The sequence below is a fragment of the Sander lucioperca genome, chromosome 11 (assembly GCF_008315115.2).
Source record: "Sander lucioperca isolate FBNREF2018 chromosome 11, SLUC_FBN_1.2, whole genome shotgun sequence".
NCBI lineage: Eukaryota > Metazoa > Chordata > Actinopteri > Perciformes > Percidae > Sander > Sander lucioperca.
The window spans coordinates 35,898,159-36,020,054 of NC_050183.1; the positions used below are offsets into that span (position 1 = coordinate 35,898,159).

The window sequence follows — 121,896 nt, forward strand, 5'->3', positions numbered from 1 at the left end:
GAAAGCACTGTGCCAAAGTACGCTAGTCTCATTAGACATTAAACAGAAGATCTCTGTAGTGGAACTTTCACAGTAGATTAAATCCATAAAAATATCCATAAGCAGACTAGGCCAGAGTAAGTGTTTTTTCTTTCTGCTAAAGTACCCATACTGCAGTTATTTCACATCATAATACAGTTATGGAGCTGGAGAGTAAGAAAGAAAATGAGTCAGAAAGGAGCCACAAAGAATATTTCCTAGCTCCTAGCTGCAGCAGCGTTGCATGCTCTGGCCTATCTTAAACATAAGCCATGTGCTGGAAACTCTGATTTAGGATACCAGCAGCAGCTATAATGCAAAAAACAGCCTGCAGACACATGCAAGGCAAGTGATACACACACATTCACATATTGTTTGCTGATTTGTCAGAAAACATAGCCTACCGATCACAGACTGTATGGTACCGATGCTTAATTATTTATTTTTTTAAGATCAATTTTTTATTATTTTTACATTTTAAACACACAGAACAGACAAACAGACTTGAACAAGAATAACCACCCTCTCCCACCCTCCGCGGTCTCGAGGAAAAGAAAAGAAAAAAACAAAACAAACAAAAACAAAAATCACACCTTGCCTAGTCGTTCTCTTCTACTTCTTGTGAGTCTGAGGTCATTGGGACTGATACTTGTGCTGCTGCGTTTTTCCATAGGTCTATAGTTGATGATTTGGCTTTGTTAATCCTTGCTGTAGAGAGCTCAAGCATAACTATGTCTAGAAAATATGCCAACCACTATTTTATACAAAGCGAGTAGGGGGGAGCCAACGTTGAGCTATAATTTTCTTGGTCGCGGTTGAGCCAGCTAGCCAAATTTTCTTCTGTCTTCCAAGTAGATGTAATTTAGAGTCGTCATTAAGTAACAAAACAATCGGGTCAGTAGGAATTCGACATCCTATCACATCAGATATTATCGATGTTGTTTTATTTCAGAACTCATGCACCTGTTCACACTCCCAGACCATGTGCAGGAAAGTTCCAGTTTGTTCAGGTTGGCAGAACGTGCAATAGGGAGTAGGAATGACTTTAGAGACGTATCTCTTCTGAGGCGTCCAATATGTCCTATGACATATGCTGAAGTGGATCTGCTGGTGATTTGGGTTCTTGGAACAGTGGGAAATGTCCCAAACTGTCTCCCAATTAATTACGTTCCCCTCCGAGCTCAGCTCTCGCTCCCATTTCTTTACTATTGGGAGTTCTCCTACAGATACTTGCATCAGTTTAGCATAAATCCTGGACACTAATCCTCTCACAGGAAAATCAACAAGCCATTTAATGATTGGGTGCATCTCAAGACTGTTTCCCTATGGTACTCCATAACATTTTAGGGCTGACCTTAAGCGAAGATAAAGGAAGAAGGATGTCCTAGTGATCGCAAAGCTAGCTCTCAGGTCCTCAAAACTCAACATTCATCATTGAATAGCTGGTCTAGAGTATAAATACCTCTGTCACTCCACTGGTTATAAACAAAAGGTTTGTTACCAGACATTAAGTACCAAATTGGGGTGTTCAAATGCCACTTATTGGTGTAGCGTAGTTGCTCCTCCACCTGTTTAAAGTTTCAATTTCAATTTCAATTTATTGTTATTTATAGTGAATTATCACCATGGACCATGGTCTCAGAACACTTCACAACAGAAACTGAAAATTTACAAATTAATCAATATAAAAGGCGGAATTAAATATAAAATATAAAATCAACAACACAAAAAGGAATATAAATGGAATATCACAGGTTAAAATTGTTAAGACATGAAATAAGACTATAGAACGAATGAAAAAACAAAAAAAAACAATGGTTCAAAAGTTATGGATTTTAAACATATCCATAATACTTTGAATAAAGAAATGTTTTAAGTCCTGATTTAAAAATATCCACTGAGCCTGCCTCCCTAACGTTGGATGGGAGACCATTCCAGAGGGAGGGTGCGCGAAAGGCAAAGGCCAGCTGATCTTTTTTTTATATTTGGAACGATCAGAAGACCAGCATCCATAGAACGAAGGGGGCGTGTTGGGATATATGGTGTAAGTAGCTCACTTAAGTAGGCAGGCGCAAGTCCCTTTAAGGCTTTATAAGTCAATAGAAGAACCTTAAAATCAGCCCTGGCTTGCACAGGTAACCAGTGTAGCGCAGCCAGAACTGGTGAAATGTGGCTAAATTTTTTTGTCTTAGTCAAGACTCGGGCTGCCACATTTTGTACGAGCTGGAGACTTTTAGTCGTACAGGCAGGGAGGGCTGAGAACAGTGCGTTGCAGTAATCGAGTCTTGATGAGACAAATGCATGAATTAGTATTTCTGCATCATGCATTGGTAGCATTGGTCTTATTCGAGAAATGTTGCCTAGATGGTAAAAAGCAGTCCTAGTGAAACCCTTTATATGTGGGTGGAAAGTTAAAGTTTTGTCAAAGGTGACACCTAGGTTTTTAACAGTGTCACTCTCTGTGATCACACAGTTGTTAAAATGTAAAATTTGTTTCTCCACTGGGATGCTATATTTGTTTGGCCTCACTATGAGCAGCTCTGTTTTGTCTGCATTAAGCAGGAAGAAATTCTTGCCCATCCAGTTTTGAATTTCTGCCAGGCATGCCTGTAATTTCAGAATCTGTGAATGGTTATTTTGTAATAGAGGGACATATAACTGTGTGTCATCTGCATAACAATGAAACTGAACATCAAAGCTGCTGATGATAGAACCAAGAGGGAGCATATAGATGGAAAACAGCATAGGACCCAGTACTGACCCTTGTGGTATACCACAACCTACCTTGCACAGTTCAGAAGTAGATTCATTAAAAATGACACGCTGAGATCTATTGGATAAGTAAGAATTAAACCAAGAAAGTACTGTCCCTTTAATCCCAACATGTTTCTCAAGCCGGGCGAGAAGTAAAGTGTGGTCTATTGTATCGAAAGCTGCGCTCAGATCGAGGAGTACTAGAAACGATGCATGGCCACTATCACATGAAAGCAGAAGATCATTTTGTCAATATTATATATTTTGTCAATCAAGTTGGTCAATATGTTGGTGCTAATAGGGCCATCGTCTAGCATACAGTTTTTGGACACACACCTGCAAAGGCAAGGTCTTGCAGTCTTAGACTTCCAGTGAGGTTTTGCTCTATTTCTCTCCATGGAACTGTAGATGAGGGGTCCATCCACACTCTAAGGGCCCGTAGCTGAAAGGCTCTGTGGTACACTTTAAGGTTGGGGAGGGCCAGGCCTCCCGTGTTTGTGGTACGTTGCAGGGTAGAGTATTTTAGCCTAGGTTGTTTATTATTCCAAATATACTGCCGGATTACGGTATCAAGTTTCTTCCAGAAATGTATTGGTGGGGGTAAGGGGATCATTGTACTTGTAAGAAATTCACACGAGGAACTATGTTCATTTTAACAACAGCAATCCTGGACCATAGCGATGCCGGCAGCGCAGACCAATTAGCCAGATCCCTTTGAACACTACTTAGTATAGTTTCATAGTTGTCCTGGACAACTCGCTGCAGCGATGCGTCAATAGTGATGCCCAAATATGTAATTTTGCTTTGGGTTGGTATTGTATCACTAATAGCTGATGTCACCTGTTTGTTGTTCAACAGGAGCAGATTAGATTTATTCCAACTGATTTTATAGCCAGAGATTGAGCCAAATTCGTTAAAGATCTTAAGAATTTTTGGACCAGAGTCCTCAAGGTCAGATATGTACAGCAAAATATCATCTGCAAATAACGATATTAAGTTGTTATTGGATTTAATCTGGACATTACATATTTTATTTTGCCTTATGGCCTGGGCTAACGGTTCAAGAGTGATCACAAATAGCATAGGAGAGAGCAGGCATCCCTGTTGCGAGCCCCGCGCGATGGGGAATGGCTGTGAATGCAGGCCATTGGTTGAGACTATGGCCGTGGGATTCGCATATAAAGTACGTACCATGTCAATGAATTTGGCTCCCAAACCGAGCCTCTCCATTACTTGCCACAAGTAGTTCCACTCTAGGCGGTCAAAAGCCTTTTCCACGTCCAGTGATAAAACTGCTGCCGTTGTTGGAAGGTTTTTGGCTTCTTCTATTACATGGAGCAATCTGCGTATATTGTCTGCAGCTTGACACTTGGTATACACCCTGATTGGTCGGGGTTGACTAGCTTATCAACAAAGCGTTCCAGGCGCAGTGCCAAGACTTTGGAATAAAGCTTAATATCAGTCCCAATGAGGCTGATGGGCCTGTAGTTTGAGCACTACGTAGGATCTTTGCCCTTTTTGTGTATGACCGAAATTAGTGCAGTGTTGGTTTGTTGATGAAAAGTGCCCCTCTCTATGGCCGAGGTTGAAGTTTGTAAAATGATAGGTCCTATTGTGTCAAAGTACTCTAGTAAGAGTTCTGATGGAATTCCATCCAACCCCAGTATTTTCCCTTTCTTAGCTGTTTTTAACGCTGATTTGAGTTCCTCTAACGAAATAGGTTGACCCAGTTCTTCTGCTTCCTCTGGGTCAAGAAGAGGCAGGTTTAGCTCTTTCAGGAACTTTTGGCACTGTGTCGGATCCGGATTGCAGGAGGATTCATACAACTTTGAATAAAAGGATTGGAAAGTGGCAGTGATAGCTTTAGGATTCGTTGAGATACCTTGGTCCGTGCGGATGCTATTGATAGCAGTTCTGGACTCGCTTTGTTTTAATTTCAGAGCTAGCAATTTGCTTGGTTTACAACCATTAAAATAGTAATTTTGCCTCACTCTGTGCATTATGAATTCAGCTCTCCTTTTTAGCAAGTAATTTAGCCCTGCTCGATTTGTGACTAAAAGAGTACGTGTAGGTTTAGAAAAGCACATCTTTAGAGACTGCTCTAATGATTTACAACGTTCTTCCAACTCCGCAATCCTTGCCTCTCTTCAAATTTGCTGCAAAGGAAGATGTGAAATCTCTAATAAATCCTTTAGTGGCTTGCCAGATGTACGCCGGGTCCGAAACTGAGTCAGTATTGATTGATATGAACTCCGCTAGTTTGGCTCTAAACTCTGTATCAAAAGCTGTGTTTTGGAGAAGGGAATTATTAAATTGCCACCTTCTAGATTTTTCTCCTAACATATCACAATGGAATGCGCATTGTGATCAGACAGGATTGCTGGTTCCATTGCTATCGTGTGGAACATTGCCTTAACCCTTGCCTTGCAACACGATGGAGCCCTTGGTTTTGGTGTCATCACTAGATGAAGCAGCAACTTTGAAATATTTGGTAGACATATCTCTTTTACGTAAATGTGATTCTTGAATAAGTGCCATGTCTATGTTCTTCCTTCTTAAATAGTCCAGGAATTTAGCTCGTGTGATCGGTCCGTTTAGCCCCCTGATGTTAACAGAAAGGATTGAAAAACAATTCTCGAGTACCCTACCGGAATTCGCTGATAAACTTGTAGCAAAGGGTGAACTGTTAGATCTAAGCACAGTGTGGTGAAAACACAAAAAATAAAATAAATCCCCTAGCCCTCCGAGACCGCAGACCCCCTTCCCTCTCTGTAGGATACGTGGCCGCATCAAACGCAGCTCGCACAAAAACTCCAGCTCAAAACTGATGCTTAATTTTTAAAGTGCAAGGGTGCCTACCATAGAAATAGAAGAGAGAAGAGAAGACAGCAGAACATACAATCTCATTCAAATGAACATTGCAGGATGGTCCAAGAGTGTATGCGGCCATTTTTATGTGTAAGAACTAGGGCTGCGTTATATGAAGAAAATATGCGATATGCAATAATGTTGTTAAATATCGCAATGACATTACTCACGATACATAAACATATTCAAATTTACTCAGTTCAAAATGCTTGTTGAATTTAAAACAAAATAAAAGGAAATCATTTGCAATATTTTATTGTGCAGCCCTAGTAAGTGACCGTTGTAGCGGGCTAACTTCCGGTTGTGTCTAGATCTTAACCCTAGAAAACCTCTATTGAGACTCGCTGCCCAATGACCTATCTTAACTTACCTATTGGAGGTAAATGCCTAACCTTCCACCAACCATCTCGCAAATATCAGATTACCATCTAGACACGACCCAAACCTTTGCATAAACGTCTGTATAAAACCGACTTGCGATAAGTCACATACTCACAGAGGTGAGGTTTTGCAAAAACCAGCAGTGGAGTAGCTAGTACGAACCATGGAGAGGCGTCTTTTGTGCATTATGTCTGTTGCCTTGCTGCTACCTTTTTCACAGCAGACATTTTGACTTGTCATAATTCCATCAAGTAAGCTTGGTTTTGAATACACCTGTGCTTCTCCTACTATGACATGTCAACATGTCTGCCGTGAAAAAGGTCTATAGAGGACTGCTGGATGTAATTGTTTTGTAACGGAGTTCTCAAACTCTACAACTAACAACAATCTCTTTTCTCAGTTTAATGTCCGCTCTACTCACATTTCTATGACTATGACTATGACACACACGATAGAATTTGTACAATCCATTTGAAACAATCTTTTAACCTAATCTTACTTGATGTAACCTAATCTCACTTTACTTCTACTTAACATTTTTATTTAAGTCTTACTGTAGCTAGGTTTCTTTATACACTTATTGACTTGCTCTTTTCTTACTCTTATTTTATCTTGAATTTGACTGTGAGCAACTGCAACTAAATAATTTCCCTGAGGGGATCAATAAAGTATTCTGATTCACACACACACAAGGTTTTCCAATTAGGAAATTATTTTAATAAAGATGAAATCATAGCATCTCTTAAAGCTGAATATCTAATCTTCAATGATTACAAGGAGAAAAGAAGCAGATATTATAAATACCCCCCACAGCCCGTACCATGTAGCTCGATTACATGCTAGTAAGAAACATCATTCTGATCATTTCATCTCAGACCTATGTTGTATAAAAATCACCAGGTAAAATGAGTAGATGGTCATTTCCACCTATAGATCATCTATCAGTACATATAAAAATAAGTCTCATAAGCAAAATAAATAGATGCACCTGAAGACAGTGTGACAGGGATTTCGTCCTTCATTTTATGCTATGTTCAAGTGCTCTTCAAAACAAATATTAACCAAGTATGACATCAACATACAAAGCAGAGAAAACTTGGCGCTGAAAAGTAAACGATACACTTCATCTGGCTCGTACATTCATTCTGGAGACGACAGCCCCTTTCATGAACACATGCACGCAACGTTTCTTATTGCACAGTGGTGACATCACAGTTTCTCTCCGCAAATGTTAAAAGGAGTTTGGTCTTTGGATTGTCCCTCTATCTCTTCCCTACATTGTCTAAACTCCATTCTTCACCAGCTCATGAACGCCGTTCTCGTCGATCATCAGGGTTGGATGAAACTCTCGTCCCTTCACCAGCTCTTCGAGACCCTTAACGTAGTAAACGACACCGTCAGGACATTCATCAGGACATTGTTAGTGGGTGGATTACAGATTATTTCAAGTCGACAACGGGAGCAGAAGAACATCTGGAATTGTCGTTTGAATACAATAGGCCTCGCCTCCTTACCTCTCCCCCGTAGGACACCAGTGGAGAGATCTCACATTTGATTGGCAGGTCTGTGCCGTCCTTCAGGCTGCGTTGGAGAAGGAACGAATTCAGGGAGGATCAGAGGGAGAAAAAAAAAAATTAAACCGAATGAGCGATTGTCTCATAAAAAGACACAGGGACTGTAGTTTGCGAGAAGCAGCTGTTCATCCTTGACACAGCTGTTCTGCGGCTTGTGATTAGAGTTCAAAGGCAGAGAATTAGAGCTTCATCATTCCCAAACATGACCAGTGATTAGCCCTCTGATCCGTAACAGACTTCTCTAGAAGAAAACAGATGAATGGCAGGTAATGTGGTTGTATATCCTCCCAAGTGCTTCTGAAAGAAGCTGGGGGAACTTGCCACCACATTCCCATCACTCAACTTGTTTATTTCTAGGTAATCATTACAGACAACAATCACTAATCACACATCAGGTGTTTTCTGAGCAGCTGCCCACACAGCCGTATCATTAGAAAGATGGAGAAGCTGAATGATTGAGGGGAAAAGCACACCTTTTAAGAGCCCGAATAACATTCACGGATGCCATGAATGTTATTGAAGCACATGCTCATGTATCATTATGTCTTGAAAGAAAGAAAAAAAAAGAAAAAAAAGCAGGTGGATTTAAACTCAAAGGCTGGTGCGCAAGCAATGAACGGCTCGGCTTGTTGTAACTATTTTACACAGAAATCAACAGGTTACTCATCTATTGCAGAGTTGTCACTGTTTGCCAGAAAGTGTGACCGGTGCCCATTACCCAGCATGCAATACAATATGAATATTAGTAGCAACCATCTGAGGGGAAAATGATCTGTCAGCAGGTCATTACGACTGTACGTCATCTGACCAGGACGCTAAGAGCACTGCGTCTTCAGGCGTCTAAACTGATCCTCGCTGTCATTTCCTTCATCACAACTGACTGTAAAAGAGACAGAAAAGTGGCTGCCGCCTGGCATGTGTACGCTCAGATTGCTCTTTTCAGTGGTAATGAAGGAAAGGGGATCAGAAGTAATGTTATATAGTGTTAACACGTCCGCGCGAGCGGGAAAGAAAGCCAAAACCCCATCACCATGCACTCGGTACTGCAGGGGGATAATAATTACTTTCTGTTGTCATCATCTGTGACACTGCCTGCTGCTCCGTCTCTGGAAACATTGCACAGGACACACAGGAGCAAGACCAAGCATGAGAGAAGGGGAAGTGAGAGTGTGATGCTAAAAGAATATTATGTCTATAACACAAACAAACAAAAAAGCCAATGCATATAGTTTGTACACAAAGTGTAGGGGAGGTGGGATAACCACAAAGAAGCCATTTCTGTGTTCATGCCAAACATAATGTGTGTGTGTGTGTGTGTGTGTGTGTTCTGTGTCTTGTGAGGTGACATGGCATGACATGCATGATGCTGTGTGTTAGCCAGCTGGCTGTGGTCACCTGGGTATGGCGGGCACATGTCTGCCGTTCTCATCGATAAAGTGGGCCCCGGCGTTGAGCACCCAACGGTGATGGAGGGACATGAGGGCGTGTCTGGCTGTGGTGGGCGTGTCCTTTGCGTCCTGACTGTCTGCGTTTTTCAGCGGGGAGAACTCGTCCTCCCGCAGCACCTCGTACACAACAAATGTCCTGTTGGACACACACAGCAGCACATCAGCACACAGGCAAACGCTGCGAAGGGTGGACAATGGTAACTAGTCTTGGTACGACAAGCTATTATACAATACCGAGCCTTCGGAAATGGAAAACTAGACACTGCATTACAAGATGGCAGCCCATTCATTCCTATGAAAGTTGCACACTGGGCACATGCGGCTTAAACGTTTTTTCTGAATTTGGTCCTGCATTTTTGGTCCTGTATCATTTTACAGTCATTCGTGACACTCTGAAAACAGTGTCCTTTCATTTACAGCCTTTCTTTTTGTAATAGGAAAAAAAAAAAAACGTCTTACTGGGCCAGTGTGCTTCATGTGATCCTACAATATCGAGTGTGTCTACTACGCCAAAATCACCTCACAGACCAGCGCTGTTGCTGGGGGCTTAATCCAAAATAATCAGATAATGGGGCCAAGTGCCTGAGTCAAAAATGATGCATTACATAGTAAAAGCAAATGGAATTATCATTATCGACATTATCAACACTTGGCAGATGAACAGCAACCGTACATAATATATGGAACATGTGGCCACACAGCAGACTATTAGATCGGCCAAACAGTACTGAGAAAGAACAGAAATTAAAATAAAAATCCGGTTGCAAAGTGAGTCAGCCCATCTGGATTCTGCTAAAGCTGCCAGTCTGCCAATCCGGGCACAACTGTAATCCACCTCCTCAGCAACACAGAAAACCAATTCTCCTCCTTTTTACTTTGAAGACAACGAATAAACCTCGAAGGAAGCTGGAAATGTCTGCAGTGTTTTTCCATTAGTCAGTCAGTCATTACAGGAATCCTTTCATTAGATGTATAGTTCTAATAGTAGTGACGTGACTCAAAGCTGATGTAATGCAGCACGGGAGGAGGTGAAATGAGTGAACAGCTCATAAACCTCCATCCTCCTGCAGAGAGCTTGGCAGGTTCAGTCTGCTGGACCAGACCTTGGAGCAATGGCAGGTCTGGGGCTGGTGGATAGGGATCGGGACAGGGGGGAAAAAAGGGGGTTGGTTTATGCATGGAAGGACAGATCAAGGACCAGTCAAACCCAGAGCCCAAAGGCCTGCCAGAAGAACATAATGCAATCCAGCCACCTCTCAAAAGGAGCATAAGATATTCATTGTATTCTGAGTACTTTAAGGCCTTTTAGCTTGAGGTGAGAGGCTGTCACACACTATGTGCCCTCTATGGAAAAAAACACACTGTAACTCACTTGGCGAACTGGAAGATGTCAAAGACGAACTTTTCCATTTTAATCCCATTTGGTTTGTCTGGTTTGATTAGTTGACCCTCCGCATTCACATATGGGATCTTCTTCTGGGCCACGTGGTGCTGCAGCTTTGGCTCGTACTTCCTGATGTATAAACAGAGAAAATAAGCTGGTTCATTGCAGCACATTTACTGTATAATGGTGTGGAGCTGCTGTTCTTGCAACAAGAAACCACAACTACTGAAAAACTAATGAATTCATTTTGACAGAGAAGAGCACAAACTGCATGAAAGCCAAAAGAAGTGTGTGTATGTTCACTGGGTATTAGTCTTACTGTACTACGTCTCTGAGGAAGGAAAAGCTGAAGAAGTGATTGGCCACGTTTCCTGCGTTGAACATCAGTCGGCCGTCAGCGCTGCGCTTCTCAGCTGTTGCCAGGGTGATCTCGCTGTACTCCACCACCTGATAACGCCCATCCACCTTGCAGACCACACCCACAGCCTCTGTCGGATTGGTTTTCTCCACCACCTGGAAACGATGACACAAGAAGACTTTTTTTGGCAAATTGCTGACCTGAACACTGTATAACTGAGCTATTAACACATTAGATCCACATGTCAGTCAATTTAATGGTGCAATATGCTGGAGATTAGCAGATAAAGCTCTACCAAGCATGTATTGTATACATAACAAAATACACAACAAAATGAGACAAAAACATTCCCTGATGTTCCCCCTTTCATCACATCTTCTGTAACAGTGGCAGAGATGATGAGAACAAAATAGCTGCTGCTCGAGCAAAACACCAAACAGCCACAGATGGCTGACATAGTTTCAAACTGGCATAACCGCTCACAAATAACAAATTCCCTAAAATGGGACTTGTGAAATTGCTCTTTGAAAAAAAAAATGTAGAGCAGAGGTAGGAGTAAAAATTAACCAACAGTTTAGGTAAGTTTAACATATAACTAAGACTTACAGATCAGATTTTCTTAAGTGTATTCCACTTTATACAGCCAGCAAGTTAGAGTCTGCACTGAATGAAAAAAAAACCTCTCCCCATCTGCTTCTTCCTAATGACAGAGTGGAGACCTGATGAGGGTTGGTGAACGGGGTGGAGTGAGGGGTAGGGGCGGTGGTGGTGAAGCCACATCAACTGTAGTGGAGCTTAGTAATTTATGATGGGAGGGTGGGACTCTGTTCTGATCTGATCCTTCCATCTCCCTCCACCGCATAACTCATAATGTCAAACAGGAGCGGAGCTCTGGAAGTTCCACACAGTTAAATATTCAAATCTATTCTGTTAGCTGGAAAATACACATAGTATGATTAAAAAAAAAAAAAATGATTTCACTGTGGCACTGCTAATAAAGTTCCTAGACACAGTCAGTCTCAGTAAGGTAACAAGAACAACATCTAACAAACATGACCTCATTTATATGTGATTTTGAAGAAGTGAAAGCAAAACTGTGATCGAATGAACTGAGAAGACACGACAACGTGTATTTGATGAAGTTGCTATGGCATGAAACATTTTTTCTAAATCTAATTAGGGAGGACCTGGCAGCAATAGTTAGTCACAAATGTATGAATAACTCTAAGATCACATCCTATTTCCCAGGCAGGAGATCTTGGACCTCAGTCCCACCATTACTCGACAATTTAAGCATCAGTCACCGAAATTTGGTTCTCACATCGGTGGCAACAGGAGTCCCAGCTGACTTTGAGGGATCTGCTGTTTCAGTTGTTTTATGTTTTTAGTGTTTTTGTGTTTGTATGTACTGTATGTATGGTTGTACTGCTGCCTGTCTTGGTCAGGACACTCTTGAAAGAGATTTTTAATCTCAAAGAGTCTCTTCCTGGTTAAATAAAAGGTAAAATAAATAAATAAAAAAAATATATATATATAAATATATATATATATATATATATATATATATATTTTATTATTGTCTCATCTCTTCTGTTTGCTTTTTTCCAATTGTGCCCTAGGAACAACAGATGTACATTTGGATATTAGCTATCTATATAATGTAATGTGTTTGTTTTTTTATTGTCTTTCTTGATTAATAAATAAATATGTAAGAGCGGTCAAGTCACTGTAACAGCATCTTCTTCCTAAGCGCATGTCAAACTGATGGACCTGTTCTGTGAGCACATCCAACTATTTATTCCATGTACTGATACAGATACGTGGGCTGTACTAATGCTTATTACTAGCCAAACAAAAATAAAAGGATTATGAAACAAAAGAAAAAAAAGTTATAATGAATCATGAATATGGTTTATCCACTAGTGGAAAAAAAAAGTTAAACTGTTGTACCCTATAAAGCTTTTTCCCTTCACAAAATAAAAATACACTCTGTCCAAAGAAACCGTTTCGGAAAAAGTGGCGTCTCCACATCACACTCTCATGTTATCTGAGACTAATGATGAAAAGTAAAAGGATGATTCTGGGTTTAACCCTCAAATTTCCTAGAAAGCTGTAATGGATTTAATGCTCAAGAAGACTTCAGGATGAGAGATGAGAGAATGAGTGGCCTATATCGCCACTCAGTGGTGAGTTGTGGAAGGTGCAGCTGTCTACAAACTGATGGTTAAACAATTGTGACAACAAACTGACCACACCTATAAGTACAACACACTCGACATCCGTCACCCTTTAGGATCTCTTGGAATAAAAAATAAATAAAAAGGCTGACTGGTGGCCAGTTAGCTCAGTTGGTAGAGTAGGCACACATATATAGAGGTTTATTCCTCGATGCAGAAGGTCCAGAGTTTGAGTCCGACCTGTGACGATTTTCCTGCACGTCTTCCCCCTCTCTCTCCCCTTTCTTGTCTGAGCTGTCCTATGATTAAAAGGCAGAAATGCCCATAAAAATCTTTTAAAAATTAAAATTTAAAAAAAGGCTGACTGATCGGACTGGATCACATTTAGGCTTGATTTATGGCTTGACGGTATGGCGGACATGGTTTGTTCTCTTGTAGCAATCTTGCGGTCTTATTACACACCTAAATATTTGTATAACTAATATGGAGCTTTCTTCACCCTATTCATTAGGTAATGATGTATGCATGCATCCTAACAATGTTATCATTACTTCCTGGTCTGATAAAAGGTGGGTTTACTGAGCTTATCAGTGTTGCAGGTGCACAATAGTGAGGGATCGTTGTATCAATCAACTTTATGACAGGAATATATAAGCTTCACCTGCTGCTGCGTCAACCTTTGTTAATTTTTCTTCTCTTAAAATGTAGCATCGGACATAAGAGACATGCATTGTAATGCCTGGGTAGAACAAAATTAAAGACCATAAATATCCTATAAAAAAAATGAAATAAAAAGGTGACACTTTAAGCAACATCATGATTCAGGTGTTGTGATCAAGACGGCTGATTGTTTAAAAGTAACACAACATTAAGAGCTTTAAAATTTTAAAAAGGCAGACTACAATCTTTGATAATAATAATAATAATAATAATAATAATAATAATAATAATAATAATAATGATCATACCTAGTTAGCATATTAAGACATATTTGAAATGTGCTTAGAAAGCGCTGCAGAGACCCTGAAGCATAAAAAAAGACAGGAATAGACAAAAAGAGTAGGAGGTGTGGCCAACCTTAGCTCCACAGTCCGCTCCCTTCTTCACACAGAAACCAATAAAAGAGGGGTCTGCCACTTTGACCAGGATGTTATCCACACAGTACACATGGACATTTTCAATCCCCCTCCGCTCCATGTCATCCATGATGCCCTGGCTCCCCAGAGCTCTATAAAGACCACCGTTCCCATCTGAAATACAGACACAGAGAACACTCGTTTGAAACACACAAATTCCACAAAACAACACTGTGAATGGAGCCAAAAGTCACAAATCCCGAGTGGGCTTACCAGGGGCCATGGAGAGCTTTCCTTTGTTCTCCAGGATGATCTTGCCTTGGTAGTCCATGGCTGGTAGCATGCCCTGCTGGAAGAAGATGATGTTGTTCTTGTCCAAGCCAAAATAGTTATGTCGTGAGAAGTAGTCCTTGGTGGACTCCATTGTCCTTCCGCTGGTCATGATGTACCTGAAGGCAACACAGAAGGCTTGAGTACCGATTCATGCATTATTTGTTTTCCCTCTCCATTTTAAATCATTTATACAACAAGTGTGAAACCGGTAGCTGAGGGAAGAGGGGATACATGCTTAGAAGTAAATACAAATTATCTTTAAAAATCTTTTTAAATGCTGTAGAAAATGTCTTCAGTGCCTGTTCATAAAAACGACACAACAAAGCTGACGTCTCCCCAAACCAGAGACATACAGAGTTTAAGTATATGGCGGACAATCAAACTGTAACAACTTCCTTACAGAATCAGAACTGCTGAGAATTATTGAATTATGCCATTTCTGACATAATCTTCAGTGACTGTTAATCCCCCACCTACAGTGTCATGTAGACTTTGTGCACTCCACCGCTTATATCCATCTTTAAAATTTCAAACTGTCCTTTGATCTGCTCCACAGGGAACTAATCCTTTTCCAGTAATACAACTTCCTTGACTTGTTTTCCTTTGAGGCAATGATTTGACCCAGTTAATCATGAGCCAAACACAACTACAACAAATGGTTGTCGTTCTCATTACAAATAGAGACATTTGGTAGCTTAGATCCTTTTTTTTTTTTTTTCTTCAAATAAAACAGCAACTCAACTGACAGGCACGCTAACTAAAATGTCTCAGTCATCTCTTTTCTAAACAACCTCCCAACGCCAAACATTATATCTTACCAGGGAATACAGCACTTGATTTTGTGCTTCTGCTCAGCCAGCTGTTGTAGCTTCAATATGCGCTCGCCCTGGATCTGAAAGAGGGTTTTGTGAGACGGCAGTCCCACGTCGTACATGCCTTTGGGGTAAGAGACCCCCAGTCTGGTTCCCTGGCCCCCAGCCAGCAGCAGGACCGCCACATTACTCTGAGAGATGCAGTGTAGACCTGAAGGAGCACACAGCAGAACAGTTCCTCATAAATAGTTAGCAAGAATATTTGTCTTATAAAGTGTATTCAAGATGGTGAAACACATGTAGGCGTACATGTTGATACACAATCTCGATACACCAGCCAATTTCAAATCTCTAATAACGGTCATAGTGCATTCTTATTGCCTTTGTAAGGCAGCTTATAGAAATAATAATAAACTTAACCAAAACAACGCTGAGAAAAATTTACTAATAAAATATATTAAACCATCCCAACATTTTATGACTTGCCCTACAGGACTTTGCTGACATAATATATACGCCCTAAACTGTAATCTAATAACTCTACACGAGTCTTTGATTGCTTTATTATGGTTCAATGGTTTATAATGGTTACATTTTATCTTACAGTAACTGCTGCTACGCGCCTTATGCATAACTTTTTGTTCTTACGAGGGCCAAGAGACAAGGTTTATACCAGCCGACTGGGCGGGCCTGACACTAGACTTTGATTACTCTCCCAAATGTACATACAGTGCACACACGCACGGTCCTGACAGAGCAGAGTGACCTCATAAATGAGGGTCAAACAGCAACTCTATTTACGTCAGACACAAATCAAGACCAGATGTTCTCTGCTGCCCGCCTCCACTGTCATCAACCCCCAGCGGGAAAAAAACTCAACAGACTCGCTAAATGGTCAGACCCCCACTGCAAGGGAGATTGCGCAAAGTCTAATGAACAACCAACTTACTCATATTTCAAATCTACGCAGGAGACTGCAACTGGGAGTAGTTTGTACGTTTATACAACCACACAGCGAGCAAAAGGGGAATGTCTGATGCTACACAATGTGGACTTCTTGATAAGCTGTAAGGTTTTATTAAACACTGAAATGAAAACGCCCACTTCACCATCTCAACATCAAAGCATCTGGTTTACCATGTGATGTTTTAATCCCCTTCAGTCTGACACCAGGAAATATTTCCTCTCCCTCACCTGTGGTGCACTGCTTTGGAAAGTAGCTTAACAACATGACTTAATTGCTAAGTGTCTCTCTGGAGGATTATTGTTCCTGTAGTAACTAGGCAATGTCTTACAAGTCTAATATGTTCACTCCTACTATATGTATATGCTTGAGCCACTGTTGCCTGAGGAAGACCCGGTAGGGTCGAAACGTTGCAGCACAATACACGTATGAGAGTATCAGCAGAGTGCGGGCATCTCACTCTTTTCAGTTGTATCCAGCCACTTTTTTGCTCTGCACCTCACCAGTGGGGATGTGCACATTACCACTACTGCTCTACACTCCTACTATATGACATTGTAATAAATAAATAAATAAATAAATAAATGATACATAAATAGCATGTACACACATCAAATACAGGTGTAAACATTTGAGGGTTAAGGCAGAAGCTCCATGAATACAAGTTGTGGGGGCAGAAACCGTTTTGATGAAGCTTACCTGCTACCTCCCAGTCTTTAAGACTCTCCTTGTCCCTAGTCACGCTCCCAAGCACCTCCCGGGGCACCGGCTCCATGCGGCTGTCCATCTTTTCCTGTTTGCTGCAGGACGTCTCCATGGCCTTCTTGAAAAACCCGTTGATCTCCTGAAAGTCCATCCCCTGCAGGTCAAGGGTCAACTCGGCCTGCTCTTCAGGGCTCAGCTCTTTCCAAAACTGCAGGAGGTGAGACTGGCCGGCTTCGGCCAACCTCTTGGCGAGTCCGCTGGCGTTAGGGTCCATGATGAACAGTGCTTTTGATTAACTCTGCCACACTGAAAACGCATATAAAAACAAAAAATGGATGAATGCTTACTTTTGAGCAGGACGATACCGAGGTCACGTAATAGAGTTTACATTCTACAATACACACATATTTTTTTTTTTATTAAATCTGATTGTGTTTAGGCCAAAAAATACACAAGTTTACTCATAATGAAAGTAATTCCGACCAGAGTAACCTGGCACCTGACCATAATGTAGGAGAGACGTAACATTTTGTTTGTTGATTGCCAGCAAAAACTTTTTTAGGTGGGTAGAGTTCTCCTGGGGACTCATGACCTCAGTATTTCTACAATCCTTCTGGCTGGTAAAACTAGTACACCAGTGACAAAGCCTTGGTAACGTTCACTGGAATGTTTACCCTCTTTGTTTGAACCTACCCACAATGAGCAGTTTGCTGAACAAGGAAATAATCACACCACTACTGGAAGGGAACCCTCAGCATTTGAATGGGATGCTGAAGGATACAGCAACATACGTCAAAACATTTGCTACTTACAGTATTCATAATCACGTTACTTTCAAACTTTGTTTCCAGGATGTTGAAGTTGAGGCTATTCTTACCAAAACACAGCAGGTGTGCCTCTTCACTCGTAGCAGAGGACATTTAGTATAAACATGGTTTGATGAAATAGGTTGCTGTTACTATGCTGTGCGCTTCACAATACGTGTGTTGCTATGCAAACTAGATTAATCAATTAGTAGAGTGAGCCGCTGTCTTCAGCAGGAGCAGCACGCGAGTGACAGCGGCACCGGACCCGAGCTGATACTAGCAGGCAGCTAACAGGCTAACGTTAACTGTGGAGCTAACAGTAAGCATAGCTCGATGAAAACATAAAAGACAATATGACTGAAATATTAAACTCTTACCTCTCACAAGTGCTCCTCTTGGGTTTAAGACCATTAATGCCAACCGTTGTGTGGCTTCTTGTATTCGTTAGGTCGCCTTCGGTCGCCTCCCACCCGGACTACACCTCCTGCTACGTCAAGTTTGACGTGGCACAAGCGCCGGCGACGTGTGCGTGCGGCCAGCAGCAGTGCTGCCTTCATGTGATCCTCGTAAATGTATTTATCATCACATCAGAAAGAACTGTGTCCGTCCACACATCATGGATGTATTATAAGACCGCATACCAAGGAATTCTGGAAAGATTTGCTGCTTGTCAGAGAAGCTAAATGTCAATATACAGAGGTGGAAAGTAACTTAGTACATTCACTCAAGAACGGTATACTATCAAGTCTGCATTGAATTTAAAGTTATGTTGCAGTGTCTCACTCTGACCACCAGTCGGCAGTGAACGCTCGGGATTTTTTTTTGCTTTTTATGCCTTTTTTATTCATACAAAATGCACAGCCATACATTCACAAGACATACAAAAACCCATTCCTTATATAGCCACAGCAATTTGTAATTGGGCTTTATTTACAGTAGTATAATGCTTATTTAAATAGGCTAATTTAGTTATAATTTGCCTATTTGTAAAGCAGTGTCAAGTCCCTCGTGAGCTGTTACAGCTTTTGCTTTATTGCTAGCCACATTCAGGCCAGGATCAGTGGTGATGGTAAGACATTTAAGAAAACAAAGTATTATAATAGGCCTACTATCTTTTTCTTCGAATTTAGCTGTAACTTTAATGCCAAAAGAAGTTTGCATGTTTCTCATATTAAATCCATAATTAGTTCTGTTGTCTCCTGGAGTCTATAAGGACTATAAGTATTTTCACACGTTTTACACTGTTATATAAGTTGGGTGTGTGTAATGTCGGTGTCTAGTTGGCCAGCATGACAACGCATTATTTAACTGTACATGGCTTATTCATAATTGTACAGACAGTAGCATGTGGGCTATGAGGGACCATGCAAAGCATTTTCGGCCAAGTTGCACTCTCATATACCTGTATTTTAATTTTAAAATAGATTTATTTTCATAAACATGTATACATGGTTCTTTGTCTGATTGCACTGTATAATCATTCAGCAAAAACTGTGAATATCCATACAAGGATATCCATATAAGGACTCAAATGTGTCGATACTGTCTTTTTTTTTTAGATAAACAGATATCTAGATATGGTTTAAATAAGATCATGAAGTTCTCCATACAGCCTTTCATGAACAAAATCATCCACAACTAAACAAGGGCAACACGACCATTTATGAGTCTCATGCATCAAGGTAGTCAATCCAGTTTATGTGGGTTACTGCACATGTAGGTCTGAAGGGGAATTAGGCTGTGGCAACCGTTTGGAATAAAACAGTGGAAGACTGAAATTAGTGGAACGTTTCTGTGCAATTTAAATAACAAAGTCAAGTAATGATGGAGTGTAGTGAACAAAAAGACAAAGGATGGAAGATCTCAAGAAGACTTTATAATTTAATAGAATTTTATACATATATATATATAATAGTATGAAGCCTTAAATAAAAAAAAAATATATATATAAAAAAAAAACCTGAAGAAGACCATTAGGCGGAAGCAGTTTTCTGGATGTGGTTGGATGAAAGACTTACATGGAACCATCATATAGAGCATATTGAAACAAAATGTAAAAAGGTTCTAAATCTAATGAGAATGATCACTGGACAGTGTTGGGGAACAGATAAGCAGTCTTTGATGTACATATATAAAGCTTTAATAAGATCTACCATAGACTATGGATGTGTAGTTTATAGTTCAGCATGCAAAACCTATTTAAGAAAACTTGAGAGGATTCAATTCAAAGATATAACAATTGCTTTAGGAGCTATAAAAACAACCCTTACATGTGCTTTATTAGTAGAACCAGAAGAATCTCCACTCAGTCTAAGGTATGTTAAATTGTCTCTAACATACTAGGTTAGGTTGTTGGGAAGTATTAATAATCCAACAAGTTCAGTTCTTAATGATTGCTGGGAATATCAAACAAAATCAAAAGGGTTTGGTTGGAACAATATGGAATTAAAGAACTGAAATGTAGTCCTTCTCTGGTTCTAAGTGCTATTCCCCCATAGATTCTTCCATCACCAGAGGTTAATAGTGAACTATTGGAAGGAAAGAGAGAGTATCCAAATGAACAAAGTTTTGCAGAATATTGCCAGGGATCATTCTATGGATATGTTAACATATATACAGATGGATCAAAAAATCCACAAAATGGGCATTGTGGTATTGGGATATATATTCCAGAATTTAACAAAAGAGATGGATATAGTTGTGGCTGGGTTGGCTCAGTTGGTAGAGCAGGTGCACATATACTGAGAGGTTTATGCCTCGACACAGAGGTCCAGGGCTCGAATCCGACCTGTGACGATTTCCTGCATGTCTTCCCCCTCTCTCTCCCCTTTCTCACCTAGCTGTCCTGTCCATTAAAGGTGGAAAAAGCCCCCCCCCCCAAAAAAAAAAAAAATAGGATATAGGTTAAATAATTTTCTATCTGTATACTCTATTGAGGTGACTGGGATAATAACAGCTCTTAGGTGGATTGAAGAGGTTAAATCATTGAGAGCTGTAATCTGTACAGATTCCATGGCAGCTATTCATAACCTAGATACAGGTCACTCATCAAGGGAAGATTTGATTATTGAAATAAAATATTTACTATTACATCTCAGGAACCTTGGAATCATTATTCAGTTTTGTTGGGTTCCAGCTCATTACGGCATTAAAGGAAACGAAGAGGCTGATAAAATTGCGAAAAATATGCTGAAAAACAAATATATAGGAATTAATGTTCCACTGGGGAAGAGTGAAGCCAAATCCATAATTAAATCTGTAAATATAAAAAGATGGCAAAATGAATGGGAGGCAGAATTTAATGCTAGACACTACCATAAAATACAGAAGAATGTGACCGGGAAAAGGGTTACTTCACTGAGTTTAAACAGAAGGGAAGAAGTGGTCAGACAGACTTAGACTAGGTCACACAGGATTGAATGCTACCTTACAAATAGTAGGAAATGGTAATGGCTTATGCATAGAATGCCAAGACAAAGAAGATGTAGAACATGTACTTTTTGCATGTGAGAAATATAATGATAATAGAATAAACTGGCACAAAATGTCAGGAGAGAACTCAATACATGATATACTTGAAGAAAAGGGTATGACAAGGGAGAGACTTGAAGCTTTATTTATTTTTATTAATAATACTGGTATAATGAAAAGAATATGTTTTTTTTTTTGTTTTTTTTTAATTAATTCAAGCCTAGACTCTATGAAGTTCATGGTATTACACACTCCTGTACAGTTGGTGGCGGTATAATACAAAAGTAGTAATCTGCCAAAAAAAAAAAAAAAAGAAGAAGAGGAAGAAGAATAAGCAGTTTTCTGTCAGCTGATAGAATTTTGTTTTGGTCCCCCTCCCTCCAGCTAAGGTCCTGCTCAGTGCTCTTCATCTATTTGTGTTTCTGCGATCAGGTTGTTCTGTGACAGCTAACGGAAATGAAGAAGTTTTTAGATGGCTTTAAGAAAGACATTAAGTTTAAAACTGCGGGACCTGGGAAGAAACTAACAGAAGATACCAGGCAAATAACAAACTTCACTTTTAACTGTTTTTACAGTGCTAGAGCTAGCCGCATAGCTAGCTAGCTGTTTTACGATTGCAAAATTGAGTTAGCAAACAGCTAGCCTCTGGTAATTAATGATTATTGGGTCACTGTTAGCATGTCGCAAAGCTACCTAAAACAATGTTGACAGTGGTTTTCACTGTAACGTTATGTGTTAGGTAGCATATAACGTAAATGGGCTAACGTTTACTGTTTCCTCCGTTAGCAGCTGGATTATATAATAACGTTAACCGTTACTCAGCCAATTTCAGCAACAGTTAATCCCCATACAAATCGTATTTAGCCAATGCTCTTAGTAACGTAAAGGGACTTTTACTCGTACGTAAGCCTCCTAGCTAACTAGCTACTGACTGGAAATAGACTTTCTGTAACGCTGACGTCTAGGCGTCCGTGTGCACATAAAATAGCCTAACGTTAGCTAGCTAAACCGCATATGTGTTTAAGCAACATTTGTGGCTGTTTGGGGACGAAGATTTGAGGCCCAACGTGGAGCCGCAACATGTCTATTCACATCGCCTTTCTGTCTTCCTAACACTGTAGTAGCAAGCCCGAGGTAGTGCAGAGCAGCTCCAGTAGCAAGAATAATCGCCATGCTCCCAGTGAAGGATCCCAGATGGCTGGAGCCGCAGCCCTGGCCAGGATAGAACAGCATCAGCGGCCGAAGGTCTACACCTCTCAGGACGTCATCAGGAACCAGGGTGAGACAGACGAACCTAATCCAACAATTGTTAACCCAAAATGAGTTGAATTCCACCCCGCCTCACATTACATACTTTTATCGAATAATGGGATGTGTATGCTTTGAGTAATGTTGTTTTATGTTATTACATGCAGTTGTCATAAAAGGTTTGGGGTTGTGAGCCCTAATGTAACCTACATTTATGGGCTGACTAATGCCATAAGACTATGTCAGTTTTTAGAAAGTAACATTAGTGTCAACCCGGTACTATTATCACTGATACTATTTGTCTGATCATGTTTGTGTGCTCTCTTCTATTGTACAGACAAAAAAAACTACTGTAGTCTCCTCTTAAAAGCAGTTAACCACACAAAATACCTATAGGTATTACTATTTGCTTATTTGGGAAAACTTGGATTACTGGCTTTGTTTTTGTTTCTAAACACATCTGTGAATCCCTGGTCCTGATGGTCTGAGATTTTCATTAGTGCCTGCCTATGTGATCAGGTCAGATTCTTTGGTTTTTCCAATTCACTGCTTGTAGTAAAAGTGAGGTGTTTTTTGTTCAGTATAAAAGTTTGCTTAAAGAATAACAATTTTTAGTTTTCTATTGCTTATAAAGTGTTACCAAAAAAAGACATATAATTGCATGGTTCTCTGTATTTACTTGTAGTTAAAAGAGAACTGGAGGCGGCTGCACTGGCTGAGAAAGAAAAGGCAGATACAGCAGAGGTATGTGTCACAGTGATTTGTTAGGTTAAATCAAGGTTTTTGAAATGGCACCATTAAGATTATGCTTAGCTCACAGTGATCAGTATTTAGTCTGACGATATTGGTGATTGATGATTCTTTCCAGGGAGCCAAAGTGCCAGTGAAAGATCCCGCCTGTCTCTCAGTGTCAGGTGTGTATTTCACATGTCCGCTAACTGGAGCAACTCTAACTAAGAGTGAGAGAGAAGTACACATTAAAGAGGCCATTTTGATGGTAGGTCTGAAGATATTCTCACTTGTTGTTGTGTGGTTTTAGCTCAAATTAGAATGTGTTTGCAACATAATAACTTCCTCTGAATATGACTGAATGTTGTTCTAGGGAGTACTGTTGATAAAACATGTAGTCTGTTTTTACTGTCAGCGGTTTGAGGAGGATAGAGTTGAGGCCTCTGTTATGATGATCCACACATTTAACAAAGACCGAGAGAAAGTGAAGGCTGCCGTGGACATCATAAGCAAGTAAGACACTTGTGGCAGTGGCTAATTATCCTGCTGACTTTGACTTCCATTTTTTGACTTGTTTTCTACTGTCACAGCGTCATATCTTCAGTAACTATGTTTGTTCATTGTTTTGTCACCAGGTATATTGAGAACATATGTAAGAATCCCACAGAGGAGAAATACAGGAAGATTAAACTCAGCAACAAGGTGTACCAGGTGAGTTTGAAACTCAGTACTGTGGACGTCATCCCTTTGAGTATAAGCTTAAGCCTTCTTTTATATCATTCCCTCTTTTTGATTTATTTCAGGAGAAAGTTCGTTGTGTGGAGGGCAGCAGAGAGTTCCTGGAGGCCCTGGGCTTCACAAGCATTATGCTTCCTGTAGATGGTCAAGGTAAAAGCTCCTACATTAAAGTGCCCATATTATGAAAAAATCACTTTTTCTGGTTATTTTGTGTCTCTGGTGCTTCCACACGCATACAAAGTTTGAAAAAAAAAAAAAAACATTCATGCTGTTTTGAGTGAGAGAGGGGTTTCTGAATGTGTCCTGCCTTCAGTCTCCGGGTGAGCTGTTGAAAATCTGCACGGTTTTCTACGTAACTAGCCGAGACGAGGGGCCTAGGGGGCTAACCGTTAGGATGCTGGTGCTAGCATGCTAGCTCGTTCTCAATGGCAAAACACTGCTACAACACACACAAATTCGCCCTAATCTACAAAATAAATTGTATAGAACTACTTACATGTCCCTGTTCTGCAGGTATTCCACACAAAGTTGGAAGTGCGCCCTCGTTAAGAAGAAGTCTCCTGGCTAATCCTGCCTTGTACTGACAAAAGTTGGAGAAACAGCTAGCTAGCTCATGTAATCCTTACCTAGCTACTGCGCATGTGTGACTGACAACAAAGATGTTACAGAAGTTGAGATGTCTCACTAAAGTAGTTAGTTTTAGTGTAGCTAAAACAGAGACCTGACACAGGGTGAAAAGAGGAGCTGCAGCAATGTGCGGTACAACAAAAATATGGTGTTTTTTGAAAATTAAACCATGTAAACCTATTCTGATACAATCTCAAATTACAATTGTGAACCTGAAAATGAGCATAATATGGCCCCTTTAATAAACAAGTTCCTTATCATCATTTAAACCAGGGGTCACCAACACGGTGCCCGTGGGCACCAGGTAGCCCCCAAGGACCACATGAGTAGCCCTCAGGCCTGTTCTAAAAATGAAAATTGAATATTGATATCTGTTTCCCACCTTGTTGTCATTGTTGATAATTATTGATAATGAGAAATCATTAACGTGATCAGTGTCTTCACATAGATGACTATCATTAATCATTAATAATCATATATAACTAAAGGCAAACTGAGCAAATTTGTTATTTCAGAAGAGTGTATCGAACTGGTAGCCCTTCGTATGACTCAGTACCCATGAAGTAGCTCTCAGTTTCAAAAAGGTTGGTGACCCCTGATTTAAACGGTCAACCTGGATAACACAATTTTTCACAATTTGTGCTTGCCTTTCCTGGAGATCAGAGGAGGAAGAGGAGTTCCTGGTGTTACTAGAGCATAGCCCCGATGCCCTGGAGTTGATGAAGGAGAGGAGGGATCGTCTCCAGAGAGGAGAGCCGGTCAGGGCTCAGCTGGACCGACAGCCTCAAGCATTCAGATCCTCTCCCAACGCCCAACGCTTCGAGCTGCCGCCAGAATTCTACAACCTGACAGCGGAAGAGCTCAAGAGGGAGCAACAGCAGAGGTACAAACTCCTTGGTAATGGATGGTACAGTCTAGGTTATAGGAACTACATTTATAAATTGATCCACCAACAAACAAATTCAAATTTGATATTTAGCAAAAATAACACAATTGCATTCCAGTGGCACTGTGTATTTAGATGTCGTTGACATTTTGGAGGAGACAGATCCTCTCCAAATAAACACAAAATGTCTGTTGTATACACATCAAATTGCCTTGAAAAACTGTATTTTTTTTTTTCCTCTGATTGTCATAGTGAGGCCAGGACGTCAGAGTAAAGACCCATATCTGATTGTCAACATCTGCATTTTCTTATTTGAGTCACGCTCTTTGTCAACGTGCGATTATGGAACCCTGATCAGTGTGCTTGATTAAACATTGCACAAGCATAACTAGGCTGTTGCAAAACAACCACATACATGTCTGCACATCAAACTGTTTGTTTGATTGTTACCATCCTCCAACACACCCTTCACTAATTAGTGGGAATGCTGTTCAGCAGCATTCCAACTATTGTTATTCTGTTCTTTATTAGTGGGAATGCTGTTCAACAGTAACTTCTGCATACGTTCAGCTATTAAAACCATTCAACTTTTAAAATGTTCAGCTCTTTCAGCTAATGATGGGACTTCTTCAACTTTTTTTCTACTATTTATACTTTTTAAAATATTAAGCTTTTTATGACTTTTTTTTAACATTGAAGTCAATGAGAGCATGCTTCAAATCCTTCAAATCTTCTTCCGCTCCCAACATTTTCAGCCCCTCCATACTTTCACCTACAGACGCCAAACAAACTTTAAAATGTTCACAAAATATTCAGTTATCCGGCTCTATCTTTTCAGTTTGATGTCTTTTACAGTTTTTGTGAAAAAGTTGTTTAAGTTTAGTGATCATTTCAGGATTTTTCTGCGTTTCTAGTGAGTGTGTGTGGCGTCTCCTAGAGTGGATGATGTCATCGCCAGAGCACAGAACGTTCAAAAAAAATATCTTTGTCCCCTCTCTATAAATTGCTCTCACGCCCACAATATCTACTTGTCATACACAATTTATACATCAAAACGTAGGTATTTTTGTCTAGTTTCAGGCAATGTGCGATATGCCTTATACTTTTGGCTCGATGAGCTTCCAAATGACAAGAGTTCCACATCTCTGTCCATCCACTGCCCTGTTTAACATTCTTCACATTTCTGAGCGAAACGCAGAGCGAACCACTTTTTTAAATCGCTGATATGCCCACATTTTTAAGTTTACCAACATAAATTTTACATGAATACGTTCACAAAGGTCTTGTGGTGGTCACGATTACATCATTTCATCGATACCCCTTATCGTTTTAGCTTTTCTGAGGCTTTATTTGAGAGCTTGCTCTGTGTCTTTGAATAGCTCCAGTGTGGCACAACTGACAGTTTCAGCAGGTGACACGGTCGTTAACCTGATTAAAGATCAAAGAGATCTCATCACAGACTTCAAAGGGTGTTTATCAACATGGTCACAGGTCATTGGTAGCCATGACAACCCTTTCACAGACAGTCAACTTGAATACTACAGGCAGTAATATGAACATTAGTCTATATCTTTTGCGTTCCACTTCTGTCTGACTGTCTCTGTCTCTCTTTTTTTTTAATTTTATTCCCTCTTCCATACGTTTTTTGGCTCTCTGTAACTTGTGCATACGTTCAGCTATTAAAACCATTCAACTTTTAAAATGTTCAGCTCTTTCAGCTAATGACGGGACTTCTTCAACTTTTTTTCTATTATTTATACTTTTTAAAATATTAAGCTTTTTAACACTTTTTTTAAACATTGAAGTCAATGAGATCATGCTTCAAATCCTTCAAATTTTCTTCCGCTCCCAAAATTGTCAGCCCCTCCATACTTTCACCTACAGTTCTAAATAAAGAACCTACGGTTCTCTCACACTGTCTCGCACTCATTAGCATTAGCAGGTGTGGTGATCAATGATCAAAGACAGGCTTTATAAGTGCTAAAGGAACATTAAGCATCTATACAGATGATAGTGTAGTGGATATTGTGTATGCCTTTGGTGTGGGAGATCAAGGTTTGAATCCCGCTGTGATACATCAGTCAATATGTCCCTGATTGAGATGTTATTTCACTTTTTTTCAACTATTCTCACTACTTCAACTTATTCTTACAGATTTAAGCTATTCAACCAGTTTAGCTTTAGCAATTCAGCTATTCATGTTTTATTTTGGCTCTCTTTTTCCTCTCCTCTCTTTCTCTCCTCTCTTCTCTCCTTCTCTCTGTCCTCTCTTTCCTTTTGTTCAGCCCCATTCTTTTTACCTAATATATTTCACATCTCATATCAGCTAGATTGATGCTTTTTCGTTCTATGCAGTGTCTGATAATAATATATATAATTATATTATATAATATAATAATAAGTATTTCTTCTTTCAGCCGTTTTAGGTAATTCATTTCAACTTTCATCTTTGACAGTATTACAGTTCAGCTTCAAGCTTTTCTAACAATGTATTTTAGCTCTTCACTTGGGTAATGCAGTTTAGCTTCCAACTCTAAAAATTGTCCTGATTTTTTTAGCAGTGTAGTGCATTTGAGCTTTAAGATTTTTCGTACTATTTGTTTCATATTTCTGCATTCGTGAGTGATTATCAGTTAGAAAATATACTCAGAAATCACAATGTTCTACGTCTTTTGTCATTATTCAACTTTTGAAGCCAACGGTTCAGTTTAGCATAAGCTTTTAACTTTTTAATGAAATTCATATGTATTAAAACGATTTCCACTTTTTCAACTATTCTCACTACTTCAACTTCTTCTTACTGATTTAAGCTATTCAACCAGTTTAGCTTTAGCAATTCAGCTATTCAGCATTCCCACGCATTTTCCGCAGGAAATGCATTTTCTAGTGTATGCTAGTAGACCCCTTTAGTGCTCAGTTGGTGTGCTATGCACCTCTAGCCACAAAAATACCAAAGTGTGCATCACACACACCTCTCCGGACTGTGGTCTAGTGGTGTTTGTCCATCATTTTTGGACCATCAACCTGCACTCAATGACCTGTGTGTGTGTTGTGTGTGTTTCCCAGGAGTGAGTTGGTGGAGAAGAACGCCATGCTGCGCACTAAAGCCATGAGGGAGAAAGAGGAGCAGAGGGAGAGAAGGAAATACAACTACACCCTGCTCAGGATCAGACTGCCTGATGGAAGCCTTCTACAAGGTAAGAGCCTCTTTTAAAAAAAAAACAAACAAACATTCAGATCAATACAAAATGAGTCAACAACCTGATTAGCCCTAATTAAAATGGAAGTGAGTCAGTAAAGATGATGTGTCACCCCAGGGACCTTCTATGCGTGGGACCGGCTGCCTGTGCTGTTTGCGTTCGTACGGGAGTCCTTGGTGGACGGCTGGCAGCCCTTTGAGCTCATCGCTCCTGGAGGTCAGAAACTACAAGAGGCTGAAGAAGTCGCTCTCGCAGAGTGTAATTTGGTGAGTGGAAACCAGTTTTCTCATGAAACTGGCCTACATAAATGGGCGCATCTAAGATACAGATAGTTTGGCTGGTGATATTCTTTAATTTCTCTACTGTAAACAAATTCAATGAAAAGACCAAAACCAACAATACATTGATTCTACTAACAAAACGCAGAGCATGTTTCTCTGAGTCAAAAACGGTTAAAAACATCCTTCATGCATTGTCTTAATACTGTAAATACACACGATCACAAGCACCAAATGTGTATTCATCCACTGCTGAAAATAGTCCCCAACAAATGCACTGTTTGCACCTGTTTGAGCAATGTCTGCTAAAAACTAAAGTGCTCAGCTGTTTTAGGAAATCACTGTCTTTTTTTTTTTTTTTTAAGAAATGCGTCTTTAGTAGGAACAAATTAGGTCGGTGCCACAAACAGGTGAGGGTAGGCAGATGGACCAACATGTTGTTGGTTTTGGCTTTTCATGGATTTGTTGACCATAAAAAAAAAAAAAATCAGAATAGCGCCAGAGTCATACTGAAATAATGAATCTAGTAAAAACCAACCATTTATTGTCTACTCCATGCTATGATAATTAATATCGAATAAATGTGGGCTCTAGTAACTCGTGCTAGACGATGCATTATTTAACTGTCACAACACAAATAACCAATAGTTGGGTTGTGAGTCTTCACTCGTCTCACTATTCGATTTACGGTTATCCTGTCAACGATTTTAACCTATTCGATATCACGACGCATCACCTCCTCAATATTATTATATTCAATATTATATATTGCTACACGTGGTTTTCATCGACAAATTCAAGCAGTCAGATATGTATGAACTCCCCTTTTTATTGTATCTGCTTTAAAAAAAAAGAATCTTTCTGAATGGAGCAGAGTTTGAACATAGCAGACAAAAAAGCAACATCAGAAGGCAATAATCAATTATGGTTCGTCACTGCATCGCGATGATGCAGACCTGGACGAACCTGCAATGCAATGATTAATTTCAACACCCCTAATCAATATTGAAAATAACTGAGTTGCAGTCCCAATAGCAAGTGTGACGTCCTCTTTTATACAGTCCAGTGTTTGTATTGCCGTTTCCTGAAGTTGAGATCAAATTGTGTCTGTGTGTTTTTAGGTCCCTGCAGCTCTGCTCACCTTCGCCTGGGATGCAGCTGTGCAGGCGGATATCGCAGCCGCAGGCAGAAAGAGCCCCGCCCTCCTCAAACCAGAGCTGTTGGAAACCATTCGGACCCTGAGCTGAGCAGACCCTCTGTACCCTGAACGCTCCCTGCTACCTCCCCCCTCTGGCACTACTTACTGGGGTGGATATGCCCCTTACAAATGACTAGTGATGAGTTTATTTTTTACAAATGCTAACTTAAGTCAGTAGCAACGATAGACTAGGGGCAACTTCACCCTAATGCGCTTGTTTTGCGGAGCATCCCCTTCTCTCTCTGCGTGGGGATAATGTCTCAGCAGCACATTGTACTGAAGGAAGCTCTACTAACAGATGTAAGGAGAAAGCAAGGGACTGTGTGAAGTGCTTTTTGTTGCATCCTGAATGTACATGCTGTGTAGACAACAGACTAACCAACAATCTACCAGTCAGGTATACTTCATGTGGCACGTTGAGAGACCTTGTTTTAACTGTGTCGACACTTCCTCCCCTTGTTTAAAGTAAACAGTCCACGTTGCTTCCACAACAGTTGGATTAACAGTGTGGCTGTACAGTCGTGTAGAGAAAAAATCTAAGTAATTAAGCCAAGTAAATTTGGTCAGATACTGTTGTGGACATGTATTTGGTGTCTCAGCACCTAGATTCTTTCATTTTAAAAGCTGCTGGGTGTCTGTGCACTGGCTTGGACTTGAAATGCTATTTTGTTTTGTTCGGCGGTGTTGAAGTTTAAGCAGTGTTTTTTTTTTTTTGTCTGTCAACTGATGTATTTGATGTGATATTAGTCTGGTTGGTCCTCTGCTCTGCAGTGGCCTTGCACTCCCTGTTGTACAACAGACTTCTCTGTGATTTATTCATATATGTATGAGCACAAACCAGAATCATAACTCATGACTTAAAATTGAGGTTCAAAACATTGATGATTTACAAGTGATAGCCATGTGCTGACAATGTGATGGTGGATTCTATACAGAAATATTTTCTTGTATGTTACCAGCTTTTTGGGATTATTTAAAATGTTTTAAAACACTAAAGATGCCCTAAATGTAAAATGACCAAAAAAAAAAAAAACTCATATTACTTTATCCACACTACTAATTGCAATGTAACCAACCAGCAGCATGGACTGTTTTGATAATAGTAGTTTTAATTAATCTTGAGTCTTGTATTTTGTTTGTATCAAACACATTTCCTTGAGATAAAAAGGGTCTATATTTCAAACATGGTGGGAGTACATGAAAATTCAGTTCATGGCACATGAACCAGTCCATTGAATGCAATGAGAAATCAAAGTTGTGAGTTTTAATTTATCCCATAACTGTGTTAATGTTTTAAATCAACCCTTTCCCTTGAAACACCCCATTGAAGGTTAATACATTTATTTTGGTAGTGGTTTTGCTGTACATTAATCTATACCAGGTAAATCTGTAAAAGCTAATTATAGTTGCTTGTGGTTGGTTAGGATGACAACGACCTACCTCTCATTGCTTATGTTTAATACATCCCAAGTGAGTTGTACACAAACGTGACAAATATATCTCAAGTGTTTGTAACGGTAGGAAATATTGTCGCCACTTTAAACCTGTACTATTAGTGGCACACCAAAAAAGGCAACACATAACTGCTGGGTCATAATTTAATGTGCGTTTTGTGAGGCCAAGGTGGCCATAAGCAACATTTCTGCTCTTCTCTGCGGTCTCATTCAGCCTGTCCACCAGTTGCCCACAGGTATTCAACGGAAGGGCTTAAATGGTTTATCAGCATTGTAACCTTATTAAAAATAGTTAGCAGTTGTAATCTGTCCAGATGTTCTGAGTTGTATTCTGTTGCTTTTTAACCTGCCTGTAATAGAAATCGCTTGCATTGCATCATTACTTTTGTTTAATAAAGAATTATGAGGCAAGTCAGTGTTTCACTTCAATCTTTACCTAAAGGAAAGCTGCTTTACAACTAACACACAACAAAGTGAATATACAAGAACCATTACAATGCTTACTTCCCCAAATAGCCCTTTGACTGAAAGATATTTTGTGTTCTAGGGTATTTAAATGTTTTATTGAAAACAAAGCAAGACCTTCAACACCTGCAAATTAAACATGGAGGTTTCAGTGCACGACTGACATTTAAGTAGTGGAGAGCTTTTCTTTCTACTCAAGAAAAAACAAAATACTGGTCCAGAGTGATTATACACCGTGCATTTTTAAAAGAGTTCACTCCCGTCTGACTGTTTTGAGTCAGTGAGTCAACAGCAGCTTGTTTACCAATGAACAAAAAAAAGACAACTTGGAAAGAAGATGCTAAAATTTGGTCTAATATCTGAAAATGAATACAATTGACGGCATGACATTAAGCGTGAACAGTCTTCTAAAGTGGAAAATGGTTCTACTGTATGATTAGACAAAATGTTAGCATTTCTAAGCTTAACGCAGTTTGTTGTTACTCTACACATCAGCAGGAACACACCATTTCCACCATGGATCCCGGTAGTGGCTGCTTTATGTGTGAAAGCTTCTGTGTAGCCGGCCCTGCCCCACCACACTGCAGCATCATACACTAATCCTGGAGGACAACCTCCTGCAGAGGAACTATGAGATGGGAGGTTTCAAAACAATTGTATTGTCCTGGAACAGTAATCCAGCAAACCAATCAAGATTTGTCACAGACCTTAAAAAAATAAAAAATAAAAAAATAAGCTGCCCATTCACATCCCAAATCAACTGAGCAGCTCTTTCAAAAAAAGAAAAATATATTTTCCCTTTAATTAGTTCCAAATGTCAAATTGCAAGATGCCTCTACTAAATATTGACTTCAAGGGTTGAATACTTCTTGTTCGACAGTCTTCGATTGGGATAAAAAACAAAACGACCTCATTACACCTGCTGTTGAGCAGTCAGTTTTTTTCACCTTAGGCACTACAGCATCTCCTATACTCTTAAATAGTAGGAGGAATGAGTGGAATATAAAAGTGCAGTACTTTTATTCATGTTTAATGAATTTATCCTGTTCAAGTATTCTTGAAAAAAATACAGAAAATACATATTTATAAAACATTGTGACAGCGGACCTAACTGTACAAGTACAGATCAAGCAACTACTCCAGTGAGTTGTCCAAGTTAGAAATGGCAGAATAAATGCACCCATTGAAATCAAAGGGAAATGTACAGATGACTTCCAGCCTCTCATTTCCTTACTCTTAATTCTGGTAAACTATATACATTTAGACTAGAAGATATCCAATAATATCATATATTCAACATTTCAAGAACCGTAAATAATGCTGTTTTTGATGTCTTGGATGCTTCTTCTCATGAACATTGGGCATTTCAATGCTGCTCTCCCTCCCTCTGTTCAACTCAATCTGCTGTAGCTAAAGCAGTGCCAGAGAGACTTTAAAGAGACCCATGCTGAACACGCCGGACTGAAACTTCAATGCAAAAATCAGACGGATAGTTAATTAACAATGGACAAAACTGCCCTCAATAATCAAGTCAGACACTCCTGACTGCACAACTACATTTTACAGGCAGGAAGACTCCTGACTCCTTTTTTAAAAAAAAAAAAATAAAAATAAGGTGAGAGGGAACTCATAATACTGAGCAGAGGCCACCAGCTGTGAGTTGCCTGTACCAGAGTGTGCTGCTTTGCTGCTCCATCTTGATTAAAGACTTGATTCTGTCTTGGACACAGTAGAGTTCAGAATCAGGAAGGAGATATTTAGGAGGATAACGGGGTAGCTTGGTGAGAGGAGACGGCCTATCCTGTCCTCAGGCGGTGGCGAGTGTAGGAGCAGCGCAGGCCACGGGGAGAGCAGCAGTTTCAGAGGGGGTGACCTCCATCAGACAGTCTCCCTCGCTGGAGGAGTTCTTTCTCGTTGGGACTAGAATAGTAAGAGTAATAATTAATTAGGTTTCAAATTAGATAATGAATAAATAAATAAAAAACGCATACATTTTAAACCAGATACTATCAAGAGTTTGTAAATTAATGAGGCAGGTGCCTAAAACACACAGAGAATGTTAGGGCTCCTGCACACTGGCTGCGTGGCGTGAGCATGGCGTTTCGGTTGCGTGGCGTTTTCTATGTCTTTGCACACCAGAAACGTGTCTGAGGTGGCGCTGCTGCTGCAAGCCTTGTCTGTACACATGTAGGTTTCCCATTTCCCCTGCACTCAAGCAGTAGTATACTTCATGTTAAACATAAATATATACTGATTTAATTACAGCAAAGACAACGTCGGCAGTATTGACGGCAAAATAGGCTACAGAATATTTGGTTCTGTATTGACAGGTGCAATCTTTGAAAATCGATAATTATTTATTTATTTTTTTAAATTACATTTATATCTGCATTTATGTCAAAACCTAGAGACTTTTAAACATCAACATGTCATTTATTAAGATGTATTTGTGTGAAAATGACATATAAACATCTTTTCGTATTCTATTTGCCTGGAAACGCTTCCAACACGCTTGCGTGCCGCGTGAAAAATAGTCATCGTTCCTATTTCTAGCATGCACGCGTTTTCGGCCGTGCGTGTCACGCTGGCAGCGTGCAATCTCTAACCTATTAACATGGGAGCCAAAATAAAAATGCTGACACGCTCACACCACGCAGGCAGTGTGCAGGGGCCCTTAGCCAAACTTGTTTTTTAACTGGAATCTGCCTGAATACTGCCATTGTATCTGTACATTAATAAAAGCTTGCAGGGGCGATTAGTGTAGCCAAAGATACTCTGCACAGTAGTACACCTAAGATGTGCTGGTAGGCGGATTTTTTTACTTTGGACAGTCTCCCAGTCCTTGTACAAAGACATGACAGTGGTATCAATCCACTTGTCTAATGAGAGGAACATGGTTCCCCAAGTTTAGGTGATTGTGCACAAGGGGTTGTGCGGAGATGTTATTGTGGCTGTTTGTTTTATACTTGTACTCTTCATTACACACTACTATAACATTTGTTTCTTTTTTTCCCCGTGTTTTGAACCCACCTCCCGACAGTAGGTGGATTAACTAATCAGCTTGCTTGACATGCAAGTCAGCGCAACACATTATTGAGATTTAGGAGGTGCACATTGGCTCCTCCTCGACCTAAAGTTAACCACAACACCCTTATCTCCGCAGAAGCATACATCAAGCTTAACTCCCAGTAACAAAGTGAATGAGGGTAACTATTAAAACGATGACAACACAAACATATCTGTATTAGGAAAATATGTCTAATTTGTTTTCATAGGTGTGATTGGCAAAGGACAAAAAAGCAGGAAAATATACGGCGCACCCATGACGCTGCGACAGCCCCCCATAAATAAACCATTAAATGGCACTTTCTGGAGAGTTTTGTGCGAAGAAATGGAGAAATTGAGTCTTACATGATATGTAGGTATTAGGGCATATAGCATTTACATTACTGTTAATCAGTCATCACTTGATTACACATTGCATTACCTTGTTATAATATAAATAATAGTGCCACATGAAGAGACAGTGCAGCATATGACAGTAGCAACAGCTGAGAAGATTTGGGTCTGTGGTGACCAGGTCCACCTCACACAAACTTCCTTCTCCTATTCTCTCTCCTTACTACCACACCCACACCCACACCAGCCCACATTACCACGCCCATGCAGCCCCACCCACGGACATTTACGGATTTTTAAACATTTAATGTAACTGGCAAACAATGCTTTCTACTTTTTAAAGAGCACACGTTTATAACAATTTTTTATTTATGCCGTTTGTATGCTGTTACTGTCATTCTCTACAGTATGTAGGTATGTAGTATGTATGTTGTCACTGTCTGTTCAATTGTCCGTGTTTCTCTCTGTTGACACTGTACAATGTACAGTACAGTACAGTGTACATATTAAGTTATAACTCTAACTCTGCAATTTAAATGTTTTTTATGGCTGTCTGTGATTATACTTCAGGGTTTTTCCTTGCTCAGAATTTGTCTTTGCGGGAACACACAAAGCAGGGGGGGGAGGGGGTCTGGGGGTCCTCCCCCAGGAAATTCTGAGGGTAAAAGACTTCAATTCCTGTATTCTGATACATTTTTAGGCACCAATTTATGGTAAAAATGTCAATATTTATTGCAAGGAAATCACAAAATTCTGGTGGCAGGTAACAATTCAAAATACAAAATATAATGGATAATTATTATATTCAGTAGTCCAGTAAGGAGGCTTTCACATCCGGGACATGGGCCGGATACAACAACACTTGAACCTAAAGTCCAGTTGTTTGTAGGATTGACTTAGACTACTTAATCAGTGATGTTGAATATAGCCTTGAGTGTAACGGACCACCACAGTTCATACATACATGTGAACCGCGGATTAATTGCAGAGTTTAACCTACATAGTGTAAAACTACTACGTGAATGGGGCACAGCAGAAAGACAGAGCAGAGCGACGCTGCTTGTTCAGGGTTTTCATGTGTACTCCTAATAGGCCTACACTTCGCATCAGGCGTTAAAACCAACTGTACCGAATTAGACTACTATTTAACGCGAGACGTTTTTAACCGCTAATAAAACTGTCTCAATTTAATACTGATGCCGTCAGACGGCCGCGCGGACAGACAGCAGTCGGAGTTCCGGTAGAGCTCTGCGCCCGTCAGCAGCGGCTTCTCACTGTACAGCCGGTCCCCCAGAGCAGCATGATCACCGGACTTCAGTGGACTCTCCATCCAATCTCCCGACTGGACCTTCGTCTACCACAACTGCCGGACTCTTTCAAATACATGTACTCCCTGTCTCCGCCGATCACTTGGTAGCGTTGGTCAGCTGTCAGCTTACGCCAGCTAGCTTCTGTTAGCGTCCACCGACTGACGGCTCCCCCAGCACATCTTTTCGCTGTAGAGCTCTTTTAGCAATGTTTTCCCGGCTCAACACTAAGTTAGTGTGGGCCACTACCTTTCTGCACTGCCGAAAATGGTGCTCCTCAACGTCATCTGCTACATCGCTTCAGCTTGCATTGCCAACATAAAATAAAAATATTGTCCCGTTGTCGGCTTCAGCTAAGAAGATAGTTCGCCCCCACACGTCCAAAATTCTTATTCAAATAACCTTCCGCAACGATTGCAGGCTCTTTGGTGGAGCTCTGCTTTGAATGAAGTTACATCGTGACAAATTAATGGACCACTTGCGGAGTGATATGAAGACATGAGTCAGAGGCACAAAAAACGTTGACAGCAGTGACCGGTCATTATGTTTACCAATACCCCCGACCCGTGCCTTGCGACAACCCCAAAAAAAAGCGGATTTGCATGATTTACGAGAGCTTCATTTTCAGGTCAGAAAAGTCGGATTTCCGGAATTATCCGGAAGAATCACACCCCTGTGTTTTGTATGTGTCTAGCTGACTAAGTCATATGAGCTTGGGCATGCGTCTTAAAAATCATGATCATGCAAACATTTGAATTGTTTGAATCTCTGATTAAACATTACAAGTTGACAATCAGCTTTTTATTCCTCCTGTTTAACTCACTATTCTGTGTGGCGATGATGACGCAGTCTTCCTCGTCGTCTTCCTCGGTGTCAGCTTGAAAGCCGTCTGCCTCTGTTGCTTCCATCTGGCAAATACAGGGATTTAAGACCATAATAGGCTACCATCAGCATGTGAAACATATTTTCATGAGATGATAGTCTTTGGAGAAAGAAAAAAAAATGATAACAAAAAGGGTGCACAAAGAACAAAAATATGGCAGTAAATTCTGCATGGTAATTTAAAAACATGTTAAGAGTGCGTTTCTCTACCTGCTCAGGGTCAGTACATCGCTTCATGAACTTGGTGATTGACATGCTGCCTGTGCTCTTTCTTTTGTTGGAGGATGAGGACGTGGTGGAGGAGGTCTGTGGTGTAGTGGGAGAGTTTCCCTGAGAGCCTGTGGCTGCCTGGGGTTCTTCACGGGACTCTTCTCGAGCTCCTGTGGTGAGGTAGGTCCACTGGCAGGGCACGGGAAGAGCCTCCTGCCCAAAACGGGACAGGACCTCTGTGTGCACATACCAGCAGCAGCGTCTGTAGGTTGCTCGCTTCTCATAAACAGCATTGCTCTTGATAAGGCGCTTCACCTGTATTCTGATGAAAGGGAGGGGTGAAAGTTATTTTAATAGACATAAAACTAAAAAGACTTCTTTCTAAATAAGATATAGAGTGGCTTGTTGAAACTAATTACTTGAATAGCCAAACATTTTTGGAGATAATACCATAGACTGTAGAAATAATGGACATGGCATCATGACGTGACATCACCCCCTGGTCGTTTTGGTCAGTAATTGATGAATATTATTTAGATATTGATAATACTGTGTTTTGTTTTATATTTGGCAAAGACAATTGTCCTTTTTAAATAGTGTTTTTTTTAGATCACATTACACAGAAAATTGTTATCACCAAATATTGTGGCTTCACCTGGTGGGGATGTTTTCTGCTGGGCTCTGAGGGCTGGACAGTTCAGGAGCTGATGACGAGGAGGAGGTCTGCTGACGACAAAACTCCTGAAACTCAGTGATGATCACTTTGCTGCTGTTGAGGTTACCGTGCAGCAGAGGCAGCAGCTGGCCGAGTACTGTGGTAGAAATAGCATTAGAGGGTTTTTTAGAATGCATCATTAGCTCATGAATAACAAACATTAAAGTAATTGTTAGAAACCCTAAATAACAAACTATACAAAGTATCCCAACTTCCACAAAATTTTATTGTGATTCCTCTATAGAGAAGGTTATTTATACAGGTGTATTTTTTCAACCAAACTGCAAATGCTTATTAAATGAGAGTAAACTCAGATTATCTATAGAACATACCTGCAAACTCAGAAGGGCTGAAAAAGGTGACACATTTTATAACTTATAACAATAACTTATTTCACCAGTAAATTCCTGTTAAACGACAAAAACAACCACTGGATGGGAAAAGGGTATTTTACAATAACTTTGAATGCAGCACGAGGCTGGCGTGGCGAGTTTGAAGTGAACGCAACATCTGTGTTGTTTTTTTTTTCCAACAACAGCAGCTGCACAATGTCATACGTTCCTCTCCAGTGAAATACAGACACACTTTTACACCGTTTAGCTGTCAGCATTGTAACTGTGTTTACTCCAGCTGCTAGCTAACGGTAGGCTAATGTTACCTGCTGCCAAGTGTAGTGTTAACTAATCTACACGATTCACTTGGATGACATTGTCCCATTCAAAACAGCGATTTTCGCCGAAAAGCAACTAGTTTGCAGGTATGACAGAAAAAAGGGCCCAATAATACTTATGTAATGATAATAGTGATAAATGACAGTGATTGTAATAGTCATAGATGGGTTGTGATTATTGAATCAGTGTCTCTTACTTTAGCACCACCATTCCACTACCAAAAGTGGATGGTCAATACACCATCTCACTATTTTAGCATACATTACACATAACGGTAGTACACATCACAAAAACTCCAGGCATTCACAGCCCAACGACACCTTTAACACGACTGTTGACTCCCCAATGGATCATCACCTAAAGAAAGTTTTTCCAACTTGAATCAAAGTGAATCACATCACACACACTTACATTGTGCTTCTCTCTGACACTTCCGTGAAAGCTCCTCTGGGCTGGGGCTGGTGTCTGCCTTGGGTAAAGGCTCGACCAGACACAGAGCAAAAGGCTGGAAGAGCTGCAAACCAGGTCCCTCTCCCTCCCAGACGCAGCCCCTCACCACTGGGTCCAGCACCTTCATCTTCTTCTTGGTGGACATCAGCTCATCCCACTCCCTTGCTTTCACTTTCTGGCGTAGTTTCTGCTTCTCCAGGTCACCACCCTCCTGGAAGTTTGAATGTGTATTAATAGTGGTGCAAACAAAACGTACAAGAAGTATTTAAAAATGAGAATATTCTCTGTCAGATTAAAGTTTCGCTCTCTCTGATCTTAGATTTTCTAAAGCCTGTAAACTAGATTTCTGTCAGACCAGTTGAATTACAATATGCTGAAAGGTTACTATGGAATGTTTGCACAACAATGCCCAAAATATACTGCCTACCACAGCCTTTAGGAGACCCAATAAAAAAATGTATTGAAAAACAACCAATATAGCAGCTCCCTTCTTACCTCTTCTTCTAGAGCTCCCTCATCATCTGAAAGGTAGCCATGAGGAACAAAGAAGCCGTCGTCATCATCATCATCTTCACCTCCTTCCTCCTCATCTTCCTGAAATTGATTAGTTCAGTCTTTAAAAAAACTAAAATCATCATCTTCTCTCATACCAATTTCCTTGTTGGGAAAATGAAAGATAAATATGATACTGTAACAGTGTGTACTTTGTAGCCTGCACAAGTTAACAACAATTCTAAAAGCCAATTTCCTTCCATGTTGTTTTTGTTCACTCTTAAAATCCTTAGTGATATGCTTTAATGATTCAGATATTACATTTCATTCGACTACTTGGTGTGATGCAGATTCACTAACAAAGGTCAGCTGTACTTAGAGTAAAAGCACTTTAAGGTACCAATTCAAACTCAAAACTTTTACAATACCTTTAAAGACTATCATGCCAATGTTTTAAGTATTCAAAAATGTACATGAGAACCCATCAGAGAACATTTAATTGCCTTTTTTTTAATTTTATTTTTTAGGTTTTTTGTTGTCCAAGTTACATTAGCATTACATGCAGATGCAACCAGAGACTGCTTTAATAAACACTTTGTTGGTTTTGATGTGTTTAAAGTTCTAGAGTCAGCAGCCGAATAGCAAATTTGTCAATGGACCAACCAAGTCCTTACTGTCCTTTTCAAAATATCCATGTTTGCCAATTGCTTATTCTATAAAATGGTCACTGCTTACAAGTTGATTTTCGTGTATTGATAGAAACGGAAACTGGTGGCTGCCTGAGACATGGGAAATCTAAAAGTGTATGCTTTGGTTGGCAATAGTGCCGATTACATACCATTTGTAGATGCAAGTGTACATAGAGGTACTTTTGCATGGGTTTTAAACTATGATACAAGACAATGATGTAGATACTACATCGAGGAAATGTTACATGCATGCGTTTTGACCCTTCAATGAAACTCACCCCTTCACTATGTGACAGGGATTCTCCTGGTTCTTCTTCCTCCCATTCTTCATCACTGTCCACCTCATAGTCTAACAAATCCTGTGGTGACAGATACAGTGATTAGTGTCACAGCTATGCAAATACAATACTTGGATATAGTCAAAAAAATTCAAGCCAAAATCTTTAAAGTAATTGAAAAAGTTTAGCTATGTAATCTGGGTTCAGTTGCTACAGACTTTTGTGTTACACTTAAATACATGTCAATAAAATCCATTTCATCTATCCTTAAAAAAGTAGGTTATGTTTAGTACAGTTGGAATCTCTTGAAGGGGGACTAGTAAACCGAACAGATTAATGCCTTTCAAAATAGTTTTACCTTGTCTTGTCTGATGGGGCAGCGAGGTGAAATGTGTAAACTCTTCTTACTCCAGGTGCCCCAGTAGGCTGGACGGTAGTTTGCATGGAACTGCAGAAGCTTCATGGATCCGTAACGTTTACGATCTGGCACACCTTCTGGTGGCCCTTCTACTGTTATACACTCACTGAGAAAACAGTAGATATTTTATAAAAGGATTAACAAAGCTTGATAAATGAGAACAGCTGAGAAAAAGGAGGACTGCTGTTCTAATGAAGATTAATCACTATAGAGAAGCTATGATGTTTATCATATTGGTTTTGGTTTGTGAGGAAAAAGACAGTTGTGCATACTGTGCAGGTTTAGTGATTTTGTGTAGAGATGGATAAATATGTAGTTACATTTAGTAAAGCCTTTTCCGACTGCCTTATGGATACACAGAAGACAGCGACTGCAGAAATGCACTGCTGTTGTGTCGTATATAAAGCACTTTGAGTTGCCTTGTTGTTAAGGTGCTATAAAAATAAATTTGCTTTCCAATAATAAAAATAAAATCGAAAAATAATCTATTATAGTCAAACTTTGCATAACAGGATAGCGTATGAATGTCTGCAGTTATAGTAAAAAATGGGTTACAGCCTCATACTAACACATAGCAGAATGATCTTTATCAGTTCCACACAGAGGCTATCCAGATTTTAAATCTGGTGGAAAAGAGCTCTGGAATCAGCCGATACACTGAGTTTGGGAGTCGGAGACAAAAAAAAATTGATTCAGTGGATCCATAAATGTTTGTTTGCCTTATTATTTCAATGGTAATTTGATTCAGCTCATACTGGTATTTCCTAGTAATTATATTACCATCATACATGTATCATTTTTTATCAAAAGCAAACAAAACAAAAAATAAAACAAAACTGGACACTGGCAAAACAGAGTACACAAATTTGAATTGCCACTATTGCCAGTTTTACCTGAGTAAGTTTGTCTTTCTGGGTTTGGTGGGTCCCGAGCTGCGGGGTCCCCGCCCGATCCAGTCTTTAAGTCCATTCAAGTTATCCCCAGGGTTCAACAAAAAACGGTCCAGTTCCTCCAGAACAGAGTCCTCACACTGAACGCGACATAGTGGTGCCAGAGCCATGTGTTCTTTTATCTCAAATGGTGCAAACTTCCCACACGCAGCTGCAAGTGTCTGAAACGGAAAAGTTGCAGTGATATATTTGTATTATATAATTCAATTGACTATCTTTAGTTAAGGAGGGTGTAGAAGTGATAACAGCATGTGTTGCAACTCAAGCAAACAACCTTTAAGCTAATTTTAATTATGCACTAAAAGTTATGTTATGTGCAAGCACCAATGAGCACTGTAGTTATGAACAGAACAGTTTGTAGAGGGATAAACGCACCTGAATAACAAACATTTTAAAAAGAATTATAGTGCGATATCTACTAACCTTTGGAGCCTGTTGGATCTTGGGTTTCTGCAGAAAACGTGTAATTTCAGCTTTCTCAGCTTTGAGGCGCTGTAAACAGATACACATTGGTTAACAGACTATTCAGTAAAATGGTCCATCACAAATCGGAAACACAAAAGTCATAGCTTCTACCTAGCTCTACTACATAAACTTACATCCTTCTCTTCTTTCAACCGTTTTTCTTCTTCCTTAATTTGCTTCTCCTCTTCTTTTTTCCGCTTTTCTTCAAGCTTTGCCCTGGAGCAAATTTAAGCAAAACACTTAGCATAAAAAAATCTATGTGTATGTAATTGCATTTTTAACCAACTCTGACTTATGGAACTGAAAACATGTGAAATGATTTAAGAGTAACATGAACCATTACTCACTCTAGCTTTGATTTCCTTAGCTCCTCTTTTGCTTTTAACCTGTCTGCCTTTTCCTTCTCCTCCTTCTCTTTTTTTTCTCGTTTCTCTCGCTCATCTTTTTCTTTCTTCTCTCGTTTTTCCCTTTCTCGCTCATCCTTTAGTCTGCGGGCCTCTTCTTTCTTTTTCTCTTTTGCAGCTTTAGCCTCTTCCTTCTGCCGTTCTTTCTCCCGTTGCAGCAGAAGTCTCTCCTCTTGTTCTTGTAAACTCTATAAATTGCAAAATTTCCATCAGTTTCTCTCTTCTACTTAAATAACTTTTTATAAATGACAAAGTGTGTGAGAAATAAGACACATAACAAATCAGGTTGTATTTAAAACTATGTTGATAAACAGACACCTAAAAAACAAGAACTTGCAGTGTATATATCAAAGGTCCCACCTTCAATGAGCGTCTTTTGATCGTTTTCTGATCTGATGGTATCTTGGGGGTGGTCTTTGGCTCCTATATGGATAGGGTAAAATTAAAAAACAAAAAACGGATAATCATTGTCAATTGTTTTTGACAAAATGTCATCAAGCCTTATTGACTAATTTGTGCGCATTATAGCTGACAAATTATTGCACTGGTATTGTACTATATAGTTTCACAAATATTCTTGTGTGTGAATATCTCCAATATATCTGAAAGCACTTATAGACATCCTCAAAAAGTTGTCACATTATTAATAGAGGTACCTGTCTCAGTTTAACAGATATTTGCCTCGCAAATGTGGCCTATGTCTAATGTGATAAGAGGAGGGGAAAATAATCTAAAGCATTAACTAATTTGATCAATCAATTGTTATGTGTTTTCTATGTTTAGAAATCAAGACATTATGATCAAGTTAACATGTTACAAATGTTATTAATAGTAGAAAGGAAATGCTAATCAAAATCTATAATCACTAAACCACTAAGAGCTCACAGCATCACATTTTGTATTACCATGCTGTAATTTGTGATAAACCATTTGGTTTTGTGTGTGATGTATCCAGATACATTACCAAACTCTTAGGAATACTGATACATGTGTATTATGTGATATTGCATCAGTTAATACTACACAGCCCTAAGAGGGATTTAATAAAAAGCAAGCAATGGGAGATGTACATACTGTAGGTGTACTAGTGGGTGTAGGGTCATCAGTCTTGGGCCTCTCTGGTGAGCTTTCAGATGTGGAGCTGACAGATGAAGCTGACAGCATAGACCTGTTTCCTAAACTGGAAACATTCTCTGACTCATCCTGCTCCTCTGGCTCACTTTCAGAATCCTGCGTTGTATCAAGCTGTGAAATAGATGCCGTCTGATTACCATCTTCTTCCTCCACATCTTCTTCCTCATCCTGATCTTCGCTGTCTACTGTGCAGTCTGAAGTGTCTGTTTTAGGAGTGTGATCAACGTTGCTGGATTTCCCAAAAGATGCAGTTTTGTCTTTGCCCTGATGCTTGTCTTTTGTTGGGAGACAGGGAGAGGCGGGAGTAGGTGACCCAAGGCCCTTTACGGGAGACGAAGTGTTGTCCTCAGTCAGATCAATAACCATGTTCTCATCTGAGGGGACAGGGCGCCTACGGCTCAGGAAACCATCAAGGGGACCGCGACCATTAACCAAGGGTGGTCCATTGTGAACAGGGAGTGCAGAGGACTCATTCTCCCTGTCTGAGACTCCTGGTTCAGGGCAGGCATGTGCACAGGGGCGTTTAGGCAGCTGGTTCTCTTTAGGTTCAGGGTTCAGGCGCTTGAACGGTAGACGAGCTGAAGGAAAAGTAAAAAAACAAACTGTCACTATAATGGCTGTTGTGTTGTATCTGTCTGCATAATGAACAACAGATGATGGGTCTATCACAAAGATGTTCATCAAAATGCAATCTGAGAGCATCAAAAATGAAAAATATTTGTAAAAGTTCATGAGTGTGTTAATTGATCAAAATAATGTTAGTGACAACACAGATTTGAAGGGTTTAACAAATGTAACTCTCATTGCAGTAGAGGGCAACTATAACCATATGAGAAGGCGCAGCAATCATTAATAGGCAATGTAAATGTAAGGTATGTAAGAAATGGATAGTATTAAAATGATCAGTGTCATTTGAGTGTCAAAAATTAAACATATTTACCTTGGATAAGTTTCTTGTTAGCATTCTTACTTGACTTACAATCCATGCCTGAAAAGAACAAATAACATCATAAAATAATACTTTATGCCAAAACTTCACTTCACATTTGGAATAATGTCCTGGCTGTTATATTGGTCACAGCAAATCTATCAAGAACACGTTTTGACAACTGTGGAACTGATAACAACTGAAGTTTGTTTGTAGCTGATGAAAACACAAAGCGGACTTAAAATAACAACCACTGTCAATAAAGCTTTCAGTTTACAACTCATTTGAATTATTATCTTCAAAATAGCAACAACCTAGGCCCGGAGCACACATTTAATGCATTAAAAACTAAGCCACTTGTTTACGGTTAAGACTCCGCTTACAGCAACCCGATATTAGTTTACTACTGTAATAACCCCATGCCATTGTATATCGAGCAATCACCCTGTATTGATGTGAATCTGTCTATCGAATAGCATAAACGCACAGAGTATTATTGGTTAAGGTGTTGCATTAAATGTCACATTAGTTTGCAACGTGGGTGTGCTAACGTTACAATAGATTTAATGGTTGTGTTTGGTTTGCTCTCCCGCCAACCGGTGTGTTAGTAGGTGCTGTAGGCCCGGTCGAGTCCGCAGAGCAGACACTTTATAAGGCTGTCAGGCAAAGGATGCATGCCCGACAACAATACTTAAAATTTCGCAATGGGGACAATTGTTGCATTTACGTTAAGTTACTATAACCACAAGAAACGTGGGTCTGTGAAAGAACTAAGACAACAGAACAGAGCAGCTCTGGTATTCCACCTCAGAAAACAGCTTTCATGTGAGGCGCTACTGTTAACCAACTCACGAATGCTAATGCGACTAGCTTGTCTGCTAACCTAACAAAATGAGCTACTGCTAGGCACTATGGGCCATAGCTATGACATAGCAACGGTACGTTAACAGAGCAAGCAAGCCGTGTAGCCAAGTTTGCCACTAACGTTAGGTCAACAAGCTAAAGTCTATCTAACCGTAACTTAATGTTAAGGTCACAGCCTTGTGACGGGAAAACCATGGTAGTTTGAGGACTAACGTACTTTAACGTAACGTTAGTGTGTCTCATTTGACGTTAAAGTTACAGACTTAGCGTTGGTAACATGATAACATTAGCAAGCCGGGGCAGCAAGTTAGCTGTACATAGCTAGCTGTAGTGTTTGGAAAGTTAGCGCTGATTTAATATTAATTAATTAGTTAACGTTTGCCTCCTAACAATGTTACTAACTTAGCTAGCTAACGTTAGCTAGCTAACTGATGATGTCGGTAGGAAAACGAGGTTGCAAAATCAGCAGACATATTTGTCTTTGTCATCCTTTTGTGGACACTAACTTGTAGTTCAAACTACACTGTACCCATAATATAACAATAGACATTTAGGCAAGTTGATAGAACCATATGTAAGCTTGCTAAAAATGGCATTACTATTAAAGTTACCTCTTCTGCGGGGAGTCGACGTTGCCAGATGTCCGTCCACAGATGGGTGGTTTTCCGCCGCCAACATCCCAACCACTAAGCCGGGGCTCTAGTTTGCGATATTCTACGGTAAAACAACGGTACAGGTTGCGAGAATGCCCCAACAACGAACCAAAAAAGTATGCTGTTATTTAAACGACATTTATTTCACATAAAACATAACGCATTCTCTTTCCGCATCTCCCACATACTCCAGTTTACCCCGCTGCCTGCCTCGCGCTCCCTAGTCGGAATTGGCGGGAGTGTGTCACTAGCATCAATAACCGTCGCTGATTGGTCAAAGGCAAGTTTCTGATCACCGGTGGAGGCGTTTGTTTTTAGCATCTGCGTTGCACGTTGCCGTTGTTTCGTATAGTAAAGCGCCTTGGAACATAATGCAATAGCACTAGAGTTTCAAATGTGGCGTTATACTTAAAAAATTCGTTAGAAAGACGAAATGTTGTGAGCTCATTTCATTCAGTGGTCTAAATCTTTTCTTTAATAAACATACTATCCACCCTGTTCGGGACACCCTGTGCTATAAATCAAAGGATGTCAGCTGTATCTTACAGGGCACGCCTTCTGTCTGATGTTGGGCTTTGTAATTGGCCGCGGAGTTTGACTTTCAGAAGTCAGGGTTGCCATGTTGATTGTGGGATAGTAAAATGAAAGAAAGGAATCAGAACGTCAGATTAGGCTGCTGCTTTATGGACGACTGTTTACTCAACAATACTTATGAATTAGATGTATAGCACATGTTATCCCCAGTACATTTGTAGATTATTTATTCTAATACTACTTTTACATATTTTGAAAGTCTAAAAACATGGTTTGTCGTTCACTCAATCTCTCTCACCACCCACAGTTTTGTTAGTATCAGTGTTACATGTTCATCATTTACGGCAAAAAATTCATTTTTTCATTTTTCATTTTTTTCATCATTTACATTTTTTAATACCAGTCTGTGTTATGTGCATCATATTAACATAATTTAAATGTAATCATCTAATTTAATGGGTTTTTTTTGTTTTTACCATTAGATATGATGGTGGTATAACTGCTGAAATTCATTAATAAAGTGCAGGAAAATTGGCTTGGTTTCTGACCATTATAACAAATAGTTGTATGATATACAGCATGTTATTTTCAATCTTGATTAAATTTAGCATCACATCAAACATATTTATTCCAACATTCATCTGAAGTTTCTTTTTTACAAAGTTGTCTACTGAATCCATCCAGAACATGAGAAATACTCTTCTTTTAGGGTCCACGGGTGTCATGTTGGAGTCACGCGTTTCCCGTTTACCGCTCACATGAATCCTGGGACTTGTAGTTCTTCAGGCTCCCGAGTGCGTTGAATAGAAACAACTGAGAACTACAAAATGTTACGGTGTGGCGCAGCCGCAGTATGTTCGATGGGGTCGAGAAAGCGCATCCTGAAAGATTCTCTGCTGTTGTCGACGGAAACGTGAGGAGATAAACGCTATCCCGGTAATATTGACATATCTATATAACGCTTTACGTTGACTTGTTAGCTGTAACAGCCTTTCACTCCTCATCAACTGCGACCAGTTACCTAGTCAAATGAAGCAACATCGTCAACGTTATACAAAGAGCCACTAAGCTTTGCTCTGCTTCTGTTAACGTTAACGGGCTGCCAACGCGCTTTAGCTAGTTAACTGACGTTAATGTTACTGTAGCTATAATATCACACAAAACGTAAATACATGATAACTTCACACAGGTATAGTTAGAAAGAAAACTGGATAATTTCATGTTTTTTGATAAGCATTAGTTAACAGTTTGACCAAAGTTAGAATGTGCAGCCGGGGAAAGCCACCCGGTTTACCGTTAGTCACTAAACTGGTTGACGGTAAATGATAGTATGCTAATCAATGTTAGCAAGGTTCTTTGGCCGTTAAGCAAATAAACACAAACTATACGGAGTATTATCTAGCAATATAGCAGAAAGACACGTGAAATTGGTTTATAAACAAGTCTCCTGTCTATAATTGTATCAAAATATGGGTGTTAAGTGCTTATTTCTGTATATATTCTTATTATCCAGGAAAGAATTGGGATTTCAAAATGGCAGGTTTGTCACTTTTTTTTTATTTTTTTTAAATCTATCTATCTATCTATCTATACACTCCACTTTTCCACATTCCTCTCTCCTCTGCCCTGAAATAAAGCATGTTGTAACATACTCAAATGTAAAATAGTAAGACAGTAATATTATGATGACATTTTGCTTCCTATTTCAGAAAGGGTGAATAACTTTCCTCCCCTGCCTCAGTTCATGAGAATAAAGCCATGCTTTTACCACAACATTGAAGAGGAAATTCCTGCACCTCACCAGCAGTTGGTTCGCAGAGTCTACACACTTTGGATGAGTGCGTGTTTTCACATACACTTTGTGTTAGTAATTTTTTGGAAGAAAAACATGCACTGTTATGTTGAAACATCAATCACCACCCTTCCTTTCCTTTTCTTGTCTGTCCACTGTCCTCTCTCCCCCGCAGTGTATTCAGGCACACTGTGCATAAATGTGATCTCATGTATTGCTTGGTGGGCTGGGGGTGGAAATGCCACAAACTTCGGCTTTTCCCTCCTCTGGCTCATCCTCTTCAGCCCGTGCAGTTACACCTGCTGGTTCAGACCACTCTACAAAGCCTTCAGGTTAGTTGCCATCTAGTGAAAGTAAAATAAAATCTAAAATATAATATCAGACACACAAGTATGAGACATCACTTGTAAAAATACACATACGCATACTGGGCAGAATACCAAACATAATTAGCAATGTTAATATAACAACAAGATTTAGGCAATTTAAAAAAAATCCTATTGCAAGAGTAACAGAATTGTGGAAACAAAAATTGGTTTTAGGCCTAGATTTGAAAATCTCAACAGAGTCTGCCTTGCGACTTTGCATGTAGATTTTATTTAAAAAAAAAAAAGTGGAGCTCAATGAGCAAAAGCTCTACTCCCAAAAATTCTTAAGTTAAATCTAGGAACAGTTAAATAACCAGCATCAAGAGAATGTAAAAGACGTAATGGGGTATACAAAGCGAAGAGAAGACAAAAGATGTATAAAGTAGTCAATCCATTCAAAGCAGGATTTTGTAAATCAGCCTTCACTTGTATTGGTAGCTAATGCAAAGAGATTCAGAGAAGTGTTTAATGAGCCGACTTCTTAGATCTTGTAGGGACTCTTGCTGCTGTCATGGGTAGACGAGAGAGATAAGCATTCCAGTAGGTGGAAGATGCAACTGACAGGAAGACCAGGTAGTAGAAGTAGGGCATTGGTTCAGAGACCGCCTGAGAAAACTCTGTGTCAGTGATTGTTATAAAAGCGTTATTTAGCGCATTTGATGTCTTTGAAATTGACATTTAAAAAATCCCCAATTATAATTATGCAGTCCACAAGATCTGATACGGAATTACTGTCAGAGTTTTGGATGCGTAAAATGAATGATTTATGATCTGTAACTTAAGGAGAATGGATTTCGGTCAGATAATTAATTACCGATACATTACCTACCCTCCATTTTATGCCAGCTTTTTTTCAACATTGTTAGGGTATCTGCGGGTCTTCAAAAGTCTTTAAAATCATTGAATTCAGCTTCTTAAAAAAAGGCCTTACAACCTATTGAAAAGTTTTACATTTAATTCACAAAAGTCAGGAGTAATGTCAGCTATGAAATGTGTTTGTATCCGATTAAGGGCTGTCGGGAAGCGTCACACACTTATAAACTAAAAGTGGGATTGTTCAGACAGTGTTCGAGTCAGGCCTATCAAAAGCACTGTCACTACTGGGGACCACCGGAGCTTGGAGGTTGATCACCTCATAATCGGCAAGGGTCAGTTTTAGAAAAAACTTGAGGCCTTTTCTGGGTCCAGGCTGTGTTATTCAATAATATCATTAGGAATTATTGTTATATAATGCTGTGAAGTATTGGAAATGATGTGATGTAATGATAAATGGTTCTAAGCCACATGGCCCCTACTGATTTGATTTTCCATTGTACTTTAATACTTTGGACAGTATGATTTGTGAAACAAGTTTGAAGTTGTGTTCTATGTGGTATTAAAGACTAACATGGTATCCACGTTGACAACTAGTAGGAGGAAGCAGAATTGCAACAAAAATAAAACAACTCTTGGCCTGTTTGTGTTCTGCAGTATTTTGCTGTATAACTTTGTTATTTCTCCTTTTTTTTTCTTCATGTTTTTTCATAGGGCTGATAGCTCGTTCAACTTCATGGCCTTCTTCTTCATCTTCTTCCTTCAGTGTGTCTTGGCCGTCATCCAGACTATAGGCATCTCCGGTTGGGGAACATGGTGAGTTGAACCAAACCCTCTTTGAAGACTGTACACATGTGAACTGCCAGTTTTATTTTTACCAGTGAGTGGGTTATAAGGGCTTCTGTCAAATGATCAAGGCTTCTGTCAGACTTTCATTTTCACTCATGATGAATCGAGTAGTCATACACTATTTGCAGCTTTTTACATTTTTGTTTCTATTAATTGCTGACTTGCTGACTTGGCGTTGGCTGAACCATGAGCCTCTTGTCGTTAAATGTAAATGGTGGAGGAAAGCTTTTAGCAATAACCTTAAAACTAGGTGAGGCATTCTTTAGGTATGGTATGTCTAATATTTCTTTTATTTTTATTTTGTCAGAACGGAGGTACAGTTGAGTTGCAGAAAAACTCAACTCCAGAAACACTGAGGTTTTCCGCGAGTGGAACATGTGTCACACTCTCAATCAAAATAGTTTTTGAAGTGATGTTTTTAAAACCGTTCTAAAAGATTATTCACATTTCTACAAACAGGCTGACCTTAATTCTGAATCAACATTTTTAATAGTTATTTTGGATTATATTTTATATTATATTTATTTATATTTTATATAGTTTGTGAGTGGATTTCTCCTACTTTTTGAGTACATTATAAAATCATGTGTTCACATTTAAATTTCTACAGCCAGAATGCTACATTATTCTTTTTTTAAAGATGTGAAAATTGTTTTAAACACAAACAATGTTCCTTAAACCGAGCAATTTATTTGTGTCCAATAACTGAACAGCTTCTTGTGATAATAACGCTGTTCACTCATGATACGATGTGTCATCTAAATTCACTTTTACACCGATCATCACAGCAGGCTGTTAGCCCCTGCATCTGTTTCCTCATTGCTTCATGGCTGATTAGTAACTTGTAAATGTTTATATTAAATCCACTTTGCTCGTTGCATTCTGTATGATACACTAACCCGTACTACTCCATCTCACCAACACATCAAAGCGGCTGGATTGCAACAGTGATGTTTTTCAGCACAAACGTGGGTTCGGCTGTAGTGATGCTTATCACAACTCTGCTCTTCACTGTGGTGACTGCTTTAATGGCGCTGGTTCTCATTAAGGTGAGTGAACCCATACGCTGAAAACATACATTTGCATTTAGATTTGATCCCTCATGTGTATAAACCCCACACCAGGGTTCATACGTTTTGGAAAAACCTGGAAAAGTTATGGAATTTGAAAAATGCAAATTCCAGGCCTGGAAAGGTTTTGGAAACATAAAAAGACCCAGAAAGTTTTGGAAAAGTCTTTTTTTTTTTAACACAGCATAATAATATATGATTAATAAATGTATTTCACGTCGTCTTAACCTCACCGTTCTATTCGGGGCGCGATATTACAAATCCCACTATGAACCACATTAATTGTCATTCATTTTATTGTTAAACCTCTGAGGGTAAACTTTAACACAGATTTTTATTCTTATTGTATAATGTCGACTGACATTTTCAGGAATACATAATACATCATGGAAATTTGCCAAAAAGTCATGGAAAAGTATTGGTTAAAATGCATATGAACCCTGCCACACCCAATGCTTGGAAACGGACACAAATACACATTATGAACTTCTATTTTCTCCCACTTTTCTTTCTTGTGGCAGGTGCACAGAATGTACCGTGGCGGCGGCGGTAGTTTGGAGCGCGCTCAGGAAGAGTGGAGCACCGGGTTGTGGAAGAGTGCACCAGTGAGGGAAGCAGGGTTTAACGCTGTTGCTCAGACGGCCCAAGGCCCGAGCTTGCCCCAGTACCCTGCCGCAGTGCCTAGCTATCCCGACAACAGTCACTGGTGATAGCGGAGAGTCGCCTCTAGATGGAGACAGATAGCTGGTCGTTTCTGTGGTGCACAACAACACACTTCAAAGCACCATCATCTCTCCCTTACGTCACAAAATGCATAGACATGTTTTTTTGAATGAGAGGATAGGATTGCTACAAAAAAAGTGTTTTCACTAAAGCTCATTACTACACCTGTAGTAGAGAGTTATTTCCAAATTATGCCATTCCATTTCAACTTTTGTTTACATACACTTTATTAAAATGAATAAGAGAGAGAACTACAATTTGTATGCTCTAAAGTCTTGTGACTATGCAAGTGGAAATGCGAAGAGAGTGAACTGTTTCAGGATAGCAGTATGTGAAAGAAGTGTGCCTTATGGATAGTTTTATGTTTAGCCAAATCCTCTTGCTAGAAACCGTAGTGTACTGAAGAACAGGGTTTTATTTTTCTTTTGCAACAAGAGAACGTCTGCAAACTGCACGATTTTTATCTGGTGGAATTCTTTTCTGTGTATGAAGTGTTTTCTGTCAGTTGTTTATTTTTGATACGCTGTGCTTGGAATCTCCATGCTTGCCTGCTTTGGCTGTGCTTTCTTGAAATGCGCCTTAATACTACGTGTAGATTTTGTATGAGAAAAATATCTTGCTTGACTTTAGCCTTAACAAATGCTGTTTTTTTGTTAAACTGGACGTATGCTTCAGTGAAGCAACATGTGGAAACATTTTAAAAGTTGGTGCGTTGGTGCGTAATCCTCAGTGATTTCTCACTGAGCACTGATGTGCCAAAAACACTTCAGCCTCTTTCCATTATTTTGAAAAAAGTCACACCCAAAGTATCGTGTTGTACTCAGTTTCTGTAGTTCCAAAGCTACACTGTTTGCTTTTAGTGGTCAGCGGCCGGCCCTGAAAGAACCTTATCTGCTGTTGTCGATGTTTTAGTCCCTTTTACTTTCCCACAGATAGACTGAATTTTTGTGTTTGGTGACTGCAGTGTGCTTGCATGCAGCCTATCATGGGAGGGGGACTAAACAGGATTCTCTTATTTCAAATGAACTGACCAATGTAACCAATACAAACAAAGACAAACAACTCAACTGGCTGGCTGAAAGATTTACTGCAAATAGATCAGCGGTGAAGTGAAATATTGCATTAGCGTAGTCACAGTGTGTTTAAATCATGACTGATATTCAAAGTGTGGACTAATTTACTGTCATTCCATCAAACATTGGGAAAGAATCTTATTAAACCCATTGAATGATCCAAAAAGTCTATATGAAGTATATAAGCACCGAGCGGCAGTAAAAGGTGCCTCACCGGTTGATTTATTTTCATTTTCTTGTTACAAAAGTGTCCTTCATGGCCAACTGCCAAGATTAGTATTTCGATTTTTCTCTGTTATTTGATAAGTAACAAGATAAAATGGATATGTTGAATAACCTTCAAATATTTCAACATTTCAATAAATACTATTATTCCCAACGTGTCTGTCTGTCCTAGCTTAATGTAAGATGCATTTTAATGGTTGGAATTTGTGATGATAATCTGAGAAACAGCTACAAAAGTATGGAATATAGCAGATCAGATCTGTGTTTGACTTCAGAACTCAAAACTGTACATCCTACTATCCAGTCGTGTTCGGTAATCTTAGCACATCCAGTTTCATGGCGCAATGGTTAAATGTTAAAGGTTATATTTACTTTCCAAACACTGTTTCAAGTTAAAGATATCCTCTGTGGCATTAGACAACTCTATTATCCTTCAGCTTTTCAAGCTCTTTTAAAACAAACATACAAAATACAGTAGCACTGCACAGATTAATCGATTAGTTGTCAACTATTAAAAATTTTGATAATCTGTTTGAGTCATTTTTTTTATGAACAAAAAAAAGTAAGAATTCTCTGATTCCAGCTTCTTAAAGGTTTACTCATGACAGTAAACGGAATATATTTCAGTTGTGGACAAAATACATTTATAGACTTCATTTTGGGCTTTGGAAAATGCCGATCAACATTTTCCCCACAGCTAATTGATAGTATGCTTTTAAGATTTAAAAAAATACTAAAAAGTAGGATGATTAACAAATATAAAAGCGAGGCATGAATGGCAATGTGTATATGAATGGGAATGTATTTAGTTTATTTTTTATTTTTGCACATATGTGTGATAATATGTATATAAATACAGAAATGAATGATAATACATTTTATATAAATTGATAATATCCTGAGGGACCTAAGGCCAAAAAAAAGAATAAAATTGAATGTAAAAAGGGTAGGTGTAATAAGCAAATGCTTCATCCTACACCTTTTCTATCAGTATTGATTGTAAACGAGTTAAGATGACACTGCATGAACTAAGGTGACACTTTGTTTTTGGCTGTTTTTTTACCATTTATGTTATGTAAGTGATGTTGTGTATTTATGTGATTGATTGAAATAAACTAAACTTAAAAAAAAAAAAAAAAATCGAGAAAATAATCGACAATGAAAATACTCGTTAGCCTGAAAAACAGGCTTCAACTTCAACCAGTTGCCAGCCAGTTCTGTGCACCAGTTAGCCCATGTGTGGTCTGGTTGTCCATTTTGGGGCCTACTTTTTCTGTGTTTCTTTTTCTGTATCTCATGTCCTTAGTGTAAAATCTCTTACCCTGGCAAAGAGATGCTGCTGTCGTATTGATTTATTCAGAAAAGTAAGTCAGAACTGTTCAAAGAAACTGTGTGCGCGATAAAGAAGCCTGTGAGCGGTAAAGTACCAGACAGCCTGAACTAAAAGTAAGAGCTCATTAAATCTCAGGAGGAAAAGTAGGGCTAATGAACAGGAGAGAGGGCAGCTAAAAAAAAAAAATCTAAAACAACTCAGTATAAGCTCACTGGCTTTTTTTTAGAATAAAGAAACTGAAAACAATCATTGGCGAGTGGTTTGCTTTAATTCCACTGTGTGTGTGTGCTAGGCATGAAAACACTTTTCTGCATCTGCAATATTCTATCTAATCTGCCTTATCTAATTTATCACCTGATAAGATCAATATGTAACCTGTTCCTTAAACTGCTGAATAATTGAGCAGAGACCCACTTCAACCCTTTCATTTCTACAGTACTTGTTTGAGATAAAACATAAAGCGGCTCTGAGCACTGATAATGACAGAGTGTGAAAAACAGCAGATTCAGCTATACATTCCTGTAATTTAGTTTGGTCTCAGACTTTTTCGACAAAAACAAACACGTCTGAGGTAACTGGTGTCGGTGTGTGTGTCTTTCTGTTGATATCATCCCGTCACACAACCCACAGGAGTATCTGTTGGAAACATCAAGAAAGCAAGCGTGTCGGTTCAACTTCCAGCATCGCTTACACATTCACTGCTCAGCTGTGTTAAAGAGAAGGTAATCATTACAGCTAGACACACGTCAAACTCCCAATAATGTTTAATAATCAACAAGGGCTGCATTTTTCAAAAGTTGACACCAAAAACCAACATTATTATCTGTGCTGTCTCTGATGCAAAAAGTTAATTCACCGACACCCACACTTCTACATTCCAATGACACACTAGTTCAAGCTCAATGATATATAATATCATATAACATTTACTGGAGTGAAATAATCTCATGTTTTTGTTATGGAAGATAGAGGTATGGAGTTCACTCTATATCACCTTGAATGCTTAAATGCAGAGGTAAATGTGTAGTCCATTTTTTAACAGCAACTCAGAAATAAGCAATAGGCTATTGATCAATCATTAGTCTCGCTTTGTCAGACCTTCCTCCACAGCCCAGTGGAGGAGGCTCTGGCTAGTCCACACAGCATTCTGGGATGGGAGGAAAAACGTGCTCTAGTTTATTGGCATTTCTTTACACCAATCACAAACGTCTTGGGCGGTGCTAAGCACCGGACAGAGCCACGGTGCCGCTCCAAAATAGCCTCGGGAAGGAACTTGTTTTGGTGGAACGTGTTTACGTTCAAAAGTTGTTTTAGTCGTGCAACAGAAAACTCAGATTGGACAGATAGTCTAGCTAGTTGTCTCAATTTACCCTGCAGAGATCTGAGGAGCAGTTAACCATAGTCCTCATAAATCCACCGGAGTTTAGAATTCCAACACAAAGAAAGCGGAAGGTGGTGGACATCCGGCCGAACCATCATTAACCCCACAGCCAAAGACCGGACAGTATGCTCTCTGGCTGATGAATGTCGTCTTGAATAAAACAGTCCATAAAATTAAATCTGCCTGTAAATTAGAGGTAAAAGTGTTTGCTACGTGTTCATTGTTGCTGACACTATTTACAAGATCTTATTTACAAGGTATTATGATTGCTGAAATAAAAACTTTGTTCATAATAAATAGTAGTTGAAAAGAAAAGCTCTTACCTGTACACAATATATTACACAGTGTGTATTCACAATTTATCATTGTACAAAAAATACATACAGTATATAAAAAATGACTTTTCAACTGTTTCCTGGAGTGAAATTCCAACAGAAATCCTGATTAAGTCTCATCATCAGCTGCTCAGTCAGAGAACAGAAATGATAGACAGTGGAAGAAATTGGCAAGGAGAAACATGACGCCAATCAAAAGAATTTATAATGTGAAGACCTTTTCTACAGCAGCACATCTATAGGAAGATAATTAGTGCACTGTTGTCGGCCTTTGGCTGAATTCTATACCTCAGCAGAGTCAAATCTCTGACTCATCATTTATGTATCCCAGCCCGTCCAGACTTGAAATGTTGGCCATAGGTGTGAAGTGGTGCTCCCCGTTCCCTTTGAAGTTAACAGCAGAGTGATTATTATTGGCACTGCAAGGTCTTCCAGACTCAGGCCCCAGGAGCTTAATCTCTGAAGTTCTGTTCGGGATGTGCATGTATTCGGCTGACTTCCTTTTCCGCTCGCTTTCACTGGGGCGCTGCGCAAACTTGAAGCATCCCCAACGTCCCTGACTCCAGACCCAAAATAAGACCCCCATCAGGGAGAGACAAAGCAGCGACAGCAGAGCCACCGCCACCTCTAAACGAGTTACCCTGCTAGTGTTGCTTTGGCTTTCAGGGGACAACGGGTCCTTGCTGACCAGGTTTGGCAGAGATGCTAGCCCTGGTGCAGCTGTAGTCAGACTGTGAATAGAGTTTGAGGAATTTGTCACCTGATTGCCAGGAGTAGTGTGGTCCCCCGCTCCTGCGCCAGAGTAGAGCTGTAATTGATAAACCGCCACAGTCCGGTTGTATGCTCTGCCGTTGATCAGCTCTACTGAGTCACAGGTGTACAGGCCAGCGTCTGATTCAGAGGCACTCAGGATGAGGAGGCCCCCGCTGTAGATGTAGTATTTGTTGTTGGAGTGAAGTGTTTGGTCAGAGAATCGCCACAGGACCTGCGCCAAGTTAGAGTGGAGCTGGCAAGGCAGCTGGATATTGTTTTCTGGAACTAGGGTAAAGTCCACAGCTGCTACTGGATCTAAATAAAAACCACAGACACACATAAGGTTGGTCTCCCTGCACACTAATGAATAAGACTGGGCTGGGAAGCTGTTTGTTGTAAATGTACCTGGCTGGGGACATTGTGAGACGTTTCCCTCCTTCAGACTCTGTACTGCATTATTTGAGGGGGGTGATAAGCTGTAGACTGAGGAGCACTGCTGGGTGTTGAAGTCCCAGGCACAGTAAGGATCCCTGGCCAGGATGCAGTCCACACAGGTGTCGTAGCGGCTGCAGTTACTGACGGGCATCTGGATAGCACCAAACTCTGATCCTGCATACAGTTGGCCCTATGTTTACACACACGCAGACACACACAGACACACACACACACACACACAGACACACACAGCATTTCATCTTTATTACCACTGAAGCCTCTCTACTGCCTGTCAGAAGCAATATAGTGACAACATATTTAAATTGAGATATAAATTCAAAATAAAGCTCATTGTACAATATTTGCCGAGAAAAAGCATCAGTAAATTAACATAATCTATGATAATGATGAGCTAACAAACCGTATTGCCACTGTATTGAACCTGGTAAGAGTCACCTTGCTGGATGAGAGGCGCAAGATGCTAATAGGAACTGGGTTTTCATACAGCTGAATTTCCTCAATGATGAACATCTCTCCAGCGTAGTTGACAGCCTTCTGAACGAAACCGTTTTCTATCAGAAGACAAAAAAAGGACCATATAATACCCACATAATAAGCACATTACACAAAGTGTGTGTCTAAAAAAGATACTGATTAAACAAATGTTGTGGTGGCTTTAAAAGCTTCCCATTAAAAAGGTCCCAAAACTACATTTTCATCATCTGATTCTTACTATAACCAATGGGTTCCTACGTGAAAAAAACTATTTTCTGTCCTAGTCTGAACAGTTTTGTGTTTTTCACATGTATTTCATGTTTTTGCCCTGGCTTTTAAGACTGGTTTGAAGTAGGTGGAGCTCAGGTGGAAAAAGGTGATGTGCAATCAGAATTTGAATAAAAACAAGATAACGGTGGGGTTGTCAGCAAATATTAACTTCTAAATGCCTTATATTAACATATTGTATCAGACAAATGACAAATGTATTCTGACCAATAATTGTGTGAATATAGACACCTTTTTCATTAGCTTACTTCCTACATTGATGCACATCAACATCCGCCCTAAGCCATAAAACTACAGGTTGTCAGCACTGCACCGACAACCTGTAGTCTGCAAATTGGAACAAACTACACGGTCCTAATTTAACAAATAAGTTAAATTTGTAAGTTTTAAACAGTTGGCTTTAACCCAACATTTTACATTATAGAGAATTTAAGATTTAAAAACCAAGTTTTCAGGGGCTTTAAGTTTAACCAGAACAATCATACAGAAAACTAAGCTGAGAAAGAAGCTTATAATAGCCCCAACATCAGATCAGGTCTACGTTCATCTTTGTAAAATTACACCTATTTTGTTACAGATCCCATCCCATAGTTTACCTGTGCTAATGAACATGACAGCATATCTTTGTCTGTCCAGTGCCAACACATTGTCTACGACAATCCGAGTCAGCAAAGCTCCCCTCTTGAGCAGAAGTGGCCCTCCTGTCAGCGGGCGAACAGCCTCGTCCATAAGGGGCCGGTCCCTAATGAACTGGAGGGTTTTGTCTGGAAGGTCCAGAGAGCGATTCATCCCCATTTGACGTGCCACGCTATTGATGCACTGAAATACAAAGCATCAATTCAGAATTGGGTTTTTCAGATTTGCTTGTATGCTTCAATATCCAGAAGCATTTCTGTCTTTAGACTCACCGCTCCTGGTCTGGGGACTGGCACCTCTCCAGTGTACATCACCCACTTGACGTGAGATGTCTCCACAGCGACGGGTGTCTTAAACTTGCCCTCATTAAAAATATCTCGAATGGCCGACACACTATATGCACATACTGCAGAGACCTGGGACAAGCTCCTGGAAACATCAAATCAAACAGTTATTCAAGCAAAATGTTTGTGGAGAGTACTTTATAAATGTCAACTGTCAAATAAAAAATATTAACTTCTAAATGCCTTATATTTACATATTGTATCAGACAAATGACAAATGTATTCTGACCAATAATTGTGTGAATATAGACACCTTTTTCATTAGCTTACTTCCAACATTGATGCACATCAACACCCGCCCTAAGCCATAAAACTACAGGATTTGATTGTAAGTTCTTACGACTGCGGAGTGAAGACAGCGTAGAAGACGCTCTTCCTCCAGTCCTCGTCCTTCAGCAGGAAGACATCCTGGACAATGGGGGGCAGGCTGGGTTCAGGGAGGGAACAATCCAGACGAGCTTTCAGGAACGACGTCCATTTCCTCTGCAGTGTCCGTTGGCCGCCCATATCCCCCTAAACACAGAGACAGAGGCGCTCGGTCACGTGCAGTTCTGCAGACATTCCTCTCAACCACAACAACCAGACCAGTGTCAGACAGGCAGCGTGAGGCCAAACACAAAGTTTGCACATTTTCAAACAGCAATGTTATTAAACCTACTCTCTCTTAAAGTCTCTGAAAATGCCAAAGGTCTTGCAGAGACTGCAAGTTTTTATTCAGTACTTAATTATACCTTGCAGACACGGGCCACTCGAGACACTGCAACTTTGCTGTAGAAGTCGTACTCCATGGCATTCTCACTGAAGAACATGTACACCTTATCATCATCACCATCCGGACTACCAAAACTCTCACCCACAAAGTCCATGTAGACAAAGTTTGGCTCTGAAATCACACAAAAATGAAATAAATGCTTAGGACAGATGCAGAGAAAAAAAACTTCCTGCCTCAGTTACATTAAAGCATTACACATACAGTAAGTATGCACATCTTTATATAAAACTTTAAATGGGCAGTTTTGTTTTTTTTTGCAGAGGAGGAACTCACCACTGAGCCAGGAGCTCTTAAATGCAGTGCGGAGAGCCAAGTCTGAGCTGCGCAGAACCACCGGCTCAGAGCCCAAGAAGTTGATGGATGTAGCAGAATACAGGTCATTTCCTGTTAGACAGGAACAAGAGGTGAGGAAAAATTCCTGGAAATCCATTATTCATATTAAGCTAGAACAATATCTAATTTATATGTGCACTAATGGACACAGCCAACTGGCTTGTTCTCACTAATTAGTACATATTTTGAGTGAGCAGGTAGCACTAGCGGAGTCGGAGATATTGGGTGACATTTGTAACTGTATTCGGTGCTCAGGTCTTGTGGCCTCGTAAAATTTGCACACAGTTATCATACGTTGCTCTTTGTTGTACTGTTGGTGCACTTTGAACGCTCAGCCGCATTCTGTGCTTTGTTCCCATTGGCAGCAAATCTGACTCAGACACTCACCAACCATGAGGGAGGAGTATCTCTGGAAGGGATCAAAAGGACACTTCCCCTTTCCCTCCTCCTGCTTTCCCTCCAGCCTCAGCTGTCCATTAACAAACGTCTGTCGGAAACAAAGGCAGAGAAAGAGAGAGGAAAGAAAAAAACAGGTTGAGGAAAAATAAAGATAAACGCTGCAATTTTATTGATGAACAGTATTGGGACTTCACCAGTGGTTTGCATGTTTTAGCCAATTAAGTCCAACTTGCATATATTTACATTATGACTCACCATTTTCCCAAGTATATAAAAGACAATACAAGTTTTTAAATTGATCTCCAACCTTCAACACAGCAATTTTTTTATATTCTTGTTCAAATGATATCTTGCTAAATAATTTTTGACATAGACCATCCCTTAAAGTAAACATATACCATGTTATTTTTTATATAAAAGTTAGGTTGTTGTGTTGTGGTTCTGCACATAGAAACCATTTCATTCTCCTTGGTGATGCGTTCAGAACACTCAGCCCTCTGAGATTTGAGTAAAATACACTGCATTTATAAGCTGGATGTTGTTGAACAATCAAACTCAACAAAGACAATAAATAAGCAAACAACAATTTTCCGCTTTAATCGCAAGCAAGACGCACATTAGAAGAAGGAAATGTAAACCATGGCCTCTTGCTGAGAAAATGTGTTGACTCTGTATTACAAGACAGAGAAGGGGAGTTTTCTTAATTTGATGCAATTGGAGTTTTTCAGAACAAGCACAGTTGTCATTAAAGGAACTGTATCTTAAGGCCTTTGTATATTACCTGCAATTACAATGATTGCTGTTTGGCTGTCAGGTGATGTTCTATATTTGTCTTTTTGTAAACTAATTCCATGAAAAATAATTTATGATATAGCTTATTCCTGTATGCCACAGGCCTCCACTGTTGCCCAAAATGCATCAATGAGCCACACTGTTGAATTGGCTGACATGTTCCTTTATTGCGTTGAACATGGGCCAATGTAGTTTATTTTGAGTCAATCCTACATACACTGTCCTGCAGCTGTAAATACTCACTAAAGCACCAATTATATGTGTATAAAATAGTCCCCAACAAATGCACTATTTACCCTGTACGAGAAATGTTTGCTAAAAACAATACAGTGATGAGCTGTTTTAGAAAATCACTGAGATCCACTTTGGCAACATCATTTCATACATCCATGGTTGATGCTTCACGCCCTTGACCGGCAGCTGATTGGACGAACGTGTCACGTGGGTCTGGCTGCTTGAGAATTTCAAACGACTGTCATGGCGGCTCGTTGAGAATACAATCTCATATTTTACGAAAATAGTTCACCGAAACATTTTAAGCGAGAAATAGGTCATACAGTTGCTGAATCTGTCTTCATTTCAGATCAACAAAGGTTAGTTTGAAAGATTTTCGTCTACTTCTACTGGATAGTCGTGTCACGTTCAACGGATTCATTTGCATAAAGATGGGCATCAGCCAGCTTTTTTGACGCGCAGCATTTTTTCAAATGCAGCGGTGCCTTCCTGGGATGCTTTGCGGGTGCGTTAAAGTCGCTTGACGTCACCCATAGGAAGTGGAGTGCGGCGCAACAGAAGCGTCGCACGGCCAGGTGGAACTTCACTGTTAGCATCGCTAGCATTCGCCTAGCCAACTCCTTCACCACTAACGGAGCGAGCTAGAAAATCAAACTTTTCCCGAAGCCCGTGGGGAGGAGGGCCACAACATCATGACCACCAACAAAGACTGTTCTTGCTCGGGTTTTAACTTCTGGATATTCAGCAGCGTTGCCACAACGGACCGCATCTTTCTCCGCCGCCATTACGGAACTACAACTCAAAACTAGCGCACAACCTCAACGTCATCGTTCTCAGCCACTCCCTCTGTTCGCTGATTGGACCGGTAAAAACCCAATAATATACCGCAAATCCAGACGGAGTACTGAAGGAAAATGAAAATTGAGCGGAAGTACGTAGGAGGGCAGAGCCAGACTGGGAGGAAGTTGGAGGCCAGACTGCAACAGAACTATATCAGGGAGGTGTGGACGGGGATGAAAGAGATCACCGGGTGTGGGGGTAGAAGAAGACAAACACCAGGCAGCCGTGAGAGAGCAAACAAGCTGAACTGTTACTTTAAGGGCCCTGACACACCAACCAGACGGGCCGACCATCAGCAGAAAAGCCAGTCGGACTGATCAGTCGGGTCCCCGAGGTCCAAAAAATGCCTCAGAACACAGTGAGGCGACGCCGACTTGAGCGTACGCTCTGCGCGTGCGCGAAACGTAATACGTCTCCATAGCAGCAGGCGGCGCTGCTCTGTATTGTTTCCATTAACAGTTTGATTATTTACCAGAAAATGAAAACCGGCAGCTGATTGGACGTGGTTCTTTTTTCTCCGGAAATTCACAGCCAGATTGTCATGGCAGCTTGTTCAGAATACGATCTCATATTGTACTAAAATAGTTCACCGAAACTTGTTTCTGAAAACATTTTAAGCGAGAAATAGGCCGTGCAGTTTCTGAATCTGTCTTCATTTCAGACTGACAAAGGTCAGTTTAAAAGATTTTCGTCAGATTTTGAGAGGCTCATCTGCTCCCCATTTCCGGGTGAGTCCCGACTGCCCTGTCTCCGACTGAACATGTTGGGTCGGCCAAAATGAAGGCCGACGGCTCCTCGGACGGCCGACAGCACGGGAGACACTGAACAGACTTGAGTCACCAACCTCGCCAGACGGTCCAACGGCCGATTATCGGGCTGGTGTGTCTTTTCTCTATCAGGTTTAGTTCACAGGTATCCCCTGCCTCCTCTACCACTCCACCAACCCCCCACACCCTTTCACTGCCTCCCCCCCTCCCTCTCTTGCTCCTACACCTCCCCTCTCACTCCCCTGTGGTCTGCCCACTGCCCCCACCACTACAGCACATTTCCTCTCCCCCCCCAGACACTTCAAGCACACACACACCCCCCCTGCTTTTCAATCACACCTGGCCAGGTGAGGAGACAACTGGAGAGGCTTCACCAGCGCAAGGCTGCCGGCCTGGACGACATCAGCCCAAGGGTTCTGAAGACCTGCGCCAGCCAGCTCTCTGCTGTTCCCCAGCATCTCTTCAACCTGAGCCTGAGCCTGCAGAGGGTGCCGCTGCTGTGGAAGACGTCCTGCCTTGTCCTGGTCTCCAAGAAGTCAACTCCATCTGGCCTCAAGGCCTACCGCCCAGTGGCTCTCACATCCCATGTGATGAAGGTCCTAGAGAGGCTGGTCTTGGCCTACCTGAGGCCGCTGGTGAGATCTTCTCTGGACCCTCTACAGTTTGCCTACCAGCCTCGTCTGGGAGTGGACGACGCTGTCATCCTTCTTCTGCAGCGAGCTCATTTGGACCTGGATGGCGGTGGCGGCACTGTGAGAATCACATTTTTTGATTTCTCCAGTGCATTCAACATCGTCCAGCCACTGCTACCAGGTGAGAAGCTGCAGCTGATGGGTGTCGGTGCGTCCACAGTCTCCTGGATCACTGACTACCTGACAGGCAGCCCACAGTTTGTCCGTCTGGACCGTGTTCTGTCTGATGTGGTGTTGAGTGGTACAGGGGCTCCACAGGGGACTGTGTTGTCTCCTATTCTGTTCACCTTATACACCACAGAATTTCAGTACAACTCAGAGTCACGTCACCTACAGAAGTTTTCTGATGACTCTGCAGGGTGTATAAGGGATGGACAGGAGGAGTAGTACAGAGCGCTGGTGGACAACTTTGTGGAGTGGACTGGTAAGAATCACCTGCTGCTGAACGTGAATAAGACCAGAGAGATGGTGATTGACTTCAGCAGGCAGGAAGGGAACGGCTCTGCAGCCCCTTTGCATTCTTAAAGCTTATTTTTTGGGGTGGGGGCTTTTTTACTTTTATTTCCAAGTGACAGTGGATAGACAGGAAAGGTGGGAGACAGATGGGGGATGACACGCAGCAAAGGGCCGCAGGTCGGATTCGAACCCAGGCCGCTGCAAAGGACTCAGCCTACATGGGGCGCATGCTCTAACTGGGTGAGCTAGAGGTCGCTCCGCCCTTTGCATTCTGGGTGGAGATGTGGACATGGTTGAGGAGTACAGAAGTATCAACATCGACAACAGGCTGAACTGGAAAATCAACAGCACTGCTGTTCACAAGAAGGGGATGAGCAGACTCTATTTCCTGAGGAAGCTGAGATCCTTCAACGTGTGCAGCAGAATGTTGGAGAGATGTTCTACCAGTCTGTTGTGGCCAGCGCTCTCTGTTCACCTCCGCCATCTGCTTGGGCAGCAGCATCGGAGCCAGCGACACAAACAGACTGAACAAACTGATCAGGAAGGTTGGCTCCGTTATTGGCTGCAAACAGGAGACATTTGAAGCTGTGGTGGTGAGGAGGTCACTGAAGAAAGTGTTATCCATCATGGATAACCCCGACCACCCTCTCCACCCCACACTGGTCCAACAGAGGAGCACCTTCTCTAAGAGGCTCCGACAGCTTCGATGTCGCACTGACCGCTACAAGAAATCATTCCTACCACAGGCAATACAGCTTAACACTTCATCACTGAGTGTTAGATACGACTCATATACATCACTAGACATCATAACTGCAATTTGCACAGGTTTACTTACATCTTTATTAATACTATTTAAGTAGTTGTACATTTTTATTCCTAACTTGTATATATGTTGTACATTCTCCAGTTTGTACTTTTTTTTTATCTTCATTTTTTTGAATAGCTGTTCTTGTATTCTATCCTATTTATTCTTTCATGTATATTCTATCCTATTATTTCTTGTATATTCTGTATGTGTGCTGTGTGTCTGATATGTTGCTGCTGTAACACTGTAATTTCCCATTTTTGGTATCAATAAAAATCTATCTATCCATCGATCTATTCATCTATCCATCTATCTCATACAACCCCACTTCAAAAGATCTGAACTATCCCTTTAAATGGGAGCATTCAAGCCAATGAGGAGTTTATAATCAAAGTAAAGAAAAAGGGACTGCAAATGATTAGAATGACTCAGCTAATCAACAGAGATCCTGCATACAGAAACAAAATCCTCTAAGCCAACTCCATATTCTACAGTTTACTCACCATATAATCGCAGGAGGGGCTAAACGCATTTGTGCCACACACAAACATTGTGGTGTCATTCACTTTGTGCAGGGTTCGAATGTAGTTACGGCATTCCACCTGCAACAAGATCCAGCAGAGAGAATGCCAAGGTCAGAGCTTTGTTAGTTCAGCCGCAAAAACACAAACATGCCTCACACATACACTGACTGCACCGGCTGCTGGGGTTGAGCTGGTGACCGAAAGGTCAAGGCTGTGTACATTTTCTACTTGTGCCTTTATTTGGACATTCAGTATAAAGCTGTAAGCAAAGCACTTCAAAGAAAGTTATGTGTAAAGACTTAAAAAGGAAAAAGACTCCCATATAAATGATTTACCAATGCACAGATATAAACTGCATGGGGAAGTAAACTGCTTTTAGCAATCCTTTAAGAAGTAAAAGTTAGCGTATGCAAGCTCTGTTTGGAAAGACATCACACAAACCTCAGCATGTTTTCCTTTGTACGTGCACTCCCTCTGCTTCTCCTCGGTAACTCGCCAATACACCTGCATCAACAACAGAGGGAAAGTGTCTTGTCAAAGCACATAGGAATGGTGTCGCAACCCACAGCACGGCAGTGAAGCTGTAGCCCGTTTACCCTACCTAACACATCTCATTGTTTATCCAGCGTCAAGACCAGTCAGTTCAGTCAGGGACTACCTGCGGGCTGGGACACCTGTCCCTCTTCACTTGTGACTGTTAGCTGTCTAACTACAATTTTAAATCAACAGACCACTGTCTCTAAAGTTCAACAAGACCATTATTCATTCAAATTCCTCATGCAAATGTGCAAACAGAAAACAGAAAACAGTGTTGAACTGGCTGCTGATGTGAGGGCAGTTCATTATGCAATCTAATGCATTTCTGTAAGCAATCTTCAGCCAAAATACACTCTCTGAAAATAGTGAAAGAGGGCAGAGAAAGAATATAATCACTGGAGGCATGAACTGATATATGAAATGTTAGTGAAATGTGCTTGTGACCAAGATAAGTCTGAGGGGTCATGAACTGATTAAAAAGGTACAAGAATGTAATTTCTTTTTAACTTCTGTTGCACAATTAGTTTTTTTCTAACTTTCTTCAATTTTTGCTTTATTTCTTGTGCAAGGTGGAGGGTGGGGGTGTGGCCTTGACCAACTGCCATGCTTCGCTCGTTTGCAAGCCAAATGTCTCTCTCTTTCTCATGGGTGGGCCAAATTCTCTGTGCGGGCAAAGCAGAAAAAGGGGAGGTAACCTTTCCCCTTATGACGACATAAAGGGAAGTTTCCAGATTGGCCCATCTGAGCTTTCATTTTCTCAAAGGCAGAGCAGGATACCCAGGGCTCGGTTTACACCTATCGCCATTTCTATCCACTAGGAGACCATAGGCAGGCTAGCGGAACTCATATTAATGTTAAAAAACCTCATAAAGTGAAATGTTCATGCCATGAGACCTTTAAGAAATGATAAACCAAGAAACCAAAAACATATAGGAACATCTGATATAATCCATGATAAGGAAAGACAATTCCGGCCTTGAGTGGCTTACTGGTTATTTGATGAAATGCCTCAACCACCGGTCATAACATATCATTAATGCTCAATAAATCTTCAATTTTTAATCTGCAATAATTAAAAGTTAATGAATAGCAATTTAATCCAGCAAAAGAGGATTGGCATGTTAATATGTAACTGTTCTGCAGGCATGTGTGTTTATGTGTTATTTTACAACAGCTTCAAAACAGAACACAGCTGGTTGATGAGAACAGAGTGGCAGACCTTCACGCTCTGTAAACAGATCTTTCACATGTTCTTACCGCAGCCTTTTTGACCGAGACGTTGTCGATGTCCAGAGCATATATGGCCTCTCTGGCCCCCAGCAGCAGCACACCCAAGTCGTCTCTCATTAGCATAGTGGAGTAGTTGAAGATCCCCTCTTCTTTGAACAACTTCAGCTTGTCTAAAAAGATAAGCATCTGCATTACTTACTAGATTTTAGCTGCTGTGACTCTCTGCAGTTGGCAAAATGCTCCAACAGCAAAAACAAAATGCAAACTCATTGAAATGTAATAAGCAGTGGTGTAGTCTATGTGAAAGGCAGGTATACGCAGTATACCCACTAAGAAAGCTCCAGGATTTCCATATACCCACTTAAAAATGCCCAATGACACGCAACAACATACTTTCCATTATATTCTTGATATATTTTGAATTGTCATCCGTGTTCTTTTTCTTCGCATAGGCTAAATAATGGTATTTCCAACGTAAATTGGTGCATAAAAGTGTATCCAAATGCAGAAAATGAAGTCGTTGAGGCTCAAACTTCCCTGGGGGAGGACACCCATACCCCCCTTTTCCCCAAAGGCAGATTCTGGCCCATATATATAGGCCAATACGTGTGTGTATATACTGTATATAGTACAGTATACCCACTACAATACATTAGACTACACCACTGGTTATAAGCTTGTCCCAGCCAGCACATAAACTAAAGTTAAAGTTTCACTGCTTGTTCACATACAGTGGTTAAAATATTAAAATGCATTTTTAAACTGACACAAATTCTGGTATTTATTGGTCGAACCGAGGAGTAAATATTCCAGAAACACTGTACCAACACATACGAGTATCCCATGATATATTAGTGGGGAAGCATTGAGAATGTGTGACTTACTCTGGTAGGGGACAGTCTTTCGTGGGACACAGTAGTGAGTGTCGAGTGCACTAAACGAAACATGAAGCATCAATCCACAGACGATGCTCAGGGCTGAGAGAAAAGACATGGCTCAGAGTCCAGGTTTGTCTAAGTGTGGAAGAGCTGCACAGTCCAGCTCTGCCACCAAAGCAACCGATCAGAGACAGAACATGGTCCAAGGTCTCAGTCCAGATGTTGCCGCTGTTACACTGTGGTGATGTCACTGTCCTGGACATGTGCCACTCTGGCACAAGTCATCCTCTGAAGGCAGTTCATAAGTATGTTTAACCAGGTCTGTGGGGGGGTGCAGCTCAGCCTGATTTCAGTTCAGTTTGAAGTCGGTGTCCTGCGGGTGGTGTATCTATGTCGGTGTTAGCCTCCAGCGCAGTGCTAATGAGCTACTGGTGTCCTCTCTGGAAGGAGGAGCAGAAGCCATGCTGCCCAGCTACTGGTGAGGAATACTGGAGGAGATCATCTTAATGGACACCTGTAGGAAAGATATGAAAACATCTATGCATTAAATTATTAACATTAACATACCCATGATATGAAAAGACTGACTTTAATGCTAAAACTTGAAATGATGTATACATTAAAAGATCGGCAAAGTGGATGATATAATAACTTTTAAAAATGACCTCATATAATTATCAAAATGAAAATCTATGCAGTCAATTGACAGCAAGCAGGAGTGAAAGATAGACATCAGATGATCATTCAGACCTTTCACCAGAGAACTGACCATAAGCTTCCTCCTAAAAGGGCCACTTCAGCAAATTAGCGTTGCACTAAGCAGATTAAAACCCAGAACGGTCAAAATCGACCAAAATATCCTGACTTTCAGTGCATTGTAGGAGGCCAACAACACTGGATCCTACAATTCCCATAATGCAACTTAAATCAGCTTTAATTAGACTCTTCCTGTCTGTTGTATGTCCTTAAAACTCCAGAGTTCACCCAATTCTGTATCAGAGGCTTACAGAACTATGAAAAGCCATAACTGTAAACTTCACAGAGGAAACTGATGTCAAGTGAAATGCTGCCATGCTGCCCACCAACCCCCACTCTCTCTTCCTCCTTCACTCTCTGTCTCTTCCTGTCCTCCTCCCTGATAAGAACCTGCTTCCTCTGGGCTCAGCTGGGTTCACGCGGCAGAGGGGATCAGTTCAGGTTTGGGCATGCATGCAGATCACAACAATTCATTGCTTTAGTGCTCCATCCCTACCCTGGGATTCAAGCTGAATTGAGACCTACCACTTCTTTGGCGAGTTTCTTTCTGTTTTGACTAACTGAGCAGCGCAGCCTCATTCAAAATTCATCAAGGCACTTTTTCTCAGAATAACACACAAAGCATACTTAAGAGCAGACTCGCAATGTAAAAACTATACTCTTATCTTTTTTGGTGCACACTGCTCAAAAAGCAGCCGCACCACACAGCTGCTTTGCAAGTGTTGTTTAGATTTTTTTAGCTCGCAGAGAAGAAAATACAGCAGATTTCACAGAGACGCACAGATCCTTTGAGACACACACCACAGAGTCCTCGCCTGTTGACAGAAAGCAAAAATGACAGGATCCAAATTTCCTCGAGAGACAGCCAGGCACCCGCTCCCTTGTGCCTCTGAACAACCTCAGTTTTTAATGTGCATTTCGCAACAAACTGCCATGCTCCCACCTTGTTGTTACTTGACACAGCGGGACGAGCTGCTGCATGTATAGGACTGCTCATCTGTTGTCAGAGCGCTGATGTCTTGCATACTTTCCCCCTCAGGCTGTGAGGGTGGGGGGTGGGGGGCTGTAGGTTGAGCACTACAGCTGAATGAATTGACTGCAGGTTGTTTTTCACAGCATTTGACAGATACTTCCAAACAGTGCAGACAGACAGGTATGGCTATAACAATAAAAGCGTGCAGCAGTTGTCCCCGTTTTTCTCCTTGGTTTATCCATGGTCACACTCACACACTGACATGTGGACGTGTGGCCAGTGTGTGTGTGTGTGTGTGTGTGTGTGTGTGTGTGTGTGTGTGTGTGTGTGTTTGAGGGATGCACAGCTGAGGTTTTTACACACGTTATCAGTCACCAGTGGCACACAGCTGCTTTTTCTTTTCTAGTCTTTTTTTAGTATGAGATTTCTAACATTAAAAAATCTTAACCTCTTTCAAGCAATTTAACATGTTGAATGAAACACAACACTTGATATATTATCTATCACCTTACACTGTAAATGTATTGGCGAATGGTGACCATTTTAGCAACCTACTGACACATCCAGCAGACACTGAGCAACAGTACCATTCATTTAGAGTTGTGTGTTTGGCCACCTGACAAACATAAGTCAAATATTTACTTTACTCTACTACTGTCTCTTTAGCTGCTAAATGCTAAGGCTGCACAATATATAGGTTTTTCATCGTCATTGACATCTCAACTTGCGCGATAAACACATCGTGAAAATAGAAAAAAATATAGTAGCAACGTATTAAGTTACATTCTGTCTGTAGGCACTACTTTGTTGTCTAATTGGTCAGAATCTGCATGTATGCGACTGAGGTTTATTAAACTAGTGCTGCAGCACTACACTGCATTGTTGAAGGAGAAAAGTGTGACAAGATGAGCGCAGACGAAACTGGTGCCTAAAACAAATAGCACATCAGCCATCTAGCTGTCATATTTTTGATACAGAAGAGATGTCATGGCACAAGCACAGGTACTATGCAAAACTAAAGAACTCTATCTATTGCAAATAAAATAGTTATTGACATATTCAACAACATTGCATATTTTCCTCATATTCTGCAGCTCTACTAAATGCTCCACTTTCTTCACCAGCTTTGCCAACTTTGACTGTCTGTCAGTCATTTGGTGCTGGACAGGAGGCTTAAAGTAGCTTTATTAATTCAATTCAATTCAATTTTATTTATAGTATCAAATCATAACAAGAGATATCTCGAGACACTTTACAGATAGAGTAGGTCTAGACCAAACTCTGTACTTTACGAAGCCCCAACTATTACAGTGGTTGCCTCAAGAGCAAGCATTAGCAGTAGCTATAGCGACAGTGGCAAGGAAAAACTCCCTTTTTTTGTTAGGAAGAAACCTCGGACAGACCCAGACTCTTGGTAGGCGGTGTCTGACGGCACCAGTTGGGGGAGTGGTGAATGGTGGCAATAATAGTCATAATAAAGATAGTGAAGCAGTGATCACAATGGTAGTCATAGTAGTTCATGTCATAGTAGGGCACAGCAGGGCGTTACGGGGTGTAGTGTGGCACAGCAGCCTGGGTGGACGCGGTTGGACGCAGCAGGACGCAGTCGGACACTGCGGGGAAACGCAGAGCGTAGCAGGGTGTAGTAAGTCCATAGTGTCAGCTGCACCCAGGACCCCGGTGTAGGTGCCACCCAATTCCAAGGCGATGTTCTGGGTGAAGAAGAAACAAAGGGACTCCGGGGAGAAAACTCCCCAGAGCTAGGTTAGTAACAGGCATTTCTGGGACTAAGATGCACACAAAAGGAGACAAGTGAAAAGAGAGAAGAGGGAGCGGCTCATTGTGTCCTTGGAAGGAGCTTCCCACAGCAGTCTAGAGTTATAATAGTATAACTAAGAGAGGCAGGCTAAAGAGAGGGGCCCTGGACCGGGCTCGTACTCTCCCCTGCCGGAACGGGCTTGTACTTCCTGCCTCCCTCTACTCTACTCTACTATGCTGCAACTCCTCACTCCCTAACTATAAGCTTTATCAAAGATGATGGTTTTCAGTTTATTCTTAAATGTGGCGACGGTGTCAGCCCCCCGAACCCAAGTTGGGAGCTGGTTCCACAGGAGAGGGGCCTGGTAGCTGAAGGCTCTGGCTCCCATTCTACTTTTAGAGACTCTAGGAACCACAAGTAGCTCTGAGTTCTGGGAGCGCAGTGCTCTAGTGGGACAATAAGGTACTAAAAGCTCTTCTATGTATGATGGTGCTTGACCATTTAGTGCTTTGTAGGTCAGGAGAAGGATTTTAAATTCAATCCTGGATTTTACAGGAAGCCAATGCAGAGAAGCTAATACAGGAGAAATGTGATCTCTTTTGTTAGTTCTTGTCAGAACACGTGCTGCAGCATTATGGATCAGCTGGAGGGTCTTGAGGGACTTATTTGAGCAGCCTGATAGTAAAGAATTACAGTAGTCCAGCCGGGAAGTTACGAATGCATGGACTAGTTTTTCAGCATCGTTTTGAGACAGGATGTTCCTGATTTTGGCAATGTTACGAAGATGGAAAAAGGCTGTTCTTGAGGTTTGTTTTAAGTGGGCGTTTAAAGGATAGATCCTGGTCAAAAATGACTCCTAGATTTCTGACAGTAGTGCTGGAGGCCAGGGCAATACCATCTAGGGTAGCTATATATTTAGATAATGAAGTTCGGTGGTGCTTGGGTCCCAGCACAATAACTTCCGTTTGTTTGAGTTTAACATCAGAAAATTGTGGGTCATCCAGGATTTTATATCTTTAATGCACGCTTGAAGTTTAGCTAACTGACCGCTTTCGTCTGGCTTGATTAACAGATATAATTGGGTGTCGTCTGCGTAACAGTGAAAGTTAATTGAGTGTTTCCTAATAATATTGCCTAGAGGAAGCATATATAAAGAGAATAGAATTGGTCCAAGCACTGAGCCTTGAGGAACGCCATGGCTAACTTTAGCGTATTTGGATGGTTTATCGTTAATATTAACAAATTGGGATCGCTCAGAAAAATAGGACTTAAACCAGCTTAGTGCGATTCCTTTAATACCAACTAAATGTTCCAGTCTCTGTAAGAGGATGGTATGGTCAACAGTGTCGAATGCAGCACTAAGATCTAATAAGACAAGTATGGAGACAAGTCCTTTGTCAGCAGCAGTTAGAAGGTCGTTAGTGATTTTCACCAGTGCCGTCTCTGTGCTATGATGCATTCTAAATCCTGACTGAAAGTCTTCAAATAGACTATTTCTATGCAGAAAGTCACACAATTGATTAGCGACTACCTTCTCAAGGATTTTGGAGAGAAACGGGAGGTTAGATATAGGTCTATAGTTGGCTAAGACCTCAGGGTCGAGGGTGGGTTTTTTCAGAATAGGTTTTATCACAGCTACTTTAAAAGACTGCGGTACGTGACCCGTTAATAAGGACATATTGATCGTATCTAGTAATGTGGTGTTGACCACGGGTAGTGCTTCTTTAAGTAGCTTCGTTGGAATGGGGTCTAAGAGACAGGTAGTTGGCTTAGCTGAAGAGACCCTTAACATTAATTGTTGGAGGTCTAAAGGATAAAAGCCGTCTAAATAAGTATCAGGTCTTATCGTTCTCTCTAGCCCTCCTGCGCCCAATGGTGAGTCGTTGGAAGCTGTGGGCAGAAGGTGATGAATTTTTTCTCTAATTGTTATAATTTTATCATTAAAAAAGGTCATGAAGTCATCACTGCTCAGAGCTATAGGAATAGATGGCTCAATAGAGCTGTGACTATCTGTCAGCCTGGCTACAGTGCTGAAAAGAAACCTTGGGTTGTTCTTATTTTCTTCTATTAGTGTTGAGTAATAGTCTGATCTGGCATTTCTGAGGGCCCTCCTATAATTTTTTAGACTATCTTGCCAATCCACACGAGATTCTTCCAGTTTGGTGGAACGCCATTTACTTTCAAGTTTTCGTGAGATTTGTTTTAATTTGCGAGTTTGGGAGTTATACCAAGGTGCTAGTTTCCTTTCCTTCATCATCTTCTTTTTGAGAGGAGCAACCGAGTCTAAAGTAGTCCGTAGGCAGGCCGTAGCAGCGTCTACAAAGTTATCAAGTTGGGAGGGACTAGAGTTAACATAACAGTCCTCTGTTATATTAAGGCATGACATTGAGTTAAGTGCTGTTGGAATAGCTTCCTTAAATTTAGCTATAGCACTGTCAGATAAGCATCTAGTGTAGAAACTTTTATTTAATTTCGTATAGTCTGGTAGTAGGAATTCGAAAGTTATTAAAAAATGGTCTGATAAATATTAGAATGTATTTACCGAATAAAAGCTGCACGCTGCGGCCGCCTAGCAACAAGGTTGCTGCGAGCAGTTTGCGGGCCAGAAAACCAAAACAACTAGCTAAAAGAAGCTAAAACTTTCCATAGAGCTGAGGGAAGTTGCCGAGCTCTGTGTTCTGGTTCGTCACTATGAGGAACACCCTGCACTTTGCACATTTGATCTGTTGCTCATAAAAAAATTCGAGTGCAGCTTTATGATTTCCATATAAATAATGAGGGATGGACCGATACTGGCTTTTCAAGGCAGATACCGATACCGACGATTAGTAGTTATTAAACCCGATAATCGATATTTGTAACCGATTTGCATTTACAGTGAAAATGGAAATCTTTAAGTCAAAATTAAGATTTTGGAATGTTACAAACTCCAACACAAAACTTTGTTTAAATTCTTTAAGCAATTATTTAATGAATTATAAACTTTCAACATAATACACAGTACATAATACACAGGACATTAAGTCAGACTCAGTGGTGAGTGAAACCGAAGCAGAGGGACAGACACAGAGCTGTAGCGGAGACAAAGTAGCACACTTCTTAATTCATTAACTTTATCGGTTATCAGGTAAATAAAATGCTGATACAGATAATCTGCAAACTGCCAAAAAACGGCCCGATAATCGGTCTATCTCTATAAACAATACTAATGCATTGGATGAAATAAATGCATGGATAAAAGTTACTTTTGGATGGTAAGATTATGATCCCATATGTATGTGTCTATGTCCTCCACCTTTGCTCCTTTTTTGTTCTTTTGAATTAATCAGAAAGGACCATCCCATGGACCTTTGACCCCTTACCTGATGGAGGAAGGCTCACAACATCATTGCCAAAATCTATTTGTTAATGCACTAATAACTACAGACTCAATGGCATTTTACAAAGTGGCTTATGACCCTAACCTTTATTAACCACACACCTTTATTAATACAAGTAAATCATTAATGAAGGCTGGTGTATTTCAGCAGATTGTGTATAAAGGGTCCTTACATTATATTTCACACAATGATTAACCATTGAAGTTTAGAACATATTTGTTCTCTCTTTCAGTACTAGTGAGCATAATAATAATAATAATAATAATAATAATCCATCATCAAGTTAGGTGTGCTCTCCACTGAGGAAAAGGGTATGTTGTGAAATCCAGCTCTGTCTTTTGTTTTTTGATCAATGCTGATTCCTGTACAGCCAGCAAAACCTGTAGGGCTGTCGTTACACATTAGACATGACAGGCACATTATAAAAGAAGTGGAATATTTATGAATAGCATTGTTTATGAGAAAAATAGAACAGTATCTGCATACAGTGAAGAACATTATGAAACATTGTCTAAGTGGTTGCATGTAAATACAACAACCACAAAGTCAGCGTCAGGGAAGATGAGCTTCTACAAAAACTAGAACAAACAACAAGAGTGTGACGTAAATAGTTTCTTTTTACATCTCCAGATGTTAATGTGAAAATGTATCTCCCACATGCATCTTTACGCCAAGCAGAATCCTGAAAAGGTTAGCTCCGTGGCGGTGGGTTTTCACTTATAAACAACTGTGGGTTGCAAAGGCTGCACATAAACTATTACAATACGTCCAAGAAGCCCTCCAGCAGTATCTCCAAACACTCCAACCACTTGAACCATGAGGATATTAATAGCCTGTTCAGGAGCCTCCAACATATCTACAATTCTCTACAATGGGTTCTCACTACGACTACGTGATGCGTACAAATTACAACCTCCAAACAGCAGTGTCTGAAATGTGCACAGGCATGCACACTGTTGTCATCACTGTGAGTCATAACAAATCCAAATCCAAAAAGTCATGTGAACAGTCAAACAGCTGGAGTAAGCCCTGACTGCATAGGACCAGGTTCTGGTGTGTGCGTCTTTATTTGTATGACTGCACTATGCTGTGCAGTATGGGTGAGACATCCTCACCCTACTGATTTACCTGAGTGGCTGAGTAACTGGTCTATAGGTTTGATGCTGGTTGAGTCACTGGCTGACTGGTTTGTTGCCAGTGTGCCTGTTTTCCAGCCTGTGTGCTTGTTTGGGCTGGGGGGGTCAAACACAGAACATGTATCACAAAAGCTATAGTTATAGTACAAAAACAATTCCAATATAAAAAATATCAGTACTTTCCTGTAAACTGAAATTTCTGATATGCCTCAGTTCAATAGCAGCATCTACATATTCCACCTTCTACAATCATGTTAAATAAAGTAATACAAATAAATGAAAAATCCACTGAAAATTGGACATTTCTGTAAACAATCTGTGATATGTAACATTATTCCAGCATTTATCTTGTGAAAAAACAGTAAATATAACAATAAAAAGAGGACTAAAAAATGTTAAACCAAATGTTACACTAAACATATAACTAAATATTCACATTCGATTAATCACAGTCTTAGTGTCGCTTTGCCAGACCTTCTTCCACAGCGCTGTGGAGGAGGGTCTGGCTAGTCCACACAGCATTCTGGGATGGGAGAAAAACATGCTCCGGTTTATTGGCATTTCTTTAAACCAATCACAATCATCAGCTAAGCGCCGGACAGAGCAAAATAGCCTCGGGAAGGAACTTGTTTTGGTGGAACATGTGTATGTTCAAAAGTTGTTTTAGTCGTGCAACATAAAACTCAGATTGGACAGATAGTCTAGCTAGCTGTCTATTTTTTTATTTTTTTTGGTTTATTTGATTAGTAAAAATAATAAATTATTATTAAAAATAACTACTTTTCATCTGCAGTCCCTAGGCAGCTGACATAGGACTAACATAGAGACAGCCAGCAGTCATACAGCACTCATTCACTATAAATTGGATTTACCCTGCAGAGATCTGAGGAGCAGTTAACCGAAGTCCTCATAAATCGACCAGAGTTTAAAATTCCAACACAAAGAAAGCGTAACGGGCATCCGGCCGAAAAGAGTGTGATCCGGCGGAATTCCCGGCAGCAACGGAGCAATCCCATAAGTTGAATGATATATATTGATATCATTGATATAGACTATTGCGGTCTTCACGATTAGCTAATCGCATTCTTTAAAAATCACAATTTCGATTTGCAAACGATTAATCGTTCAGCCCTAGTGCCAGTCAAGACGTAGTCTGAGTGGCCCACTGACAGGCTGGCTGGTGAGCGTGCTGTAATACATTATTCCATCACACAGGCCTAATCAGGAAACCGGTTGTGGGAGGCTGCTCACCTTTGACACTCCTTGTTGTGTCACAGACTGTGTTGTGAAACATTCACTGGAAAACACACCCCAGTTCAGCAGCGGGTTATATTTTTGCAAGCTCAGACGGCTAAGACAAACCATTATTTTATCATAATGACAGTGCTGGGCCACCTTTTGTTTGCATGCAATGTTCAGGAGAGTTGTAATTAGCTGAAAACAATACTTCAAAAAAATGCTGTGTGTGTAGAGTTTTTAAGCCTTTTACCACCACGTGCATCGTTAGGCTAATGGATAATAACTAAGCGAAAAAATGCAACAACCTGTTCAATGAGATGTTTTCTCTCTGCTCTGACAAATTACTTGTCATTAATGAGACAAGTCTGGTTGAGTGTAAATGCACGCTTGAACACACACATACACACAGAAAAAAAACACACCCAGGCAAGTCTCAGCAGGAGCTGGGGCACAAAAGGAAAACATGAACACCCAAACATCTCTGCCTGCTCTACCTGTGTTGTGTGACAAGTTCACTGACAGACGGGAACACCCAAGAAAACTAAATGTGGTGAGCACTTCAGTTTGGATTTGAAATCAAAACCAATGAACTGATTTAATGACTGTCATTGTATCCAACTTCATAGAGTCAATACCAGGGCTGCTGAAACTAACCATCATTTCAATATGTATTCATTATGGGGGTTATGTTCTTGATCTTTTGGTCTATAAAATGTCAGAAAACAGTAGAAAGTGAACTTCTTAAAGCCCAAGGTGACATCTTCAGATGTCTCATTTTGTCTGAGCAGCAGTTTAAAACCAAAAGATATTCACTTTACAATGATATAAACCTGAGAAAAGCTTCACATTGGAGAAGCAGCACAAAGGAACATTTGCTATTTTAGCTTGAACCAGTATTCGGCTATTTGAAATAATTTCAGCTCTAGTCAGTATATGAATTGTATTCAGGTATATATATTGGTAGAAAATGGCAGCATAACCATGGAAGCACCAGATATGCATATATATATATATATATATAAAAAAAAACAATCTTAAAAATGCCATGTTAGCCTATCATGTGCCATAAACAGCCATTAAACTGCTTAATCCTGCTGTGGTTCTCCAAACTTCAAATCTCTAAAAGTCACTTTAGTGACCATCTGAGTCCATCTGATTATGAGCTACTTGAAGAGAAGCCTTCATGTGTGTGTTCAACAACAGCAGTTACACCCTTTATTTAACATGTGCGTCAGCGATGCTGCAATTTAAACACACTGTGTTTTACCTGTGTAGAAGACCTGTGAAAAACTTTGTCACTTGTCAGGAGCTGGCGCACAACTGTTTGTTTTTTTTTCCCACTGTTGCTGGTTGACATTTAAACCCACATGAAGAAGGAGTTCAGTGAACATCCACTGAGTTTTGGAGTCAGTTTAACACGTAATATCGAGGGGAAACAACTTAGCTTTCTTTTAACTTTTGAAGTCATTGCAAATATTACGTGTGTGTGTGTGTGTGTGTGTGTGTGTGTGTGTGTGTGTGTGTGTGTGTGTAGCTTACAGTAAAACACAAAGGAAACAGGCATCATGTCTAGCTCAGAGACCGCAGAGTTCCAGTGAATTGTGTGGTGTAGCAGTGTGCAGCCCTGCCTCGACACCCAGTGACCCCACTGAGCTGCAGTATGACAGCTGAGCAAGTGCACTGACAGCAACTAGTATATCCTCTGACCGCTTAGCCACACGCACGCATCATGTGCTGTAATTCTCACCATCCGTAAAACTGCACACTCTAAAATATCATGTTAAACTCATATATATACTAGGCTATTCAGTTGGATTCAGTCACACTGCAGACAGAATGCAAACACAGGTATGTTTAGATGTTCTGTTGGTGAATAAATAATGTAGCTCTATAGCTAATTATTCCAAAATGATACACAAAATTCAAACCTGGGTCATTTCTACATGCACAAGCTGTTTCTTTTTGTGGACTATTCACTGAAGAGATTTGCACATTTTAAACTAAATGGTTTGTCACTGGATTTTAATGGAGACAATCTGTGCAGTCTACTTAAGTTTAATAAATACAGTTTGGCTTGTGGTTCCAAGCATTTTCCCCACAGGATTTAACCACATTATCCGCTGCTTTGCCACTTGCCCTAAAGCTTTGCCAGCAGCAACCCTTCAAGTGTCTCTCCCTGTCTGTCTGCGGTGGGGAAGTGTTTGCCTAAACGCATATCCTACTACTGCTTAGTCTAGCTTTCGGCTGCTATTATTAGATATAGCCTATAATCTTAGATAAGACAGAGAAGTTACAGTGTGTGCACCTCTCAACCTCACAGGTTTGCTAAACCAATTCCCACAACCAGCCCGAGCTCCGTGGAAAAAAAACAATAAGCCTTTGGGGAGGTTAACTGCGCACAAACAAGTTAATAAGTCACATGTCATATTTCCGAATCAGACTCACCAGGAGTTTTCAGGGTCTACATGAGAAACCGTTGAAACTGCTGCTGTTTTTTTCTGCCTCGGACCCGGCTGGGCGCTCTGTGTTACACCTGTAACGTTCACTCCGCATCTAATTCCTACAGGGAGCGCAGCGGTAGGCAGCGCCGAGTCACGTGACGTTTGATTACACCTTTCTTTAAAAAAAAAAAAAAAAAAAAAACAGCCAATCAGCTGTAACCGCAAAACAATAGTAATGTTTCCTTTTGATTTGAACTACTTTTGCACTTGTTTGTTTTCTTTGTGATGTGTATTAATCACATCCAAGGTATTAATCGCACGTTGAAGTGCACAATTAAATTGTGATATTATGACAGGATATCACCATTGAGGCCTACTAACATTCAATATATTACAAACTGTTCAGCAAAAAACCTGCATTTTCAGAATCTTAATATTTTAACATTTTAATAAGCTCTAAAAATAAGCACACAGTTGATAAAAAAAAACATTAACATAACACTCCCATATGAAAGTCATACTAGAAATAGCAATTTACAATAGCACTTTTTGCTTATGTACTGTACAAAGGCTGCTGTTGGCAACATTATTAATTAATACTTTTAGGAGTTGAAATACAAACAAAAGAAAAGATAAAAGATCATTTTGAATGTACCCATTGCTAGCCTCAATCTGCCACCTAGTGGCTCATAATCGCCATTTATTTTACAACAAATATCTGAGAAGAAGACGTGCACATTTCCACTTCTGTACCAGTCTGTAGTACCATAAAAACACATGATACCAGAAATCATTATGATAATAAAAAGATTGTTCATTTAACCTGCACTGCAGTGAATAGGCTACAGGTAAAGGCCGTGGCTAAATGTGAGGAGGGGTTGTGAGGTCCATGATTTCTTCAATGTTTGTATCTCTGTTTGCCATCGTCGTATCGCCTGCCTGGACTTGGGTTCCGGAGGTTTTGAGAGGAAGAAGCCGTCTTCAGGTTGCCCACCGGCATCGCCGGCCGAGGTGAAGGCTGTTTGTTGGCCACAGGACGTGTGTTTGCATAGATAGGATCTTCTCCTGCAACAAGAAGCAAAATCAGGATTAATTTCAGTTGATAGGGTGAATGTATTAATCATTATGTTTTGAATACTGCAATTAAATTGCAGAACATAATCAAAAATGATATTTGTTTTGGTAGCCTATTGATTCTTTGTCTAGTCTGTTTTTATTTTTTATTTTTATGATGCTGTCTCAACCAAATCTCCCTCAGAAAAGATGTATCCCTCCTCAGTGGGACTAGATAAAGATTAAAGATAAATGAAAACTTACAGCATTGAACATTTGCTTGGAAGATAGACGGAATTTATTCTGGGTAAAAATTTAAAAAGAAAATACACTTGGACCCTGACATTAGTAGAAGGCAGATTGTCATAATATATTTTGCAATACATTGTTATGCATTGGAGAGAAAGCCATTTACTTCCAACAAAAACTCAGTTATGAAATACACGATCTAATAAGAATGATATCCTTTTGACTTAAATAAAATATCCTGTAATTTTCCTGGTTATTAGTTTTATTTTATTTCTATTTACAATTAGGCACTATCTATTTATCGAAGTCTATCAGGAAGTGTGTGCGCACACACACACACACACACACACACACACACACACACACACACACACACACACTCACACTGAAATACACATAGGAAATGTGTTTTGCGATTGGACTTGACTCAACCTCAATTACCACAATATCAATATTAAAATTCTTGGAAACTTCATCATGAGTTGAGTTTAATTATTGGCAATGTGTCATTAGTGCTGAGAAGGAAATTATGTAAAACACACACACACACACACACACACACACACACACACACACACCGACCGACAGTAACTACACTGGAAGCCCCTAACACCCTTTCTTGCATCCCGACATTTTCTGTCTAACTGTTCTAACATTCTCAAAACATGAAGCGAAAACACTACATCAATTACGTTCTGCAGCACAACCCTGCACTCACTCAAAATATTTGACTGATGTTCCATAAGTAAAACAATGAATCAACAAGTGCATCAATGCCACCAAAATAAAAAATCTTTTTATAGTCAAGATGCTCAAAATGTAAAGAAACTTGGTCACTGCTGAAATTTCTGTATTTCATTTCTCTCCCTGAAACGTTACGTGCAGCAACACAAAAATAGTACTGTTAAATATCCAATCCTCCTATAGTCAGTTGAAGTGTATCCATCAAACAAACACCAGTTTCAACAGAAAGTCCAAATTGACAGACTTCTCACTGTTTGTGTGCAGTTTTCCAGTGTGGCCCCTGCCTTACAGTAACTGTAATGTAAAATGCTCAAATAAATAATACTCCTGTCCTGCTGTAAATCAGATATTCACACTTATAATACTCAACACAACATCCCCTGTATGTAGGTAGCATGTAGCCTTTGTCCTACTTCTAACTGCTCCATCCGCTGTGACCAAACCACCACATTTAGGGCTTCTCACACATCTTTGCCTCTGAATGAGCATCCAGTGGCCACTTTGAGGTGTCTGATGTGATAATTGTAGCAACATGAAACATATAACGTGGTTTAAATCTGGTTGAGAAATAACAGCTCATGAGTTACAACTGTAAGCTAAATATCAAGGTAACTGAATTTCAAAAGACACCTGCCACCAATTCTTTTGGCATAATGACATGAACATTTTTTAAACATTTATGTTTGAAAGGCCGTGAATGGTGGTTAAATTAATCTGACCATCAATTCATTGATTAACCATTTCTAATTCTCTTGTCTTTCCTAGTTTCTCGGAGTACAAGCTGATGTCTTGTAATGTCTTGTTTTGTCCGACATAGCAGTCCATTACCCAAAATATTCAGTTTACAATGATATAAAAACAGACAGAGATACTTTTTGTCGTTTTTGAAATGACTCAAACAATCAATCGATTTGTGAAATAGCTGCCTTCTGTCGAGCAATTTACCGACTCATAGTTTCACCTCTGGGCAAAATTAATGAAAGATGTGAGATTTAACACATTTTGATAATAATGATTTTCATTTGACGATTGTGCAAAAGCAACTAAGAAAAACCACCAAAAGTGGGTGTCTTAATTTTGTAAATGTTGATTGCGACTGAAAGGGATTCAATAAAGAAGAAGAAACATCTCCCTGTAAGAAAGTGACTCTTTAGTGAAACTCTATGTAGAAATGTATTATTGATGTGACAATAGTCAGTAAAATTGTCATTATGCCTGGCAAAGCAGTAAAACGACAAGTGTCTTGAATTAGCTTCAGCTAAAAACACTATGATACATACATCAGATGACTGTTTAAGCTTATCTATGTTTTTTTGTATCTGTCCCTACCTAAATAAACTTGAATAATAATAAAAAGTGGTGCGTGGTGCGGTGTGGGTGGATTTTTCAGCTTTGCTGATGTCACTTCTGGAAATATTGGATGTTTTCCTCAGTGTGGGTCAGTCGGCTGCGACCAAATCGCGCTTTTTGTTTCTCGTGCACTGAGCTCTGCCTGCAAAATGAGGGCCTTGTCTTCTAACACTGTGGGCTGTTCTGGAAATTAAAATCGTTATACATCTTTACTTAAACCACACAGCAGAATACGTGTGTCCTACATTGATGTTTTAGATTGTCTCACACTGTGCAGTTTAAACCACACAAACCACCTGCTTACTCAGTTTGCATCCACCGGCCACGAGTTGGGCAGATATACATGCTTCTTTTGTTCTCTCAGTCAGACTATAGAGACACAAAGAAACACATCATCTCATCAAATCATGTCTTCTGTAAAATGCAAATTTACAAAGGAAACCAGCAGTATTCATTCAAAGCATGTTGGACCTGACTGAACTTTTCTGTGAGAGTGTTTGTTTCTTGCTCTCTTTTTTCTCAGGGCACCTTTCATCACAGTCCTGCGGCTTTGCTTGCCTACAGAGCTAATCTAATCTATAGATGCTGACTGCAGTGTCACCAGTAGATTTAGATGATTATCCAAACCTTCCAACTAAAAACGGAAGACTGTTACCTCTGCTTCTGCGGAGTCTTCTTCTCAGCAAGACACATAGGACCAGCAGGACAATCAGGATGAAAGCAGATACCCCCAACAGGATCCACATCCAGTGGTCGATGAGCGAGAAGTTGTCTCTGGGGGACACAGTATCTGTAGGAGAGAAAAGTTTGTCTTGAAATGTGATCCCAATTATGTCAATTAATTAACCATACCAGAGTGTGTATAGGTAGGCCAATGTGTGCACACAATAGTCCTTTATAATAGGGCGTTGAATCATTATCACAATGGCCAATGTACAAGAATAAGGCTAATATAATATGGTTTGTGTGAGCACTTTAAACGTGTATTTGTCAAGCGATCAACACAATGCCAGTGTGCGCAGAAGTTCAAACCTCACAGAATGAAGTTGAACACCCCGAAAAATAGTTTTGACCTCCTCTCACCCCAGAGGGCTCTATAAGTAGAAACCTGTCAGTTCAGAGCAACGGCCACCGGAAAGTCATCGCTTACTACCACCAGAATAACACCTCAGACTGTGCTGGCTCCTAAAAGGCATGGTGCATTATTGTTCATAAGAGCTAGGTACACACATGCAGGCACACATTCATACATGCGCGCACACACATGCACACACACCTTGTTTGACTGTCACTAGGGGTAGTGGCGGGTGCGTTGTATGTTCCTTGCTCTGCGCTGTCACGGAGGAAACAGAATGATACTTTCATTTAGCAAGCCAGAATATGTAATGAATCCCTTCATGATATAATGTTTCATCATATTAAGCTTTTATATTAAGCATTAATAAGCAGCATATACATAATAAATGCTTTATAAGCTTCTTAAATGTGGTTGTAAGCAGATAAGTATAGGTACTAATAAGTAGAGTCTGGTGTGAAAACAGATAATGGATAAAAATATAGTAAAATACAGTTGTAATAATGTAAAACATCTCTTCATGGGAGAAAGTATGATTTCTGACAAATACAAAAAAAAAAACTATATTATAATATAAACCATTCATGAAATGTTTGTATACTGCTTCTAAAGGTCAAATAGGAGGACTTAAAGTAAAGGTTTTCCGGCTTTATCAGTTACACACAATACTTACAAATAATTAATTTTGTTCCGCTGCTGTTTTTACACATTAATGTGGGAATTTCTATTGTGACTTCGCAAAAGTACCATCCGCTGTCCTTGTCTGTTACATTTGATTTAATGCAACATTGCTCTTCGTCCCTCCGGTCCTGCTTTGTTTGGTTAGACACCACGGTGGAGGGCTTTGCAGATTCGTTACAGAATAGGTGTGTTTCATTGAATGAAGATCCAGATGGGTTGAAATACCATTTTACCCAAAATCTGCCATTGGTATCAATCTTCAAACGGCATTTGAAAATCACAGAGGAACCAATAGCAACTGTCTCTCCTTTTTCTTTTAGCGTTTCATCCAGAATCACAGAAACTTGACCAGATATCACCAGGGCTGCGAAAGACAGACAAAGAGATAGATAAATAAATAGATAGATAGATAGATAGATAGATAGATAGATAGATAGATAGATAGATAGATAGATAGATAGATAGATAGGATAGATAGATAGATAGATAGATAGAAGTCAGTCTTATTCTTTGCAATATCTGTTAGCCAGAAAGAAAAAACTACAAACAGGCAAATGTGTTTAATTTTTCAGTCGTTCTGCACACATTACATTTCAGTCTGTTCATTTAATATTCTATTAAACAGCCTCATTTCATATCGTTATGGTTTGTCTGCATGTTGTCTATTTTTTAGGGGTCTTACCTGTGAGTAACAGCAGAGTCAACCGTTTCAGCCACATTTCCATCGTTTCATGCGAGAGGTGGTCTTCTTCGTCTCAGACGGATCCTGTCTCTGCTGTTTGTCTGCACATATGACAGAGCTAGACACACAAAAAAAACTGTCTGTGTGGGTGGGAGGGAGGAGTTTTAGTTTTTTCTTCTTCTTTCTTCTTCTTCTACTGTGAGAATTTTGTAAGTGTGCTGACTGCGGAGGGGATTGTTTCATACTGAAGATGGAAACTAGTGTAGGCTTTCAAAAAGACAAGAGAGATTCCTGACCTAACACTATTGTTCCAATTGCTTTTAATTTTAAAGACATCAAAGCAGGCTGCTACTGCTACCTCACTACTAAAAAATTACATCCTGCTGGGGGGGGGGCACACTTCTGCAGATTAGAGGCAGACAGGGCATGAAGGCGCTGACTGGCTGAATAAAAGTAAGAACAGGGCACACGACGATGATATCAGGGGTTTGTGAAACCCTTGCGGTTTTTGGTGCAAGGGTGCTAAAACACATTTTACCTTGTCCCCACAGCGGTGTACAAGAAAAGGAGCACTTGGCTTCCTGTGACATATACAACTGAGTATGATGGGGTAGATGAACTTTCTGATTCAATCTCCCACCACAAGCTAGAAGATAATTGCAAGTGAGATGACAAAGATGAGAGGTTATAAAGTAGATGTCATTTTTCTTACAGTATAGTTTCATGCAAAAGAGTTACTGTAAGATTCAGGATGTATTCAATTTGTTTGCCATACAGTTAGTTAGTTAGTTAGTTAGTTTTATTTTATTTCTGTGTCATCATGCCAAACATTCGGCCCATCTCATATGGGATTACAAGACACCACTATTTAACAGACCTCTTCCGGTCTCGCATATACAAATCACGTGGAGAAATACATGAATACTCTGGCCGGGTTAGCTCAGTTGGTAGAGCAGGCGCACATATATAGAGGTTTACTCCTCGACGCAGCGATCGCGGGTTCGACTCCGACCTGCGGTCATTCCCCTTCTCTCTCCCCTTTCACGTCTTCATCTGTCCTGTGGAATTAAAGGCCCAAAATACATGTATACAACTTTGATGTTGGGAATTTTCCTGTGTGCTCATGACAGAACAATAAACAATGACAAACAACCGTGCGTTGGAAGTATTGGGCAAAAGGCCAACCACATCACATCACTGTCACATCCTGAGAGATCTGAACATGTTAAGATTTGACAACTACATTGCATTTGCAAATTCCAATCTCATCTGGAAGTGCTTACATGAACAGGCTCTCTGTGACATGGTGCAATTATTACAGGCCAGTGGATTGTCCACTAGAAACACAATCACAGGGAAACTGTAAAATTTCCTTTAGAAAAAAACACCTTTGGCCAGACATCATTCGCAATTAATTGTACAGATGGATGTGTCTTGTATGTTTATGTGCTTTTTGTATTTTAATGTGGCAATGTTAAATATTTGTTTTAAGCCCTGCTAGGGACAGGCACTAGGAAACTAGCAATAGCTATACATGTTGTGATGCTTGTACATTGGAGATTTGTTGCAGAAATGTCTATGTCGTAGCATCTGTCCCTATTCAAATAAACATGAAATGAAAAATGAAATGAAAACAGTATAACAGGCAAGATACATTATCAGAAATAAAAACACATACTACATTACATACATCTGTGGATGTAAGATATTAACAGGCCCAACAGAAAGTCTAATGCAAAGCAAGGATAAAGTGTCAGGTGTTTGTGACATTTTACAGTTAGGTTTAAAATTACATTACATTACATATCATTTAGCTGACGCTTTTTTCCAAAGCAACTTAATAACTAATAAGTGTGTTCAACCTTGAAGATGCAAACTCCAGACAACAAGTAGTAAGTGCAAGTACATTAGCTTTAAATAGGTAATACTACAAAGAGCCATATGACAGTGCAGCATCAAGAAATATATATATATATAGTATTTTTTTTTTCTTCCTTCTTCTGCTTTATCCAAGGTGTAGTCGGAAGAGATGTAAAATCTGATATCTGTTTAGCACTGATTTACTATGATATCTAGTATAACGTATCTTTAGTTCATTTGAAGTAAAAGGGTGCAGTGTGATAATAAGTGTCTGTGTTTTATCTGTTTGTGACAGTGACGACTATAGGCCACAAGAAGAAACTTCTAACCTCAACCATATGAACTTCTTTTTCACAGAGACTGAAAGTAGGTCCTGCTTGTAACGTCAGCAAAGAAATGATCATCAATCATTTTAGTGGGACAGTAGTTTAGATTTGAGTGGACACTGTGTTTGAAATATACCTCATCTATATTTTCAATTAAACTGAAAATACCGAACATTCACACTAGTATACTGTTGGTGGAATACAAAGGCAGGCCTACAGAGACGGGTCTTATCGCATGATGAATCTCCTTGTGTGTTCTGGTATTTTATCTTGTCATTCTTTGGTTGTAATTTATTTACAGCTGTGTCTCAAAGCAAAGGTATTTTTGGGTGGTTTGTTTTATGTAAACATAATGAAATAAAGTAGCAATATGTTAAAAAATGATTTAACACGATTTTATTTATATTGCTGCTAAAGATGCAGTGGTTACAAAGTTATAGTCAAACACATAAATGTACACATTTTCAACATTTATAGAACATAATGGTGTTGTTCTACTACTGGATTTCTTCAATAAAAAAGGAATATATCTACTTTGCTTTTGCTCTTCCCTATGAAAACACAGCCTTAAGTCATTCTGGTTGTTTTAAAATCAACAATCATGCAGATACAGCACAGCAGACCGTGAATTGCAAGATAATGCCAAAAATGTTATTTTGTTCCTTTTTTAGTCAAACTCTGCCTTTTTTTTGTGATCAACATTTGTATTGCTTTTCAAATGGAGAAAGGGGGGGCGGGTTACAGACATATCCAAAATCATATGTGACTATGTTGAATTGAGAAAATAAAAATAAAAAAGAAAGAATGAAAAAACATCACATTGGTAAGACAATACATAGAGCAACAATAACATGTCCGGCAGGTAGAGTTCACTACAATGTTTGCCTAGCTGTTGTCCCTGGTCCAAGAGATTATTCTAGATGAGAAAGAGTTCCAAGCTTGTACAGTCGCTGGTCGCGCCTTATTGAGTCAGTCAACCTCTGCCTTGACAAACTTGTAAACAAATCCATATCAGCAAGTTTGAAATAAGAACCAATGAAAGCCCCAGAATAAAAAAAAAAATGACCCAGGTTCACTGATTGCTGGTTGCTTTTTGTTAGGAAGTTGTACCACTAAAGTAGGCTACACTATTGACTGGGTTCTACATTATTATTTACTGTTTACGTAGTATATTACTCTCAGGGTGCATTTTCATATATATATATATATATATGATTCATAAAATTACCACAAACTAACTGTCAGAGATACTTGGGGCAATGTAGGCTATTAGTGTAGAAGTGTTGGTTGGTTTCTACAAAATATAGTGAAGCTACCATCTACAGTGTGCTCTTTGCACTGCACCCGATGAGGGAAGCCTTAGTTTTAATTAGATGATTACTTTTAGTATAAAATTGGTAGTTTTCGCTTACATAACGTTAATGGCAATTTGAAGTTTTCATCAAAATATTTGAAATGTGTTTTTAGAAGCCCATTGCCAGTACACATAGATATTTAAGCTCATTACGATACTGTATCTTCCTTTTAACTTGTTGTCGTGTTTTGTTTATTCTCACAAATACAAAAAATCTTTTAATCTTGCTTTTATGCTGTAAAAGTCTTTGTAAAACTAAATATATTTTGATTGATTTTTGTCCATTTAGACATATACTGATTTTTAGTGTGAACCTGTTCCTATGTTACATTATCTATTTTAATATTTTTTGTTCGAAATAATGTCGGCTAAAAACCACGTTTTTTCGTTTGCAAAAGAACAACATGAAATCTTCTCTTTATGGCATTCGAATGGACTTTTCTCCGACAGTACTTGAAGGCAGCATTACTCACCCGCGCAACAGAAACATCAGTACCCAGAATCCTCTTCTGCCGCATGCGCGCTACGCACTACGGGCCAAAGGCGTTGGTGGTTGGTGTCCGTCCGAAGATGCGTTGCACTCCGCCGGCAGCATCAGTACCAACTCCGGTGTGCCAATAAATAAAAAAGCGGCGGACGGAGGAGAAATACCGGCGGTGTTTGCGGCTCGAGCGGCGCCGGTGCATCTGAGCGGCGAAATGGGAGACCAGAAGGTGAGCCGGAGCCGGAGGAACAGGTGTCTCTGATGGGGGAAGCCGTTTCAGGGCGTAACGTTAGTGTACAAAGGAAGGAGGGGGACAAGCTGCAGAATTGGGGAGTTTGTGGATGCGGTACGGAGTCGTATTCCCCAGTGATGTTTTATATTGGAATCAGTGTTTTTCCGGTTGAAGGTGAGGTTTATCTTGAGCATGCCATCGTTGACTTTGTTAACGATGTATCGGCGTTATAGTCAGGGAGGGGGGCCTTGGCGCAGCTCCTCTCGCATCAACAAACATTACACAGTCTTCAGCATGAACGGGCTTGTTAACTATGGGATGGTCAACTTTAGATAAAATATAACGGGAGTGGTAACATATCAGAGGTGTGATCAGTATAACAGTCGACCTAGTGTGTGTGTCCAGTCCTTTGAAGTCGGCTGTTCAATGGTTGTGGAGCTGCATTATTAAATTATAAATGCGCATCCTTCCGCCCGTGAAGTGTCCTCCGACCCTGTGCACTGAGGCTAGGTCCCTCTCTGATCTCATCCAGTCCTGAAGAACAAATGCTAATCATGTTTAAAAGGGAGCTCAAAGCCTTAAGCTCCATGTGTCCTCTCCATCCAAACACTGACTAGCACAACCTCCACCACAGAGGATGCACGAGCCCCTGAAATGAGCTTGTCAAGTCAAGTGTTTGGTTAGAGGAGAAACATGCAGTCATTCAGCCCTATGTGCCACACAGGCTTTAAGGCCACCGATAGAGAATATTAATCTGTATAGGCTTTGCTTTTTCGGTTTAAAAGGAGCAGATTTTGTCTTTTTTTTCAGGCATGACAAAATGTGAAATACTCAAAAGTCAGATTTTGCCTTTTCTTTAGGAGTCTCTGCGTAAGATCACCCACACGCTGGCCATGAAGAATGAGGAGATTTCCAACTTTGTCTGCACTCTCAAACAGAGCCTTGACAATTTAGAGGTACAAAAACTGAACTAAAATGTAATCCTGGCTACACAAGGTATATTCATCCAGCTACAGAAAATGTTATTTCCTGTATTCACTCATTTTTGTTGTGATGCCACCAGGCGAACTCCAGCCGAGTCCAGGAGGACCTGGAGTCTGAGTTCACCTCTCTCCACTCTGTTCTGGACGAGATGAAGGAAAACATGGTGACACGCATCAAACAGGAGAGAGCCAGCCGCACATATGAGCTACAGGTAGCTGCTGTTGTCTTTGATTTTTCTTGGTCTTACAAAATAATAGCAAATTTATGTAATTTAATTGTTTTTATTTATAAGTATATTCAAGGTTATGCGAGAAACTTATTCTGTTTGCATTTATTGTCAAGTAAATAAGCAAATGTAAAACACATTTTAGGACTCTATGTACATCATTTCTTGCCATCTCTTGAACACCAAATGAATAGTGTGGCATAGCCAGACCTATGTCCACAGTGCTGTGGAGTGAGGTCTGGCTACACCACACATACATTCTGGGATATGAGGGGGGGAAAAAAACGCTCTGGGTTGTTTGGATTTCTTTAAACCAATCACAATCGGCGCTAAGCTCTGGCTCTGCAAAATAGTCTCGTGAAGGAACTTGCTTTGGTGGAACATTCGCAGCACCCTGCAAAAGAAAACGCCACATACAATATTAACTGAAGTTAACTGTTCACACAATACAGTAACATGAGCTATTTAAATTAGCTGGATACATGGTTAAACATCATTTTTTTTCTTACCAGTATATCAATGTGTGTATTTCGTGCACAGCAATCCCGCCAATCAGTCCCAAAACGTCCCAGTTAGATAGTAAATGCCGTAAACATATTCTCTGTAAATCTTTACAACCATTCCCCGAAAGAACCAAGCAGGCCTCCCCTGTTGTACAATCCAAATCTTCTTCAATGCTTGCCATTTTCAGCATGTAACATGCTAGCTCGAAGTTTGTTGTTGTTTCCCGCATCTAAGGGTTTTTTAGGCAACTCACAGAGCGGATGGTGAGGGGATCCTGGAAAGTGTACTTTCGTTGATCCAGACTACCAAATGAAAGATGCCTGATAAATGTTAGTCTATTTCTCCAAATTCCTGAGCTCACAAAAGGAGTTTTTATGTTCCAGGCTATTTAGAAAGATATCTAATTATCAAATTAAAGTTCTGTCACCAAATAGCTGATTTTGAGTTAATCCAGTTTTTGCAGTAGTTTTTACAGCAACTATTCCAGCTCACATGCACTGAAAACAAGGTGTTCTCTAATTCTCAAAGTTCTCAGCCTCAGGACCAAGCCATGACTCTCAAATGATGTAGCAAACTCCATCGCTTTTGCAGAGAACACAGTAATCCCATTATATTAAAGACGACTACGTAAGAGTTAGCAGATGCACCCTTTTTTAACTGTGGGTTGGTAATTTTTCAGAGTCAGCTGAGTGCCTGCTCCAAAGCCCTGGAGAGTTCAGAGGAGCTGCTGGAGCTGGCCAATCAGACGCTCTGCTCCTCTGCGACAGACGGTTTCAATCAGGTAACTGACTCACTCCACCGCTGATGTTGTAATGCTGCACTGTTCCCTCTGCTGCTCGTTGTTTGCTTATAACTCTATTTTTAATGACTGATGGTGAATTCCAGTGTCCATATTATACATGTGATTTAATCTGTCCTTCTAGCGGCTATTTTAACAGCCACCAGTGACATTTTGTGTTAAATGACAACATGATGGGCTACAACTCAGTTTTCTCTTCGCTCCGTATCTCTCTCCTCTCTTTTTTCCTGCTTCTCGTCTCCAGGCGGCCAAAGACATTAAGGATAGGTATAGTACTCAGCCATCCATTGCTTTCCTTTTGTCGTAGCGTCCTGTAAGCATTGAGCCATCTCATAATGTGGCATGCATGCTTTCAAAACATAGTAGCCAGTACCACACCCATGTCGTAGACAATAAGTACTATAGAAAACTTTCCAGTTGAGAGCCTTTTGTCTTTTTGTTTCCCACTGTCTTCTCCAGTCTGTACCATCCTGTGTCAGCCCCCCCCCCCTCCTCCCTGGATGAACTCCCTCTCTAGCTCTGTTTTTAAACCTTGATTGGGTTGATGAGTTACCAGTAGTACCAGAAGTCTAGTTAGTGGCCTTTCCTTAGTGAGCAGTATTAGAATCTCCTGTTTCTGCCTCTGATCCAGTTAAATAATGGACAACGCTTGTTTCCACTCCGTGTGTTTGTGTGTTTTTGTGTGTGTCTCTCTTTGTCCGCAGTGTGACAATGGCTCCAGCCTTTCGCCTCTCCCTGAAGGCTAAAGCCAGTGACAACATGAGTCACTTGATGGTGGATTTCAGCCAGGAGAGGGGGGTGTTGCAGGGCCTCAAGTTTCTCCCAGGTCTGCTCCACTTTTAATACAAAGAAATACAGATGGTGACTGCAGCAGGGGTGTAATGTAAACAAGTACATTCACATCTCCATTTCATGCTGCGTCATATTCCGTTATCGTACTTTTTGCTGCACTAAATTTATTTAACAGCTGTAGTTACTAGTTACTTTACTAATTAACAAAAAAAATATATAATATATAAAAAGTATTTTCACCATTACAATAAGTATACCAGACTGTTTTCCACGCAAATCAATTTGTTTCAGGTATTCCAAAATCAAGTCCCATTTTTCAGAATTCTAGCTCAGAGATACCCACATAGTTTGTTGTTTCAAGCTCCAATCAGTTCTTTGGACAGGTATATTTGAATTCAAAACAACTATTCTTACTGCATTAACATATTTTTTTTACGTGTTTTGAGAAAAAAAAAAGGTTTTAGGATCCTATTAAAGCCAGAATTGTCTTTTTTAAAATTGGGGGTTTTGCACTATTACAGATTGAACTGCCAAACAGTATATTAAGTAGTTTAAATTGGCTCCACCTCGACCAGTTGCAATATTATAATGCTTTTTACACATAAATACATCGGTAATCTGTAATAATAATCCAGTTATATAATCTATATACAACACTGTAAAATGGGCCCATTCTACAGTACTTATACCTTTTGATACTTAATGCAACACAAGTGCAAAAGGAGTCGTCAACGAATGCTGGTAAATGTCTTATGTAGACAAATCAGTAGAAACAAATAAATCAGTAGCAACTACACAGGCATTAACTTTGAGCATTAACGCTGGGCCTTTGTTTCAAACCACACACTGTCACAATGTCTAATCACAGCAAAAACAATGACTGTGTGAAACAAGTTGTGTGTTGCATTGGTTTCAACAAACTCCACTTATCGTTATTTTATATACGAGTCAAATGACTACATGTAATGTGAAAGGGGTCGCTCACAGCGATGAAACCACAGAGAATTATCAGCCACCTCTGCAGCTGTGTGAGGCTTTTTAACCTATTTCAAGGCACTGGTGTGGTTTTACAGCCTACGTATTTACTGTAGGGCTCAGTCTCCTCACTAGCAGCTGTTTTAAGCAAAAAAAGCTCTGATGCAGCCACTGTACGCCGCCTGTTTAGCACCAAACTGCTAAAGAGAGAGAAGTTAGCGTCTAGCGGGTGATAATAGTTGAACATTTAGCAGCTAAAGAGCCAGATATTTACCTCCCAGAGAGTGAATATTGTACTTACATTCATAAGGGGGGCACAAACATGACTCTAAATTAATGCTCCAGATCCGATTGATGTGTAAATATACAATTGTTTGCTAACACTGAAGCTAAAGTATATGCTAGGCTATGTAGCTGTCAGCTTGTTTTGGGGTCATTTTTACCCCCAAGTGGCAAAAAAAAAAAATTGATGCAGCTGTAACATTATTCCCATGTAACAGCTCACGTCATGATAAATTATAAACTTAATCCACTATTTAAAAAAGTTTTTAAAATAATTTTGAACCTGCTCATGTCTCATTATTTAATAATTTAACCAAGCAGCTGTTTCTGTAGTGAAATAAGATGAAGAGCTTTTGAGCAAGAGTAGAGGAAGTGGATTTTGGATATTAAACTGTCTTCTCTCTCCAGTTCCAGCCACTCCAGAGATCCAGGTCTCAGAGTGCCAGGTCTGCGACAACACGGTGACTGTAGTTTGGACCTTACCGGAGCCCGACAGCAAGATAGACCACTACATACTGGAGCATCGACGCACAAACCACGAGGGTCCGCCGCGCATCAGAGAAGACTACCCCTGGATGGTTCTAGAGGGGATACGAGAGCTGGAGTACACACTCACCGGTAGGAGGAGCATTGAAAGGAGGTATTTGACATTTTGTTGTCTGAACTTTGATGAAGCGGACTCATAAAGGATACTTGTGTTTTTATTCTCAGGTCTGCGCTTTGACACCCGGTTCATGACTTTCAGAGTGAAAGCATGTAACAAGGCCGTTGCAGGAGAGTTCTCTGAGCCGGTCACACTAGAAACCCACGGTGAGAATACACAAACTAGGTTTTATATAAGGCCGTATTATTTCACTCTGATTGACAGTGCATGAACGGTCTGTGGGGTCTTTGTTGATAGAAATGTGAATGTTGGATCAGGTTTCTCATGTAAAGATCTCCTTTCCATTTGCAGCCTTCACCTTCAAACTGGACGCTGCTTCGTCCCACCAGAACCTGAAGGTGGACGACTTGAGTGTGGAGTGGGACAGCTGTGGAGGAAAGATACAGGACATCCGCAAAGAAAAGACCCGAACCAACTCCCCGATGCACTCTCCAGCCAGGTGTGTATTATTGTGAACCACAAGGTCTTTGAACCTGGGCTTGTACTTACTGTCATTAAGAATACATCTCAAAAATATGGGTCTTTCTAGTGTTTGTTGCCTACCATCTGTCTCATCTGTAACCAGGTCAGCCCTGATGTCACCTAAGAGAGCGCCGACAGCCCGGCCCGGCAGAGACCGATTTACAGCAGAGTCGTACACAGTGCTGGGTGAGAGAACACACACAAAAAACAAAGCACAATACATGTATTTCTAAATCTCTAGGAGTAAAACTATAGAGTAAAACACCACCAGACTGGAGTTGTAGCTGTACAGTTGAAATTGAAAATTGAAACCGAGCCGTTCTGGCAGCATCAATTATTTCACTGCTTTAGGTTCAACCTCAGTGGGTGGAAGAAGTAACTAAATAGCATTAGGCTTTCTTCCACTACTCAGTGAAAAGGGGACAACGTTAAAAGAGATACCTTTTAATATTATGAGCCCTTGTACACTTTCAAATGCATCTCGCATATTAGGCTAGCTTATTAGCCTTGCTACACTAGCCTGTAGCTACCCAGGTAGGCTATTTAGTTAGCCTGCTTATCCTCCAAAATGAATGTTACGCTCCTGAATAGCTAGGGAGAAATAGTTGTTTGCATTCATAATGTTTATCCATGTTTAAACTAGGGATGCAACGATTATACTGTAGATTTTGTTGGTATGATTATAGTCTGAAGAATAATCACGGTTTCAATATTATTATGCAATAATTAATTTCACTAAAATTTCTAATGTATGAAATCACATGAACACTGAAGATTTTAATGTGTTCTTTATTGCTGCCTTTTGAAACAGCAATAACAGTTTTGAATGTTTTGAATTTTTTTATATAAGCAATCATCAACCTTTTTATTTAAATTATTCTGAAAAGATTGGAGACTAGAGGTGAATCAGTCACACCACAAACAAAGGAGAAGAAGAAGTTGGCCCTTTTTGGGCCAGAAACGGCCCTGCTGGTGTTTAAGTTGGAAGGAGTGAGAGTTTTGAGTCATACAAACGTAATGCTATTTATTATTCCATTTTGGGGGTAAAAATGAAACCCGTCAGTCATGCACAAACGTGATCATTTATCATTGTTATTGTGAGCCATCTCATACGAAGAATGTGTAGGCAGACAGCACAGTCTCTTTCAACCTGTGCCACAAGTCAACTGATTATAGTTGTGTGTAATTTCATTAGACCCATATTAGGAATCTGAAACAGCAACATCTGAATGTTATCAAACTCTCTCAGTACATCAAAGTTTTGTAATCATATACCATAATGACAATTTTGTGTCAAAGTAGGCCAACAAATTATGTGTGGGATAAATGAAAGTCAAACTCTGAGAAAATAAGCTTCATATGTTCTTCACTTCAAATCACCAGACTTTTGCTACAACTCACTTCATAACTTAACCGAGATAAGATAACACTAAGTCGCCCAAAACGGAATAAAGTGTTAAGTGGGGTCATGCCAGCTTGTTGTACATCAGTTAGGTTTTGGTATGTGAGACAAAGATTAACCTACTTTACTGTTTCGAGGCTTGCATTTGCCCATGTTAAATTGTGATATAACCAGTTAACATGGGCGTATATTTCTCTCATATGTTAACCTGTGTTAACTTAGATTAAAAGTCCAATAAAAGTCCAATATATAGATAGAAATCATTTCAGTGATGTGTAGTGTAGTGGTATTGATGATGTAGAAGCTAGTCCGTCAACTTTTTTGTCCATGACATCCAAGGTTTGAATCCCAGCTAGATCTCTGATGTGTTTTTTTCGTTTTATTTTTTTCTGTTCATACAGTATGTGACGTATTTGTGTGGATAATGCTTAAACGGACATGTATTACACATTAACTGGTGATGTTTTCAGCGATATCCATTATTTTGTCTCACTTGCAAACACTTCGTGAAAATGTGAACCTCTGGCATTCAAAGGGCGGAGGCAGAGCACAGTTGAATATTCACTGATTTTATGCAAATATCACCAGTTAACATGATCACCAGCTAAACTGGCACACCGGCGTCTGATTTCATGTGTGAAGCGCGTGTGCGCACGCCAGCGTTTATGTTGTCAAGGAGGTTTAATAAGAACTGCACACACTGCCAACGTTACACATAACGTGCAGTCAGTTAACATTGTAGCTCGGAGCTTTTACGATGAATTATCCGTGACATTTTAAAGCGCGGTTAATAGTGAAATCGGTTAATTGCTGCATCCCTAGTTTAAACCAGACTCTGCCCAACTTTTGCACCCTCCATATCCCTTTTAACCTGTATGGACCAGATTATTGTTTGTTGTTGCCATTTCCACAGTTTCGTACATTTCAAACCGAACGCATGATTTTCATTGGATGTTTCTCATGTAAAACTGGCAACACAAAATGTTTTCACAGAACTGAAGTCTGATTGTCTCTTTCCAAAATAGATTTACTAAAAAAAAAAAAACATGTAACCTCACCTCCCAAACTACACAACAGATTGTGTTGACACAATATGAGTCTAGAAAGGAATTATCTGGGCTTATGTCTCATGACAGCTGACACAATGATCGACGCTGGCCAACAGTACTGGGAGGTGCGGTTTGACAAGGAGAGCAAAGCCTTCGCTGTGGGCGTAGCCCTGCGGAGCCTCGGAAAATTCGACCAGCTGGGGAAAAGCAGCGCTTCCTGGTGCATCCATCTGAACAACTGGCTGCAGCAGAGCCTCACAGCAAAGCACAACAACAAGGCTCGGACACTGGACTGTGCCATTCCAAACACTATAGGAGTCTACGTCAACTATGACGAAGGTACGATAAACACACGTAGAGTCTGTGTTTGAATGATCCCAGATAGAATCACTGTTGGTCTGTTAAGTGTTGAGGATTTCTCCCCCCAAAAACAAACACTAATATGAAAAATATGTTGCAAATAATCAGGTTATATTTTATTGTCTGTATTCAGCGGCGATTGTCGGTTTAGTGAGTCTGTATGAAAGATAATTCATTCAGGAGAGACTTCGTTGCAGATATGCAAACATTTATTAGTAAGATATCAAAGTAATTACAAACATAACTTTGGAGATTAGACTCCATTGTATACGGGGTATATAGACAATTCTAAGGTTTAGGAAAACCAAAACATATCCCCCAATGGAATCTAGACACTGGTGGTGGTGAGAAAAATCCGTATAGGCAAAACGAGCAGTCAGCCGGGAGAAGACTGAGAACCTTTGCCGAATATGGCTGGAGGTAGAAGGGGAGGAGGCGGGTCGCACTCTCGTCTGAAAATACAACTGACATAAGCAGGAGAGAGAGAACAGATTTAAAACATGGTAGTCATGCTGTGATTGGCTTGAACGTACGCGCCCGATTCTGATTGGTATACAGAAACGTAACACCCACCTACCATCTGATCAGTTAAAGAGAAGAGAGACAACGTAATTGAAGTCTCCCTGACAGAATTTACGCTGAGCTACATTAGTACTTTTTAATATTTTTTTTAGTGCTGAAACAATGAAGTCAATTCTGCCATTAGTCAATGGTCAGAAATGAATCAACAAACTGATTAACTGTTTTATTTATCAACCAAAACTGGCAAACAATCCAGGGCTCCATCTTCTAAGATGTGAGGATTTTAAAATGTTATCTATTAATTCAAACTTTATTTTACCAGGTAAGTCTCTTTGAGGTTAGAAACCTCTTTTGAATGGAAAATCCTCCCAAAAAAGCAGCATAAAACATTGCAGTCAACGCAATACAACAGATAAAACATTACTAAAAAAAAGATAACTTCTGCTTTTCTGTGTTTTTATATCATTGTAAATTTAATATCTTTAGGTTTTGGACTGTTGATCAAACAAAACAAGCAATTTGAAGACATTTTATAAACTAAACAATTCATTGACTTTTTTGATATACTGTATTTGATATTTCAACAAAATCAACAATGAAAACGGATTAGTTGCAGCCCTACTTTTTAAATATAGTGCATATGTGTGATTTGCCTTCTTTATTCTCTCCAGGTGTTCTGTCTTTCTACAACTCCAAAACTAAACAGCTGATGCACACCTTTAAAACCAAGTTCCAGCAGCCAATAATACCAGCTTTCATGGTGAGAAACCTTCCCTTAAGAGCTTATTAATACATGTTATCTAAAGAAGTGCTCTATTGTTCCCATTAGAGCTGCAAAGATGAATCGATTAGTTGTCAACATTTAAATGAATCTATTCACTACTATTAACTACTATTTTGATAATTGATTAGTCGGTTTGAGTAATTTTTTTAAGACAAAAGTAAAAATTCTTTGATTCCAGCTTCTTAAATGTGAATATTTTCTAGTTTCTTCTCTCCTCTGTGACAGTAAACTGAATATCTTTGAGTTGTGGACAAAACAAGACATTTGAGGACGTCATCTTGGGCGTTTGGGAAACACTGATCCACATTTTTCACCATTTTCTATCATTTCATAGGCCAAACAACTAATCGATTAATCGAGAAAATAATCAACAGATTAATCGACTATGAAAATAATTGTTAGTTGCAGCCCTAGTTCCCATGACCTTTTTAGTTTTTAAACTTTGGGATGATGTGGTGCTCCCTGCAGGTGTGGAACGGCAGTTTTTCAGTACTGACGGGCCTACAGGTTCCCAGTTTGGTGCAAAGCGGCCAGAGGAAGAACAGCGGCACCAGCAGCTCCAACGCCAGCCTCACCTAGACCCATCCATCCTAGCTCTGCTCCACCACAGCCACCGCTGCAGAACATCTGCCTCTGCCCTGGCTGCGGTCCAAGCCATGCCATGCAAGAGTTACATCACTGGAGTATGATGGTCTAGCCTGTTCCAGTGTCTGTGTTGCATAACCACAAAAAATGTGTTTGGGGAACAAGTGAGTCATCTGCACTGTCAGTGACAGAACTCTTCAGATGTATGCTTCCAGCTGTTGTTGTTGAGCGGGACGTTAGTCTTACTAGTTTTTCCTCTCTCTACACGTCATTTAGCACTGTCCCACTGCTGCTAGAGCAAAGATTTAGCGCTGGCCGCTGCCCTCCCTTCCTCGCCATTACCAAAACTGTCAGTCGTACTGTCAACGCAGCCAGCTGCAGGTGCAGGGTCGAGGCCTGTCCTGGTCAAGGCCTGTCCTGTCTGCTCTCTCCCTGTGCCTTCCTTCTCATTTCCAAACTGATAGGCCAAATCGGGTGATCCGTACCAACATTGTCCCCTATTTCAATTTAAAAAAAACAATGTATTGTGTCAATGTCATTATAATCTGGTTGTAACGTAGCTTATTGGTAAATGATCACCAACTGAATCTGCCCTCTACCTATCAACCAACCTATTTAACCCAAATAACAACCTGCTCCTAGACAATGTTACTGAATAGAAGGCAGTTCATTAAATCAGGATTTATTAAACTCTACTTTGCCAGGAACTAATGGATCATAAGAACAACACATATCATGGATGTTGTATTTCTTGCCAAGGCATGCAGACTTAATAGTATTTACTGCATTTCACTCTTTGTAGACGGGTCCCACACTTTGCGTGCGAGATCATTAAGCCTCCTGCTAAGGTTTTGTTAGTTTTAAATCAGAGTCAGTGTTTGCTGTGGAGTTTAATCTGACAGCCAGGCTCTGCGCAGACACTTAGAAGGGAGTTTTTAATCAGTGTAACTCCATGTAGAGGTAGGTCATCAGATATGGCTGGATTTTTGGAAATGGCTGTACTGTATTCATTCTATTCACCTGACTGCACCCTCATGCTTGTTTGTACAGTATGTATGTGTCTATACCTACAGTAATAACACCACTTTTAATTGCTAAAGAGGAATCCCATTACAAGTAGTGGACCGTCTGTAGTCCAAATATAACCAAGAGCTAGCAAGTAGCCTCAGCTAACAAATTGTATTATGAGTGTTATCCAGGTTTGGAGTCCACCTGGGTGAGAGAGAACACAAGTGATAAACTCTGGAAACTGATGTTATGAAGTCCTTATTTGTGCACAGCCCGACCTCTTGAGTAGCGTCTGTGTCTTAAGTTACACATGGTAACAGTTTTGCTTCGCCATGTTGCTCCCTCTGTATGCATCTCATGAATAACTGTAGCCTGCAATGCTTTGAAGAAGCTGAGATTAATGTTAACTTTATTTTACATGCTGACTGATAATGTCACAATTTTATTGTAAATAATTACATTTTTCCACTATAGTGTATCAGTTATTGAGGTAATAAAGGAGTGAGATAATTTTGTTCTTGGATTTCTGCTTCAACAAATAATAAAACAAAGTAAGAAACAAATGTCGACTTAATAAAAAAAAAAACATTTGTAACACAGGAAATAGACAGGTACAGAACATCATAAAACTGATACTGCTGCAGTGCATGGCACATACATAGATATTGCTTGGTCACATGCATCTGATTGGATGTGACAAAAGCAAAAGAGTTTTACTTCACTGAAAAACTACATTTGACTACAATAGGTACAGAAACCCCAAGCCCACTCTAATTTCAGTTTTCTTTCATTCACACTTCACTGTATAGATGAGCAGTAATACATGTTTTACAATATATATAAATTAGCTATGGAAAAATATATACAAAAGAAACAGGGTGAGGATAATGTGACAGGTACACCCCTCGTTACACTTGATTCATTTGCTAATGAGTGTCTGAGATGGGTGAATCAATGAAGTGTTAATCTTCGGAGAGGCTTTACTGCCGACAGCCAGCTGACGAGGAGGAGCAGATCCCAGGGGCAGAGGAGGAAAGAGGTTTTGTGTGGAAAGCTACCATGTGTTGGTACATCTTGCTGGGACAGACTGGTAAATGGCTCTCTGTACTGGTGTAAGTCACTGGTTGTCGCAGATTTTTTTTTTTCAGACGCTTTGAGAGGTTCTCAGCAGCAGAGGACACTCTTAACACCTGGCCTGTCCAAACTTGAGTTTCAGCTCCGATATCGCTGCAAGAGACCAGACAATAAGCTTTGATATTATTGGCATAACAGACACTAAAATGACACATAACAGCAAATATATGAACTGACAAATATATCGGCACAAGCTGCTATTTAAATAAGGCCTCGAGGGCAGGGTTTGTCAGTAAAGCAGTGTGGACTTACTCTGTCCCAGAGGGTCTTTGGGGTTTCTCATCCTCCCATCCAGGCTTTGGTTTGGCAGGTTTGTGGAGGTACAAACAGCCTGGGTGGTGGTGGTGGTGGTGGTGGTGGTGGTGATGGATGGGGGTGATGTAGAAAAGGGCAATTTGCGAGGAATAGGAGCTGGAGGCATTACTGCTTTCTTTAGTTTGTTTGTCTCCGGTTCTGTGGAAGACCAAAAACACACAATGATTCACGTTCATAAAGGGAACAGGTGAGTTTCTGAGACGGAAAGATAAGACGGGGGTGACTTACGTGCTACTGGAACGGCTGAGGAATCCTCTGTCTCTTTGTCTTTCTCCTCCACTGTTGGACACAAACATTAGTTAGCAATGACAATGGAAAAAATGAAGTCACGCCAGTTTGTGTTTTTGCGAGACAGAAACGCAAATGGCAGGAGTGATAGGAGGTTTGATTGTTGGCAGGAGAGTTGTACTCACGCTCTTCATTCTGATACAAATTATTTTCTTCAATTGGTGCTGGCGCTGGTTTAGGGGTCGGTACTCTTGGAGCGACTGCGAAACAAAACATGTAATTATAATCATTACAGGGTTGATATAATGACTGATTTAATGTAATGGCCAAGGTAAACAACAGTGCAGACACAGTAATTAACACTGGTTGTGTGCAGGTTTTGAAAATGAACGTGTACACTACAGTATGTTCAGTATAATCTGCTACGCACCTGCACTTTACGTAATAATGTGCAATTTTACTATTTACTCTAGTTTTCATTATTTTTACCATCTTCACATTCTATGTTCTATGTTCTTAGTTTAATATGTATGTTTTTATGTTTGCACCATAGATTAGCACTTTTAATTTCGTTGTATGTATTTACATTTTTAATTGTCAAAGTGGTTTACAAGAATCAACTTAAAGTCATTTTTTTGTGTGACTTTGACTTGTTGGAAAAAGTCCAAGATTAGTTGCATGGAATGGAATTTTCTGATAACTGTATGCGTCAAAGGGAGTGGCATAACGTGCAAACAGTTTAGTGGCTAGACCTGTACGTATTCATGTTTGTGGGCTTTTGTTTCAATGGCAGTACCTGGTTTGGAGGGTAAACTTGGTGGGATGAGGGTTGACGAGGCACGTCGAACACTCATCTCTCCATTGTCATTATCAGTCCGAATAAAAGCTATGAAAAAGCCATAACTTCAATTAGTCATGTATACCTTATGGTAAATGTATATGTTTGGTATATGGAATAATAATTACAAAGCTTTAAAGGTGACCTTAAATACAAAGTGAGCAAAAGAAAATGCAAACACAGAGAAGAATAAATAGAGTGAAAGAGAAAGATAAAAAAAAGTCTCTGTTTTTGTACGTACTGATGTTTTTCTCATAGGCTCCCTCAATGATCAGAGGAATCAGAACTCCGTCCGTTTTTTCCACTAAATAGTTGATCACATCATGTAGCGTGGCACATGGGACCTGCACCGAGAATAACTTTTCTTTAGCAACTTAAGAACAATGAAATACACATAGGAAATAAAATGTGTTGTTATTTTGCAATTGGACTTGACTCAACCTCAATTACCACAATATCATTATTAAAATTCTTGGAAACTTCATCACGAGTTGAGTTTAATTATTGTGTCAATGTGTCATTAGTGCTGAGAAGGAAATTATGTAAAACACACACACACACACACACACACACACACACACACATACGTGAGTCATGTTACTGGCAGCGGAATGAAAGTCCACAGAATATAGGTCAGGTACAGAAAAAATGTGGCTGTACTAAATGCTGTGTGTCATTTCTATTGCCAACTCTGTATACCAGTATTTATCCTCTTCTATTAAAGTACAACTGGTTCTTTCTCATGTTCTGTTCTTCACTGCCATGTAAAGTCATTACTCACATTACTCGCAGGCAAAGCTCATTGAAGCCGATTTGATCAATCAATTAAAAGCAATGTTGGTTTTCTTGTCTACTGCATTATCCAAAGAGAACACAGTAGAGCATGCGCCCCATGTAGGCATAGTCCTTCGCAGCGGGGCCTGGGTTCAAATCCGACCCAAACCCTTTGCTGCATGCCCCCCCCCCCATTTCCTGTCTCTCTTCAGCTGTTAAAAGGAAAAAGCCATACAAATATATCTTGTAAAAAAAAAAAAATAAAAAAAAAAAAAGATTCCTGTTTTATTACTGATAGGTTTACCTGCCTAACAAAGACCAGCCCTCAGACCTTTATCTGTGGCACATACAGTACAAAGTACCTTGAGCATGATTTCTAATACTCACAGGATTGTCCACGTCAATGGCGAAGCCCCCTTCATGTTTATGAGTCACACGGTAGTGTCTGAACACAGAGCTGATGCAGGAAGAGAAAGGCATGCAATCAGGACACAGATAAAATGAACAGTAACACTTTACTTGAAGGTATCTACATAAGAGTGACATGACACTGTCATGAACACATGACACTGTCATGACACAGTCATGACACATGAACCCTAACTCTAACCATAACTTGTCATGACAAAAACCGAATGACACTTACTAAAAGAAGCATTGTGTCATAAACGTTTATGACTTGTTTATGTTTATGACACGTTCATGACAGTGCCATGTCACTCTTATGTAGATACCTTCAAGTATAGTGTAACCAAATGAACAAACAGATTATACATTGTACAAGATGACAACATGCAACAACACATTCACACAGATTCAGTGTGTGAAACAAAACTGTCATTTGATTATTTGTTATATTCTCTTCTAGAAGTAAAACTATTGAGTCCTGCATTAAATGAAGATACAGAAGTTGTGTTTTAGCGTGTGTCCAATTGTCTGATATGTATGTTCACCTATGTATTAGATCTGTGTGGGAGTGTGTGTGTGTGTGTGTGTGTGTGTGTGTGTGTGTGTGTGTGTGTGTGTGTGTGTTTATGCTTTGGGTATGTGTACCCTTCAAGGTCCTGTCTGGTGCTGACAGCGAAGGAGGTTCCGTTACTCCCGGGCCTCAGCAGGAGGTTTCCCCTCTTGGCCTCTTTCTCAAGCAGCAGCTCTGCCTCCAGACGGGACACACGGTGGTAACAACTGCAGGACGTCATAAAACACCGACATTAGACAAAAGGAAAAACTTCAGCCATCACTCATCTCAAACTGATTTTAGTAGTGACACAGAGTTTGTATATAGGAGAAAGGGTGGATTAAAATGCACAAAGTCTTGTCTGAGAGTCAAGGTAGCAATGACTGAGCTAAGCAGACACCACATCTGCATCATCAGCAAAGTCCTAATGAAATAAATACTTTGTCACCTTTTTTTTTTTTTTTTTTTTTTTTAGATGGGTTTTTTCCGAGACATTTCTGAACACATAAAATAGCATTTAATCCTTCAGTTTTTTCTGAAAACCTAAAAAGAAATCACCAAATATGAGTTTTCCCTGCACAGCATTGCTATGCAAAATTGTGACCACACGACTGTAAAGATGCAGAGACTCAAAGGTAGGTGTCTCTTTTCATGAGAAAACAGATAAGATTCTAAGCTGAATTTAGATATTCCATTTTCTGTTTACCAGAATGCTTCAAGGCTGGGTTAGGGTTAGGTTTAGTCCTGGATTCTGTTTATACTGTAGCCCTTTACCTATTTTGCAGTGGTAAAAGTTACAGAATTGAGGAGAACAGGGATTGAATCATTAGAGGTCCTATGACATGCTGTTTTTGGATGCTTTTATACAGGCCTTAGTGGTCCCCTAATACTGTATCTGAAGTCTCTTTCCTGAAATTCAGCCTTGGTGCAGAATTACAGCCATTCCTTTGGAAGCTGAAGCTGAGCTTTCCTTAGTGTGCCATTTCTGTGTCTGTAGCTATTGAGGAGGAGAGCGGGGGGGGGGGGCAAGGTGGAGAGTGGGGGTGTGGCCTTGACCAACTGCCACTTCGCTCGTTTGAAAGCCATGATGCCTCTCACTCATGGGTGGGCCAAATTCTCTGGGCGGGCAAAGCAGAGGAAGGGGAGGTAACCTTGCCCCTTATGACGTCATAAGGAGCAAGATTCCAGATCGGCCCATCTGAGCTTTCATTTTCTCAAAGGCAGAGCAGGATACCCAGGGCTCGGTTTACACCTATCGCCATTTCTAGCCACTCAGGGACCATAGGCAGGCTGGGGGAACTCATATTAATGTTTAAAAACCTCATAAAGTGAAATTTTCATGCCATGGGACCTTTAAATAATAATAATACTCAAGACCTTTTTAATGTGCTCCAAAATGATCTTCTTTAATATGAGTTTTGGTTATGTGCATCATGGTTTCAGCCCTTTCTATTGGCCACATAAGGAATAACCGGTATTTTACTTGAGCATGAGTTTCAATACTAAATAGTCTTGTTGATACTTACGCTGGCATGTCTGCTTGGAAGCTGACGTAAGGACAGTGGTTGAGTACAGCAGGTTGAGCAACATTTCTTTTTCTTTCCTTTTCCTTTTCTACTGCCTCTTTCAGCATGTGGATCTGGCCTGGTAGCAGAGTGAGGGAGGATGGTACCGACAACTGCAAGGAGACACAGTTTCTGCTTTAAATCATCTGTGCAAATGAGGGCCTGATGTTACCTACAAAACATTGGTCATCTTAAAATTAAATCATTAAAAAAAAACCTGTTATTGTTCTTTCTATAAAGTGAGCTAAATGTTATACACCACTGACCTCAGCCACAGATTGGATATAGCCCTTCCACAGCTCCCGAGACTCTGCGTTAGAAGCCTGTAGACACAACGGAGGAGAGAAAAACTGTAAAATGAGGCATTGCTCTGAAAAATTGAGGATGCTTTACATAAGTTAGGTTAATTTCCTCACAGTGAATTTGATATTTATATCCTTCATCTGGAGGATGAATCTGGCTGCATCCAAGTTACGATCCTGGCTGCCGTCGTCCGTTATTGAGATAAATCCACTGAGATCCACTTTCTCTATGTACTGATGAACACACAACGACACATGAAGTGACATATAATTCCTGTTGGCTTCATCAGGAAAGGTTTTGATCAATAATCATCCAAATATCTGGCTCGTATTAACCCAAATCTTTGAGATAACTTACACCAGTGTCTCTCATGTCATTGAAGAAGAACAGTGTGTTTCCACACAGGCTGGTCCACAGTTTTCGGGATGTCTGCACAAACACACGAAGAGAGACGTAATGACTAAAAGATAACATGCCAAGCAGGGAAGAAAAACACAGGTTTTTATTTGTGTTAAACAGAATGTTAAGTGAGATACTAAATGAACACAACAAGGAAATGAACTGTGTGTGCAGGTGACATTCTTGGATCAGACTTTATGTGTGATGTTATCAACTGTTGTTTAGTGTTTGGATTGGTTGGACCTGACTTGTGAGTGTTGAATAATTCAGATGTTTGTAGGTCGATTTCAGGTTAAAACCCACCATTGAACTCAAAATAACTAAAATATAAGTACTGATCTGTAAAACTGGGACTTTGATGTAACTGAGCAAACTAACTTTTATCCAGGACTGGGATAGTTTTAAAGTGTCCTCGGAAAAAAAGTTTCACCTTTGATTTGACGTGCTCTCATTGGAGTGCATTCACTCTCTTATCAGGGAGGGCCTGACAGACCGGCACACATGATTCATTATCTGCAAAGCCTGCTTTTCCAGTTAGCGACGTTGCTTTCCTGTCAGTTCCTGGCCTGTTCTAATCTTTATGGCATAATACGCAGAATAGCAGTCAGACCAGATGGAGACAGCTGAGAGTCAAAGTCCTCACAATATACAAGAAACTATATGACAGGCAACTCCACCCACAGAAAACCCTAACACTTAACCTGCCTTTACCTGGTGCTGTGCATTAAGTGTGCACAATAACTAAATCCACCTGTACCTCAACAGGATTTACAGTGCACATACACAGTTAATGCTAATGGCATATTATTATCACCAGCACTAAGACATACTGTACATCCACCCCATCTTAACAGGACTTGGAGATGACTAGGGCTATATTATTGTCATCGGGATATCAACTTACAACACATCTCGAAAGACATGAAAGGTTTTTCTTTAGTTAGTTGAAAGAGAGTATCAATATAAAACTGCACTTTAAAATGTTAACTTTTTTTTTAAATGGGGCCTTTTCTGTTTAGTTAATAATGTTCAATTTGTTCAATAAAATAATGTTGGTAATACTTTCCTTTCAGTTTTATTTTCAGTTATTTGTTATATTAAAGCATTATACTGAAAGCAGCAAAAAGGCAGAACTGAGTACATGTTTAATGTGTTTATCGCAAGTAATATCGGTACTGCGATATTCAACAACGTTATCGCATATTTTCCTTTTATCGTGCAGCCCTAAAAACAACAATATGAGGTCTTTATTTGAACTTGCTTTTGTATTTCTCCCCACAGAGATGAAGGGCCCATATTGTGTAGAGTACTCACTCAGCCCCCCTAAAGTCCTCTGGATAAACTGAGGAGATAAACACTCACTTGAAATGTATCATGATGGTTTCTTTCTTGTGACATCTTCAAAGTGAATGTTAGGCTACTCCTTCAGTTTTTCAGTAGGACTTTTGGGGCTCTGTTATTCACAAGAATGGATAAGCCCTTTCTAATGCGACATGCAAAATTAACACACACACACACACACACACAACTGGTTTGATGAGATTCTTTTCTATTTCTGCGACACATTTTGATAACAGATTTTAAAAAAAACTTAGACCCAGACAAAACAGAATTAGAACTGTTGGCAGTCCATTTCACCTGTTGCATACAAAAAAGACAAACTTGTCTCTCACACAAAAACAATCTAATAAACTACCTTGTCTTCGAACGACCTCTTCTCCAGGTATCCCTCATAGTAGCAGGTTGGCAGCAGCTGGCTCCTCTGTCGCGCTGTTCGCATTGCCATCACGATGGTCTCGATGTTTACAATGAATCTGAGTTTACAAACAGATTAAGATAGCAGCAGCATAACATCTCAATAGCTTCTGCTTAATCTGCAGTGAAGCCCTCTTGAATAATAAAGTGAGGAGGGAACCTGTGTGTCAGGGAGGCGGCAGCGTCCTTGCCGCTGATTGGTCAATGTGTGGAGTAGGCAGGTGTGATCATAGACTGTAAATATTAACGGGTGGGATCTTTTTACAGTCTATGGGTGGGACCGAGGACTGCTTGTGGCGTAGCGACATATTTCACAAGATATGGAAATCACCTTTGGGCCTCAATGAAACTCATTTCTGTACACCTTTTAAAATGAACTGGCAGAACGCAAGTGCGTTTTCCACAAAATATTAGGAATGGCGTCGTAAGTCCTCATGTTGTCGTTTGCAAATTGATAGACACTTGTCTGGAAAAGCAGACCGACACTTTTTGTTGTTGTTAGCTTACACAAATCAATAAGCAAGAGTGCAGTAAATTATTATCTAATGAAAGTATGATATCAAGTCATACAAGGCTGGTAGTAGATTATTGCACTGTGTTGCATTAGCTTCATGGATGTGTTACCTTGCATGGTAGCTGGTGAAATAGGTCAGAGGTCAGATTACCTGTTTTGAACAATGGATGCCAACAATAGACAGAGTGCAAGGGGAGGAGGAGGGACAGACAGGGGACAACAACGAGGAGGAGGAGGGGGAGGAGGAGAGGAGGAGGAGTAGGGAGAGCCATCTCTGATGAGATCAGGGCCACACTTACAGTTTTTCTCAATCGATTTGGTACATTTCTCCAAACTCAGGTAACAGCTCTCAAAACAGTTAACACAGCAAACTAAACACACTCTTATGTTGGCGAAACATATTCACTGCACAATGAAACACAGCATTTTATTCTAGTAATGCATTTATTAAAATTCAATATTAACATCAAAACTAAAAGTGTGTTCTCTGTTGATTTGATAACAAATTCAGCTGAAGATACACAAAGAAATAAATGAAAATACATGTTTTTCATTAAGTTCTTTAATGAGGAGTTCAGGTGTATAACAATGAGTTGTCACCCCACAAAAAAAATATTATGCAAATAAGTACATAGGTAAATAAAAAATAAAATAAAAAATGTACGGCATTCATTGAATCAATTAATTTATTGATCATGCTTCTCAATTACATCTGGCCAGAGAATTTCATCAACATCACAGCAAATATTTTCACGAGTCATGCATCGTGGGAAAAAACGCCTTGAATGCTGTATCCATCCTTGACATGCTTGTGCCCCAATATCTCCACAGGCCTCTTCCATCGCTTGAAGAAGACTTACTTGGTTGTAAGGGTTGCGATCATGTACTTTCCATCTCCAAGAGGAGAAGAATTCCTCAATTGGATTCAGGAAAGGAGAATATGGTGGAAGGAACACCATCCTGAAATGTGGGTGATTCTCAAACCACTCTTGCACTAGTGCTGAATGGTGGAATTGGACATTGTCCCAAACAACTACAAAATTCCGCACCATTTGCTCCTGATCACCCTGCGGAAAGAGGATTTCATTGAGGAGGTTTAAAAAAATGTAGGAGCCTTGCTGTGTGTATGGTCCCAAGACAGCATTGTGTGCCACAACACCAGTTGTAGAAATTGTGGCACAGAGAGTGATGTTGCCTCCTCGTTGTCCAGGGACATTGACTGTAGCACTAGCCTGGTTGACACCAGACCCTTCTCAGTTGTAACTGAGAGAGGCAGAGCAAATCTCAAATTTGCCGGAAGTTCGTCAGGGTTTACCCAGGCTACTGTAGCACGACAGCCAATCACATTTCTCCCTCTTCTCCTTCTTTTGTGAAGATTGAAGCCTGCTTCATCAATATACAGGTACTCCTAATGAGTTGCACTGCTATCCAACTCCAAGATTCTCTAGAGTAAAAAGAACACAAGGTACAATACAGTAAGTTAGTGTTTTACAGTAATGGCATTGATTGCAGTCAATACTACTGTGAAACTGTTGCAGAAGTTTGAGTTCACACTTTGAAGCAGCAGTATACATAGATATGCCTAAATCTTTTCACTTACAGCATGGAATAGTTTACGGACACATACTTAAAATTCAGGAAAAATATATCTTTGTGTTGACAGTAAAAGTGCAGTAATTGGGTTGCACATACTTGAACAAACTGGAATCGCAACTCCTTCACTCTAACGGAGTTCCTCTCAAAGGGCACTTTGTGTACTTGCTTCATTCGGATTGCATTTCTCCTTAGAACACGATCAATTGTGGAGAGACTGCATTGGTGGATATTGTGGAACAGTTGATTGTCCTGTGTGTTATTCTTTGCTGAATTTCTTTGAGGCGGAGGGTGTTGTTCTCGACCACCATGTCAACAATGGCATGCTCTTGTTCAATTGAAAGAAGTCTTGTTCGTCCACCTGAATGTTCTCTAACTTCAATTCTGAAAAATGTTTGGACAAGCAGGAACAATTACTGTAGAAATCTAGACCTATGTCAAACAAGACTACTCTTTCTCTTTCCACTATACCATTGCCCTCCAATCTATCCATCTCCTCTCCCTCTACTTCTCTATCTTCTCCTCTTCTCTTCATGCTCTTTCTCCTACATCTTCAGCTCTTCTTGCTCTTTCTCCTACATCTTCAGCTCTTCTTGCTTTTTCTCCTTCATCTTCAGCTCTTCTTGCTCTTTCTCCTACATCTTCAGCTCTTCATGCTCTTTCTCCTACATCTTCAGCTCTTCTTGCTCTTTCTCCTACATCTTCAGCTCTTCTTGCTCTTTCTCCTACATCTTCAGCTTTTCTTGCTCTTTCTCCTACATCTTCAGCTCTTCATGCTCTTTCTCCTACATCTTCAGCTCTTCTTGCTCTTTCTCCTACATCTTCAGCTCTTCTTGCTCTTTCTCCTACATCTTCAGCTCTTCTTGCTCTTTCTCCATCTCCTCTTCCTCTCCCTCTACCCTGTCCACCACCTCTCACTCTTACACATCTTCCTTTTCCACTGCTCATTCTTCTTCTTTTTATTGTCTTTTCTCCTCATTCGTCTTCTTTGTTGTTTTTCTCTTCCGCTTTTGTAGTTCTTGTAATTAAGACAGCTGTGTGAACAACAGTGTTGAGTGGATTACTAACTCAGATATCAATTTGGGGTTACATCTTGACATTTACAATGTCAAGATGAAGAGATGGTGGCTCCCTCTGCTGGAGGAATTTCAGGTGGTATTATCAATATAAGCCTATCTAAAACACACATTGTCAGTTTACACCTAACTAAAACGAATGCAGTGTAATACGCCATATAAATGAGGATATGTGAAGTTTACATTTCCATTGCAAGTTGAGAAGGTGGGAAGTTATATCTTTCTAATCATTCCAACATATTTATTTTGCTGCCTAAATACTTGCTGGCTAGTCTGTGTACCAGTGAATCTAGCATGGGTGGAGTTTTGTCTATTCATCAAATTACTTTTAATAGATAATGACATGAGAACCAGGGATATATTTTTATTTTCTTATTTGGAGCATGCCTTTCAGCAATCAGCACTAAATGTTACATTACATTCAACATGGAACAAGTTGCGTCAACGATAATGTAGAAATCTCTATAGTAAAATGTCTACCTTACTTTGTCCTTTTACAACTTTTAATTCTAGCATCACCAACGCAGACTTCTACAAGTCAGCTAAAATAAAATAATAGTAAAACCTATTTATTTAGGCTATTTAACCATATTAACTTATTTATATTTATATATTTGTATTTCATTTTAATTATGTATTTTTGCCATATTTAGTTATTTCAGGAGGTAGCTAATTCATAGACATATTTATTTATTTAATATTGAATAAAATGGCATTCCATAACGTACCGGTACGTCACTAACGCAACTCTCCCTCCCAGCGACTTTGCTCTTCCTACGCAATGTGCGCATTGTCTTCTGTCATCTTGGCACAGCACCCTGGGAAGGGCAGGGAACATATTTTCTGTCATCACCGCACTCTTTGAAAGGTGATCGTATCAAACAATGGGGAACAGAGACGACGAGTATGATTTCTTGTTCAAAGGTAAGCGGAACAAAAACTGCTTATAGATAACCTTGTATGATGTCATTTAGCAAGGAAACCCCGGCCGAGCTGAGGTTAGCATGGATGCTAACTGTGCTAAACGTCAGTGGTCAGTTTTAAATTTCAGCTGGTGGTGGTGGCAGCTTATTCTAGCTAGCCAAACTGTTTTCTTAGCTAGTAACGTTTTTTCGGACTCGTCAATCCAAATCAACCTAACGTTTACTTTTTCTTAAGATGTGTTACCGAGTATTAGTGTCAAAGTTTGTTATAAATCACTTGTTTTGCTTAATGTATCTTAAAGAAAGCAGGGCGTATGGTGAGTTAACGTTAGCCCTGCAAGCTAGTAGCTAGTCAAACGGATGGTGCTATTACTTTTGTAATAACGTTATTCAATTCTATTTTATTGAAATTTAAGAGAAGTTGTCCCTACCTATAAACACACTTTAAAAGCACTAGTTAGCTAACAGTGGCGTATTTTCTTCAGGCGGTCTCATGAAATCCAATACATTAAATAGAAAAGGAAAACAAGAGTTCCCTTTGTGGCGGACTATTCAGTGTTCTAAACCTGTCGCCTGAGGGAGGAAACTCGCTCCTAATAGTAGGAAGGAAGAGGAAACTCTTGTGTGGCTTTGGTTTTCTGTACCTGCTTTAGATAACGTTATGTATTACTTTCCCAACCACCATTTTGCGTTTGATGGCTAAGGGCATATTTCCAAACCAAACAATTGTAGATTTTGCCTGATCGGAGTACTGAGTCACTGGTCACAATGGTTCTTTTACACCTTGGAGTTCAGTTTCCTGATAACATGTTGCTGACCTTGCTGTCTTAATTGAAGTGGCATTCTTCTGAATAAGAAACAGCTTATTATTGTGTTATGTCTCGCCACAACATGCATCACATGATGGCGTTTAACTAAGTTATACTGGATTAATGTATACTATACGTACTGTGTTGGATCTCAAAAGATGAGAACCTAACTGTCACTTTCAGCTTGCTGAGGTAATTACAGTAACCATCTGCTCCAAGAACTTGCTCAAAGACCGATTCACAGGAAAGCTTTAGTAACAATAAGTGCTGTAGTTAACAGGGGAGGGAGGGAGAGAGAGAGAGAGAGAGAGAGAGAGAGAGAGAGTGTAATTTTATGCAAAATCATTGACTGATGTTTAGATGCAGGGTTTTAAAAGGTTTTACTGAAGAGGGAACAGAAACATATAGGCTATATCACATGGATCTACTGTAGTATGGTATGGTATGGTAGTAAAAGAGGCCCAGGCCAGTGTGACAGCTGGAAACTGATTACATACTGTATACTGATGACTCGTTACAAATACACAGGATCAGAGGCCTTGAGAAACTGTTGAGTCAGATTTCCCAAAGAGCAGGCTTTTGTCAGCTTCTTCCTTCATGACTCCCAGCCAGGCAAAGTCTGATAAGGTTTTCTCAGTACAAAAAGGAAAGCAGCAAAACAAGTCAGCACTTTCACTTTGCCTGAAAATAGCCACGGCTGAATGATAACCTGACTATAGTGCAAACTTTGAATGATAGTTGGGACTCCGGTTAATCTTTGCTCTCAAAGTACAACACTCACTTAACATATAAAGAATAAAAACAGAAGGAACAGTAAGAAATATATATATATATATATATATAAATAAAGAGAATACGGTTAAGTATGCAGTATAACAACAAATACAATAGAATTTACAATTTTCCAAAAAAATATACAATAACAATTGAAGAGAGGGAAGGAATAGTGCAATATCAGTATAGTCTGAGATTTAAGATTTAAATATAAATACAGTGCAAGGCAGTTCAGTGCAATGGTAATATATTAATAACAATATTGTAATTGTAAGATTAAGATATACATGAGGTAGATGAGCAGAACAGTGTTGATTGACTTTTTTCAGTGTAAGGGCGGGGGGGGGTTCTATTTCTGAGCGTTCAACAGAGTGACTGCTCGGGGAAAGAAGCTGTCTTTGTGTCGGCTGGTTTTGGCTGACACCCTGATAAGTGTTTGAAAAATGTTGTTTTGTTTACAGTCGTACTAATCGGAGACTCTGGCGTGGGGAAGAGTAACCTGCTGTCCCGCTTCACAAGAAATGAGTTCAACCTGGAGAGCAAGAGCACCATTGGGGTGGAGTTCGCCACCCGCAGTATCCAGGTGGACGGCAAGACGATAAAGGCTCAAATTTGGGACACAGCTGGACAGGAACGCTACAGAGCAATCACCTCAGCGTGAGTATTTTCTCTGTTTGTGAACTAGCGTATATGAATGAAATATTGCACTGGAATTAGAGTGGCACGATATTGACAAAATGTGATATTGCAATATTGAGCTTGAATATTGTGATATCAATATTCATTTCGATATTCATAAACATATAAAAACACAAAAAGTTATTGGATAAAACATCTTAATAGAATATCAAAATAGGTTTTCGTACAACTCAAGGGTTTATTTAAACTGACAGATTTTATTTCTGGGATATTACTATGCACAGTGTCTTGAGGTGGTTTTTAAGGTAAGAGAAATGGTTGATTGTGTGGCCTTTTAGCTCAGTTGGTAGAGCAGGCGCACATGTGCAGAGGTTTATTCCTCGACGCAGAAGGTCCAGGGTTTGAATCCAACCTGTGACGGTTTTCCTGCATGTCTTCCCCCTCTCTCTCCCCTTTGAGATCTCAGCTTTCCTATCAAATAAAGGCAGAAATGCCCAAAAAAGGAAAAAAAAAGAAAAGATAAATGGTTGATTGTATTGCCTCTTACGTGCTGTACCAACATATGGCATGTTTTGCATAGTGCCTTAACTTGAGCAACATCTGTTGGCTTAAAGCCAAAGTACTTCCACGCTGGCGAGGAGGCATTATTTTTGGCTACTAACGTTTCCTCTTCAATCTCCATAATTTCCTCGTCTGCCTAAAGGCGCTGACACACCAAGCCGATAGTCGGCCGTCGGACAGTCTGGCGAGGTCAGTGACTCGAGTCTGTTCGGTGTGTTCCGTGCCGTCGTCCGTCCGAGGGGCCGTCGTCCTTCATTTTGGCCGATTTGACATGTTGAATCGGCGGGGCGGGCACTGCCGGCAGTCGGACTCAAATGACCCATCTGATTGGTAGAGTGCTAACCCGGAAACGGGGAGCGGAATGAGCGTGACTAGAGTCTCTCAAAATCTAACGAAAATCTTTTAAACTGACCTTTGTCGATCTGAAATGAAGACAGATTCAGCAACTGCATGGCCTATTTCTCGCTTAAAATGTTTTCAGAAACACGTTTTGGTGAACTATTTTAGTACTGCCGAGGGTCAGCCGTCTGGTTGGTGTGTCTGCAGCTTAAGCCACACTTGTGTTCTTGCTTTTCTGTCTCTTCTTTCCTTTCGCTCCACACACTCGCTTTGCAGTTTGCACTCTCTCTTTCTGTCCTTTCACTTCCCGCTTCTTTCGCTGTCTCTATCTCCTTCTTCACTCACGCTGTCAAAGTGTGCACGTGTGACAGGGCAACTGGCCAACGAAATATGCGGGCTCTAAATTGATCACAACATACAGCCACCGGCGCATCTCTCCACAATACAAACGGAATATCGCATACTCTTCGGGACATTTTCGCTATTGATATTGCACAACGCGATATTGCAAAAACGATATTGAGTCGATATATCGTGCACACCTACCTTGAATAAAGACGGTATAGTTATTGTATTCATCTGGTTTATGCTGTCACCAGGTACTACCGGGGTGCAGTTGGAGCTCTCCTGGTTTACGACATCGCCAAGCACCTGACATACGAAAACGTTGAGCGCTGGCTGAAGGAGCTGAGGGACCACGCTGACAACAACATCGTCATCATGCAGGTCGGAAACAAGAGCGACCTGCGCCACCTCAGGGCGGTGCCCACTGATGAGGCTCGAGCCTTCGCAGGTAAATCACCAAGCGCTGTGGTAATGAAGCAAGCCAAGCCAAGTCTTATAATCTGTAAAATACTTGACTGTGTACATGTTTAAAATATATCTTTCTTCTCTCCCCACATTAGAAAAGAACAGCATCTCATTTATTGAGACATCAGCGTTGGACTCCACAAATGTAGAAGAAGCATTCAAGAACATTTTAACAGGTAGGAAGAGCAAGACGCAGTACCATATGTAATGTACTATGAAGAGCTCAATGTTGCACATCTATCGTTTGCAATATAATATCATTAGGTAATATAGAGTTTGGTATACTGAGAGAAGATTGGTATTGTTCTCGTAACAACTGAACAAATAAGCAAGAGGTTCCAGCTTAAAGTGTGTCGTTGTCAACTAACTTTATCAGTTTAATTGATGGTGGTGATTGAATAATAAACAGGGGTGGAAGTAACCAATTAACTGTTGTTATTATAACAAAGTAGTATTTTTGTAATTACTATATACTTGAGTATTTTCAAAAATCAGCTATTTCGCTTTTACTTCAGTATTTTTTTTATTTCAAGTATTCTTTTATTTAATAGTTATATTGTTCCATCCATTATGCATTAAGTAAGGGATCGTATCAATATATTTCCTCAGCATTTAAAAAAAATAACACAGTATTGTCAACATTTTAACTGACCAGATTTTTAAGTTTTGTTAAGTCGATTTTTTCACAAGTAATTTCTCTTTATATCGAAAAGAGATACAAAAATATTTTCAAAAATAGGCATATGCTTATTTTTTAAAAGTAAGTGCTGTAGTACAAACTAGCAGGAGACAAGTTATAATTGAGGTAAGTTTGGAGACACTACCTTATTTAATCATTAAATTAATAAATATTTTTGTTGTATCTCTTTTCGGTGTTGTAGTTTGTAGACGGTCCCTAAGTCTTGCCGTCTCAACACCGGAACTAAACAGCTGAATTAGCAAAACTTTGATGCATTTCTTTCACATCTACTGCAGCCATAGTCACTGTGTTCACTTGGAAGGGAATCACTTCACATGGGTCGGCACTTGTGATGACATTTTGAACATGTTAAGAGGCTAAAAGCACGTTTAAAACTTGCCCGGTTTCAGCCTCCTGGGTGCTTGCGCTAGCAGGAGGATAACACGGTGTAGGCAACACTGATTGTTTTGGTTTTTCTCGCTACTGACAGCATCCAAATTTACAAACAACAGAGCTACGGGTTGAAATCGACCAGAATTCTCCTTTTATGTTGATATGACACACCTTTCTAAACAGTTGCCTGTTTACACATCCAGCAGTTACGCAGCAACATTATCATTCATTCAAAATATTGTTCTCTTTCCACCCCTAGAAATAGAGGATGATGCTGACTCACTGTACCATTATTTTAGTGCCAGTACCAGCACCTCACAGAAATACTTTGTGTACTTTTTACACATTAGCTTAATGTTCTACTTATTTTGATATGGGGACTGCACAGTTTTATTTTGGTACAAATGGGGATCAACACCTGTGCCACAGCTACATATACTGAGAGATTAGACCATTTCTAAGAAGCTTTAAACCAATCAAGAACATCGCTGTGTTTTTCTTTCTTGAATGTCCCTCTGCAGAAATCTACCGCATCGTTTCACAGAAGCAGATAGCGGACAGATCTGCCCACGATGAGTCTCCGGGCAACAATGTAGTGGACATAAGTGTCCCCCCGACCACTGACGGGCAGAGGGGCAACAAACTCCAGTGCTGCCAGAGCCTGTGAGCCTGTGAACCCCATGACACTCATCCTCCAGCTCTCCACATCACCTGTGCACTTTTTGTTTCCGTTGCTCTGTTCACGGCCAACTCCCTTGTCACTCTATTCTTTTTGTTTTGTTTTTCTTTCTACCTTTCATTCTGTTTTATATAGACCTTTGAACTCACTCGTGCTCTTCTTTTCTGCCATGACAGAACACTTCCAGAAGCCTTTATGTCACTTGGTTCGTCGAGTTGTTTTCATGGAGTCAATGTGAAGGTTCCTGCAATGCAGGAACCTGGGCAGTCGTTGCTGTCTTAATAAAGCCTGTGAAGTTGTTTGAACTGAAACTCTGTCGTGTACAGCGAGGTTTTAAAAATCCATTTCAATGGTTACCACTAGATGGTGCTGTGTAAATAAACTACAGGCAGTTACTCCAACCTGGTGAAGCAGTATTATGCGTTTGACAGCGTGGTTCCTCCAACTTTCTTCTTACATCAGATAAGTTATCATGCCAAAAACATCCTCATTATGTATTTATTGAAGAATATTTGGCTTAAGTTGTCATTGTTTTACTTTAAATTTGAAAACTGTAAAAATTTACAATAAAATCCTTGACAAAAGTAAACTGTTGAATTGACGTATTCTTACTGAAAATAGTTTTTTTTAATCTGATTTTTAAGAAAAAAAGTCTTGTTTCATCAAATTGCTGAAAAGTAAATACATATACTCAATTACTGTACCGGAATGCAATTTTGAGGTACTTGTATTTTACTCCACTACATTTTGAAGGAAAATATTGTTACTCCACTACATTTATGTGACAGCTGTAGTTACTCGTTACTTTTCAGATCAGATTTGACCAGTAAAATGTGATCAGTTTATAAAATGATTGAGTGTATTAGATTAAACTATCCAATAGTTAGCAAAATGAGTAGCAGTAAAATGCTGCTTACTTGTTAATATCAGCAATAACAAGTAATGAGAATCCAATACGAGGCATATTTTGAATGCGGAAATTTTGCACAACGAATACTTTTCCTATTGATACTTAAAGTACATTTTTCTGACAATTGTGTACTTTTCAAACGCAACTTTTGAAAAAGTACTCGTAATGGAGTACACTTATACTGTC

General features: G+C 40.1%; 9 protein-coding genes across 22 annotated transcripts; 4 read left to right on the plus strand and 5 right to left on the minus strand.

Moving 5' to 3' along the window:
• Positions 1–6,709: 6,709 nt before the first annotated feature.
• Positions 6,710–18,181, minus strand: uap1 (UDP-N-acetylglucosamine pyrophosphorylase 1). Of its 5 annotated transcripts, none has more exons than XR_004898853.1 (11): positions 16,847–17,126; positions 15,190–15,394; positions 14,312–14,487; positions 14,040–14,212; positions 10,747–10,940; positions 10,416–10,556; positions 8,991–9,179; positions 8,660–8,701; positions 7,536–7,602; positions 7,197–7,396; positions 6,710–7,166 (listed from the first exon to the last, which is right to left on the minus strand). XR_004898853.1 is itself a non-coding variant. In XM_031318140.2 (11 exons), exons 2-11 carry the CDS (start codon positions 17,124–17,126, stop codon positions 7,304–7,306), a joined length of 1,560 nt encoding a protein of 519 aa, XP_031174000.1. In that variant the 5' UTR covers positions 17,127–17,158; positions 18,036–18,181; the 3' UTR covers positions 6,710–7,303. The 5 variants fall into 5 exon arrangements, 3 of the variants coding, with proteins under 3 accessions (XP_031174000.1, XP_031174001.1, XP_031174002.1); XM_031318140.2 differs by adding an exon at positions 18,036–18,181 and having other exon boundaries at positions 6,710–7,396; positions 16,847–17,158; XR_004898854.1 differs by lacking the exons at positions 7,536–7,602; positions 8,660–8,701 and adding an exon at positions 18,036–18,181 and having other exon boundaries at positions 16,847–17,158.
• A 3,280-nt stretch (positions 18,182–21,461) lies between these two features.
• On the plus strand, positions 21,462–31,797 carry ubxn6 (UBX domain protein 6). Of its 3 annotated transcripts, XM_036007269.1 has the most exons (12): positions 21,462–21,668; positions 22,251–22,408; positions 23,063–23,121; positions 23,246–23,374; positions 23,522–23,619; positions 23,742–23,817; positions 23,910–23,994; positions 25,135–25,354; positions 28,424–28,554; positions 28,675–28,823; positions 29,957–30,083; positions 30,126–31,797. In XM_036007269.1, the coding sequence occupies exons 1-11, from the start codon at positions 21,586–21,588 to the stop codon at positions 30,080–30,082; spliced, it is 1,314 nt and encodes a 437-aa protein (XP_035863162.1). In that variant the 5' UTR covers positions 21,462–21,585; the 3' UTR covers position 30,083; positions 30,126–31,797. The 3 variants fall into 3 exon arrangements, with proteins under 3 accessions (XP_035863162.1, XP_031174003.1, XP_031174004.1); XM_031318143.2 differs by having other exon boundaries at positions 29,957–31,797; XM_031318144.2 differs by having other exon boundaries at positions 21,478–21,668; positions 22,254–22,408; positions 29,957–31,797.
• chaf1a (chromatin assembly factor 1, subunit A (p150)) lies at positions 31,647–47,109 on the minus strand. Its single transcript, XM_031318137.2, has 16 exons — positions 46,820–47,109; positions 45,357–45,404; positions 44,357–44,994; positions 43,643–43,705; positions 43,226–43,470; positions 43,013–43,094; positions 42,837–42,905; positions 42,357–42,574; positions 41,404–41,569; positions 41,046–41,126; positions 40,082–40,180; positions 39,548–39,797; positions 38,406–38,562; positions 37,751–38,072; positions 37,482–37,566; positions 31,647–33,872 (listed from the first exon to the last, which is right to left on the minus strand). The coding sequence occupies exons 1-16, from the start codon at positions 46,884–46,886 to the stop codon at positions 33,760–33,762; spliced, it is 2,703 nt and encodes a 900-aa protein (XP_031173997.1). The 5' UTR covers positions 46,887–47,109; the 3' UTR covers positions 31,647–33,759.
• Positions 47,110–48,106: 997 nt separating this feature from the next.
• Positions 48,107–54,462, plus strand: scamp4 (secretory carrier membrane protein 4). The gene is made up of 7 exons (XM_031318510.2): positions 48,107–48,331; positions 48,909–48,935; positions 49,105–49,233; positions 49,363–49,519; positions 51,083–51,184; positions 52,149–52,266; positions 52,809–54,462. Exons 2-7 carry the CDS (start codon positions 48,929–48,931, stop codon positions 52,995–52,997), a joined length of 702 nt encoding a protein of 233 aa, XP_031174370.1. The 5' UTR covers positions 48,107–48,331; positions 48,909–48,928; the 3' UTR covers positions 52,998–54,462.
• A 2,893-nt stretch (positions 54,463–57,355) lies between these two features.
• On the minus strand, positions 57,356–81,379 carry si:ch211-129c21.1 (uncharacterized protein LOC563087 homolog). 2 transcript variants are annotated; one of them, XM_031318501.2, is made up of 15 exons: positions 81,259–81,379; positions 79,572–79,573; positions 69,577–70,084; positions 68,720–68,862; positions 67,367–67,429; positions 66,905–67,003; positions 61,801–61,900; positions 61,354–61,464; positions 61,040–61,191; positions 60,649–60,821; positions 60,237–60,393; positions 59,925–60,147; positions 59,002–59,117; positions 58,516–58,735; positions 57,356–58,425 (listed from the first exon to the last, which is right to left on the minus strand). In XM_031318501.2, the coding sequence occupies exons 3-15, from the start codon at positions 69,683–69,685 to the stop codon at positions 57,656–57,658; spliced, it is 2,436 nt and encodes an 811-aa protein (XP_031174361.1). In that variant the 5' UTR covers positions 69,686–70,084; positions 79,572–79,573; positions 81,259–81,379; the 3' UTR covers positions 57,356–57,655. The 2 variants fall into 2 exon arrangements, with proteins under 2 accessions (XP_031174361.1, XP_031174362.1); XM_031318502.2 differs by lacking the exon at positions 79,572–79,573 and having other exon boundaries at positions 81,259–81,375.
• A 297-nt stretch (positions 81,380–81,676) lies between these two features.
• Positions 81,677–91,303, minus strand: LOC116063511. Of its 5 annotated transcripts, none has more exons than XR_004898713.1 (6): positions 87,089–88,044; positions 86,399–86,770; positions 85,927–85,983; positions 85,306–85,440; positions 84,955–85,019; positions 81,677–82,319 (listed from the first exon to the last, which is right to left on the minus strand). XR_004898713.1 is itself a non-coding variant. In XM_031318508.2 (6 exons), exons 2-6 carry the CDS (start codon positions 87,129–87,131, stop codon positions 82,153–82,155), a joined length of 774 nt encoding a protein of 257 aa, XP_031174368.1. In that variant the 5' UTR covers positions 87,132–87,206; positions 91,102–91,303; the 3' UTR covers positions 81,677–82,152. The 5 variants fall into 5 exon arrangements, 4 of the variants coding, with proteins under 4 accessions (XP_031174368.1, XP_035862868.1, XP_031174367.1 ...); XM_031318508.2 differs by lacking the exon at positions 84,955–85,019 and adding an exon at positions 91,102–91,303 and having other exon boundaries at positions 87,089–87,206; XM_036006975.1 differs by having other exon boundaries at positions 85,927–86,770; positions 87,089–88,048.
• fsd1 (fibronectin type III and SPRY domain containing 1) lies at positions 91,151–103,252 on the plus strand. Of its 2 annotated transcripts, none has more exons than XM_031318504.2 (13): positions 91,151–91,341; positions 92,205–92,300; positions 92,408–92,539; positions 93,738–93,839; positions 94,102–94,124; positions 94,562–94,683; positions 96,315–96,524; positions 96,618–96,716; positions 96,862–97,009; positions 97,136–97,218; positions 99,571–99,822; positions 101,037–101,125; positions 101,618–103,252. In XM_031318504.2, exons 1-13 carry the CDS (start codon positions 91,327–91,329, stop codon positions 101,726–101,728), a joined length of 1,482 nt encoding a protein of 493 aa, XP_031174364.1. In that variant the 5' UTR covers positions 91,151–91,326; the 3' UTR covers positions 101,729–103,252. The 2 variants fall into 2 exon arrangements, with proteins under 2 accessions (XP_031174364.1, XP_031174365.1); XM_031318505.2 differs by lacking the exon at positions 91,151–91,341 and adding an exon at positions 91,348–91,518.
• A 42-nt stretch (positions 103,253–103,294) lies between these two features.
• On the minus strand, positions 103,295–111,195 carry LOC116063510 (signal-transducing adaptor protein 1-like). Of its 2 annotated transcripts, none has more exons than XM_036006973.1 (13): positions 110,953–111,195; positions 109,215–109,286; positions 108,971–109,090; positions 108,821–108,877; positions 108,516–108,667; positions 107,070–107,216; positions 106,419–106,488; positions 105,499–105,601; positions 105,216–105,305; positions 104,605–104,679; positions 104,420–104,470; positions 104,129–104,329; positions 103,295–103,969 (listed from the first exon to the last, which is right to left on the minus strand). In XM_036006973.1, exons 1-13 carry the CDS (start codon positions 111,040–111,042, stop codon positions 103,926–103,928), a joined length of 1,272 nt encoding a protein of 423 aa, XP_035862866.1. In that variant the 5' UTR covers positions 111,043–111,195; the 3' UTR covers positions 103,295–103,925. The 2 variants fall into 2 exon arrangements, with proteins under 2 accessions (XP_035862866.1, XP_031174366.1); XM_031318506.2 differs by having other exon boundaries at positions 107,085–107,216; positions 110,953–111,186.
• Positions 111,196–114,919: 3,724 nt separating this feature from the next.
• Positions 114,920–121,386, plus strand: LOC116063391 (ras-related protein Rab-11B-like). The gene is made up of 5 exons (XM_031318362.2): positions 114,920–115,118; positions 117,162–117,357; positions 118,839–119,032; positions 119,145–119,225; positions 120,643–121,386. The coding sequence occupies exons 1-5, from the start codon at positions 115,079–115,081 to the stop codon at positions 120,786–120,788; spliced, it is 657 nt and encodes a 218-aa protein (XP_031174222.1). The 5' UTR covers positions 114,920–115,078; the 3' UTR covers positions 120,789–121,386.
• The last annotated feature ends 510 nt before the right edge of the window (positions 121,387–121,896 follow it).

Excerpts from the sequence above, each read along its gene's own strand:
- uap1 (XM_031318140.2), bottom strand. The coding sequence starts at position 17,126 with ATGGACCCTAACGCCAGCGGACTCGCCAAGAGGTTGGCCGAAGCCGGC. Across the intron at positions 8,702-8,990 it reads CATGTGCCCGCCATACCCAG|AGACGGAGCAGCAGGCAGTG; the intron begins GTGACCACAGCC and ends CAATGTTTCCAG. Across the intron at positions 7,603-8,659 it reads ACAGATGATGACAACAGAAA|CCTGAAGGACGGCACAGACC; the intron begins GTAATTATTATC and ends TCTCCAACGCAG.
- ubxn6 (XM_031318143.2), top strand. The coding sequence starts at position 21,586 with ATGAAGAAGTTTTTAGATGGCTTTAAGAAAGACATTAAGTTTAAAACT. Across the intron at positions 23,995-25,134 it reads GCTTCCTGTAGATGGTCAAG|AGGAGGAAGAGGAGTTCCTG; the intron begins GTAAAAGCTCCT and ends CCTGGAGATCAG. Across the intron at positions 25,355-28,423 it reads AAGAGGGAGCAACAGCAGAG|GAGTGAGTTGGTGGAGAAGA; the intron begins GTACAAACTCCT and ends TGTGTTTCCCAG.
- chaf1a (XM_031318137.2), bottom strand. The coding sequence starts at position 46,886 with ATGTTGGCGGCGGAAAACCACCCATCTGTGGACGGACATCTGGCAACG. Across the intron at positions 41,570-42,356 it reads AGAAAGACAAACTTACTCAG|TGAGTGTATAACAGTAGAAG; the intron begins GTAAAACTGGCA and ends CTGTTTTCTCAG. Across the intron at positions 38,563-39,547 it reads GTGTCAGAGAGAAGCACAAT|TACTCGGCCAGCTGCTGCCT; the intron begins GTAAGTGTGTGT and ends TTTCTACCACAG.
- scamp4 (XM_031318510.2), top strand. Across the intron at positions 49,234-49,362 it reads AGTCTACACACTTTGGATGA|TGTATTCAGGCACACTGTGC; the intron begins GTGCGTGTTTTC and ends TCTCCCCCGCAG. Across the intron at positions 51,185-52,148 it reads ATCTCCGGTTGGGGAACATG|CGGCTGGATTGCAACAGTGA; the intron begins GTGAGTTGAACC and ends AACACATCAAAG.
- si:ch211-129c21.1 (XM_031318501.2), bottom strand. The coding sequence starts at position 69,685 with ATGTCTTTTCTCTCAGCCCTGAGCATCGTCTGTGGATTGATGCTTCAT. Across the intron at positions 68,863-69,576 it reads AAAGACTGTCCCCTACCAGA|ACAAGCTGAAGTTGTTCAAA; the intron begins GTAAGTCACACA and ends TTATCTTTTTAG. Across the intron at positions 67,004-67,366 it reads ACAAAGGAAAACATGCTGAG|GTGGAATGCCGTAACTACAT; the intron begins GTTTGTGTGATG and ends ATCTTGTTGCAG.
- LOC116063511 (XM_031318508.2), bottom strand. The coding sequence starts at position 87,131 with ATGGAAATGTGGCTGAAACGGTTGACTCTGCTGTTACTCACAG. Across the intron at positions 85,441-85,926 it reads CCTAGTGACAGTCAAACAAG|ATACTGTGTCCCCCAGAGAC; the intron begins GTGTGTGTGCAT and ends TCTCTCCTACAG. Across the intron at positions 82,320-85,305 it reads AAGACTCCGCAGAAGCAGAG|GAGAAGATCCTATCTATGCA; the intron begins GTAACAGTCTTC and ends TTCTTGTTGCAG.
- fsd1 (XM_031318504.2), top strand. Across the intron at positions 94,125-94,561 it reads GCCAAAGACATTAAGGATAG|TGTGACAATGGCTCCAGCCT; the intron begins GTATAGTACTCA and ends CTTTGTCCGCAG. Across the intron at positions 99,823-101,036 it reads CTACGTCAACTATGACGAAG|GTGTTCTGTCTTTCTACAAC; the intron begins GTACGATAAACA and ends TATTCTCTCCAG.
- LOC116063510 (XM_036006973.1), bottom strand. The coding sequence starts at position 111,042 with ATGGCAATGCGAACAGCGCGACAGAGGAGCCAGCTGCTGCCAACCTGC. Across the intron at positions 109,287-110,952 it reads AGAGGTCGTTCGAAGACAAG|ACATCCCGAAAACTGTGGAC; the intron begins GTAGTTTATTAG and ends GTGTTTGTGCAG. Across the intron at positions 104,330-104,419 it reads CTCAGCCGTTCCAGTAGCAC|AACCGGAGACAAACAAACTA; the intron begins GTAAGTCACCCC and ends GGTCTTCCACAG.
- LOC116063391 (XM_031318362.2), top strand. The coding sequence starts at position 115,079 with ATGGGGAACAGAGACGACGAGTATGATTTCTTGTTCAAAG. Across the intron at positions 117,358-118,838 it reads TACAGAGCAATCACCTCAGC|GTACTACCGGGGTGCAGTTG; the intron begins GTGAGTATTTTC and ends TGCTGTCACCAG. Across the intron at positions 119,226-120,642 it reads ATTCAAGAACATTTTAACAG|AAATCTACCGCATCGTTTCA; the intron begins GTAGGAAGAGCA and ends GTCCCTCTGCAG.